This window comes from Cololabis saira, chromosome 15 (assembly GCF_033807715.1).
Source record: "Cololabis saira isolate AMF1-May2022 chromosome 15, fColSai1.1, whole genome shotgun sequence".
NCBI lineage: Eukaryota > Metazoa > Chordata > Actinopteri > Beloniformes > Belonidae > Cololabis > Cololabis saira.
This window is the reverse complement of record NC_084601.1, coordinates 13,527,596-13,629,076: the sequence shown is the minus strand read 5'-3', so window position 1 is coordinate 13,629,076 and position 101,481 is coordinate 13,527,596. Positions and strand designations below refer to the sequence as shown.

Genomic DNA, 101,481 nt, shown 5'->3' with positions numbered 1-101,481 from the left:
ACGCTCTGATCTTTTCACTAACACACCTGTTTGCATAAATTATTAACTCCATGTGTTGCCTTTAGGCTAGCAGCATCTAGCAAAAAAGCAAAAGCAAAAATAACTGATGGCAATGATATATGAACTCTCATTAAAGCCAAAAGAGCACTATGAATGCGTTTGTCTGTATGTGGTGAGCTTGTGTAGAAGTACCCACAGCAGAACAGATGAATCAAACACTTTCTGCATCATCTTTGTGGATTTGTGAGCAGTGGCTCGAGAGTAAATTCACCGTGTTGCATGAAAAAGTCATGCTCTGATTAGGAATTTGGTGAGTAATTTCAATTCAATTCAATTCAATTTTATTTATATAGCGTCTAATACAACAGATGTTGTCTCTAGACGCTTTCCAGAGATCCAGAACATGAACATAAACATAAACATAAACATAAACATAAACATAAACCCCCGAGCAATTATTATATAAACAATGGCAGGTAAAAACTCCCTTAGTGGGAGAAAAGCCTTAAGCCAAACAGTGGCAAGGAAAAACTCCCCTTTAGGAGGGAAGAAACCTTGAGCAGGACCAGGCTCATAAGGGGGGACCCTCCTGCCGAAGGCCAGACTGGGGGAGTCAGGGACGTCGACAGCACACAGCAGGCAGGTGGAAGCAGCAGCGGGATGACCAGAGGGGGGGGGGGCGTCAGCAGCACACAACAGTCATGTGGAAGCAGCAGCGGGATGACCAGAGGGGGGGGGGGGGCGTCAGCAGCACACAACAGTCATGTGGAAGCAGCAGCGGGATGACCAGAGGGGGGGGGGGGGGTGCAGGCAGGCGGAAGCAGCAACAGCAGACATCCACGTAGGCAGGTGGAAGAAGCAATGGGATGACCAGAGGGGGGGGAGGGCCGGGAACACAGGCCAGAACGCAGCTCCTGAGGCTCCGGCCTGCAAACATACACAAAAGAGAAAAAAGGGGGGCCGGCACAAGAAACTACAGGAACAATGGACAAAAATGATAGCTATGAGATATTTATAATAAATAAAAATGGTAATGGAGAAGAGAGGCAGGGAAAAGGAGAGGAGAAGAAGGGTGAGAGGCACCGCCCAGCGGATCATGTCGGTGCCTCCCTGCAGCATAAGCCTATAGCAGCATATCTACCGCGAAGCTATATTTGAGACTAACTATTATAGTTTTGTTCTATAGCTGCGACAATGACTACTGACTCTAACACACTAAAGTTTACACTACCTAGAGATTTACCAACACCAGCTAGAGGTTTACTTAACACTAACTATAAGCTTTACTAAACAGAAAGGTTTTAAGTTTAGTTTTAAAGGTGGAGGTGGTGTCAGCCTCCTTAACCCAGATTGGAAGTTGGTTCCAAAGTAATGGTGCCTGATAGCAGAACGCCCGCCCTCCAAATCTACATTTAGATACTCTAGGAACTACGAGTAAACCTGCACCCTGGGAGCGGAGAGCTCGGCCAGGAACATAAGGCACTATCAAATCTTGTAAATACTGCGGAGCTAAGCCGTTTTGGGCTTTATATGCAAGTAATAAAATTTTAAATTGAATTCTGAATTTTACAGGTAGCCAATGGAGCGACGCTAACACTGGAGAGACGTGGTCTCTCCTGCTAATTCCTGTCAGTACTCGTGCTGCTGCATTTTGGATCAGCTGGAGCCTATTCAGCAAATTACTTGGACATCCTGCTAACAACACATTACAGTAATCCAGTCTAGAAGATACAAACGCATGAACTAGTTTCTCTGCATCCCTCTGCGAGAGGATTTTCCTAATTTTTGCAATATTACGGAGATGGAGAAACGCTATTTTACAAACCTGATTAACATATGGTTTAAACGACAAATCCTGATCGAAAACAACACCAAGGTTTCTCACAGTTGCACTGGAAGCCATCGCAACACCATCTAATCCCTTCCTAAGATGCTCTGGACCAAGAATGATAACCTCTGTTTTATCTGAATTTAGAAGCAAGAAATTTCTGGACATCCAGTCCTTAATGTCCCTAAGACATGCCTGAAGTTTAACTAACGGTTCTGTTTCATCCGGCTTCATAGACAAGTAGAGCTGCGTATCATCAGCATAACAATGAAAGTGTATGCCGTGATTCTGGATTATACTTCCCAACGGCTGCATGTATAAACTGAACAAGACTGGCCCTAGCACTGAACCCTGCGGAACACCATAACAGACCCTCGACTGTTCTGAAGAAACCTCATGTACATGAACAAACTGGAACCTGTCAGATAGATATGATTTAAACCAACGTAGAGCTGTCCCTTTAATCCCAACAACATGCTCTAACCTGTGCAGTAAAATGCCATGATCAACAGTGTCAAAAGCAGCACTGAGGTCCAGTAAAACCAATATGGACACTAATCCCTTATCTGAGGCCATAAGAAGGTCATTCGTAACTCGAACCAGTGCTGTCTCTGTGCTATGATGCATTCTGAACCCTGACTGAAAGACTTCAAACAGATCATTTCTATACAAATAGTCACATAACTGGCTTGAAACTGCCTTTTCCAGAATTTTAGATACAAATGGAAGGTTAGAAATTGGCCTATAATTAGCTAAGGTGTCTGGGTCAAACAAATTTGATTAAAGAAGTCAGATAGAGCTTGAAAGAGAATTAATTTGAATCTAGCAGCTATGCGAGGGTCTGAGCCTCCTGGTGCACATGACATAAAGTCGGGCAGAGTTCAGCCTGCATGCAGCGGGTTCAGTTGTGTAACTCAGACGTCGAGTCTGCTCCTCGATAGGGCTTGTAATCTGGGATAATTGGCTCCTTTCAGGGATGCTGATAATACCAGCGGCATCACTGTCGGGTTGGTGAGCCAGTATGTGCAGGAATGTCCGGCAGCTAAATATGACAAATGCATGCTAAATAAACCTGTCTCTTTGTTTTGATCAATAGGGGACTCTCATTTTATGACATTGTCAAATCTAAGCGTGCTATTGGAAACTCAAAAACACAGTACCGGTAAATGTGTCCACATCTGGCATGTGATTGTCGTCTTTTCCTGTGCCAGGAAAATAAGCACAAATACACTGTGAAACATCCTCATAAACTCCACATGTGATCTCATCATTGCAATGTAACAATCTGAATATAATCCCTCTGTTGTCACTTGATAGCCGTACCCCGTACGCTGTAAATCGTTAAACAAGTCAAGGCATCGTGCCCTGTGTGTATGAAGTGTCTGACCGGAGAAAAAGAAAAGGATCTCTGCATAAATCTGCGTCTCTGAAAGGTGAGGTTTTCAAAAAAACAAAAAAAAATTCTTAAATCATTGACTTGTATCAGTCAGGGTGTTGGGCGAGTAACTGAAACAAAGAGGATGAATGTGTTTTTCTGTGTTTTTCTCAACCTTAAATCAACAGAAGAAACATTCAAGCAAACGTCGACAACTCCCATGTGGAACAATTAACTTTGATCTAATTTTAGAAGGAAATAATATATTCCTGCTGGACCTCCTGGGTCGTTAAGTTTTCAGGGTCGATAACATTTTTACAACGAAGATAAAAATGTTCTGTTGACGCGACTTTTAAATTGATGTATGGCTTTTTTCGGTTTCTTTCATAGGCCCAACGGCTGCCGAGAGAGTATTTCTGTGGGCAGCCTGACGATTGTGGATGGAGATACAATCCAAAAATGCAAAGCAGCCCTGACACGAGTCTGTAAAATGGTTCTTCCCTGGATATTAGAAGGAAAAATGTTTTGAATAAGGAAAAAAAGCCTCGGTTAGGATTATAATGTGACAAAGTGCAAAATTACAGCAAAGCGATCAGTTCTTCTCAGACAAATGCTCAGAGAGATGCCCTTTGACATTCAGTGGGTACTGCAGAAGAGGCTGCAGAGCATTTACTGTTGCATTAAAGGAGGATTTTAGTGCTTTTGTCTCCTCTATGTTTTTAGAGCAGTTATGTCAACACAGAAGGGTTTATTCAGCTGGTTTATTAGTTTGGCATGTGTGGGTCTGGTCCAATCATCCTTTTTGCTCAGCAAGGTTCATGACTGAAAGACCTAGGAGTATTGAAGTAGCAGGCTTGATCACATCTGCTCAAAATATTCAAGAAAGGAGTGCCAACCCTTTTTTCAGAGCAGGAAACACTGGACCATCCTTTATGAAACAAAATGAGGTCATTCTGACCAATAATCTCTTGCAAACATAACATTCAAAGTTGTTTAAAGACATAAAAACAATTATAGGCTTAAAAAAAAAAACAACATGAGGATGTGGGCCCGCCCCACAGGTGATCAACCTGTGACATCTTTTCCATTTTGTGTTTTTACTTTTCTCTTAACAATGTAGCCAATTTTTTTGTAATGACATAATACCTAAGGGCATATGTATCATATCGGTGTTTAATAGCAGGATAGAATATCATAAAAAATTTAATAATTGTATATTAGATGAAATATTAAGAGCTAGGTGTAGATTTTTTTTTTCTTTTTGAGCCTCTGCAGTGTCACTTCTCAGATACGCATCAGTGTTGTGCAATCAAACTCTCATCGTAGTACTTCAGCTCTTCCCAAAGTCCTTACAAGTTTTCTTTTTTTTCTTCTTAGCACATGAGTTTTTTCAATGACGTCCAAAAAAGCACTTAGGAAGACTAAGAGAGGATCTTTTTTTAACCTATCTCACAGTGCCCTGGGTTTCACACTGGCCTTTAATTCTTCCTCCTACCCTCTCACTGCTGCACTAATTAACGTTTCAGACACACTGGCTGCCTACGTAAGTAAGAAATGGAGGCGAGCAGTTTTAATTTGTTGTGCAGCTGCTTTTTCTCGAGAAGAAGATCACGCTTCTGCAACCTTTAGAAAAGTCTAACAAAAAAAAAAAAGTACACTCATGCTAGAGGCTCAGAAGCTATTTTCATTGGACTTCAACAAGTAATGAGTGTGCACCATATTATTTTAATACCTGTGGTGTTCATCTGATACAAGTTGCAAATTTCAATCAGAGGAACCAGCAGCCACCTGAAAGTAAAAAGGAGGAAATAAGTAAAAATGTGGTCTGAGAGCAAACTGCTGAAGAAGCAAAAAGAGGAGAAAGGGACTTTGGCTTTCCTTTTGCGGAGTCTGGGGGATGATGAAATATGCTGCTCTGTGGTCCTCGGGGATCACACTGACACCAGCCCATGATGCATGCACGCACAGGCGCATATGCACCCACAGCACAATCAAATAAGCCTGATAGTGGCCAGGCATTTGAGAATAAAAGAGAAAATAAGCACACATTGTAGTGCATATACAGCAGTGCTATACAGTGTGTGAAGATAACATGATGAAGCAGTGAGAGAAGAATGGATTACGGAGGAGGGCGAGAGGAGTAAGGGAGGAGGGGTAAAAGAAAGCTGGAGGATTGTAACCCATTTACCATATGGAGCCTGCCTTTCATCAAATGTCACCACACAAGAATGCATATTGCTGTCTGTGTTTCTACCCAGCCTGCATACAAATACAGCATCCCCAAACACGCAGTGGTCAAATATCTTTTCATCTCTCAATCACACACAAAAAAATTCAGAGCACTCGTCAAACAAATGCACTCTTGATTAAATATTGAGGAAGTCCTGTGGCGAACTGAGCCAAGATACAGTTCCTCTTGTCACTTAAGGAGCTCTGCATCCAGGGCAGGAGGAGAGGCAGCGCCAAAGGCAGGGAAGAAAGCAGTGATCTGAGAGAAAGGCAGAAAAGGTAACAGAAGGATGAAGGGGACTGGGGAGAGGGAAAGCTGAGTGCACGGATGATAAGAGGGAGCGGAAGCAGCAGAGGACTGACAGAGGAGGGTAGAGGGACCAGACAAAAAGATGGAGCAGAAACAGAAGGGAAAGAAGAGCAAGGAATGGACTGCAAGGGAAAAAAGTATCAGACATCGTCATGTATGCAAATTGGCTGATACTGGCTCAAACGTTCTGCCTTTCCCACACAACTGATGCTGCAGACATTTTTAGCTTTCTTAGGTGACTTGTCCTTCCAAACAAACCCCAAACCTTCTGTCTGAAATGGCTATAAACGTTTGCACAGACATTTGAGGTCCATGGCAGGTGAATCTTATCTCTTGGAGAGGCAGACTACCAATGGGAGCTGACATTGCTGAGACAATAAATGTCCCAGCAGCACTTGGTTCCAGTTGGTCCATTAGCTATCTATGATATCCACTTGGCACATTATGTCCATGATGGTTCAACGCTTTGTCTATTTTCATCATCTTCAGACAACAATACAGTTGTCTGATGAAGATATACTCAAATGTTATCTTTGTAAATACTAGCAGGGTCAATGAAATGTAAACTATTACAATTTCACAGAGGCAAAAACCAAAGCAAATCAAACTCAGATCAAACACCCAGAGAAAAGGTTCCCTTTTGATTGAGTCTTTCAAATCATTTCTGATCATTGTGAAAGCTGTATTCATTAATGCAGCCTACATTGCTTTTACCTGAGTAAGCCCCTCTCTCCGAGGACTGACAGTGCCTCTCAGAGCCACAGCATGGCTGCCTTCCTAGCAGCTGCCCCACTGAACTGCAGACTGAGCACCTCAATGTCAGACACTCATTTCCAGCCTCTTTAACCTTCATGTTTTCATGCACCAGCATCAGATTCTCAAGCACTTTAAAATGCTAGTGACTATATTCACATGCACTGAACAGATGAGGGCTTTCTTGGTACAGTGATTCACACAGGAGCACTTACACCTACACACATTTCAGGTTTATTATATGTTAACAGAGGCAGCTAAGCTGTACATGCACTCAGAGAACACGTCATGTACACATTTTTTGCTTAAAAACACACTCCTAGCCAGCTTGATTAATGTATGTTTTTTAACTGTTAAGGATTTAGTATCAAGGGTGGCTGTTTTGAAAAGATAATTAAATTTTTTATTTTTTTATTTTGTCTTTTGAGTTCTTGCATGTTGTGATTATTTTAAGATTAATCTGTTTTTTACATCATGTTATAGGGTGACACAATTACATATCTCTTGGAATTACATGTGAAAATATCCTTTTGGGTAATTCTGGTGTGTACACAGCAATGTTCTTAATATGCAAAGCTTGTACAGCCACTCTATATAGCAATACCACTTCCAACCGCACGGGGGCATAAAGCTCTGCTCTGGTCCAGAACCTGCAGTCCTGTGTTGTAGCCCTGCTGGAAATGCACATGCGCTTTCTTGTGATATGCTTCCCCCGTGTGGTCAGAGGTGGTATTGCTACATGGTCTGGTTTTTAAGTGAAATAATTCAAATAAATATGTTTAAACAATATTTTTAAATATGTAAAATAAGATGTATTCTTGTAAAAGTGTTAAATAAGATAAGCTAAATAAACCTGATACATAGCTTATGGATTGGTTAATTTGACACAGAGTGTGAGATAAAGAGAAATTCTTCTTTAAAGAACAAAACAAAACAAAAAATAACTAAGGACACCGTTTAAAAATACTAAAGGACCTGATTTGGGTTTTTTTTTTTTCAAAAAAATGTCATCATTCTTTATTCATAATAACTGATTCCAATTCAGGATTACCAGGATCTCCTTAACCCGGGATAGGTCACCAATAACCTTACAGGGATATTTTTCAAAAATAATTTTATTGTAATTATCATTAATATGTATCACTACCCCATTGTTAAATTTCCACAACTCGTCAAAATATTGCCTATCCTCACAGCTCCGTCAGAATCTAGTTTTGAGTGCTTGTTTAGTAATATAAACTATGTTTACATTGTGGTGGATATACACACACAGGATAATTGTTAATTCTCAGAGTTATAATTCACGGCGACCTCGCCCATGTTACAATGTCTTGTTGTTCCTTTTACAAGGGATATTCTTCCCTTTAATTATACGTGCTACTTTAAGAGTACAGACACACCTCGGAGGTGCTGACGTTTTTACCTGCGCGAGAGTTTGCTGTTTGGTGGTTTTTGGTTTCTCACTGTGTTAATTGAATTAAATGGAGTGCTCTCCAAGGAGGAATTAATCTCCGTCGTTTCTCTGCCTACATCAACCGCACTCCTACAACATCAAAATATATTCAGGTTTACAGATCTCCATTTTCTCAATAAGATAAGTCATTCCTAATACAGGAAGGATGTAAAAGCCTCCACAAGACACATTTCTTGTACACTGGTGTGAACAGTGTGACAAATTCCTAACGTTTTTCAGAGCAAAAGTTGACAATATTCGTTCCTCCCTTTCCGCCCCGCCTACTTCTTCTGCCCCAACAGCCAGCCCACAGCCTGGGCCTTCCCAGCCTCTATGCTGCTTTTCTCCCACCACGCAGCAAGAGGTTGAAGACACCATCGGCCGCATGAAGCCCTCCACCTGTTCCCTGGACCCGCTTCCCACATCCCTGGTCAAACTGCACATCAAAGCCATAAGCCCCCTGATCACAGAAGCAATTAACCTCTCCCTTCAGTCCGGCCACGTTCCCCCGGCTCTGAAAACGGCCATCATCACCCCACTTCTCAAAAAACCCACCCTAGACCCAGAACTTCATGCCAACTACAGACCCATCTCCAACCTCCCGTTCCTCTCCAAGGTCCTGGAGAAAGTAGTTGCCACTCAACTACAACATCACCTGAACGGCAATAACCTGGCTGAAAAATTCCAGTCTGGTTTCCGCTCCGCCCACAGTACTGAAACAGCACTGGTCAGGGTCACCAATGACCTTCTAATGGCAGCTGATGGCGGCTCCCCCTCCCTCCTCATCCTCCTGGATCTCACAGCCGCATTTGACACCGTCGACCACTCCATCCTGCTACACCGCCTCCACTCCACCATTGGACTCCGCAATACCGCCCTGGACTGGTTCAGATCATACCTCACAGAAAGAACCGAGTGCATCTCCTTGGGAGGCGTTAAATCCCAAACCCAGCCCATCACCTGCGGTGTCCCTCAAGGATCTGTACTCGGCCCCACCCTCTTCACCCTGTACATGCTCCCCCTCGGCAGTGTCATCAGCAGGCACGGCTTGGCCTTCCACTGCTATGCTGATGACACACAGCTTTACTTAAAACTGGACCCATCTTCTGCACAGTCAACTTCATCCACACTCACCATCTGCCTGGAGGAGATCAAGGCGTGGATGAAACAACACTTTTTACAGATCAACAGCAGCAAAACAGAAGCCATGCTCATCGGCACCCCACACCAGGTCAAGTCATCTCCCATCGCATGCATCACCTTTTCTGGCCAGGATATCCCTCTGTCATCCGTCATCACCAACCTGGGTGTCAGAATGGACCCCCACCTCAACTATGAGGCCCACATCAATCACCTCCGTCAAACTTCCTTCTTCCACCTCAAAAACATCGCCAAACTCCGCCCCATACTGTCCCCGAAAGATGCAGAAAAACTGGTCCACGCCTTCGTCTCCTCCAGGCTAGACTACTGCAATGCACTTCTCATCGGGATCCCAAGCAAGAGCCTTCAAAAGCTCCAATACATACAGAACAGTGCTGCTAGGATCCTGATGAGAGTGCGCAAATATGACCACATCACTCCCATCCTCCACTCACTGCACTGGCTCCCCATCTCCTCCCGGACTGAATTCAAGATCTCCCTACTCACCTACCAATGCATCCACGGCAACGCTCCCCCTTACCTCAAGGAGCTGATTCATCCTCAGCCCCCCACCCGCACCCGCTCAGCAAACAACCACCTCCTCAAACCCACCAAAACCAAGCTAGTCACGATGGGTGACCGGGCCTTCTGCTCCGTTGCCCCTAAACTGTGGAACACCCTCCCCACCCACCTGAGAGAACCACAGACAGTTGACACTTTCAAGAGAGGACTCAAAACTCACCTTTTTAACAAAGCATATGCCAGCTTTGATAAATGATTTTTTTATTTTTTTTATTTTTATTTTTTTTTTTTTTTTTTTTTTTTTTTGTAAGCACTTTGAGATTTCCGAATGGAAAGTGCATTATAAATTTAATTCATTATTATTATTATTATTATTGTGTACAAATGTAGACAATTCAAAAATATATTGTGAGGACACTGAAATAATTGAGACTGTAGAGTGTAATATTGGAATTTCAAGATTTTCAACATCATCATGGTGCAATCACCTTGACTCTGTTTTTGGGTCAGAATCAGACATTAACTAATTTAAGGCATCTTAATTTGACCTTATTTACACAGGTCATACAAGCACTTTGGAAACAGGAAACTGAATTTCCCGAAGTTTCACTTTTAATGAAAGAAATTAAAAAGAGGATCTTTCTAATGTAGACTCTCTGTCTGGTTTTCCAGGGTTGTAATTAAGACGTGTCAGGACTTGTCTGAAGGGGTTGTACAATGTTTTATAAGAGAATGAAACTTTTTCTAAGAAGTGACATTTGTAGTTTCTGGGGGGCAGGGCTGAATAAGTTCCCCATGAACTAGTACTCAATTATTAGAAATATGCTGCATGTCACTATTAACTTCCTATCAGCAGAGTCAGAAATGTATCTTTTAGTGCACAATTTGTCTAATTATCATCTGGAACGTCTGGTATGATGTAACACATCTTTCCTGCAGTAAAGAAAATGTGCTGACAAATCAATAATAGCAATGTGGTAGAAATGTAAACAGATACAGTTCACTGTTTGTTGATATGACATTTTAGAGGATTGTACAAAGTATCTTTTAAAAAGAAAAAAAGCGTTTTAAGTTGAAGTGACAGTACTTCATCAAATTAGCCAAGTGTTGAATGTGAAAACTGTTAACACACAAAAAAAGCATTGTAGTCCTAGCTGTCCTAGTGGAACACCAATCAATAAATAAAGGTTTGTAGCTCCACAAGTCTCTATGGCACCGCTGGATCCTGAATAACTGCGATGGTGGACACACACAGACAATGATGATATTTTGTACAATGTGCAGACACTTGATCTGTGGTTGCTGTCACGTGGGCCTCAGAGTAGGAGATGATGTGCCCGTGCTTGAAAGAAGAAATGAAAAAAGAAAAAAAAGAGTTATTACAAACTACTTGATTAATGTTAGACGTTAAAAAATGATTCTGAATCTTGTTTTTTTTTAATTTAATTTAGATTATTAGCTGACTCAGCTGAATGTAAAGTGTGAAAGAAAGAAAGAAAGAAAGAAAGAAAGAAAGAAAGAAAGAAAGAAAGAAAGAAAGAAAGAAAGAAAGAAAGAAAGAAAGAAAGAAAGAAAGAAAGAAAGAAAGAAAGAAAGAAAGAAAGAAAGAAAGAAAGAAAGAAAGAAAGAAAGAAAGAAAGAAAGAAAGAAAGAAAGAAAGAAAGAAAGAAAGAAAGAAAGACAGACAATGCACGAATAGTAAGTTTAATGGCTATTTCACATTTTCCTGTAAACTGAACATTTGTTCACAACTGTTGTGAATGTGATATCAGTGATGGGGGTCTTTCGTCCCCCATCAGCAGTCCCTTTCCAACTTTTTTTAAATCTTCTCTTGTACGATGTTCATTCTCTTCAATACTTTCTGGACATTTTCTGAATCTGTTTAAATTTTTAATCCGTTTTTTTAAATATTTTTTTCCTCTGTATTATTTCGAACCATGACGTATAACCCCCCCATCATGTCCAACAGGATCGGAACTTGGCTCCTCTAGGAACCTGTACCTTCTTCCAGTTTGTTCAAGTCCACTGAAAAGTGTAACCTAAATTATTATCTTCATGCAACTATACAATTATAGCATATTATGAAAATCGCCAAGATTCAGAACAGAACCAAACCACAGACATTTGAGAAATCCCTGTGGTTAGGTTCTTTTGCTCTGAAGGTTTAGATAAAATCACAGGATTCCACCAGTTGAAGGAAATGAGAGGACTGAAAGAAAATTACATTTTCACCCTAACAAACAAAATAAAAAATGCACGTTAGCAACATGTTGTACACCAGTGTGTTCAGAAGGTTTATTTTAAGGCAGGTGTTTATATTTTCCTAAGCCTAGCCAATTATTTAGGTGCTTAAACCAAATCCCAGAGTCAATGAGAAGGGAAATATTGCAAGTAAAGTGTGAAATAAAAAGAAAGACAATTTTGAAGATACCAATTTGAAGAGGGAGCAAACTCAGGTATCCTTGACGACAGTTTTTGTTTTTTGCATTTTCAGATTGTATTTAACTTAAATCAGAACGACATATTTTGTTTCTTCAAAGTGACCTGAGATGACTTTGTAGTAAGTTGTTCCTGTATAAATAAACTTAACAATAAAATATGTTGGTTTTTTTCTTCTTTTTTTCTTTCTGGATGAAGCACTACTGCTCAGTTTCTGTAGGACTTATGTGTTAGAAAAATGAATTAATTTACCTACAAAGCTTAAACGTACAAATATCAGTCCAGAAAATTAAGCGGGATAATCAAATGGAAAGTAAATTTACCAGTGAATCATGATTCATAAAAACGCCACGTCATTTTACCAAGTGTGTCTGTGAGAGTCCTCCAGGAGGGAGGAGGATGCTGACGACCGGCACTTCCCTGTAACCTCAGATACTCTGCCCTGCAACCACCGAGCTATTCTTGAGTCTCAAACTGCCCACTGGAAGTACCAGGACATCCCTCGATCAAAACACCAACCCGCTATTACAACATACTCATTAGAGGACCTCCAGCCGCAGCTAGTATGTAGATTTCTTTGGGTCCAACCCAGGAGTCCCCAGAGACAGAGTGAAAGTTTCATGCAGACGGTGAAACTGGAACTAGTCACAGATATTTTGACTGTGAAAATGTTATTGAGTGAGTGTAGGAAGACATCTTTTGATGTGCTCGAGTGCTAATGAAAAAGTAAGCTGCTAACTGAGATGAAATGTTTGGCTCCAACAATTTCGGGCATGTAAGACACAAACACATATCCAGCATTGAGATCTTATTTCACAAAATTAGAATATCCTCGAGTTCATCTTGAATTAGTCAAACTCTTGAAGGCTATTCAGCAAAAAGTATCATTTAGAAAAGCGACAACTTAAAGCAGCTATTTTTTGTGTGTAAAACCAAATAAAGAAACCTTTAGAAAGGCTGGAAAGAACAACCTGTGAACTGTGACCTACTGGGTCAGAGATATACCAAAGCAGGCTGAAGAGGAAATAGCTCAGGGTCGAAAGGTGTCATCACTACAACTTGAAATGGGATGATTAGATTTTTTGTTTTTTAAAAAGCAGATTAATGCCGGAAAAAGACAGTCAAGAAACAAAATCTTTTGGTCACATCTTAACGTTCTGTTTTCCTCCTCTTGCTCAATATCCTGAAGAAATGCTGTAATTGCATCCTCCCTTGGCCTCATCACAGTAGGGGGGGTTGTTGCAGCATTATGGATGCTCTTGCTCTGATATGACGTGGAAACGGCAGCGGTCATAGTAAAAAAAATCTGATTAATGCTGGAGTGAAACTAAGTTTTATACCCCAAATCCTTCACATTGAGAGAGTTACATTCTCCAATAAATTAGGTCTAAGACTGCTGATTCATGGCTTACACTTGAATAAGTGTTGTAAGGTTGGGTAGAAAAGAAATAAAACATTTTTTTAACACTGTTTAGGTTCTGATTTTCTAGCTTGAGGCAAAGACGTCATCACACTGTGTTATAATGTAAAGTAAAATAAGAATGAAGAACGCAGGCGTGAAAACAAACCAAGCTGATTTGTTGCTTCACAGATGATTTGAGGAAGATCTCCTCAGGGTCACCTGTTAGATCCCCTTCAGGCTGGTTTATAAAGGTTGTCTCGGATTCAGCTCGGGGTTAAATGAAGTGAAACCTTTAACTCCAGTTTCTGATTAAAAGTAAATGAACAACCCTCGATGCTGAAACTGCAGGTAAAAATCTCAGTGTGACACAATTATAAAATGCTTTGTATTACAGTGATGAGTGTTGTTTAACAACAAGCAGATAAAGAGCTTTAGTTTAATGTAATTCTTCTCAAGGCAGAGAAATAGATTCAGAGCTTTCCTGAGAACTGGTTAGGGGATATCTTAAACTATAGCGATCCAGCATATGGACAAAATTGTCATGTTGGCTTTAGGTTTTCAAACCACACTTTTAAATACACATAATTTTATTTCAATGAAATAAAATTATGTATGTTTTATTTCCATGAAATAAAACATACAGGGACAGGGCCTGTGGCCCTGCGATGGACTGGTGACCTGTCCAGGGTGTAACCCCTGCCTCTCGCCTGAAAATAGCTGGGATAGGCTCCAGCAGACCCCCGTGACCCTGCAGAGGATAAAGCAGGTATAGATAATGGATGGATGGATGGATAATTTTATTTATAATCCAAAAAGTGCAGCATAATGTTTTTACAGTAATGTGAATTCATAGTCCCACCTTTTCATGCTGCTACATGTTTCTCTACATACATCTATATATACATATATTTTAATTTTATCTCTTTTTTACCGTATAAACAGGGGTTTTTTCTAATAACAAAATTTGTGTGAAGCTTCTTTTTTTTGCCTGAGATGAGACTCAGACACCACAAGCTCTTATCAGCATATATCATCCGCTCTGGCGGCCAACGCAGTGGTCTCCGAGTGGGAAGGTCCCCGGTTCGATTCCTAGCCTTGTGATATTCGCTCATCCTCCCCGTGCTTGTGGGATGGCATGGGAGAATAATCCACCGTAAAACCTTGACCTTTACGGTGACCGTAAAGTGACCGTGACCTTATTTGTATTTCTGACATCTGAAAGTAAGAAGGAAGATCTCACGATAAATACTGTCAATAAAATAAGGTTTGGGAGTGATGCATTACCAAGCACGACATTTTCATATTGTTACCGTAATGAGTGGTGAAACTCTTTTACTACAGTATTCAAATGTAAAATGTGAACTTCTTTCACTCTGAAGTTTTTGATTTATTTTTAGATTTTAAAGTGTGTTTGTTGATTATTTGCTCATTTTGGGGGCTTCCTCTCATGTAAATGAAACCACAAGGAAACTTTGAGGGTAGTAAGGTTTTTTTGGTGACAACAACACCCCCTCAATAGGATCTGAAATCTAAAACATGGGGGGGCGGTAGTCTAGTGGCTACAGAGGTGGGCTTGGGTCTGGAGGAACCAGGTTAAAGCTCCGGAATGGCAACCAAGATGAACCACCTTGGCAAGGTGAGCAAGGCCCTTAACCCTAATTCCTTTAACACACACATTGCCCTTATTGTGTGTGTCTCAGATGTAAATCGCTTTGGATAAAAGCGTCTGCTAAATGACAGTTGTAGTTGTAAAATATGACAAGAAGCCACAATCCCACACGACTCCTCTATAAGAGCAAAACATGACGAGGAAACCAGGATTTGAGTTGTACACAAGCGTCAAATGTCCATATGGCAGTCGTGAGCTTAGAAATGCTTCAATTCAGTGAGAAATTGTCAAAAATCAGACTAAGATGAAAAAACTCACCTTGTAGGTTCCCCCAACACAAAGACCACGTCCTCAGCCCATGCCTTTTCTCTTTTCCTTCTGACCCCAGAGTTCAATAAATGAAATATCCAGATGGATCAGAGTGCTACTGGACGTCTTTGCCCAAAACAGCTTAATGATCCAACTTTTCCATGAAAATAAACAACAATCAGACTGGGTGATAAAGCATTCGAAAACATGGGATATATTTGTGAAAATGTATGTGGAAATTTTTGTCAAGACATATTAGTTTGATATAAAAATGTACATACACACATATATATACATATATACATATATATATATATATATATATATATATATATATATATATATATATACACACACACATATATAGGCTATATATACACATATATATATATATATATATATATATATATATATATATATATATATATATACACACACACATATATAGGCTATATATACACATATATATATATATATATATATATATATATATATATATATATATACACACACACATATATATAATTTTATTTAAGGGCATAGGGCACAAAGAAATACAAAAAAGGTATTGATCATGTTATCTAGTGTTATATGTAGAAGTACACAATCATTTATTAAGCTAATATTATTAACACAAGCTGCTGGAATATTGAGATGCATATTTGGGGGTTTGGGTGGATTTTCCATTTAAATTATTGGGCTGAAAATATCTGAGGGATTTCTCCTCAGTTATGTCAAAATTAACTATGTGGGTTTGAAACTGCTGTTTTCCAATTATTGATATAAATTATTATATACAATATTATATCACATTATATATCATATATTTCATATATTACATATATCTATGTAACAGATGAAATAATCAATGTCCTGTAATTAATACAGAAACTGAATGGTAAAAGGAGCTTTCATGTTGAACTTGTCTGAGGGGGGAACACCCTCTTCATCACACTCATGTTAAAGTACTGTACAAAGTACACTGTTAAAGTAAAGTACTACATCAACGTTTTTACAATCTCCTCCTGCGGTGCTGGTTGTGGTGAGGGCGTCCATTTGGGAAATCCCTTTGAAAAATATAAAATGCAGAGGCCATCGCCATGACAAGTCAGCTCCTTCGGACCCCAGCAGCCCCTCACATCAGTCGAAACTCAGCCAGTGCTTCCCAGCAGCGTCATGGCCTCTAAATTCAGTAAGTTATTTGCAGCCTGTGGTGCACATCCGCTTCCTTCAGCCTCTGTCTTCCTCTTTTCATTCATTCATGCTCTTCTGCCGTGTGCAGGTCTACATCTGCTCTCTGCAGCGATGCTGGCGGCAGCTCTGCTGCTGTGTGGCTCCGCTCCGCTGGAAGATGGACCCACCGACGGTTCGTCAGGTGACTTCTCAGGTGAGAGAGAGGAGGAGGTGAGGAACACCTCTTGCCTTCCAAGAACTGGAGATGTTTTGAAAATGTGGGAAAACATCATCGAACTACCAAAACATCACAAGGAGGTGGTGAGTAACGCGTGTATTTGAACGTTTTCTCATCACTAGTTGTTCACCTGCTGTTCCCACTTCTGATATAGTTTTAGTCTTGCTTTTTTTTTTTTTTTTTTTTAATTATAGTTGATCGACTGTCTTGTTTTTCAGGTTGTCTAAAATAAATGTCCTTATTTTCATTTGATCTTTGCTTCCCTACCAGTTTGAGGAGGAATTCGGCGGTATTGTGGACTATAGGTCTCTGGAGAACTATAAACGACCCTCCTTCCCACGTCGATGCCCCAAGTCCAACGTCAGCAGGGTAGACTGATAATTTCCATCTTTTTTTCCATCCTGTTAAACTATCATCATTAACGTCATCTTTATTCACTGAGTTTCCCACGTGTCTCCTTTGGCCAGGAGGCCTGTTTCAAGAAGTTGACCAAGGGTCTGCTCGTCTACACGGTTCTCCTGAAGCACACGGAGAAGGAATACCCCAACAACTTGATCCTGCCTAAGATCAGGGCAGAGATTCCACAGCTGATCCTACTGATCAAAGGAAGGGTGGGTCCTGATTGAGCTAAACATGTTGAAAACCAACTTGACTGTAGCAAATGTATTGCCATTGAGATATATTACTTCCTTAGGAGGATTCAAAGTATCACAGACTTTACTGAAATAGCTCAAACTGTTTCAGTCCTTCAAATTCCACCATGTGTTTTAGAAAGACTAAACTTTTTGTTTGGCCCCAGAATCTTTGAAAGTTTCCCATCTGGACGCAGCTCTGTTTTTGTCTGTTTCGTAACTGTGAGTTCTGACCTCCAGATGAAAAACGGTGAAGCGGTCACGGCGCTGACCAGCAGCCAGGAGGAGACCCTGCTGAAGGAGCTCGACAGCCCCGATACTTTCAGAAGAAGGATGACGGCCCACAGCGTCCTGTACTTCCTCCGCCCCTTCCTCATTGACGGCTTACGGTCCTTTCGTAAATGGCAACCTAGAAACGCGACCCAAACGAATGTGACCGGCGCAAACTGTCTCAAAGGGCCAAATAAAGTAAAAGCAGGTTAAATACGTTTATGAGGGAACACCTCAGCGAAACCGGGTGCTTTAGATGACGTTAAGGCTTCTCAGGATTGTGAAAGTGCCGGGTGTGAGTGCACCATAAACGGCAGTCTGCTGTATTTAATAGTTTAGACCCGAGTGCTTGAATTAATTGCTTTTAAAGAACTTATTTATACTGGTGGAATATGCTATTTATTACACAAAAACCTTTGAATGTGGGATCATTTTTAATTTTATCACTGAAACGTGTGCTTCTTACGGTGACATTTTACTTAAAAGTTTTGCTACCAAACTTTTTACAGTATTTTTGTTTATTTTTATTCCGATTCTGTTGAATAATGTTGCCCTATCAGCGTACAAGGATTAATAACAGCTCTGTATTTCCTTGACTCTACCAGGGAAACAAGGTCCTTCTCAAATCTCTTCTATTTGCAATAATCGATCTGGAAGCATTTTTCTTATGCACTGTACAACAACAACAATAAAAAAAGACTGTTATCCTTTCAGGTTTTTATTGTCAGATGTTTTAAATTACAAATAAAAAGAAAAAAATGAAACGGTCATTGTATCCATATATCACACACACTCAATTGGGGGGGGGGGGTATTTGCAGGACACAGAAGAGCATTGCCACTCTGAAGATGTAAGTTTAAGACATTATTTGTTCATTACGTCTCAGACAATAGACCATAATCTATAGGGAGCAAAGTGAAAGATGATGTCCATTTTCTGGCTTTGAGATGACAAGTCATACGGTTTGATGGATTTGAAGGGATTGGTCGTGTGGAGATGTCCTTCAGCCCCATAGCAAACTGGAACAAGTAAATTATGAAAGGGAAAGAAGTCAAAATCATTTTAATCCCCAGAAAAATTTTTACATTTGAAGCTAAACTGGTTCTCATTATATAGATATGGTATTAACATGTACCTAAACGTATTTATATTCCTAACTGATAAGGTTGTTTGATCGAATGTCACAACACTGAGAAAAATGTCTGCAAAGGTCTTGTTTTGTGCATAAAACATATTTATTAATGCCTCATGTAATTTCAGTTTGAGAAAAATGTAAAGCATTTAGCACTTTGATATTGATAATCTTTCAAAAGTAAGGAAGTTTAAGGTTTTAAACCTTTTAGACCTCAGTCGTTTTCTCAATTAAGAGAAATACCACTGGTACAGGAGACTTAACCTGCTTCAGTATTTCCAATAGAGAAGTAGAATCCAAATGAAATAACTTTTCTTTTAAATGATTGGTTTTCATAACATAAAGAATTGTGTGAGTGTTGGTTTATCCCGCATTTCCCGTAAATATTAATGAGTCCAGCAGATGTCGCCATTTCACAGAATGAAACCATTCCAAATAACAATACTGTAAAGTGGAGTGTTTCTGCTGATAATCCACCTTGTTTTATACTGTAAAGGTGGAAAAGGAAGAGATTCCGTAACCCTCGTAGAACTGTTTGGTCTTGTTGTGTCTTTTATTTACTTCTTTGGTTATACTGTTGCATTTCGGTATTTTTAAAAGTGCTGCAGCAAGAGTACTGTAAGGAGACGAAGTCTTCCATTTAACTTCGTCTCAATGGCTCCTGTGAGGGATTACAAATTCGTCTCAAGTACGACATATGTCAGAGGCACTTGAGTTTATGAGCTCATGGCTACAAACATCTTTGTTGTGGAAGGTTTTTTTTGACCTTTCAAATGTTTTTGATTGTTTTCTCAATTTTTTTTTCTTCTTCGTTTTTCATGGAGTTGGCACGGATCCCACAGAAACCTGTCCTTACCTCAAGACGTTCGGCTCCGGCATTCCTGGATCTGCTCCTCGTTTGAAGCCTGTAAACCAAAGCAAACAAGAAGAGTTAAAGGTTACTTGCATTCATCTTAGACCACTGAAATCTAAATCACAGCAAAATCAGTCACCACATTCAGCGGAAAACGCTCCAACCTGAACACAATGAAACGTGTCACGCCATATTAAATGTCAGTAAACAGAGAGAAGTGATCTGAAAATCATTCAAACCCTATATATAAAGTATTTGTGAACTGAAATGGTCAGTTCTTGTATTTTTTTACAAGTAATTTTGATGTTTAATGTTTGAGTCTGCTGCCTACCAGGCTTTCATGGAGTGGTGAACTCCTCTAAAACCCTTTCAACCAAAGCTGGTTTAATGCCAGTCCCAGACTTAGCACCACTTAGTTTAGTTACAACACCAAAGAGTAGAATCAACAAAGCAGCAATGGAGAAAAGAGAAAATAAATGGTCTCCTTGCTGTCTGGTCATCAGCTGAGGTACAAGAGATACTTAAAGGGGTTACTCGGCTGCTGATGGCAGAATGGTTGCATGAAGTCAATTCTGGGCTCAAAACAAGACTTTTAGGGCCAGGATCTGCCTCTGGACATTACGAAATGTGTTTATTTAATGTTATGTTCATGGTTTTGGTTTTAATTTGTAGTGAAAATGTCTGCAGTCTTCTGATGGCCTTGTCTGAGATTTATTGAACCACATTTCATTCAAACTGAAGATAAATCTTAAAAATATTTATTGACATGCAAATGACTGTATTCTGTTTTTTTTCACAGTCAACACAGAATCCAAACTTTGGTGGAAACAAGATGGTGGATATAAATGAGTAACGCCTTTGCAATTAAATTGACAAACATTGCTTTCAGTGACAGGAGTCTGGTCTGAGTCATTTCAGTGTGTCAACAAGTATTTGTGGCCCTGAAAAACAGCTGATTTCAATTAAACTGCAACACTTCAAAGTTAGCCATGATGCGATAGATCATTGAGATATACAAGATGAGAGATTCCTGGAAAATTTAAAAGTGCCAGATGAGTTGTTTTTATCATGGTAGCAACCATTTTACGCACAAAAAGGATTAAATATTTAGTGGATGGTGGTAAACGAAGAGCAACAGATGTTCAATGGAAAAATACTACTACTCTTAAAACAAATGAGCCAGGCCAGCGTAAAGAAATGCATGTTAAAAAAAAAAGTACGTCAGTAATTGTGTTTCCGATATGCTGACGCCTCAGAAGATTAACTCTCAAACGGCAAGTCCACTTGCACTGTGGTCACAGTGCAAAAGTTTCATCTTCCTCGTCTATGCTGCGCTTACCACAGACGTGCAAAGAACTTCCTCACTCTGCTTCTGCCCACAACAAACCAAATCTGTCATTCAGAGGTCCAGCTAAACCTCTCACTGATCTTCAAGGCTGGTCCTCAGGATCCACTCAGGAGATTGATATCTAAAACACGTGGGACAGCGAGACCCGAGGACCAGGGTTGAAGAAAATTAATTCAAATAAGAGATGACTCAGTTTTAGTCATTTACACTGCTTTTTAAAAGAACAGCCGTAAACCCATTTGATCTTCCAGTCAGTGGTTTTCAACCTTATGGAGTCCAAAGGAAGCATATATAATTATAAATACACGTCCTCGTTGTTTGGGGAATTAGAGTAGAACTAAAACATTTTGGTGATGCTGCTTTTAGCCACTATGCTCCAAAACTGTAGAACAGCCGGAGGATCTGAGAGGAGCTGGAAATGTGGACATTTCTTTATGCCGGACTTCACACAATCAACGCACTTTAAAATACAGAGGACCGTCGCTATGGAACAATTTACCTACATCACTAAAATCAATATCTTTACTGGCTTTGTTCAAAAAACACTTGAAAAAAATCATTTTTTAGTTAAGATCAGAAACACATCTGGAGTTTTTAAATTGTACCTTTTTTCATGCAATTATCCTACATTTTCTTCATTTTTTTTATCTTTCAATAATTCAGTATTGTTTTTCTTTTTCATGTTAAATTGTCTTTTTCTATCTTATATTATCTATTTCTATATTGTGTTTTTGCTTTTGCTGTTATTGTTTGTTTTATAAAGGGGAGTCATTTTCATAAGCCTTTTTGGCTTCCACCTCTCCTGCACAATGCTTCATTTGACCTTTGTTTTTTACTGTTATGTTTTATGTGCAAAATAAACTAAACATTTCTAAACGTAGACTAAAAACTCATCTCTTTGGTCTGGCTTTTATGTGGCATCAAATTTTAGTTTTATTCTGTTTAACATTTTTTTAGAGGTTTTGTTTTATTTATTTATCTATTTCTTATATTTTATTGTTGTGGACTGATTATTTTTTAGCCTTAATTCTTTAACTTTTATCATTATTTCTTTTTAATTAATTACATGTCAGTGTGCATTGGTCTCCCTGTTTTTATTATGCTTATTTTTCAGTCAAAATGTCAAAGCACTTTGAATTTCATGTACCTGGATGAAAGGTGCTATACATAATAAATAACACAATAGAATTTGATTGATTGATTAGATAATAAAACCAACAACAGTTTGTGTTACACAATGACGTAACATAGATGCAGCACATTCTGCGTTACATCTTCTAAATCTTTTTCTCTCTTCAACGTATCAACCTTTTACATGAGAAACGCGAAATCAGGTTCACCGTCTCAGTAAAGGAGGAAAAACGGAGCATTAATAGTTCAGTGAGCGAGGAGCATGCTGAGCTAATCCGCTAATATCAGCTGGTCTCTTGTTTCTCGTGTATCTGCTGGGATACTGACCGAGGTAGAGCACGGTGGGGATAAACCCCCATCGGATGACAAACTGGCCGCACTGAAACAGCTGCTGCAGCCGCTGTTTGGTCTCTTTACTCAGTTTAGCCATGTGTTTATCCTGAGCGGCGCTGCTCCCGAAGCTGGCAAGGACAAGGAAGAGGAAGTGACGTGCCGGAAGTCCGAGAGAACGTCCCGCACCTGTCAGAGCCCGCCCCCTGCTGGCCACACCGGGAACTGCAGATGCGGAGTTAAAGGAGACCTATTATGGTATTTACAGTTTTTCACAATTGTTTAAACACATTTCCTGATAGACTACCTCACTTTCTCAAAACTAAACACAAATCACAAAACTCGCACACAAAATCCTACACTTCTCTTGCAAAAGCACATTCTACCCTCAAAACACTGTTAACTCTAAGTTGACACAAGAAATATATAATTAATTATAGTTGTCAACCTCTTACAAACTACAACTACCGGTAGGTGCTCACAATCTCAGAAATGTTGTGGACATTCTTAAGTATGTAATTCCTATAATAGAGACTAAATTAAAACACAAAAGGGAATTAAATTACATTCATTTATTTTAAATATTTCAGTTTATTTACATATTGATTTCCTTCAAGTGAAACCTTTACATTTTATTTTAATTTGTCATTTCCACTCATGTGTTTCTCTGGCTTTCACTGACGGATCATACAGATGCGTGTTTCATGTCGCAGTTACAAATATTACAGAGCACGTAACTGTGCCCATCATGCTCCTCTTTAGGAAGGTAAATTCCCTATCCCATGTTTCGAGATCTTTACACGAAGTCTTCCCTTTTTTCTTTTTTTTATTTGGGCAGAAATGTTTTCTCTCTCGTTACATCCATCCATCTCTCTGACTTGTTCACAGTTCGTTCTTGTTGTCACCACTAACCCCGTGAGAACTGCCACCCAGGCTACAGCAGGTGGCAGTTCTTGCGAGGCTAGTGCCAGTTCAGTTTGGAGAGAAACAAGAATTCTTTTTTAAAATGATTAGATTATAATAAGAAGGTTCCCGGTTCGACTCCCAGGCCCGGCAGGGTCTTTCTGTGTGGAGTTTGCATGTTCTCCCCGTGCTTGCATGGGTTCCCTCCGGTTACTCCGGCTTCCTCCCACAGTCCAAAAACATGCATAGTAGGTTGATTGATGACTCTAAATTGCTCGTAGGTGTGAGTGTGAATGTGTCTGGTTGTGTGTCTGTTTATGTGGCCCTGCGATAGACTGACCTGTCCAGGGTGTAACCCCGGCCTCTCGCCTGAAAATTAGTTGGGATAGACTCCAGCAGACCCCCGTGACCCTGCAAAGGATAAAGCGGGTATAGATAATGGATGGATGGATGGAGAGATTATAATACAGGAAAAAACTAATACTGGAGGGCGGCATGATAGAGATGTGTGGCACTGGGGCACAAAAGATGCTGCTGTCAGGCTGTTTACCCTTTCAGTTAGTAAGGTATGTTTAAAAAGAAAAAAAAACAAGTAGTATCAGTATTTTTTGGAGGAGTTGGTAATAGATGTAAGAAGTATTTTTTTTAAATTGTCATATATTCATTATATTTTGAATGTTTTATTTTATAAGGAAATGTATAAACCTTTGTTTGCATTAGTTGAAAATTAAATGAAAAGCAATTGTTATGTTTGTGTTTCTTTATCTTACCGTACCGAAAATGAACCGAACTGTGACCTCAAAACCGAAGTACTGTATGTACCGAACTGTGATTTTTGTGTACCGTTACAGCCGTTTTTAAAAACAGGATTTTTTTTAAAAAACTTAAGTCAAATGAAAAGTAAAATGTATAAAATATTTACAGCATTATTTAATAGTAGCCTATTTGAATTAAAATAGTCAGGAAATTATCATAAACTGATTAAATATGTAATGGAAAACATCCATTAAATGTTCTGCAGCTTGTAATTTTCTTGCATTATGTTCAACACAAGTCTTGAATTCAGTTTTTCAGACTTCTTTAGACAAATTTAATGGACACATGCCTGGATACAGGTCAGACCTGAACTACCAGCACCAACTGGTCCCACCTTCACCACAAAGAAACCAGAAAATGTGTCATGGCTCAAAGCAAAGAGTCAATCAAAACCTTTTACAAACTGTTGAGGGAAAAAAGTGTTATTTAGGTAATAACCTCGGTGAATGAAGAATACCAAATCCATCATCGTCTGGGAACCATGACTGTTGGGCAGGTTTACATCAGGGGATGGATCAAAATCTCCACTTGGAAACAGATCTCAGGAAATGGTGAGTCATAAACGTTGAAAAAGAAGGGTCAATACAATTGGGGATAAATAAGAGAAATATAGTGAATGTTACTACAAGACAACTTCTTTTCACTCTTTCATTTGTAGAGGGCACCACAGCGGGTCATTGCCTTCTGTACCTTGTTTGGTGTCGTTTTGTGTCGTTTTGTGTTTGTTTGTTATTTTTGTTTTACACCAAATCATCTCCTGACACTTCTACATATCACTATTTCTCGTGGCTTGCAACACTTTTTTTCCCCCATTCACACCATTACCTACCCTACCTTGAATACCTGTCATTTGCCTATTTGCCCATTTACTGTACAGCGAGCGAAAACAACCGAGTCAAATTCCATGTCTTGTTTGACCTGACTTGACCAAATAAACATGATTCTGATTCTGATTACCTTTCATACCTGTCAAGTTTTGGGTTTAAAAATGAGGGACATTTTCCACCGTCCCACCAGCCCAACCGAGGTCCAGTATTACATTTTAAGACGGGTTTACAAGAAATATATATTTAAGACCTGTCAACCTCTTACAAACTACAACTAGGTGCTCACAATCTCAGAAATGTTGTGGACATTCTTAAGTATGTAATTCCTATAATAGAGACTAAATTAAAACACAAAAGGGAATTAAATTACATTCATTTATTTTACATATTTTCAGTTTGTTTACATATTGATTTCCTTCAAGTGAAACATTTACATTTTATTTTAATTTGTCATTTCCACTCATGTGTTTCTCTGGCTTTCACTGACAGATCATACAGATGCGTGTTTCATGTCGCAGTTACAAATATTACAGAGCACGTAACTGTGCCCATCATGCTCCTCTTTAGGAAGGTAAATTCCCTATCCCATGTTTCGAGATATTTACACAAAGTCTTCCCTTTTTTCTTTTTTTTATTTGGGCAGAAATGTTTTCTCTCTCGTTACATCCATCCATCTCTCTGACTTGTTCACAGTTCGTTCTTGTTGTCACTAACCTCGCAAGAACTGCCACCCAGGCTACAGCAGGTGGCAGTTCTTGCGAGGCTAGTGCCAGTTCAGTTTGGAGAGAAACAATTCTTTTTTTAAATTATTAAATTATAATAAGAAGGTTCCCGGTTCGACTCCCACGCCCGGCAGGGTCTTTCTGTGGAGTTTGCATGTTATCCACCGTGTTTACATGGGTTCCCTCCGGTTACTCCGGCTTCCTCCCACAGTCCAAAAACATGTATAGTAGGTTGATTGATGACTCTAAATTGCTCCCCCGTGACCCTGCAAAGGATAAAGCGGGTATAGATAATGGATGGATGGATGGAGAGATTATAATACAGGAAAAAACTAATACTGGAGGGTGTGCATGATAGAGATGTGTGGCACTGGGGCACAAAAGATGCTGCTGTCAGGCTGTTTACCCTTTTAGTTAGCTTTCTTTGACAAAGTTACATTTCTTTTTAAAAACTTTTTTTTTTACTTACTTCGAATGAAAAGTAATATGTATATAATAATCAAAGCACTATTTAATAGTATTTAAATTAAAGCAGACAGGAAATTATCATAAACTGATGAAATATGTAATTGAAAACATCCATTAAATGTTCTGCAGCTTTTAATTTTCTTGCGTTATGTTCAGCACAAGTCTTGAATGCAGTTTTTCAGACTTTTTGAGACGAATCGTCATGGACACATGCCTGGATAACAGGTCAGACCTGAACCACCAGCTGCAACTGCACCACCACACATCCCACCGTCACAGGGTAGAAACCAGAAATGTGTCATGGCTGTTGCCACCCGTCCCGTAAAATACGGAATTGTCCTTTATTTGAGAAAGAAATGTTGCGTCCCGTATTGAACTAATACGGGACGCGATTTGTCCCGTATTTTCATTAATTTTCACACCATATTCTACTTGAATTATTGAAATAAATTAACTTTTACACCATATTCTAGTTGAATTATTGAAATAAGTTAACTTTTACACCATATTCTAGTTGAATTATTGAAATAAATTAACTTTTACACCATATTCTAGTTGAATTATTGAAATAAATTAACTTTTACACCTTATTCTAGTTGAATTATTGAAATAAATTAACTTTTACACCATATTCTTCACCTGTAGCTATATTCTACATCTGGGCTGATATGGACATACGTAGCATAGGAGGCTATTTCAGTTGCTATATGGTTGTCTGTCTCTACAGTCATGAAAGCTCAATGCTATTAAAGCACTTTAAACTTTAAATCAAAGCATTTTGTTTTTCATATAAAATAAACACATTTTTATTCAGTTTAGAAGTTTTAGGGCTTTTTTTTTGGCTCCTGCGCTGCTGAAATCAGGGCGTCCCTTATTTCTATTTCTGAAAGGTGGCAACCCTAGTCATGGCTGAAAGCAAAGAGTCAATCAAAACCTTTTACAAACTGTTGAGGGGGGAAAAGTATTATTTAGGTAATAACCTCAGTAAATGAAGAATACCAAAATCTCATATGTCTTTAGGAGGTTTATTGTTATTTCTGAACAGGAAACAAGTGTCACTGAGCTGCTGTACAGCTGTACAGCTCCACTTCCTAAGGAGAGAACTTTGTTTTTAACCAAGAGAGTATTGATGGGATTTTCTGATTGGTTTATAAGTTCACTCACTCACTCACTCATCTTCTCCCGCTTTTCCGTTACCGGGTCGCGGGGGCAGCAGCCTCAGCAGGGATGCCCAGACTTCCCTCACCCCAGACACTTCCTCCAGCTCTTCCGGGGGGAGTCCGAGGCGTTCCCAGGCCAGCCGAGAGACATAGTCTCTCCAGCATGTCCTGGGTCTTCCCCGGGGTCTCCTCCCGGTGGGACATGCCTGGAACACCTCCCTAGGGAGGCGTCCAGGAGGCATCCGGTACAGATGCCCAAGCCACCTCAGCTGACTCCTCTCAACGTGAAGGAGCAGCGGCTCGTCTCCGAGCTCCTCCCGGGTGACCGAACTCCTCACCCTATCTCTAAGGGAGCGTCCAGCCACCCTGCGGAGGAAACTCATCTCGGCCGCTTGTATCCGCGATCTTGTCCTTTCGGTCACTACCCAAAGTTCATGACCATAGGTGAGGGTAGGAGCGTAGATTGACCGGTAAATCGAGAGCTTCGCCTTTCGACTCAGCTCCCTCTTCACCACGACGGTCCAGTACATCGACCGCATTACTGCGGACGCTGCACCGATCCGTCTGTCAATCTCACGCTCCATTGTTCCCTCACTCGTGAACAAGATCCCGAGATACTTGAACTCCTCCACCTGAGGCAGGACTTCTCCACCCACCCGGAGAAGGCATGCCACCCTTTTCCGGTCGAGAACCATGCTCTCGGTCTTGGAGGTGCTGATTCTCATCCCTGCCGCGTCGCACTCGGCCGCAAACCGCCCCAGCACATGCTGGAGGTCCCGGTCTGATGAAGCCAACAGGACAACATCATCTGCAAAAAGCAGAGATGAAATCCTGAGGTTCCCAAACCGGATCCCCTCCGGCCCCTGGCTGCGCCTAGAAATCCTGTCCATAAAAATTATGAACAGGACCGGTGACAAAGGGCAGCCTTACTTACTGCCGGCAATGCGAACCAGACTCCTGCTTCGATCATACAGAGACCGGACAGCCCTTAGTAGAGGGCCCCGGACACCATACTCATTCAGCACCCCCCACAGAATGGCACAAGGGACACGGTCAAATGCCTTCTCCAGATCCACAAAACACATGTAGACTGGTTGGGCAAATTCCCATGAACCCTCGAGCACCCTGCGGAGGGTATAGAGCTGGTCCAGTGTTCCACGACCGGGACGAAAACCGCATTGTTCCTCCTGAATCCGAGGTTCGACTATCGGCCGTAATCTCCTCTCCAGTACCCTGGCGTAGACTTTCCCCGGGAGGCTGAGAAGTGTGATCCCCCTGTAGTTGGAACACACTCTCCGATCCCCCTTTTTAAACAGAGGGACCACCACCCCGGTTTGCCACCCCAGCGGTACTGTCCCCTTCCTCCATGCAATGTCGCAGAGGCGTGTCAACCAAGACAGCCCTACGACATCCAGAGACTTGAGGTACTCAGGGCGAATCTCATCCTTCCCCGGTGCCCGGCCACCGAGGAGCTTACGAACTACCTCAGTGACCTCGGCTTGGGTGATGGATGAGCACGCCTCCGAGCCCCAACCCTCTGCTTCCTCAGTGGAAGGCATGTCAGTCAGGTTAAGGAGATCCTCAAAGTATTCCTTCAACCGTCCGACAATGTCCCCAGTCGAGGTCAACAGCTCCCCACCCACACCGTAAACGGTGCCGGCAGAGTACTGCTTCCCCCTTCTGAGGCGCCGAACGGTCCTCCAGAATTTCCTCGAGGCCGACCGAAAGTCCTCCTCCATGGCCTCCCCGAACTCCTCCCAGACCCGAGTTTTTGCCTCCAAGACTGCCCGAGCCGCGGCCCGCTTGGCCTGCCGGTACCTATCTACTGCGTCAGGAGTCCCACCGGCCAACATAGCCCGGTAGGACTCCTTCTTCAGTCTGACGGCATCCTGTACTTCCGATGTCCACCACCGGGTTCTAGGATTGCCGCCACGACAGGCACCGGAGACCTTGCGTCCACAGCTTCGAGCCGCCGCGTTGACAATGGAGGCAGAGAACATGGTCCACTCGGACTCAATGTCCCCCGCCTCCCCCGGGATCCGAGAGAAGCTCTCCCGGAGGTGGGAGTTGAAGATGTCCCTGACAGAGGGCTCGGCCAGACGTTCCCAACAGACCCTCACAATCCGTTTGGGTCTGCCCGGTCTGTCCAACCTCCTCCTCCGCCAGCGCATCCAACTCACCACCAGGTGGTGATCAGTTGACAGCTCAGCCCCTCTCTTCACCCGAGTGTCCAAGACATGCGGCCGAAGGTCAGATGAAACGACAACAAAGTCGATCATTGACCTCCGGCCTAGGGTGTCCTGGTTTATAAGTTATTAAAGTGAATTTAGATTTTCCAATTAACCTAAATAGTTGGTGTTTTTTTGGGGATGTGGGGGGAAACCGGAGCGTCCCGGAGGAAACCCACGCAACATGGGGAGAACACCTGAGTCCACACAGAATCAGAGCCACAGGTGGACGTGCTTCTGTGGGGCTGCAGCGCTGATCTCTGAAACCTCCATGCTGCCCCTGTTTTTGTTATTATTGTTGTTTATGGTGGTGCGGGGTTTAGTTGTAGGTGGGTGGAGGTGGGGGGTGAATAGATGTTAGAAAAAAGAGGAGAACTACTGGTCTGATACTCTTCTCTTGAACATCCTTGAGAAGAATCCCCTCTTTTTCTTCTTTGCAGGAAGCTCTTGGAGTTCTCTTTGTTTGTTCTCCAAGCATTCGTTAATTTCACTGATCAGATTTTTCCCCTTCTTCAAGTCAAGCTTCCTCTCCAGCCATTCATCCATCTCGTTCCGAACTTGCAGCTTCTTCTCTTCCAAAGCTGCTTTTTGATGGTTGAACTGCTGCAGCAGCGTTTCCTTCTTCATCTGGAGAGATTGAAGGGCTTCCATCGTTTCAATCTGTACCTCGTTCATTTGTCTTTCCTCTTGTTCTAACGTCTCCATCTCATTTTCCAATTGTTCCCTGTCATCCCTCAGTTTTTTCATCTCTGGCTTCAGACTTTTCTTTATTAATTTTAATTGTTTCGGGAATTCCTCCAATTTGAGATTTGATTGTTCTCTTAGAGATTTCTGCATCTCCAAGGTTTTCTTCTCTTCTTCCAGGAGATTTTGTTCTTCTTTTAATTGTAAGGATTTCTGTAGCAGCATTTCCTTCTCTGTTTGAAGTGCTTGAAGAGTTTTCTCATTTTTAATTTTTGTCTCACTGATTTCTCTTTTCTCCAGCTGCAGTTTCTCTTTCTCCTCTTCCAGTTGTTTCCTGTCATCATCCAGACTATTCTTTATTAATGTAAAATTTTTCATGTCTTCCTCCAATTGTCCTTGCTGCTGCAGCAGCATTTCCTCCTTCGACTGGAGGTCTTGAAGGGCTTCCTTCATTTCAATCTTCATCTCATTATTTTGTCTTTTCTCCTGTTCCAATACCTCTGTGTCTTTTTCTAGTTGTTTCCTGTCATCCCTCAGTTTTTTCATCTGTGGCGGCAGTCTATTCTTTACTAATGTTAATTGTTTCGTTAATTCCTCTAATTTTAGAATTGATTGTTCTCTTAGAGATTTCTCAATCTCCAAGGTTTTCTTCTCTTCTTCCAGGAGATTTTGTTCTTCTTTTAATTGTAAGGATTTCTGCAGCAGCATTTCCTTCTCTGTTTGAAATGCTCGAAGAGTTTTCTCATTTTTTAGTTTTGTCTCACTGATTTCTCTTTTCTCCAGCTGCAGTTTCTCTTTCTCCTCTTCCAGTTGTTTCCTGTCATCATCCAGACTATTCTTTATTAATGTAAAATTTTTCATGTGTTCCTCCAATTGTCCTTGCTGCTGCAGCAGCATTTCCCCCTTCGACTCGAGGTTTTGAAGGGCTTCCTTCATTTCAATCTTAATCTCATTCATTTGTCTTTTCTCCTGTTCCAATGTCTCCGTGTCTTTTTCTAGTTGTTTCCTCTCATCCCTCAGTTTTTTCATCTGTGGCGGCAGTTTATTCTTTACTAATGTTAATTGTTTCGTTAATTTCTCCAATTTTAGATCTGATTGTTCTCTTAGAGATTTCTCCATCTCCAAGGTTTTGTTTTCTTCTTCAAGTTGTTTAATTTTCTTCTCTAAATTGAAGATCTGCTGCAGCATCTCTGTCTTCTCTCTCTCGAATTCTTGAAGACATTCCTCCATTTTAATCTTCATCTCACTGATTTTCTGTTCTGTTTGCCTTTCTATTTCTCTCTGATGTTTTTTATTTGATTTGACCAGTTCATCTTTCTCGAGGTCCAATCTTGTCTGCTGCTCCATCAAAGCAGTTCTCTCCTTCTCATTCGCCCGTTTAGTTTCTTCCATATCTCTTTCTGATGTTTCTATTATCTTATTTTTTTCTTCCTCCAAGTTGAAGATCTGCTGCAGCAGCTCTTCCTTCTCTGTCTGTAGTTCTTGGAGACCTTTATCTGTTTTAATTTTCATCTCGTTGAGTTCTCTTTTCTCCAATTGCAATTTTTCCTTTTGCTCCTCCAGGTGTTTCTTGTCATTCTCCATTTCTTTTAACTGTTGCTGCAGACTCTTGTTTTTAACTCTTAATTCCTTATTAATTTCCTCTTCCTTTACTTTAGATTGCTGCATGAGAGCTTTCTCCATTTCAATGGTTTTATTCACCTCTTGAAATATTTTCTTTTCCTCGTCTAGTTCTTCACGCTCTTCCTGCAGTTTCTCTTTAACGTCACATAATTGTTTTTGTTCCAGGTCCAGTTTTTTAAAGCCATCTTTCAGTTCTTTCTCTTGTGCTTCTAAACCCATGACCTGCCGCCGCAGCTTCTTTTTCTGTGACTTAGTTTTTTTATAATTTTCTTGAATTTCTCCCTCAATAAAGTCCAACTCACTTTTCTCCAGATCCAATTCTTGGAAACTGAATTCCAGGTCTTCCCTTTGCACGTCCAAGTTGGACTTTGATGATTGCAGCATTTCTATTTCTCTCTGATGTTCTCTTTTTGATTTCACAAGTTCATCTTTCTCAAGGTCCAATCTTTTTTTCTGCTCCATCAAAGCAGTTCTCTCCTTCTCATTCTCCCGTTTAGTTTCTTCCATATCTCTTTCTGATGTTTCTATTATCTTATTTTTTTCTTCCTCCAAGTTGAAGATCTGCTGCAGCAGCTCTTCCTTCTCTGTCTGTAGTTCTTGGAGACCTTTATCTGTTTTAATTTTCATCTCGTTGATTTCTCTTTTCTCCAATTGCAATTTTTCCTTTTGCTCCTCCAGGTGTTTCTTGTCATTCTCCATTTCTTTTAACTGTTGCTGCAGACTCTTGTTTTTAACTGTTAGTTCCTTATTAATTTCCTCTTCTTTTACTTTAGATTGCTGCATGAGAGCTTTCTCCATTTCAATAGTTTTATTCACCTCTTGAAATTGTTTCTTTTCCTCGTCTAGTTCTTCACGCTCTTCCTGCAGTTTCTCTTTAACGTCACATAATTGTTTTTGTTCTAGTTCCAGTTGTTTAAAGCCATCTTTCAGTTCTTTCTCTTGTGCTTCTAAACCCATGACCTGCCGCTGCAGCTTCTTTTTCTGTGACTTAGTTTTTTTATAATTTTCTTGAATTTCTCCCTCAATAAAGTCCAACTCACTTTTCTCCAGATCCAATTCTTGGAAACTGGATTCCAGGTATTCCCTTTGCACGTCCAAGTTGGACTTTGTTGATTGCAGCATTTTTATTTCTCTCTGATGTTCTCTTTTTGATTTCACAAGTTCATCTTTCTCAAGGTCCAATATTTTTTTCTGCTCCATCAAATCGATTTTCTCTTGGTCATTCTCTCGTTTCCTTTGTTCAATATCTCTTTTTGTTTCTTCAAGTAATTTATGTTTTTCCTCCAAGTCAGTGAATTCCGGCTGCAGCTTCTTTATCTTTCCCTCTAGTTCTTCAGAGTCTTCCTCCAGTTCTGTTTTCATATCTAAGACTTGTTTTACTTCTATTTCCAATTCTTTCCAGCCCTCTTTTATTGATTTCTTCTCTCCCTCTATAGTTTTTCCTTCTTGCTGAAGCCTCTTTTTCTTTAACTTCAGTTTTCTCTTCTTTATCTCCATTTCCATTTGAATTAGTTCCCTTTCTTGAATTTCTAGGTCCAGATTTAAATCTAGATCCAAGTCCAGTTGTTTCTTGTCATTCTCCATTTCTTTTACCTTTTGTCGCAGACTCTTGTTTTTAACTCTTAATTCCTTATTAATTTCCTCTTCTTTTACTTTAGATTGCTGCATGAGAGCTTTATCCATTTCAATTGTTTTATTCACCTTTTGAAATTGTTTCTTTTCCTCGTCTAGTTCTTCACGCTCTTCCTGCAGTTTCTCTTTAATGTCACATAATTGTTTTTGTTCTAGTTTCAGTTGTTTCAAGCCATCTTTCAGTTCTTTCTCTTCTGCCCTAAAACCCATGACCTGCTGCCACAGCTTCTTTTTCTGTGACCTGATCTGCTGCAACAGCTTTTCCTTTTCTGTCTGTAGTTCTTGGAGACCTTTATCCGTTTCAATTTTCGTCTCGTTGATTTCTCTTTTCTCCAATTGCAATTTCTTCTTTTGCTTCTCCAGTTGTTTCTTGTCCTTCTCAATTTCTTTTACCTGTTTTTGCAGACTCTTTTTTTTAATTCTTAGTTCCTTACTAATTTCCTGCATGAAAGCTTTCTCAATTTCAATAGTTTTATTCACCTCTTGAGATTGTTTCTTTTCCTCTTCTAGTTCTTCACGCTCTTCCTGCAGTTTCTCTTTAATGTCACATAATTGTTTTTGTTCTAGTTCCAGTTGTTTAAAGCCATCTTTCAGTTCTTTCTTTTGTGCTTCTAAACCCATGACCTGCCGCTGCAGCTTCTTTTTCTGTGACTTAGTTTTTTTATAATTGTCTTGAATTTCTCCCTCAATAAATTCCAACTCACTTTTCTCCAGATCCAATTCTTGGAAACTGGATTCCAGGTCTTCCCTTTGCACGTCCAAGTTGGACTTTACTGATTGCAGCATTTTTATTTCTCTCTGATGTTCTCTTTTTGATTTCACAAGTTCATATTTCTCGAGGTCCAACTTTTTTTTCTGCTCCATCAAAGCAGTTCTCTCCTTCTCATTCTCCCGTTTAGTTTCTTCCATATCTCTTTCTGATGTTTCTATTATCTTATTTTTTTCTTCCTCCAAGTTGAAGATCTGCTGCAGCAGCTTTTCCTTCTCTGTCTGTAGTTCTTGGAGACCTTTATCCGTTTTAATTTTCGTCTCGTTGAGGTCCAATCTTTTTTTCTGCTCCATCAACTCGATTTTCTCTTGGTCATTCTCTCGTTTCATTTGTTCAATATCTCTTTTTGTCTCTTCAAGTAATTTATGTTTTTCCTCCAAGTCAGTGGATTGCTGCTGCAGCTTCTTTATCTCTATCTCTAGTTCTTCACGGTCTTCCTCCAGTTCTGTTTTCATATCTAAGACTTTTGTTGTTTCTATTTCCAATTCTTTCCAGCCCTCTTTTATTGATTTCTTATCTCCCTCTATAGTTTTTCCTTCTTGCTGAAGCCTCCTTTTCTTTGACTTCATTTTTTTCTTGTTTTTTTGCTCCATTTCCATTTGAATTAGTTCCCTTTCATGAATTTCTAGGTCCAGATTTAAATCTACATTCAAGTCCAGTTTTTCTTCTTTCTGCAAATAATTTTGTTCTCTTTCATTTGGTGGATTGCACCTCCGATTCTCTCTTTGAACTTCAACGGGATCATCAGAGGTGAAGTATATAATCTCTTCAAGTGGGGTCTTAAATGACACCTGTTTTTTCAGATTTAGTCTGGAAGGCATTTCTGTAGGCAAGTTAATACGTTACTTCGTCTCGCAGTGGTGTGTCACTAGCTGTTTCTTCAAAGGAATGATTCTGAACGCGGAGATCCGCCGTATTTATGCGATGGTGCGATGACGTCATCACGCGTCATTATTCTCTGAAGTTTAACATTCTACAATGATCCGCATCGAACGCTGAGCACACATCCATGACGCTGAGCCGTACGTCAACGACGCCGCCATATTGGATGTGGCAAGACTGCGCTGTAAATTAATACAAGTTTGGTGTTTGTTTCCTGATACGGTGCGCGTCGCCGCGTAACATACGGCGTAGGCTCTGCGTCGATTTAACGCAGAACCATAATTCAGGCTTTACACCAACGCAGAGCCTACGGCGTAAGGGTACGGCGTAGACTCTGCGTTGGTGTAACGCGGAACCATAAATCAGCCTTTATACGCACTTACTGTATTCCAGAAAGTGAAATAGTTGGAATACAAGTTGCGGAATATTCGAAAATTCGCAAGTTTTCATAATGTAATCTTAACAGTTGTGATGATACAGGCATAATTTCTAGAAATGATACACCTGCCGCACTTTATTTGTTCACACAGTGGGGGGAAAAAAGCCAATTATGAACGTGCAGTTCACACAGAGGTGTCTGATAATGTCCAGAAGACAGTGGATACATCAATATCATGAATCACAAGAATCTTGAAGAATAATAAGTATTAAAAAGATATATACACATATGTAATTTACATCAATGCATATACTAATACTAGTGTGCTAACCATGCATTGTGATACAGTACATAATACACACTATATAATATCTAAGTAGATTATAAATGTACAGTAGGACAATTATTAACTCTCAAATAGATGTTTACACATTGGTCTTTGAGAATTACACTTATTTTTTTTTTCTGTCTCCCACAATTAGATGGTGATGTACCCTGGGAAAGAGAGGGGGGATAAAAAACAAGAACAAGTCAAATATAGAAACACTTTATTCCCAGATGTAGCAGTGAGAGTTATTTTCAGACATAAAAAGGCCAATATAATCAACTTTAGTATAACAGTATGATGTACAACAATAGCTTACCCAGTCACTGTAAACCCACATACGAAGAAACGCGAGTGGTAAATCATCCCACCAAGCTACAAACACTCAGCTACAGTACACAGACAAGAGAATACAAGTTTTCCACAAGGTGGAGCAGCATGAACCGGTGAATTTAGGACATCAATTGTAGCAGATGGTTTTAAGTTTTACTTCTTTATTTGCAATTGCCAAGTCTTGGGTGACGATGTAATCGATAAAGAGTAAGTGGGAAGCACATCACTTAAATACTACAGACATATGGAAAGGTGGGTGGATTAGAAGACAAGAAAAATGCCTTGTTGCTCTAAAGATACTCTCACTGTTGAAAGAGAAAAAGATTCAGTTACAGTTTCGGTCATTGAGTTAATACTCAGTGGTATCAAATTACTTATTTTGTGCACGTAAGCAAGCTTGAATAAGAGTGTGTGGATTCAGATAGTTCCACATTTTAATAGCATCGTACAAAAGGCGAGAGGGAATCTTTGTGGAGCAACAAAACATACTTCTCTCAGAAAAATACAACAATTTCAGCATCAAGCACTTTGAGTTCATAAGAAAATACCAGGTGAAAACAGAATTCATTTCTTCGTCCACGTGCAAAATTCAATACTTTAGTCAAACATATCCATCATCCTCAGAAAAAGGTAAACCAACAATCAATTGCAAGAAGCTTGATTTAAAATGTTTGCCAGCAAATCCACTGCAATTAAAAAGGAAGGTGCTTGAGGAACAAGGGGAAGGAAAATATTGCTTCTCCGTCATGACTAAAATACTGTGTGATTGTAAACATAGACCTTGTTCTTTTCATACTCATTGATTATTCTGTGACTGATTTTCGGGAAGAATTTAGACTGCAAGGAGCACATTTATAGATCTGGTGGTGAGGACAGAGGGAAGATTGGCAAAAATCAGTCTGAACAATCGAAAATACCAACAATGATAGAATTTATTGCTGTGGGAAGGAATACATGAATAAAAAAAAAGTAGTAGAAACCCTTATTTCAACTAGGAGAGATCACTCCTTGTTCATTGCATCAATCAGCAGCTTTTTTCTAAAAAAAAAAAAAATATCTGTACTTCTCACACACAGTGCACCTGCCCTCAGACACACCTGGGCAAGGTAAGGATGGATAAATGGAAAAGCCATGCAGGGCAACAAATGCCAGTTAAATTTCCAAATGCTTTTCCCAGTTTAGTGATATTTTTATAAGTGCATTCATTCAGGCTGCTCTGCGATAGAGCACAGTTCTGTCTTCACCTTCTCCGAAAAAAAAAATCAGTAAAGCTGGACGAGCAATCCCTGATGCCACTCCTCCACCAGGCTGAGAGGAAGCTGCAGCAGGGGGCGCCGAGCTGCTCAGACACTTGAATGAATGGGTTTACAGCACAGAGAATCAAAGATGTCTGAAATGGAGTGGGGGTAAAAACAGCGCTTCATCACGTGTTTGTGGTCCACTGTCGTTGGCATGGCTTGGAGTTCCAGGTCACAGGTACAGGGTCACAAAATCACAGACGAGGGTCCATACCGTCAGGAGTTAAAGGGTTCAGTGGTCAGAGCCAAAATGCACACTAATGCTGGGGGAGCGCTGGGTATGGTTTGGTGCTGGACTCAAGTACCCCATCCCGTCCTCCTGCAGGCTGCAGGAATAACGACCCGCCTCAGCGGCTGTGTGGTTGCTAGGAGGTGGAGCGTTGCCGCTCGGCACCTGCTCAAAGGAGCGAGAGAAGACGGCGCTGGCAGTGCGTGTGAGGTTGGTGAGAGCTCCAGCTTTGGGCACCGACTGGCTGGAAGTGAGCGTTAGTCGCTTCAAGGACAGTTCTGTGCTCTCGCTTGCGGCCCGGCCGGTTGTAAGGGGCCCCGCCTCCTTGTCCTTGCTGCTGCGCCCGCCGAGCCGACACTTCTTCATAGCCTTCGCTCCAAGGTTCAACGTCGTAATGCTGTTGCTGATGGTGATAGTGGGTGGAGTCGTTTCAGGCCCCACCCCACCTGGGAAAACCCCTTCATCCACTTCTGAAATATCCATCAGCTCATCCGGGGAACCCAGATCCACTGCATCTGTGAGGCAGACAGAGAAAGACACACTCATGAGAATCGGGAACAGAGTTAGAATGCCTCGTCTGGCATCTAGCCCTTTTGATCCATTTAAAATTTTATTAGAATTCATTATAGATATTTCTTTTAAAGAAATAAAGACTCTGTGTTTGAAGCTTATTACAGGATAACACTGTGGCTAGATAACAGAGGAGGTCTGTTGCCATCCAGCAGGTGGCGCTTTCACACAACAGTCTTCTCTCACCACCTGACCAGACACTGTAAGTTGCAGTCCAGCCGGTTAAGAGCAAAGCAGAGCTGGGAGATAAAAGCGAGAACTTTAGTGGCAGAGGAGTGCAAATTTCTCCAAAAAGAGAAGGGGACTCAGCACAAAAGGGTAAAACTCAGAAAAGGTGCCAAAGGGAAAGTAGAGGAAAGCAATCAAAGTCAAATCTGTACACTGCAATTGGTTGTTTCTCTTCATTAAACACACTTTTAGGCATGTATCCTCACCTATGTGAGGACTAATTCCCCTGTATATTCAAAGTAATCTGATGCCACTTTAATTTATACAAAAAAAAGGTAATCAGAATGATGCTGTGTGTGTCTGGAAGTCTTTGAATCACTTTAACAAAAACATATTTTAAAAATCCATGTGTAGCATTTATTGAGAATATTTATCCTTTTGCCAGATCCCTTTACTAAAAGCATTGGCGATCTAATTTTCGACGTAGGATTCCGCCATGTCTTGTAAATACATTTTTTATGAGTTTTTGAGACGTTATTAAGCGAGACCTTAAATAATTAAACAAGTGACCTTATGAAATGTCAGTAGCTGATCTTAATGAGGAAGCTTTAGCCACAAAGAAAAGAGTAAATGAATGATCGACTATCGATAGAAAGATGACAGGGTAAGTGCAATTAGGCAAAGAGTGGGTAGTGGAACCCGGTGAGAAAGGTAAATAGGTTTCAAGCAGCTTTTTCAGACCACACCCTCACACATGGTTACCTAGGATACCCTGGGAGTGGGGAAGGAGGAGCAGACCTCAGTACTGACTCCTCCCTGTGGAGGCCAACCCAGAACTCTCATTCTCCACCATTCTCCTCACAGACTTCTGCCTCCTGACCTCCTGACTGCGAGTGTTGGACTCATGACTGCGGGCTTCCAGGCTGACCTCTGAGGAGGCACCCAACGCGTCGCCATCAATCTGGGTGCGGCCATCAGGGCGCGGCCGCAGGGACTCTCCGTTGACCATTCGCTCGCTGCTTGCGCCCGTCACACTGATCTCGGGGATGGCCACGCCCCCCATGGCAGCGTCACTGTCTACACTCACCTCCTGGGATTCTGGTGACGGTGTGCGTGAAGGGGTCGTGAGAGAATATACACACAATCATGCGACACACACACACAAAAACAGACATTTCATGCACACAAGTGACAAAAAGATGATCACATGTACAGACACACAGAAACACAAGACAAAAAAAAAGTAAATGTAATGACAGAAAAATAAAACAATAACACGGTGATAAGAATAAAAACACAAAGTACATGCTATATGGAGATGAATGTCATTAAATGGAAACAGCTCATCCTAGACAACCATTCACCTCAAACATGAACTCATGTTTAATGTTCATCGATATTTCCCTCTTGGAAAATAAAATGAATAAAGAAATAACCTGGCATGAAGCTGAAACTACAGTACACACAGACAGACTATTTTTCTACCACCTCATAGAAATTCGCTAAAATATATTTAAACGAGCAGATTCAAGGAGACAAAAAAAAAAAAAGATGAGCGGTGTACAAGGTTAGGGACTGAATGAAAACATTGAATTCATGAACAAATGGGTGAATGAAAGAAGAAATCTAAACCTCTTCCTCTGCTTTGGAGAAACACTGTCCAATGAAGGCTTTATATTTTCAGAGCCGTTTAGAAAATAAAAATAAAAACAATAACCTACACTCTGCCGCTTCAGTTGAGCCCTGCTGCCCCAGTTTTGTGTCCATCTCAATCTGAGCCCCCGCCCCCCGATGTGATGTAGCTCACCGTGTCTCTTCCAGCGGTGTCCCCGTATAGACAGGGAGGTGACAGCATTGCGGGAGATCCTGGAAGAGGTGGGCGTGATTTCCACCTGGATACTTCGTGCACCCTCCTTGTTGTTGCTCTTCAGTGCTGCACCATGCAGCGATGACTTGATGGCGTTACCCACCTGAATGAAAGAGGAGGCATAGACAAACATTACTACGTCAGAAGTTTGACTGCCCAGTCTTCAGGAATGTGGCCAAGTTACTGGAAAGTTTGCGACAAGCGCATACTTCCTGTTAGTCTTTCTTCTATTGGAGATAATCATAATCTTCTGTTTTAACCTGTGAAACAACTACCCTTCTGGTCAACAAAACACACAATACAGACCATTACCAAATCAAACATTTGGACAACATGATTTTGTAGTCATTTACTTTTTCCTATACAGTTTATCTGGCCGAATAATCATATTATAGTGAGTTTAAAAAAGAAAACAAAAAAGGACCAGACAATCGCTGCACACACAAACTGTTGCATATCAACTTTCAATTGACACTGATGGGTATTATAGCCACACTATACAGTATGTAAACAACTTTAAACCAAATTTATAGTCCAGTAAATATTCCTATTAATATCCAGGAAGACTTTCTTAAGCTTCTTTTGCACAGACAAATACCATATAAAATGTAAATGTATGTCAACTGGTTGAGTGCAAATTATTAATTACACTCAAGAATAGGACAGACACAAAGATTACACCAAGACCACTAGCGTGACAGACGGTGGGCATCATACACATGGGCTCCTGTTTTGGTTTCTGAACCAGTAACATCTGTCTTGTCACAATGATTAATAACTATACTCAAGTTATAGTTTGTATATATATATATATATATATATATATAAACACACAGGTCTTACTGGAAATTCTCAAGTGGCCCTCCTACAAATGATCATAGAGCCACTGAGTGCGTGTGGTGAGGTAGCACGAGCAAAGATCATAAGACAACAACATGTCTTTTGTCTACTTTGTTGCGACACACTGGTTCCACGAAGAAAACGTCATCAAGTTATGCTAATTTAAGAGCCACTTTCCATTTGCAACAATGAGTGCACTGCATAATATCTGATGTGATTTTTTTTGTCTTGCACAATATTTCCTATACATTGTAACACGTCCAAAAACAAACACAAAACACACACAAAAATTCCCACAAATATGAATTGTATATGAATATATTATTTGAATATGGATCCAAATGTTGAGTTTTGATTGTATAGGAGGAGCACACCTTGGCTTCGGTAGTAATACCGAGCTTATGAGGCTCAATCCTCTACTCCCTGGGCCTCAAGGATTACAGCTTAACTGAGCAGAGGGGAAAGCATGTAAATAATCTAGAAGGATTACACTCTGCCCACAGTCGGTGACACACAGAGACCAATACAATACAACATACTGTGCTGTGTATGACTCAAGAGCAAAGGTCAGCATGTGCACCTCAATCACATGCATCCACTCACACACAAACACGGTGAGGTTGTGTGAGACAGCAACAGAAAAAGATATTGCACCCACCAACAGAGCTTCAGGGAACAGCTCTAACTGGGCTCGATACAGGACATCATCCAGTGCTTTAGATCCCAGCTCCACTTCACCATTACATCTACACAGGTGGAAATGTACAGACACACATTAACAGCAGGTTGTGTAGTGCAAGGATTAGGAGCTTGATCAGAAAAAGACTTGAGACAGTTGCATCCTGACAATTTGGCATCATGAACACTATGGAGATCTGGTGTCTAATGCATGAATGCAGATGGAAACAATTCATTTTAGCAGCCATTCACTGGCCTTTTTTTTTCCAGGAATATGCACTTAGAAGACCAGTAATGCATGGTGGAAAACAAGTGAAGAGGGGGCCCTGTTTATGTGTGGCCTGCTTGATGAATATATTACACAGCTGACAACATACTGGGTGAATATTAATAGTTTCATAAGAAATGGTCCCTTTAGATGTAATAATCTAACTGGTTCCATAGTCAACTGTGATTTCTGTCTAGAGTCCACCATGTTTGATGCCAATTCTGAAGGGAAAAAAGAAAGTATTTCATACTTTATAATGCATCAGAATCTCAAATCAATGATTGAATAAAGTAGGTTGATATCTACACAAAGCTATGTCAAAACATATGCTTACTCTCCAGATGTTTTATTTACTCATTTACTGTTTCATTTCTATGACTCTCTCGTTTCTTTAGGCCCCATGCTGTTATACTGTGGATAAACATTTAAATTGTGTCTTAAATGTGACAATGTAAAATGATACTTAAAAAGAAAATTAAGTCACAATTATTTTAACAGTGCAACTATGTATAAGGCAAATTTAAGGATGTTATAATTAATGAGTGTCTCTGGTTGGGTGTGTGGTCATATGTAACTCACAAGGCGTAGTGAATCCCTGTGATGAGCTGAACCAGGAACTCTGACGTGACAGTCAGTCGTGTACTAATGCCTTTGTAGCGCCGCATCTGTTGCCGTGGGTAACCACATATACACACCCTACAGGGGAAAACCACATAAAAGCCAACAAAAGCTAAATAGAGGAGCTTTTCATAGGAAGTACAGATTCAAGTCCACGTGGTTTCAGTTTCATAACAACATTTTTTTCACTGCAGTGAGCTGAACTGAAATTAAATAGTTGCTGAAAGTAAAAGACTCCAGAATAAATAGTTTACATAACATCTAATTATGAAGACACTAATCATTTTCAGTAAAATACCACGCAAGTTAGATATCAATTAGACAAATGTCATGTAAGAAATGGGCATTTGAATATTAGCTATTAGTGTAAACAAGCATCATAAACTGTCAAGAGGAAATCCAAGCCGATGTCTCCTTAGCTCTATGTTCAGAGACATGCTCAGCTGCAGTTGGCAGGTTATCAGGATAACCGAGCCCGGGGGAGTGTACATTGCAGCTCTATGCCAAATAGCAATATCTTGACTCTCACTGGCAGCAAAGTAGATAAGAGGATCAGGTGAGCAAGTGTTCACTTGTAAACCAGGCAGGGTATACATGGAAGGAGTCTTAATGAATATTAATTATGACATCAAAGTAAGAGCACACATTGTGTGTTTGTATTAAGTCCCCAAGTGAAACAATTCACACCCACACACAGAAAAAGAACATTTCATAAAGAAATAGTTTAAGTGTGTTTTTACCTGGAGCTGAGCTGACACAGGGACTGCAGAGAGGTGGACGTCATGTAGCTGAGAGCAGCGTTGTAACACAGCAGCAGGAAAGTCAGCACCTCAAATCTTAAAATAAACCATAAAAACAGAATGTTATGCTATAACATTTTCAATTTTACTTCATTGCATTCTGCAATTACAAATAGAAAAGAAAAAAGGAACAAATATTTCATGTATTAAGGCAATAAATAACCATGCTAAGAAGTTTGTATTATTATGAAAGGATCTTAGAATGTCTTGTTTTGCTGCATTAATATTAAAAGATTAAAAATATCCACTCTTTTCATCCAGCCTGAAACCATGTTCTCACAAGAGCAGAGAACATTCCACCCAGGCCATGATGACCTCCACAGTTTCCATTGAGTTGCATTCACAGCTAATCAGCAACTTGAGATGCAGCAAAGCAAAAACAAACTGCTACAAGCGGTCTCTGAGCCTGGAGCACTACACATATAAACGCAACTTTTTTTTTAACATTTTTTTGCCTCCACCAGTGGCAGACAAACAACACAGCTGTGTGGTGAAAGTCGGGCAATTTATTTTCTCCAAAGCATGCACTGATTAAAAAAAACAACAAGCACTTCTGTCACACTTTTCATCCTCCATAATACATTTCCATTTTGATTTCTGGCTGTTTTTTGCTTCCACTTGTATACAGAAACTGTCATAATGCTACCAGGAAATATCAGTTTAAAACCTGCACAATCCATCCCAACTGGCCGCCCAGACGATGTCAAGCCTCTTACCTATTCTGGGCTGTAAAGGTTTCTCTCTGGAGGTGTGGCCCGCTGTACACCACCCTGCTCAGCCCATGATTGGCTAAAGCTCCTTCCGTGAGAGCAATGGAGCCAATGGCCGACGGCTAGGAGTGGAAAGTTGATGTTTAATGGCTAAATGCCAGCACATTCAAATTAGGGACAAGATTGCATGTGGACGTACTCACCTCATGGTAGACTGAGGGTTTGGAGAGGGAAGGGACGGTGAAAGACAATATCTTACTTTGTCCATCTTTATCAACTATTTCCTGTTGAAAGGAAAAGTACTTGTTTCGTAAACAAGAAAAATAAGCATTGTTTTTTCTTCATTTGCCCTCAAAAAAGCATGCACTGATGTGTTCAAGCACACTTATCTGTCATGTGTGGGTGTTTGTGTATAGTCCTCGGGCTCTTATTTCCTTGCTTATTTGTGTGTGTGTATTGTGTAACCACACTAGCACAAAAACAAAAAACCGCAGGGTTTTTCTGTCCCCTGTGTGCATGTTAATGTCAAACACATTAATAGGAAGGAACCAGTGTGCTGAGGGACAGCTGACCTATTCTTATATTCAGAGAGGAAGCTTGGAGATACTGCACTTTGCTGATAGAGTATTAAGAGCCAAAGTGGATGAAAATGGATCTCAGCAAATTTCAATAATCATTAGTGCTGTCTCTCTGAGAAGATTATGGGCATTATGAAGTGCTAAGTCATTGTGTTTCAGTTCCCCATTTCTAAACCTTACTTCCTTTCATTGAAAAAGACAGCTTTCTAATGAGGAAGAAAATAAACTCAAACGTCATGATGCAGATCCCAGAAATAGTTGAGAAGTTAAGCCCTTTAGGAATGCTATCATTATACCAAACAGCTAAAGGTTTCATAGATATGCATTCATCATAGATATGCATTCATCATACTGCAACTGTGGTTTTTATTAACGGCAGTTCCATCTTACAGATAACACATAAATTATTGTGAGCTACAACTTTGGCACAAAATCTTCCACCACCGCCTTCATTTTCTGTCCTACCAGGTTGTAAATGCCAAGCAGCAGCGCTTCGATGCAGCCGGAGGTGTGGGGATCTCTGGCAGCGCTGACGGACAGGAGGCTCCACAGGAGCTCTGGCAGGAACTGTAGCGTGAAACGCTGCAGCTGCGGCACACCGCTTCGGTAAAACTCAAATAACTGGTGACACACCGGCTCCAGTAGCTGGTGAGGACACACACACAAAAAAAGCCTTATAAAAATGGTTGGGATACAAAAATTGGCAGCAGTTAAACTCATAAATTGTTGGTTCTCTGATTCAGTAGTAATATGACAATAAAATTATAACACTATTTGGGCAGATGAAAAGAGGCGTTATACAATAGTCATAATTAAACTTATCTAAGTTAAACTAATATCATTAATGAGACATAATTCACTGATTAAATCTTATCTCACCAAAAGAGGTCTTAATATAGTTGCAGAAGTCCAAACAATCAAGGCCATTAAGATGTTCAGTCTTTGTTATGTGAAATAATTGTATGAATATTTCCACTTGAGATGCAGAGATGAGAAAATCTGTTAATTTTCTTTTCATTCACATCTCTCTTTTCTATGCTACAAGTGGACTGGAGCCCTAACAAGTTGCTTGTTTAAACCAGTTGTTCACATTGTGTGGGAAACCCTTTACACAATATTTTATAACTCACAAATCATCTACGGTAATACATATACATCTACAAGGGTACACAGTTTGATTGTTTCAAAATTGTATTGTTTTAAAATGAGCCCCCAGACTTAAGTCAGAAGCCATCGTACTTGCAGAAGCCTGATAGAAGAAATCATCCACATCAAAGAAAAAAGAAAGAAAAAACAACAAAGAAAAACAGAAAAAATATATACACAGTATAAAAAAAAAAAAAAAAAAAAAAAAAAAAAAAAAAAAAAAAAATCACACAGAGCTGTGCTTATTCTGAAAGATGTGCAGCACTTCACCCCAGCTGAGTCTAGCTGGTGAAAATGTTAATGCAGGCCAAGGTGTTAACCCACAAACTATCTCATCATCAATAACTAATCGATCAACTGTGTCGGTTAAAATGAACGTTCAGTCAGGAGACAATGCGTCTAATGTACTATAGCCAGATCTGTTAGTCCGTGTATTTTAGTAATGTTGTGCAAGTGTATATTTTTGGGGCAGTAAGCTGCTGCAGGAGATGACAAGCTGAAGATTGCAAAATTTTCAAACAGCGGCAGAAAGCTGTTCACATAATGGTTATCAGGTCATTCATCAGCGATCACGAGTGCAGAGTACCGTGAACAACAGAGACTGCAAATCTGAGTTTAGTGCATATAAAAAAAAAATAAAAAAAATAAATAAAATCACAGCAAACCAGAACAATAAGCATGTATGAGGTTATTCAAATACGTTTTTAAAGTGTGTGGAAAGTATGACATGTGTTTAGAAGAACTGCTCAAAAGGTTTTTGTCCAAATGTAACAATTGTGTTCACATTTCAGCTACGTCCCTCCCAGGACAGAGGCACCACCACAGCAGAGCTTTGTAGCCCACACTAAGCTTCAGCAAGGTGATGCAAGCCCGCAGGATAACCTCACACACGAAGAAGGGACCTTCCCACTGCAAGGCAAACCACCAGACCGCTGGAGCGGCAGCAGCTTTTTAGCCAAATGTAATAATACTAATTACAGAGCAAATGACTCTCAATCAAGAAGATGTAAATCTGGTTTCAATGTTTCCAAACTGTTTAACCCTTTCAGTTATACAAATCACGTTAAGCTTCAAATTATGCTGGGAAGTATCTATAACAATATCAAGCATCAATACCAACGAGCAGTATTCAATCGATGACATGATATTTTGTGTTTATTCAGCTAAAAGTGAATCTGAATGGCTGGGAGAAAGAAAACTAATAGCCATTACCTTTCACAACAAAGTAGACCAGCTTTAATCAGCTTCTTAGGAACACAAACACATTTTCACCAGACTGCCAAAAGGGTTGAATAAATATAAAAAAAAAAGCTTCTCTGTGTACATACGTCGCTGTAGTTCTCTCGGATGACTTTGTAGAGTGCAGGAACCAGGACACCTTTGTCTCTTAGCGAGGCAGCATAGGTAGAGATGGCACTATCAGGGAGGGTCTGAAATACACAACATAATCATTATTACACAATACATGCATGAAGCCACAGATCTGCTTATTCTAATTAACTGTAAAAAGTCTGAACACGTCTATTCATTTGGGTGAAACGTCCAATAAAAAAAAAAAAAAATGCACCAACCATTGTTTCTGCCCCTAAAGTTAAAATATCCCACCAAGATAGTATTTTGATTAGCATCTACAGTTCGCTGAGGCAGGTTGTGTTTAATGAGGCTGCAATTAACAACAAACGGGTTGCATCTGGAGATCAACTTCAGGAAGAGGGGACAACAGATTGGTACTAATTTAACAGAAGAATGTCATCTGCTCCCTTACTCCTCACTGAGTCGCAGCTTTGGTACCAGTCACGAATCGGTGAGTACCCATGTGGAATGGGAGCAGGAAATGTTCTAAAAATGAAGCACTTGAGAAAGTGTGTTTGTTTATAAGAGTGAAATAAATTCAGTCAGTAAGAAGCAGCAGTAGAGCATGCTGCGCACAGGTCATGGGTGAATGCTTCCTCATACGTCTTCATAATGATATTGGAAGACGCACGAATGCACACTGAATAAAAGTAGTACCTTAAATTCTGATAGCCATTCCTCCACCACTCCTTGGTCCATAGCCAACATGTTCCCTCATCTGCAGGGGAGTCACCTCTACCTAAAAAAGAAAGAAATACTGCATTAGCACACACGCAGTCCTAAAAAGGAAGTTTCTTCCATGCTCACGCGGGTTCTCATTTTTGGGATCTTCCTGATAAAAATATTCTATTAAAAAAAAACAAAAAAAAAACACCACAGCGGACGGCACCAAGGTCATGGTTAAAAGTAAATGTACACCCTCTGGGCTTCAGCACTTCAAAGAAGTCCAAGTCTATCTATCCCCCTCATTTTCCTCCAGCTCTCCAGACGCACCTCTGCAGTAAGCACCTTCTCAACCCAGGCTTTCAAATCTAATATCACCCACACACACAGAACCCTGGATGACTTCACGGTTGAAGCACTGAGAAAAAAAAAAAATGAAAAGAATAATACACACCAAAGAGGCTTTGCAGTTAGGATTTCTATTGAAACAGAAAGAATATTCTCCCTATAATTTTGGTTTATTCATCTATTTCTCTATTCCTGTTACTCGTTACTCTTGCTTTTCATCACAGTATCAATCAACATTGCTTGTGTGCCAACATGTGCCTTTCCTCTTTAGGGCACTGGACTTATTTTATACACGAAAGATGTTAAACGCTTCCTCTCACACACACACACACTCAGAGAAAACATGTTTCTAAGCTGTGTTTCCGCTCCCACTGATGTAATAATTCATTTTCCAAATGCTAGGCCAGTGCCAAGATTTTCTAAAAATACACAAAACAAAAAAAATAAATAAAACAGCTGAGGGTAATAAAGTGTCTTTAGTTGAGCAGTCTCGCTGTCTTAAAAAAAAAAACATCAACAAACAACAGTACTAAACAAATGAATATTCTGACCTGACAGTGGCACAAAAGGACATGTCAGAATCAGCTGACTTGTTTTAAGTGTTTCCGAGTGGAAACCATTTATTCCATAGTTCAACTGCATGATCCCAATTATAAAAGTCAGGGAATGAGCAAAATTATCATCATTTGTCCCCGGGGACCACAAATATCACAGCTATTCAGCTAGTAGTTAACATATTTTAGGTTTGATCAAAACGCAGCCTACCGACCGACAATGCTGCCGTCATTAGAGCCACTCACAAAACTAGAATAGTCAGATTTCAGATTCTCAAATCCATAGCATTGCAAACAGCATCTTTTCTAAACGACAGATGTCCATGCATGTGACACTCATCCACCTTCCACCGTAAGACAATGGCTGGCGTGAGACCTGCATTTTTCTGCTGAGCATAAGGACATAATTTTTGTTTCTATCTGATGGATAATCGGTTTTCACTGGAGGGTGCGTTGTGTCCATGTCACATCTGCGCTATGCAACAGCAAGCACAAGGATGTAGTCCATGTTTGGTATGCGCTGATGCAAGCTGAGGAAAAAAAGAAGAGTGAAAAGAAAATGTTCCCCCTGTTCCACTTCACTAAGTGTGCGCCACACAATCTCCTCTATCATTAGTTTTTTTTTCTTGAGCTAGACTTGCTGTGAATAAAAATGCATTTCATACCCTTCAGGTTTATTTAGAAAAATACACATTATATATATATTTTCAGTAGATTATAGAATAAGTGATAAAAATTACAAAAAATTAAATAAATCCCATACAACATTAAGAGTATATCCATAAAAAAATCTTTATGGTGGATTTTTTCTTTTCCTAACCTCTGCTTATCCCACAACATATCATTTTACTTTGTATATCTTCATGCATCAAAATACTTAATTTTATATCATTCAGCTGCATGGTCTCTCAGAGGCAGCTAGGTGTCTATTTACGGATTTTACCACCAACAAGAATGACAGGGGAGGAGGGGAGCCAGTGACTCATGAAATGGGGAAGGATTATAAAAGGCAGAAAAGTCTCCATTTAGAGAAATTAGTATTTTGTGAGAGTCTCCTTTTCTGTTCTTTTGCACTATTTAAGACAGATGACAGTGACACCAAAAAGCAGCACATCTTTTATTGAAGGCTAAATTACCTGAAAAACTAAAGGCTGTGATTAAATGGAGGAGTCAGTTTTGTTCTTTTGCAAGGACGACTTCCCCTCCCACACAAAAAAAAAACCAGTTACCTCTAACCCATCAACTTTGTCCACGCTGGCATGTGGGGAATGTAATCAGAAACAACTCTTACGGGATAAGGCACCTGTAATCAGTAGCTGCCAGCCAGCTATGCCACCCACACATGTGATATATTTGTTTTCTTACTGAAGCAATAAGAATGTCATCTGAAGCAAAGTTAAAATAAATAAAGTGTATTAATAAAAAAGGACTCATTCTGTTCATCGATCTTCTAGTGAATTTAAAACAAAAGTGTGCAACATAAGATAGCAAACAAGACACACAAAAAATGATCTGTTTCCTTAAAATGAATCAATAAACTGTTAAATCTGTAAAACAACCATAATGTTATACATATCATCACAGGTGTATTAATAATGATGGTGAAATCTCTCTTTGAATCGCCACCTATTGTGATGGAGGGTTACATGTTCCCAAATGATCACAGGGGCTGTATTGTGAGAGCAATTTTCCTCTCCCTAGGCACCTGGAGGACAAGCCAGACTAAGAGTGATTATGGACAAAGACAAATAAATAAAATGCCGGTACACTTTTTTTTTTTTATAGAAGCAATGGATTCCTCGGCCGGGCTCATTAGAAAGCACTAAGTGGAATGGCCTTTACCCATGGGGTCTGGCCGAGCTTAGCCAGGGTTCCACCTGACTTTGGTTCATGCTCCTGTGAGCTCAACAGTTGCAGGAGGCGCTGTGTGGATCCGGGACATTGTGTTACAAGCAGGAGGGGGAGGCCCTGGCCAGGGCATGCTATTACTCAGCTCAAACTGGTGTGTGAGGTTGAGTGGTACCTGATCAGTATATTTGGGCTCGCCTCATACCACACTATGGGTTCTGAAACTAAAGTCCACTCTGGACCTGGCCCTGGTGAGAGGCGCTGGGCTGGAGTGGGCTTACTTATAGCTCTCTGGCTCTGAGTTTGTATGCCGGGGTTTTTCCCCTGCAGATGAGAGGATAGCTTCCCTAGGCCTCCAGGTTGGGAGCAGGCTCTCACTTGTTTGTCTTTGTGCACCAAACAGCAGATTAAAATGCCCAGCCTCCACAGATTCCCGGGCAGGTGTGCAGGAAATTGCTCCTGAAAGACAATCCCTTGTTTTTTTGTTTCCATTGTTGTTTAATTTTCTATTGTTGGGCCATGTTTGCCCATAATAGTGGCATGTGGCTTCAAGATACTCCAGGACATAGATCAATGTTGGAAATCATGATTATATCATCGGATTTGCAGCCAAATGTTCTGGACGCTCGGGTGACGAGGAGCTGAGCCGTCAACTGATCACCATCTGGTGGTGAGTTGGATCAGATGGAAGATGCCAGACAGACCCATCAGGCCCAAATGTATAGTGAGAGATTGCTAGGAACGTTACAGGCCTTCACTGCGCAGGTGGCCTAATGGAGCTGTGGCCAAACGACCTGGGACTGCCTTGGCAGTGATCCCTGAACCCAGTGGTGGGCATCCCAGGTGAGGTAGGACATTAGGCTAATCAAGCTCTGTCGAACTTGTTTTTCAGCTTGTAGGACATCAGGTGGACTCTGATTAGCTTGCTCATTACTGGACGTGAGGTTGCCAAGGTAGTTAAAAATCTCATTAGCGGCAGGGCTCCAGGGTTTCCCTCACATGGAGGAGCTTGACGAGGTGACCGGGGAGAGGGAGGTCTGTGCCTTCCTGATGCATGCATTCAAGTGGCGGGGAGGTCCTGCTTTTAACCATTTTGTTCCATTAGAAAAGGTTTACTGGGGGCACTAAAAAGAAACCTTACCATCACATCATATTTAATTATTACAATTTTATGTTTTGACAAATCAAAAACATCCATTTCAAAAAAGGCCAGTGGTCAGTAATCTCCCACTTGCAACATCCCAAGGATTTGTCCTCCTCTAATACCAAACTATTATGCAAAATTAACATAAATTGGGTTATTCTTGGCAATAGTGATAATTAAATTAGAGAATCTTAAATCACATGCAATAGCAGTACATATAGGACATAATACTTTGCAGTCCAGCATCTGGTGAAGGAAAATAGAAAAATGACTCTGGGAGTACACCAAGACTGCAATTATGAGACACTCATTTGTCTTTCATCTTAATCTGACTTTTCCATCTTTATATCATGAATTTACAGAGCACTTATAGAAATAAACACACACGCACGCATGCACGCTGAACAGGCTTGAAAAGCAGTAGCAACAACTCATTGATAATGAATAAGTATATGCCTTGCAGATGTTTTGAGGGATGACGACTAAAATATGTATCAATTACCTTCATAGATCGATGGTCATTTTATTATTTATGCCTGCAAAATAAATTGCAAACCAATAAAACAGAGATGAGGGTTTCACATAAAATGACTTGTGTTCAGTCTTGGCTTGCTGTCAACTAGCCTCTGAGGAACATTACATACAGAAAGATCAGGTCTAGACATGCTCGAGGAGAAACCAGCTTGTTTGCCAGCCCAAATGTAACTGAATTTTTGCCAACAATGCAAAGCTCTGCTGAAAGCAGCTACTTGCCACAGAGTGATGGAGAATGTGTCAAAGTGCATGTGTGTTTCAGTGTCTAGTCTAACAAAACCTGTTCCTGTGAACAATCTGAAATTAGCAGCACATTCCTTCTGAACTCTCATGACACCACTGCCTTAAACTGCAACACACAAGGATACACACTGGGTTGCCGGTCTAAATGAGCTTACTTTTGACTCCTCCTTCTAAAGACTTCCGCCAACACATACAAGTCTTCTTGGAGTTTGCAATCTTAATCCTTGTGTACTTGGATTTCCTGGCTGAAAGACACCTGAGGCTGGCACACAATAGTGCATCAATGTCCTCAGATGCATAATTACAAAAGCTACATCAATATACAAAGTGTCCTCCTGTGCTCAGTAGTTAAATGAGAACATACCCGTTTCTGAAAGCTGGTAATGAGAGAACTAAAGGAAGCCCAAGTGCAAATGAATTTGGATGGACCCTTTCACACACATTCACATCCCTCCCACACTGATTGCATCATTTCCTATTGTACACATACATAGGAACCTTCTTTTTCTGAGGAAGTGAGTGGAGCAATAAGAGTAGAAGCCTGAATAGAGGGAAGAAAGAAAAAAAACAGAGAAACTGATGAAGTGGGTGGTTTTGTGAGTGTGAATGCTGCCCCAGCTGCTTTTTCCTGTGGTACAGGCTGCAGCTGCAAGCAAGCTACTGAGAGATCGTGACCACAATTGCAGTGCTGAGACTTTAGAATGAATAATCTAATTAGATTTGACTTAATACACAAACTAAAATGGTTTGTAATTATTTTTTTTTGTTTCAATGACTAACTTAAGCTCCTTTGCAAATAAAACCAAACTATCCTTTTGTAGCCATGTTATTTTACATCAGGACCTCTGACAAAATTTTTTTGTCCCCAAACCAGATTAGCTAAACAACTAAACTGAGGATGTGTAAGAGGTGCAAGTAAAGAAATAGGCAGGGCTCGTAACTGTGGTCAGAAAAGGGCAGGCTCTAAAATGTTGTCACCTCATGTGCATTCTCACTTTGCCAAGAGCCATTTGAACCCACGTAAAAGGACTGACATTTCTATTTTTTTCTTTCAACAGTTTATATCACCTCTCGTTCATGTCGTCTACTGCCATATCCTTTATTTCAACTATTTTGACAAACCCTGTTTCATCATTACCTCCCACCTTGCTCTTCCCCCTAAGGTCTTTTACAATAACAGGTTGCCAATAGCTCAAAGGCATGAGGGGGTGGTATGCTTCTGGGTTTCTTCTTCTCTCCCTTTTCTATATACATTATATAAAACACAGCTGTCTGTAGTTATGAGGACAGAGTCTGTGGCTTTGGTGCTGAAGGAGACGTAAAAGGAGGAATCCTCTTATAGCAGCCTACACTCTCCACTGTTGCTTCCCGTGATGCATCTTTATCCTTTCAATTCTGTGTTCCTGCAACAACTGTGCCTCAGGGAACCATGAGTAACCCCTTTTTTTTTTTAAATACCCCCCGCCCAAAAAAAACCAAAACACTTACTTCAAATAATGTTGAATTTCAATATTTTAATTGGAGCTATGAGTATATTGAATTTAGGCATTACTATGAAATGATACCAGCAACTCGTTGCTGTATTTGTGCATGCAGAATTGGGAAGGAAGAGACACAGCAGAGATACAGCTAAATTTGGTGAGATATTGTATGAGCCCACTGGCGTGAATGCTGCGATGCTGGATGACAGCACAGCCTGCAAGATCTTCCAGCTCTGTGACCTGCTGTGCTTCGTTGTCAAAAACTATTAAAAAAAAGGTTTGAAACGCTCCCAGCCATTAAACGTAACATATTAACAACACTGGACTCGTGTTAAAAATAAAAGTACACCTTTCAATTTACTAATCTCTCTGGACATATGAAAAGATGACCTCATCCTTATCAGGATCCATACTTGGCTAAATCCAACTCTCAAATCAATTTTAAAAAAACAAAAAAAACACGCACACACACCAAATTCCCACACTGTTGTAGTAGTTGGCCTACTTTTCCTTACAACATTGATTCACTTCATTGAAGCAATTAAAAACATTGAGGTTTATGGACATCTGTTTATCCACAGCTCTCCTCACGCCTCACTGCACAAATGTCAGTACGTTTGAAGTCTGGACTTGGAATTGGTCTAATGTTCCTGTGATTTTCTTGTTGAACATTTCTGTTGTACTTTCAGTAATTTCTTGGGACACTATGCGTTTCCATTACCCCTAGATTGGCGCAGAACCCAACTATCGAAAAAGAAAACCTGCAATGGAAACACATCTAATTGGAAAAATCCTATATCGCCAAAACCTTTACACGCTTTTGTAAGGTGTTTTTTTTAAGCAAATTTCTAATCCAGTTTATTGCAAAAGTGTAATACAAAACACATTGTTTGGAACATTTTCCAGCTGTTTTTGGCGTCATTGATACGATCTAGTTCTGCAATACTACTACTACTACTACTACTACTACTTAATTATTATGCATTACTGCTTAAGGGCTTTGCTTCTGAATGATCATCCTCTGCCTTCATCATCAGACTATTTTCCCAACAGCAGTAACGGCAATCACAATCATTTGTCAAAGACTAAAAGATGTTTTTCTCCATATTCTGCATTGCTGAGATTTTTTTCTTTTGTTGTTTTGAAGAGAAGTCTCACAGGACGACATACGGAGAATTACGAGAACTGCACTTATTCCAAAAAACACTGTTCAATGGAAACAGTAGCCCCCCCTGCAGCGCTACCTTTATTGCATATTCAGAATTTCCATTTTTCTTTTGCAAAAAAGTGTAATGGAAACAACTACTGTCCTGCTGCATGACCCAACGCCAGCCAAGTTTTAGCTCTTGGACAAATAGCCTCACATTCAATACTAGAATCCTTGGCATACAGAGGAGTTCATGTCAGCAGTGGCTGCAAAACAAACCCCAATCTCTGACAGTCTATCATCAAGCAGGCCAGTGCTGTAAGGCGTTTTAGCTGATATGCTTAGATCAGTTTTCATCAGACATGGTTTTGAAAATATAAGCCATACTGTCATGTTCTTTTTAAAGATTATTTTCCTGTCACAATTTCTGTCTATGACTTGAATGTTTACCACTTATGAATAATCACTGTAGAATGATGATTACAAGCACCTTGCTGCCAGTAATTCTTGTGGAAGATGTAAGGGTATATTTTGTTTTTGTACATGCAGCTTTCTATTTCTTGGTTAGTTTGCCATTTAATAAAATTTCATATAATCATTTGTTATACGAGTAGATCTGATAAGGACAATAAAGCAGTCCTGGCAAGACAGTAAATGGCAAAACAGTCTCTCCTAAACTGTCAAAGAGATCGAAAGAAACAGCTGCATCACATGAGAGCTGTTAGGGGAAGAAAATAAAAAGCAACACACATTTGACAACTCAATGTTAACCTACAGTTGTTTAAATCAAATCAAGCCAGAAATCTCAGTGTAATTATTGACTCAGACCTGAACTTCAACAGCCATCTAAAGTTTATCACTATATCTGCCTATTACCACCTAAAAAACATTGCTAGAATTAAGGGGATTCTGTCTAAACAAGACATGGAAAAACATATTCATGCATTAATTTTCAGTAGGTTGGATTATTGCAATGGTATCTCTTTAAAGGCCTTAATAAGAAATCAATCAGGCAGCTGATCCAGAACTCTGCCACCAGAGTCCTTACAAACACCAGGAAACTGGACCACATTACACCGGTCATGAAATCACTACACTGGCTTACAGTGAGTCAAAGGATAGAGTTTAAAATATTACTGTTGGTCTACAAAGCACTGAATGGTCTTGGACCAAAATACATGCTGGATCTGTTAGTTCCCTATGAAGCTCCCAGACCCCTGAGGTTCATCTTTTCTGCTCTTCACCGGGGGAACAAACTTCCTGTAGACCTGAGGTCTGCTCCAACTGTCAGCTCCTTTAAATCAGGCCTAAAAAACATTACTGTTTACTCAAGCGTACTCCTAAATTAAATACTTATCTGCTGTACTCTACTGCCCTTACTTTTAACAGCTTGTGGTTTTTTATTATTTTACTTCCTTTCTTATCATCTTATTCTTAATTCTTTCAATCTTATTTGTTATTTACTGTCTAATTATGTATTGCCGCTTTTAATGTCAATGTAAAGCACTTTGAATTACCTTGTGATGAATTGTGCTATATAAATAAATGTGCCTTGCCTTTAACTTGTGTTCACAGACCGCCCTAACAAGTACACACCCAAATACTTACACACGCAGCCACAACTGTGCACTCAGCAACAAAGTTTGTCTCATTCATAAGATTATGATTTTCTATTACACATTTCAAAAGGGGAGACAAAGAAAAGCATGAACCTGTAACACCATGAAATGGAAAGAAAAAAAAATCCTTGCCAATTTCTGTGTCGCTTCAGTTCATTTCATACACCTGATCTCCCCTGAAACTATAGCCGTTTCTAAGCCCAGTCTTCCTGTTAAAACTACGCTTAAACAAACTCTTTCTCCGCACACCTGTGGCTCAGTGGACCGTGTCAGCTCTCAGCTCACCCCGGCCAGAGAGCGTAAATCAATCCCGGGTTTGCTGAGACTTGAGCCGTCACCACGGTTACAGCCAGATTAGCTCGTTAGCTAGCTCGGCTGAAGGCGCGCCACCGACACCAACTCAGGGTTTACTTACTGGCATGTTACCTGTCAGTTTCCTGGTATCACTGTCCTCTAGCCTTCCGACGAATCGAGTAAATGGTTCTCACCGGGCTACTCCATAAATCACCCCCCAACAATCCAACACCATCCGCGCCATCCACCTTCAATACTTTCTCCACACAGACTGCCACTAGACGCGGTGTCTCGATTGCTACTGAGTGACACATTTCTAAGCCAATCAGAGGGGGGTATATCCCTTGCGGACACGCCCCCTACGTGAACGACCCAATGACGTTATGATCTTAGAAGCGAGCTAATAATTTCCACGATCAGTTAGGTTGTCGCTGTCAGCCAGTTGCCCTTTGACAGTCAACAGTCAAGTGATGTGCCACACACACACACACACACACACACACACACACACACACACACACACACACACACACACACACACACACACACACACACACAATAAAATATGAGGAAATATTCAAAATCATTTTGAGTAAACAGTCACCTAAACTATTTGTTTTGTAGTTTTCCTAATTAAAACTAAACTGCATACTTATAGTTATGGGTAAATTAAGAAAATAAGGTTTTATTGTTTTAACTACTTTGTTTCAACACATACAATAGTCACTACGGATTTAGCCAATATAAACTTAGATTAAACACATTCAACACACGTTTTAGAAAACAAACAGACACACCAAAAAACTTTTAGTTTAAGTATAAAACTGTATTTTAATTGAAAATAATGCACAATGATATGGCAATCACCTCCATTAAGATGGCATATCCACACGTGTTTAGGTTTTACATTAATTACTGTGGGAGTTTTGCTCTTTTTAATCAGTTAGTAAGTGCAACAGGGATTTTGTGGATAAGCTGCAAATCTGCTCCACCTCAGCATTACAAAAGAAAAACAATGCAAGCACAATTACAGCACACCTCCAGGCCGTTAGGCTTTATCAAGGTCTGCTTTGGGCATTACAGATTAATTAAACATACGACTGTCATTAACAGTAATAGCATGAATATTCCCATCTCACAAATACGTGTCTACAACAATATATATATATATATATATATATATATATATATATATATATATATATATATAATAATAATAATAAAAATAATAATAATAAATATATATATATATATATATATATATATATATATATACATATATTAATAGTTGGGTTATGGGTTTAATAATATCTGTGTCAAGTTTGTCTCTTAAGGTCCACTTGAAATTGCACAAAGTAATATGACACGAATAACCACTAGAGAAAGAAAGTGGGACTGCAGCGCCACCTTCTGTTATCTGGTTAAGTTACATGTATCCCAGTAAATTATATTATTTTACAAACCTACCAGGTAAAGGCCCAGTGTGCAAAATGTCTGTGTATATACACAGTCATCCAGATCGTGGATGTACCCCAAAAATAAAGTCTGGACCTTTTTGCCAGTTCAGTTTGAATAGTTGTCTTGGATCAGAGATGAAATGTTCTCACTTTTTTCTAAATCAAACACCCAATACATTTATCTCTTAAGTATTGACTAAAAGCCTTCATAAAATTGTAACAAACATAAGGTCTCAAAAAGTGACACATCTAACAGTCATGGTGTTGGTTCTTACACATATTAATTCAGATTACACAATATGATATTTAGAAAACCTGTGCTAAAAAGAAAAAAAAACGTTAGTGGGTTTGTGACTGGCTTGTTTAGCAGGAACAAAAACATTTTTTTATGTCCCACATCAGTTGTGACAGACAGGCTGGCTACAAGGCAAACATCTTCTTAACCCAAACTTACTAAAATGTGTGTACAACCTGCATGAATATTCAATCATATTCCTTTTAAATGTGCGTGAACTACAGATGAGCCCCTGCTATCTGTGCAGCCTCAATGAGAACTTCCCCTGCCTGTTTCCTGTATCCTTGCGATAACTCTTTTGCCCTCCTGACTTCCTTCATGTTCTCCTCCAGGTTCTGATTCAGTCTTCCCTGCTCTTGGTAAGTTTCTGCTTTCCTCTTCACTTGCTCAGACATTTGATCCTGGCTACGGAGCAGCCACCCAATTAGCTCTTGAAGTGTGGTCCCCTTTGAGATGGTGGCTTTAGCGCTCTCAGAAGTGCCTTTGACTTCATTCTGAGCCAACAGCAGAGCTGGTGGAAGTGGTTTCTTATTGTTTTTACTCTCTGAACGCACACAAACCAGATCCATGGAGAAATCATAGCCTTTCATCTTGATGGAAACCCTGTATGTTGTCTCTGAAGGAAGAAAGAAATGGAGATTTTGGCAAAAGACACACGTTGAGACAAAAAAAAAAAATCGTTAACTGCTGCAACACTAATTGTATCGGCTTTATTTTTCACTCACCATGTTCCTCTCTGATCTTCCTCACAGATTCAGCCAAAGCAGAGCTACCAATATTTGCACAGCCACAGCTCTTTTGCAGGTTTGTGATGTGACGGACCATGGCCTCATATCTTTCTTGCTGCTCGTTGAAGGTCTCCGCCACATCTTCAAATCTACAATCCAGCTCTGGCACATTCACTCGCCGCATCAGCAATTTCCCCATCCGCCTCACGGTCTGCAGATCTGGATACCACACAACATAGACATGCAGACAGATGAATAAAAGCACAGAAGGTCGAACTCAAACATTTTAGTTTTAGATGTGGAAGACAGCAATGATGTACCACTGTGTGCTGGCCGGGCCTGCCTGGCTGATTCAGGTCCATTCACTTCAGATGTGGGTTTGGAGTACAGCAGGGGCTGCCTCTGAAACAGTACAATTTCTGTATTAATCTTTATCTTAAATAGCACAGTGGAGTTATAAAGCACTGAACAGACATACTTGAAGTAATGAAGTGAATTTTTCATAAAATTTCTCATCTCCATCGAAGCTATGAATACCTAGAGAAACTGGAAAATGTTGCTACATTATATAGTCTGACTCTGTCAGACACAAGATAATAGATAAGGTTCTCTCCAGAGCAGCTACTTTACAGAAAAATCGGTCCAGGGTGAATACATACTTCGTTGTTGGAGTTATCACTGGAGAAGCAGCAACAGCAGAGGAGACGGAGCATTTTCAGCAGCTCTGGAAGTTTGTTTTCAGGTCAATTAATCCGGACAATAAATCTGTAGTCAGCAATCCGCGTGACGTCACCGTCATGAGACTCCTGAAAAAAACCCTTCCTGGTTGTGTGTTTACATTACAGGTGAGATTACAGGTGAAGTGCGGCAGTGAGGCACGCATTTCAACTGTTTTTCTCCTTTAAATATATTACAGCTTAAATGTAATTAGTCAACCCACCTAATGTTGCAAGTTGGGGGGGCTGGGGGTCATTATGCTGAGAAAGGGCGAAAAGTCTACAGAGCCCTAGCGAAGTTACGAGGAAAGTGTTGAAACTCTTACCTATCGTGATCCTTGCAAAAAAAAGAAAAGAAGCTTGATTTCTTCACCTACCAGAACTGACCTGCAGGGGGCAGCACCCGCCCAGCACCGCGCCTTGTTCTGCCACTATTTGGTAAAAGAAGAAGAACGCGTGCATCTCCAACAACAGAGGAAGAAGAAGAAGACACTAAGCTCGGCATGAGCTCGAGATTTGAAACACTTTATTCCGCTACAACAATGTACATATATTTCAGCATCCGGCAGCAACTTTAATTTTCCCTTCAAGCCTCGCGGAGAAGATGCCGACAAGCTCGCAGCTTTTGAATACAGTAGTTCTCCATAAGCTGCTGACTATAACCAAGTGAACTTACAGTGCTCGGGTAACAACAAAGAGACAATAGCTACACACTGCAGGTCGTTGTGCTTAAAGTGTTGTTCTCTCTATATTAGTGGACCAACAATAAAATATTGACATGACGGGGACAGCTTCTAAAGAGAAAGCTGCAAGCTTCAAGAAGAGAAGTGAGGAGTACGAACAGTTGACCAGCATGATGGTAGTCATGAACAACCTGAGGAAACAGGTGGGGGTTGTAAAAAATAATAAAATACGTAACAAGGCAAGATTGTATGCGCATCTTTTTGCTGACATTTTATAACATTATCTGCTTTGCGTGTTTTTCTTCAGGGGACACTGTGTGACGTGACCCTCGTGGTTCAGGGGAAACACTTCCCTGCCCACAGAGTGGTGCTTGCAGCTGCCAGTCACTTCTTCTGCCTCATGTTCACCAGTAGGTACCATGACCAAGACTGGCATGTCAGGATGCTGTTGCAGGAAGGATTGGGTCATTTCTAGTGCCACATTATGCCAAATATTTAACATGAATAACATAAATCTTCAGATTGCAAAACAGTTTCTGCTGTTAAACCTTCAGTGCAGCTTTTCATGATGTTTTTAGACACAGTACACTAAACCAAACTAACTAGTTAATAAAGTAACAGGCAGAGGAAACAGGATGTAAAGCATATTTAACCACGAGACTTGGAATCAGATGGGTGGTTTTAAAGTTTTGACTGTTAGATGTACGTTTTGAGAGGTTTTTGATGTAGAAAAAAACTACCGTATTTTCCGCACTATAAGGCGCACATAAAAGCCTTCAATTTTTTCAAAAGCTGACCATGCGCCTTGTAATCCGGTGCGCCTTATATATGGATCAATATTGAGCCGCAACAGGTCTCGCAACTACTATGTCTATGTCTATAACTATGTCAAGATCACAATAATCTTCCAATTTAATAATAATAATAATAAAGAACTAACACAAATAAAATACACTTCAATTAAATACTTAGTTTTTTTTTTTTTTTGTAATTTATTTTCCCAAGCGGCTCCGGAGCCGCGGGTTGCCGACCCTTAGTCTAATGGATGCATAACGTAACCCCAGCCTCTACTGTAGCGCCTTATAATGCAGTGCGTCTTATATATGGAGAAAGTTTTACAATACGTCATTCATGAAGGTGCGCCTTATAGTGCGGAGAATACGGTAGTTTATCTGTAATCAATTTAAAAATCTGTAATCTGTTACTGTGTGTGTGTGTGTGTGTGTGTGTGTGTGTGTGTGTGTGTGTATGTGTGTGTGTATGTATGTATGTATGTATATATATATATATATATATATATATATATATATATATATATATATACTTACATACACACACACACACTGTGGATGTGGAAAGTATTCAGATCCCTTTACATTTTTTTAATTTCTCATTAATGTACACTCAACACCCAATCTTGACTGAAAAAAAAACAGAAATGGAGAAATGTTTGCAGATTTATTTAAAAAAAAGAAAAACTGAAATATCACATGATCATAAGTATTCAGACCCTTAGCTGTGACACTCATATTTAACTCACATGCTGTCCATTTCTTCTGATCCTCCTTGAGATGGTTCTGCTCCTTCATTGGAGTCCAGATGCGTTTCAATTAAACTGATCGGACTTGATTAGGAAAGACCTTAAAGCTCATGGTGCATGTCAGAGCAAATGAGAATTATGAGGTCGAAGGAACTGCCCAGGGAGCTCTCTGAGACAGAATTGTGGCAAGCCACTGATCTGGACAATATTACAAAAGAATGTCTGCAGCATTCAAGGTTCCTAAGAGCGCAGTGGCCTCCATAATTGTTAAATGGAAGAAGTTTGGGACGACCAGAACTCTTCCAAGACCTGGCCGTCCAGAAAAACTGAGCAGTCGTGGGAGAAGAGACTTGGTGAGAGAGGTAAAGAAGAAACCAAAGATCACTGAGTGAGCTCCAGAGATGCAGTAGGGAGATGGAAGAAAGTTCCACAAAGTGAACTATCACTGCATGCCCTCCACCAGTCTGGGCTTTATGCCAGAGTGGCCTGATGGAAGCCTTTCCTCAGTGCAAGACATATGAAAGCCCGCATAGAGTTTGCCAAAAAACACATGAATGACTTCCAGACTATGAAAAATAAGATTTTCTTGTCTGGCCCAGCCAGAGCCCTGACCTAAACCCACTTGAGAATCTCTGGAGAGATTTGAAAAAGACTGTCCACCAACATTCACCATCCAACCTGACAGAACTCGAGAGGATCCCCAAATCCAGGTGTGAAAAACGGGTCTGAATACTTATGACCATGTGATATGTCAGTTTTTCTTTTTTAATAAATTTGCAAAAAATTCTACATTTCTGTTTTTTTCTGTCAAGATGGGGTGCTGAGTGTACATTAATGAGAAATAAAATAAAGTTTTTTTGATTTTAGCAAATGGCTGCTATGAAACCATGAGGGAAACATTTAAAGCAGCAATACTTTCTGTACCCAAAATGTATATATATATATATATATATATATATATATATATATATATATATATATATATATATATATATATATATATATATATATATATATATATATACACTTTGTCAATCATCAATCAATCACACACACAATACTACAAAACTTTACACAGTATAGTATAGTATATAAGACTAAGATTACCCTATGATTGTTCCAGATCTAACAGCAAAATAAGGGAAGCGTTTATATAATATTATTATATCTGGCCATATTGTCTATTGTCCAAATAGCTGTATCTTGTGTGTGAGTCTTAATACATCACACATCAGCTGTTTTGTTTAAGCCAGCCATCTGTTTTACTCTACTCTCTAATCTTACTATTGGATCTGTATTGGTATCGGCTATTATAAAGCCTGCATATCTGTATCAGAACAGACACTGAAAAGTAGGATCGAATTATCCCTAAACAAAATGTTTCATCATATTCAAATATGTAGGTGGTTATATTTTGTTCAATGAAAACATTAATTATTGCTATGTATCTATGTTGCTATGTGTTTTATCATTTCAGTTTTCCATATATTCTACCTCTTTTTTTCTCACTTCCAGCAAGAATGATGGAGTCGCAGTCCCACGAGGTGGAGCTTAGGACTGCTGAGCCTGAGATTATTGAGCTGCTTATTGAATTTATATACACTGCCAGGTACAAATGTTGGCAAACACCATATGCATGAGGTGTGATATTGAGTGTGGTTGGGTGGCACATTTTTAAAGTTTTATATACATGGTTGGTCTGATTTTGATACAGGTTTATATTTTGGGGCAAATTTCTGTTTTATAATGCCAAATGCACATTGTGTCTGTGTGTTTGTGGCCAGAATCTCCGTGAACAGCAGTAACGCCCAGTCGTTGCTCAATGCAGCCAACCAGTATCAGATTGAGCCAGTGAAGATAATGTGTGTGGAGTTCCTGACAGGACAGATTGATCCCACAAACTGCCTGGGTAACAACAGGAATACAAGTGCAGGTCTAACTGTTGTATTAGCTGTTGCATTCACTTCTTTTTTTAAATGTTTTTTTTTGTGCAGGCATCTCAGTCCTTGCAGACTGTATGGACTGTCCAGAGTTGAAGTTAGCATCAGAGGACTTCTTCCAGCTTCATTTTACTGAAGTCTACAAACTGGATGAATTCTTGCAACTTGATGTTGCGCAGCTCACATATCTGCTGCATCAAGACAAACTCACTGTCCGTTCTGAGGCCCAGGTACATATTCTTCAGTGTCATAAGAAGTCCCTTTTAGAGAGAAGTTTTAGATAGTTTTGGCTGAACGTCATAAACGCTGTAACTAATATTATCTCGCATGCTTTTGTTGTTGCATTTGTGTTCAGATTTATGATGCAGCAGTGCGCTGGCTGAAGTATGACGTGTGCAACAGAAAGCAGTACATGGTGGAGGTATTGGAGTGCGTTCGCTTCCCACTGGTTTCCAAGACATTCCTCTCAAAAACTGTCCAGGCTGAGCCACTTATCCAGGACAACCCGTTGTGCCTCAAGATGGTCATCAGTGAGTAGGAAGAGAGATAATACACAACACTCGTCATGTCTGGCAATATTAGGATTTTATCAGTGATGTTGAATGTTTCTTTTTCTGGATAAGAAAGGATATTTTCCACACAGACATCGAAAATATACATATTTCTATTTGTTAAAAAAAGGAAATGGTACACACGTTTGAACTTTGTGAAACCAACAAATAAGCACAATTAGGCATACAGGCTCAAAAATATATGATTCGCTTATATTTGGTTGAACGTTAGGTAGTTCTCATTTAACCACACAGTTCTGGTAGGCATCAACATGTCTCTGGCATAATTACAGTCAAATATGGAATTAAACTCGGTTGAGTTTATTAAATCTTGGTTTTTTATGTGAAACCTACCTTTTGAACATAGTTCATGTGTCTTCTTGAACTGAGGAATTTGGGAAGACCAGTCCAAAAAAGTTATAGTCTTTTTTATTCATTCCAGTTCCAGCCATCACGAGTGCTGTTTTCCTCTTTCTTTATTATAAGATCGATGTTTTCTGCAGTAAAGCAGGCCCGGAGCAAGAAACAGCCATCACAACACTTAACAGCTGTTTCAAGGTTCCTGGGGTTCTTACTCATCCAAACACACTTCTGGTCCTCGTTTAATTTTTTGTCTCATAACTTTTCATTTTTCCTTTTAAGTTTGAAGGTGACAGTTTTGGTGCAGGTGCTTTTTTAAAATATTTTTCATATTTTTTTTTTTTGGTCTTTTTTTTGTAAAACGGTCACTATTATAGATGGCAATGCCAGTATTTTTCATGTTTTAATTCATGTTTGCTCTGTTTGTTTTTTGCTTTTCTCATTTCCGTGCTTCTTTTAATAAACCAACCAATTTGCATCGTTCAACCAATTTGCAACAGTTTGCATCTTTCTCAAGATTTTGGCAATGTGGCTTCTCTTCACAATAGAGATCAAAATCAGCTTGATCTAACATCTGACAGTTTTTCATGTAGAAATCGTGCGTTGTTTTGACAGTAAAATCTTATCTTGAGTTCAAGTTTATATTTAGTTGTAGAGCACATTAGTCATGTTTGTATTTTGTACAACTCAGAAGAATACATTGATGTTAAAACTTCAAACAGTAAGGCCAGCTCTGCTGACACAAACAGCTGATGCTTTTGTCCAAAGGTGGGATGCGCTACCACTTGCTGTCCCTGGAGGACCAGGAAGACCTCGGAGAGAGCAGCCGGCCACGACGCAAGAAGCACGACTATCGCATTGCCTTGTTTGGAGGCTCTCAGCCACAGTCCTGCCGCTACTTCAACCCAAAGGTACCAGGCTGCTTTTTTTTCCCTGCATCCCTGCAAGTTACGTTTTTTCAACATTGTTGGACTCAACGGTGAAACATAGTTAATCACGTTGTAATTATATTGGTTAAGTGTCAGTGTTTACCATTTAGACCTCCAGCTGGACAGACATCCGTTGCCCCTTTGAGAAGCGCCGGGATGCCACCGTTGTCTTCTGGGACAATGTGGTCTACATCCTGGGGGGCTCGCAGCTCTTTCCCATCAAACGCATGGACTGCTACAACGTCCTGAAGGACAGTTGGTACTCCAGGCTGGGTCCGTCCACGCCTCGCGACAGCCTGGCCGCCTGCGCTTTCCAAGGCAAAATCTACACATCCGGGGGATCAGAAGTGGGTAAGCATGGGGGAGGCAGGAGGAGAAAACTTGACACTGATAACTTGGTTATCAACTGAAGGACTACAGCGAGTGAAATGCAAGAATTTGATGGCTTTTTAAAAATCCAGACTATTATTAGTACGGGTTATCATCACGTGCTCTGTTATTAATATGCATTTCTCTGTGTGTAGGTAGCTCGGCCCTGGACCTTTTTGAATGTTATGACACCAGAACAGAGTCATGGCAGTTGAAACCCAGCATGCTGTTGGCTCGCTGCAGTCACGGTTCAGTGGAAGCAAATGGACTCATTTATGTTTGTGGAGGAACAGTGGGCAACAATATCTCTGGGAGGGTCCTCAACAACTGTGAGGTGTTTGACCCCAGCACACAACAGTAAGTCGCATAAGCATACCGCTCCGTGCACGTCTATATGTCTTAGTGAGAGGCATTTAAACTCTTTTCTTTTCCCTTGTCATGACATTTAGTCTTAGTTACATGATCAGTTTTTTTGTTGGATTATTTAAATCACTGTTTAATTTTAATAGTTGTTAATGTCACAGTGATGAGTGATTGGTTTATTTACCTAGTTTTAGGTTGTTTCTTGATACCTTCACGAGACACCTGGTGACCTTAGTGTTTTCTTTTTTTTTATACGGATGAACGTCAGTTATTTTGAAACTGATACTGTGTATAAAACATACTTTTTTTCAGCTTATTTCTTGTGATTTCTAATTTAGTGTTTAAATGTATGAACAGGTACACCAGATGTCGGTTTACCTATAAAAAATTTACATTTCGTAATTGTATTAGCAGTTTAAAAGCAGTGAACTTTGCGTGTAAACTTCAGGTTCATTAAACTGAGTGCAAGTAATTTCCTGCCACTGAGATGCATTGCAAGAATCAAGCCGCTATTGTCAGTCAACCTTGTGAGAACCTGGTACATACCTTGATGTTTTCCTCTTTAGATTTACTTTTTGCACTTGTATCAATCATTTCTTTCTTTCCGGTCTTCAACTGGTCCAGAATACAGAGGCTAGGCCAACAAAAACCAGCCAGTAGTCCCATGCCACCTTAATTATTGCCTCACGTTCCCATCAAGACCAGAAATTATGTAAAAACATCACTAACACATCAAGCTCTGTACAGACTAGTACCAGTTACCAGATTACAGTTATCTGCCTTTTAGCCGTCCCTTGTTCTAGTTTTAAATGTAGAGATGACCGAACTTTTGGACTTTCAAATCAACTTTTGTGTGTATTTAAATGTGTTTTTTTTATTTTATTTTTCTGGTCATGAGCTCTTAACTCTGATATCAATGGTGTACCTGTTCTCAAGTGACCATTAACATGCGCATGTGATTAATATCTGAAGATGGGTTTATAGTATGTTGATTTTTATTTTTTATCAAATGTTTTTTGCCACATATGAAGTAAGACTTTCATCCAACCCAAATGGTCTGAGATTTCTCAACAAAGGAGCACATAATTAGCTGCACTGTAACTATAATCTGTTTTCAGCAACACTGTGAATGCGTATTTCAGATGGAGAGAGCTGAGTGGGATGAGAGAGGCCAGGAAGAACCATGGACTGGTAGTCGTCAATAACAAGATTTATGCTATTGGAGGACAGGGGGTAGGAGGTATTGAAACCGTTTTTGTTGCAGCCATACTGTGATCAACAATAAGGGATACTAGTGATCAGAGTAGCTGTATTCTAAAAAAGTACTGTGATGCTGTGTTTGTGGGGTTTTCCAACAGGGCTGGATTCAGTGGAATACTACAACATAGCGAGTAACGAGTGGCGTACTGCTTCGCCAATGCCGTGGAAGGGTGTGACAGTGAAGTGTGCAGCCGTTGGCGACATCATCTACGTGCTGGCAGGGTTTCAAGGTGTGGGGCGACTCGGGCATGTTCTGGAGTACCACACTGAAACTGACAGGTTTGTATATTAACTCAATATTATTCAAATGAAATGACTCTTGATGTCTGACATAATTATATATTGAAAAAAACATCTTCTGGCCCCTACCATAACTTTGATGACAAGTAAATACAACTACACGAGACATGACATATTTCTTTCTGTCATTTATTTCACAAAAATGTTAATAAAAAAAAAAACGTTTAAAAACTACATATGAAACACTAGATTCAGTATATTAGTAATGAAGTGAATAGAGCTGGTGATAGATTCAGATTTCCAAAATCAATTTGATTTGATTCCCAATGGCCCGATTCGATTCGCGATTATATTGGATTCGAAGGATATTTCAGAGACGGTACCAATTTTACTTGAATATAGAAGAGATTCTCAGAGAACTAATGCTGTAAATTGTAGAAACTAACTCCAACTTGGTACTTTATCCAAAATATTTTTTTAATTAAGAATTGAGCCCAAAGCAGTTAGGGTTAAGGTTGTCCAGTTCATTGCTGGCTTTGTGTTTTTTGAATCCAAAATGCATCTAACCTCTGCTTTCAAGTTTGTTGGTGGTGCCTTCAGTGCTCCCGCCATGATGTCGAACAACACTCTTTACCTAGTCACGCGAGATTACCTGGCTTTACACTGCAGGCTGCATTACACACTGTCGAAAAGACATTAAATTATCCATTTGGGGATTTTATTAATCGATATTGGATCATTCAAAGGAAAATTGATTCAAATGGATTAGTTTGATTTTTTTTAACCCAGCCCTAGAGTTGAAGTAAGTCAAGAGTTTGGTCTGAGTTGAGACCAAACATCTCCACTTTTGACTTGTTTTTACAAATGACAGAAGTCTTGTCTGCTCAGATCAGATGCAGTTTTGCAAACCCAAGTTGAGCTTCTGTTATTTTTAGGGAGAAGGGGGGCTTTCTCCTAGCAATGTTTTCAAAATATCCTAGTTGCTTATTCTTTTTCTAAGTGTACAGTCAGGAACGTAAACATTCAACATGGTTATTAAGGCTTGCAGACTGTTGCATAGGTCTTGGGTTTATTTTTCAGTTTCTCTGAGCCCTGCAGTCTGACTTTGGGCTGAACTTGCTGGTGTGTCAAATTCTTTGAAGATTTGTTTTGAATCTTCTTGCAAATCCTTTTTTCACTGTAGGATGATGGATCACAAACCATTTGGAAAGTCTTTGTTGTTTTTGTATTTAACCTTTTGATGGACAGCAAATGTTCTTTTTCTAAGATCACTGCTGATGTAATTTCTCCTCGGTGTTCAGGAGGATCAGTTAAATTAATCTGACTTAATCTAAAAAAACAAACTAATATGGTGTTGTCTTAATTTAAAACATGTAAGAACCAGATAATTATTCCAATTTTGCAGGTCTGTCTAATTTACATTTGCAAATGTCTTCTTTGTGCTGGTTGCTTAGTTTAGTCAGGTGTAATGCAGTACAACATATAATTCAACATTACACCACTGCAAGGCATAAGGAGATTTTATACAGATAAGTAATTAATATTTATCCCTCTCTTCTCAGGTGGATGACGTGCAAAGAAGTGCGAGCGTTTCCTGTCACCAGTTGCCTGATCTGCGTGGTCGACATTTGTGGGGTCAATGAAGACGAGGACATGGACCTCATAGACCCTCAGCTGCACAGTGAACCTGCAGCTTCCTCATCGGCTCCGGCTTCATCATAGCCTCATTGTAAAGGAGGCAGACTGACCTTTATTAAGCTGGGATTCACCATGTTTTTAAGCTGATGTATTTTTAATTTTTTTTTTGGCAGTTTCAATAGCTACCAAGCTGCTTTCCATGAGGCTGAATTTTTATTTTCAACTCGTGCCTATATAGCTCATTCTTCATTGGGAGTTTTAGTTTGAATCCTACACAAACTGTTTACGCCAGTTACGTTTATATATTTTGTTTTGGCTTGTTACAAACTCGTATTGTTTTCTTTTTAAATGCCAGTGAACGTTTCTACAAATTTGTGTTTTAAAAGATTAATCACCATCATCAATGCACTATTTGATAATGTGTAAATAATGTGTGGTGCCTTTTTAAAAAAAAAAAAAATACATGTAAATATTTCAACATGTAAAAGTTTGATTTTGATTTTATTTTTTGTTTTTCTTATAGAAAGATTAAACATTTGAAGACCACCATAATCTCTGAAACTAAGCAGTGAATAGGATTTCATACATTTCTTATTGACATTAGCTGCCACATAACTATATTTGGCAGTTGAAAACTAAATGTGGATGCATGACTGAATACAACTGATGAGGGAGAATACATTGAGGTGAGAAACCTGTTAAAATTGATTAAAATTGTGCTTTAGAAAAGCTGATCACAATCTGATTTAAGCTGACATGAAATGCATTAAGATGAGTTTTAAAGTAACATGTAAACACGTAAGACATTAAATTAGCATATTACACAATTGTAAACATTAAAAAGTGTCATAATCCACTTAAAAAATAATGCTGCAGCGTTCCCTGAGAATCACAGATTTGGTCTTGCTGATGTTTTGTGAATTACTTTTCTTGCACAAAAATCAATTCCACCACATCCACTTCATTTTTCCCCTCCACGTTGTCAATCATACTCTTCCTCCTCACTCATAAGGAGAGCAAACCTATTGTTAATCTCCTCTGTGTCTCTTCCCCCACCCTGAGCTCCTCTTCTGCTTCCTGCTCGTCCTCTCCTCCCTCGTCCTCTGCCTCTCTTTTTCTTCCCTGATCCTGCAGCAGACTGATTTGCCTTGATGCTGCAGTCCCTCGCAGCGTCCAGCAGGATGGAGTACAGTTGTCCAGACAAGGATCCTTCAGGTACGAGGGCCTCAGCTACCCTGCCCCCTTTCAGATACTTGTAGAAGCCATGTACCAAGGTACCACTGAACAACCTGAAACATGAGGAAGGAAATGACCATTGATGGTTTTGAATTTTAACCTTTACATACACAAAAATCAGTTTCTTTCCACCAAAACATAGAAATGAAATGCTTAATTTACATTGAAGGAACATTTTAAGAATATCTTGCTTGTGTAAACTAATGTCTACAGGCTGGAGATGATCGTATATCTAATCATTTACAAGTTACAACAGCATTGAAAAAATGTTCTTAATACAAAACTAATACAACAAATATGTAGTTGAGATCATTTAAGTATTCTTGAGCCAAACTGACAGCATTTGATACTCTCACAACACCAGCAGGCCAACATATCCTCTGAAAACCCAATCCACAACCCAAACTGGCTTAGGTCCCAGTACAAAACACTCCACCCTCAGATGTTCCTGGTCAATTCTCTGATAAGAGCTTTGCCTTCCCACTTCAGAGGAACTGCAACAGTGTGTGACGTTACAGGTAGAGATAGCGACGGTGAGGCTGGATGAATCAACTTTGAGGAGGGTCTGTGACTTATCAGAATCCTGAAAATCTCAACTGGCCCCCAAACAAATTGATCACGTTGTGTCGGGAGAGAATTTTGGCCACGGTAAACATGTTAAGTATCTAATATGCACAGGAAAAGTGATTTTTCTTTTCCTTTGTAAAAGCGAATCTTGTGCTACACTGTGAGGAAAAGTTGTGGCTCAGTCCTCCTCTCCACACATCTGTCACCCACATCTGTCCTGGTGGAAAACAGTTTACATCTATACAGCACCATGTCTAGGTTTTACGAAGCATTTTATAATGCGTTTTCTCATTCACTCATGCACTGTGCTGTTGATCATTATGCTTTTTATTGATCTTCTATTATCTTCCATTAATATGTAGCTGAATCTAAGAAAGGTAGTGTGGAGATTTGCACCCACAAACATCAGACCAGCTTGCATTTTTGAGCAATAACATCACTTCTCTATCCTCTGACTTTAATGCATAAATAGACAGATGTTAGGATAGAACCTTTACATTTATTGTTTTTGCGTTAATGTCTAAATAATGCCACTGACAAACACAATGTAATTTAGAGACAGAATAGGGTCAAACACGCTACTTACATTAACGTACAGATGGTTACATCAGCCTGGATAAATCAACTTGCAGCGGTACCCACTAGTTTGCACGAAGGACCAGAATACAGACCTTAATAACACATTTCAACTAACGGCAAGGTTAGGAAATAGTACAATCCAGTTGTTTGTTTGAGACTGTATTCCTCTAGGTGTGAAAAGGAAAAAAATATATTGTCATTTACCATATAAGGTAACAGCTAAGGGAGAATATTCAGGTTTTACATGGTCCTAATGGGGGTGGGAGGTCTTACCATGACAGATGAGGTTGAGGCAGTGGCATCAGCAATATCTGATTGAGACACAGTGCACTCCAGAGGCAAGCCTGCCACTGGCTGAAATTGTGAGCCGCCCCGATGTCCACTCCTCGTCTCTCCCCTGGTCTCACTCGTTGTCGATCCAGTGCTGCACACACATTACGTTCTGCGGCCCAGTTTAGCTGATGCCCTGGAATGTTTGGTTCCGAAAGTTGGATAACTGTTTGACTTGTTATTACTGTAAATTCATGTTTTTTTTTTTAAACAAAAGGAACAAAATGAGAGCGTCAGCTCAACTAACCAGCGTGTTGGCGGTGTGCTGCTCCAGGCTGATTGTTTATGCACAGCTCTCCATAAATCATGCCGAGCACCAAAGCCTGCAGCAGAGGCTGCGAGGGTGTTGGTATGGCCTCTCGCAACCAAAACCCTGTCACTGCTACAGCCAGCTGCAGGTGGAGGGGAACAGGAGCCAGAGCAGGCTCCTTCACCCCCAGAATTTCTAAAAGAACACCAAGCCGCACAGCAACAGGAGCCTGGATAAAATTAAAGAAATCAACACTTTGGACAGTTTCCTAAAAAATAAATATACTCAAACCGTTGATAAGAATGAATGATTACCTGACAGAGTCCCTCCAGATTTATATGGTTCCCGGGGGCATGTGCTTCCACTTGATTCTTCTTTAAGTTCAGGTCCAAACGATCATATTCTTCAACCAAAACTGGGATGCTTAAGCCCTTTGCCTGCACTGAAGCTACACCAGCTGCTTGGTCAATATTTAATACTACATTCCCGCCCTGCTGTCCAGTGTGACACTGACCCCTGCCTCCCCTTCCCCGTCTTCCTTGCCCTCTTTCGCATCCACTTCCTTGTATTCCTTGTAACTGTGGGCCTCCGCTTCGTCCGTGAGGTGCATTGCCGTGCACGTTTTGCAGTATAATCCCATATATACCCTGACGTATGGCTCTAGAAGTACAGTGTGTGCTGGCTAGCTTACTATTTTCCACCTGTGGGATGAGAAGAACCCTCTGCATCACCAAAGCATCAAGAGCCATGGGACCCAACTGCCCTTGTGCTGCAGCCAAGGACAGGTACTCCGGCAGCTGTGCCAAACCAGATGTTTTACCTCCCAGAGGTGCATTCCCTCCAGCGAACCAGTGAGCAAGAGAACTCGGAGATTTGATGTGGTACTCCTGTATAGCTGTCCAAAGCTGGGAACTGAGACCCCCCCTCTGTCCTCTCTTACCTCTCTCACTATCCTCACCCATTAGGCTGCTTACTTCCTCCAGGGCCTCTGCCACGCTTGAAAAAGACGACAGCCAAGTGAGGAGGCCTTCAATACGAGAAGCAGGTGCTTTACTTCTACCTCTGCCCCGACCTCCTCCTAATCCCCTAACGTCTATCAAATCAAGGAGTGTATCAACCTCTCTTGGAGCACCATAGTCATTACCAGTCAAAACTGCACATAAAGGTAGCAACTCGCGGTTCATGCCCCCGAACCAGCGGCAGAGATTGTTAGTGGTGTAGTGTCGAGCTGAGATGTAGCGGTGAGATGCTTTTCCATTAAGATTGGTCCACTGGAAAAAACGCATTGGCAGGTAACCACCTACAACAGGCATAAACAATATGTTTAACAATCCCACAGCGCTAGATTAATCAGTATTTCCAGAAACCATACCTGGAAGGTCAAAAATATAAAAGTCACTGTCGTTTGTCAAGACTGGGCAGTTCCAGTGGTGCGCCAGACATGCAATGTCCCAGTCGGCTTCAGCTGGGCATTGGAACACTGGGATACCCATTTGAATGAGGACCTGAATGAAGACGTCTCTTGTGAGGAGCGGAAGGACAGAGCCGCCGCGGCCATGTGAGATGCTGTCTGCCTCCTTTATCTTGGCCTGCAGGCGCTGACGAAGTGTAGGAAACTTCTTATCACTGGGGTCCATCCCTTATTATTATTAGAAAAAAAAAGTATGATTAAATGCTTGTAGGTGTTAAAAATCAAGAAAAAAAAACTGCTCAATATTTGCTCATACACTTACTGTTGTCTAAGAAAAGAACTGAGAAAAAAGACTTTAGTGTTTAAACCACTCAAAACTAAAATTAATTCAGAGGGGAAAATCTGCAAGTTAAGACATAGAATAACAACATAATCAGAGTTGGAAGTGTCATCTTTTTTAAAGCAACATGTCAGGAGAAAACTGGCCAAGTTGAGAAATTGAAGAAAGATTTAGCTTCATTGAAGTGTATTGCTCATATTACAGTTTTTTCTGAATGCTTAGGCGCTAATCATGTTCTTGTAGCACAATTTCTAAAACTATTAATACATATAGCAAAACCACTCACTGAGTTAGCCAAACTAAAAGCACAAATACTGCTTTGCACTCAGTTTGTAATTTTGTAACACACACTTTGCAAAACTTTAGGCACAATTCACTGCACAGCACTCTTTTTGCAGAACTTTAAACACAACTCGCTGCTTACACTCAATTGCCAAATTTCCAAAACACTCCTAGCAAAATTATACATATGTATAGCTATTATTTACACTATTTTGCCAACTGTCTGGCACACTTTCACATGTGAAAACAATTTTAGAGAATTAGTTCACTTTGCAATCAGCCTAAGCACTATAAATAAGCCACAGGTAAGCTGTCTGTGTGGAGTACAATGGAAGGAGCAAGAAACTAAGAATCAGAGGAGGCCGAGGAGATATTGAGCAGGCATCATGTCATACGGCATGCAAGGAGGTGTTTTCCCCGGTGCCTTGGACTGGAGGACATCGCATGCGATGTGGATGAGATTTAGTGGCCGGACCCAGAGAGACGGCATGATGTAGGCTGATTGTCTTTTTTTGGTGAATTTATTATTTTGTGTTCTGTGCTGTGTCTTTGTTTTGACGAGTGTGAATAAACACCAATACTTGAAGTTTGGATCCCTGTGTGTTTACAGAACTATGACAAAATATCACCTCAAACAGACCTAGCCTACCTTGTGCACAGAGAAAGCAAAAGCCAGATGTGTTTTGTATTCATACCATCAGTGTGTTATTGGCACATTATGTGCTTAGTAAATGATGGCATGTGTTTACTGTCTGATATGAAAACACCATTTTTACTAAGGTGTGAAGAGTTAATCAAACTGTGTTTGCTTTTGCAAGAGAACTATAACGTTTTGATAATTTGGTGAAAGGTTTTCTCATTTGTGTGTAGAGTTTAGCAAAAATAGCCAATGTTGCAAAAAATGTGCTTAAGCATTCAGAAAAAACTGTAAAATACAAACGTGGAAGCAGACAACATAAACAGTCAGAATGGATTGCAATTTAAAAGTAACCGTACCTCCATCCAGCACCACGTATGCCTGAATATTACAAGCTGCCAGAGCAGAGAGGAACTGGGTGAGGAGGTGAGTGAAGGCGTCATAGTCGCCTCCGTGCTGCTGGTCCAAGCCGTGGTTGAAATACAGGCGGAAATACAGGCTGCAGCCGTCAATGACCAGCCGGCTGTCCCTGAACTTCACATCTTGAAGGAAGTTTCTGTTCCCTTCCACGTACGTGGTCAAACCATGCACACCCATGATATTTCAAAACCTGTAAGGCATTGAGCAAAAAAAGACAGATTTGTGAGAGTATAAATGCAAAATTAAATGGAAAATTAACTTCCCCATAGTGGACAGAAGAGAAGAGGCGTCAGCTGCAGGGGAAATTACGGCAACAAGCACCTCATATAAAACGAAAAGTGGTTATAGAGCCGCGTAAATAATACATAATGTTTAAAAGATGTATACATTATAAAAATACACAGAATCTGTACAAACCAATTCCGCTTCACTTGAGTCTTCATGTGGTGCGCAATAGTTTCCTTGTCACAATGTTACCTTTCAAAATAAGCGTTTTGTCTTTGACCAAATAAGCCTATTAATTTGTAAATGTGAGATAATTTTTGTCTAAATTTTAAGCACAAGTTTATAAATAGAAAACACACAAATTGACCAGAACAAACACGCGACAATGAAAGAGAAGTGAGAACGTAAAAAGAAAAAAAACAAAACAAACTCTTACTTTGAAACTCAGGTAGAGTCTCGCGAGAGAAGGCGAGAACCCAAACGCTAGCGACGCTGCTAGCCAGTTTGCACCAAGGATTGATAACAAACTCGTGTTTTTGTTATGGCTACAATGTCTGGAACAATATCCACGAACCTCGCCTTTCCTGGGACCAGCCAGGCGACCCCGGGGACATTTGCACAGCAGAGAAGAGAGAGCAGCCCCGCGGCGTGGTTCTGGGAGAGCGCGGACACCCTAGCTCAGCTGGAGGTGGCGCGGCAGTGGCTCGGGGGGAAACACTACAAAAAGGTAGTTTGGCGGCGGAGATCTCCCCCAAAACTGGAACACGTTAAGTAAATGTATTAATGGATAGCCCCTTGAGATGAATCAACAAAAAACATACAACACAATACAAAACAGTTACATACAACATACAGGACTGTCTCAGAAAATTAGAATATTGTGATTTTCTGTAATGCAATTACAAAAACAAAAATGTCATACATTCTGGATTCATTACAAATCAACTGAAATATTGCAAGCCTTTTATTATTTTAATAGTGCTGATTATGGTTTAAGATTAAGATTAAGATTCCCAGAATATTCTAATTTTTTGAGATAGGATATTTGAGTTTTCTTCAGTTGTAAACCATGATCAGCTATATTAAAATAATAAAAGGCTTGCAATATTTCAGTTGATTTGTAATGAATCCAGAATGTATGACATTTTTGTTTTTGTAATTGCATTACAGAAAATCACAATATTCTAATTTTCTGAGACAGTCCTGTACATAATACATAAGGCTCTCACACACCAGTCCCCAAGACCTACTACACCCGAAGAACACAAGTAAACACTGCATATAATGCAGTAATAGCAACAAAAACAAAAACAAAAACCTTGGCCTCTGGTTGGACTCGTCCCTTTCTTTCTCCACCCACATCAAACACCTACAGTCAAAAGTCAAAGCTCGTCTGAGCTTTCTCTACCGGAACAAGGCCTCCTTCACCCGTGCAGCCAAACACACACTCGTCAAAATGACCATTCTGCCCATTTTTGACTACGGTGACACCATTTATAGAATCGCACCTCACTCTACTCTCAGTAAACTGGACCCACTCCATCATTCCGCCATCCGTTTTGCAACTGGGGCTCCTTTCACCACTCACCACTGCGACCTCTATAACCTGGTAGACTGGACCTCCCTTCACACCAGACGGCTCCATCACTGGTTTCTGCTCATCTACAAATCTATCCTCGGCATTACTCCTCCCTACCTCTCCTCTCTTCTGCACCTCTCACAACCTGCCCGCACTCTAAGGTCCAGCGCCTTCATCAATCTCTCCATCCCCAAAGTCCGCACCACCTTTGGGCGCAATGCCTTCCGGTTCGCTGCAGCCTCTGATTGGAACACCTTACAAAATACCCTTAAACTTTCTGTTCTCACTTCCATCTCCACCTTCAAACTACATCTTTTATTAAGTACAACCGACTCCTGCACTTGCCTTTAGTCCTCCTTCATGCATACTGACTGTTTTACTTGATTAATTGTTTTATCTTTTGTATTGTGTTTTAATGTATTTTTGTGTATTTATATAACTTTGTTTTTTTTTCATCTTAGCTCCCTCCCCTTACCCCCCTAGGCTGCACTTGTAAATAAGAAATGTGTTCTTAAATTGCTTGCCTGGTTAAATAAAGGTTAAATAAAAACAACAATATTAATATTAATAATAGTCATTGTCATCATCATTATGATACAATATATGAAGAAATAGATACATTATATTTATAAAATAAATACATAAAAATAAAATGAGAAGGCAATACCACAAGAGGCAACTACATGGTTTATTGAGGTTGGAATATAGTGAGTTTTTAAAGAGGTGTAATGAATTAAGTTTTCTTATATTAATGGGTAAGTTGTTCCAATCTGATGGGGCCTTGAACTTAAAAGCACGTCTGACAATTTCTTTAAAGGTTAAAGGAACGAAAAAGAAGGGTTGCTGAGTGTTTCTGAGAGAATATAAGGATGTATATGGAATCAGATATTGTTTTAAGTAAGAAGGACAACTAAAGTGGATACATTTGAATATGAGTTGGTGCCAGTGGTATTGTCTTCTTGAGCTGAAGGGTAACCAGTTTAGTGATTGATACATGGAGCAGTGGTGAGTTCGATATGGGCACCTTAACACAAATCTACAGAGACTGTTGTAAATGACATTGAGAGGTTGAAGATGTGATTCATAGGTGTTCTGGTAAACAACATCAGCATAATCTAAAATGGGTAATAATAGTTGCGTGACAATTCTTGTCCTTGTTGGTAGAGACGTTACACTAAATACAAAGATTTGTCTTTAAATATCCTCATTTTGCTTTGAATGTGTGTGCTTGTCTGTCAGTTCGTGCAGGCGGAGGCTCCGTCCTGCCAGGTCCTGGCTGCAGTCGCGCTGCAGCTGCTGCAGTTTCATGAAGATGCGTTTGGCAGACAAGCCGTCAGTCCCGCTCTCACTAAACTTCCCGTGAGTCTGTCTTTTACTTTGCATCATTCTTAGGGGCACTTTTTAAATCTTTAGCTTTCAGAATGGTTATTATAGTCTCCAAAAGATTATCTAATCAACTATCAGTATATAAAGCAGAAATGGTGGTGTCGTGCCAAAAAGGGATTGCCTGCCAGAATCTGATATCTCCCCTGAAAATTGATTGAAGGCCAAATAAAGTTAATGAAAGGTTGTTTCTACCTAAATATGATTTGATCTCATTCTTGGGCTTCATAATATAAACACTAGAGCTTACAGGATTGCTTTTAATAGAATAGAATAGAATAGAAAGCCTTTATTATCATTATACTGGTACAATGAGATTAGGCAGCAGCTCCGTAAAAGTGCACACATGCAAAAACTATGTAAACAAGTCAAGACTGTAAACAACAAAATGGGAAACAGGAAACATAAATATATATATACACTATAAAAAAAATGAGAGAATAATAATGTACATGAATAAGTGGAAGAATATTGCACTTGACTGGATAGAAGAATTTTGCACATAGATGATTAAGGAATATTGCACATTATGCATAGAGAATATTAACTCTTTTAAAGGACCATTACAACACAAAGTAGGCATTTTCACCTGCCAAAAATTGATTGAAGGCCAAATACAGTTAATGAAAAGTTGTTTCTGCCTAAATATGACTTGATCTCATTCTTGAGCTTCATAATCTGAAAATCTGACGTTTTAGCGCTATCGCTCAACGGGCTGCTGTTCGCGCTCCCGCGGCCAGAAATCACATTCTGGCAAGCAATCACTTTTTGGCACGACAGGCAGTCTTTATTGGGTTACAGTGGGTGGAAGAGGTCAAACCTGATAAGGTGGTGGTATGCACAGATCCAATAGCTGTATTGGAAAGTATACAATCAACAACAACTTGCAGAAAAGACTTACTCATAGATATTTATCATAGTTTATTAAGATTACACAGATGTGGCATAGATGTTCAGTTCTTTTGGGTACCAGCACATGAGGGAGTAACAGGGAATGAGGGTGCTGATAAATTAGCAAAAATGGCATTGCAAAAGGAAATAACAATACCAGTTCCACTAGGAAAGGAGAAGGTAAAGCAGTAATAAAGAAGAAAGGAATGGAAATATGGCAGAAAAGGTGGGAGGAAGATCAGAAAGGACAGGGATGTCACAAAATACAAAAGTCTATCATAACAAATAATTATACAGAAAGGAACAGAAGGGAGGAAATAGTCATAACAAGACTCACACTGGACCACACAGGATTAAATGGCACTTTGTATGTTATGGAAAAAAGGGACAATGATAATTGTGAGAACTGTGGAATAAAAGAAAACAGTGAACATATTCTAATGTATTGCAACAGATATGAAATAGAAAGAGAAAGGCTACAGGACAAAGTCAGAGAGGCAGGACGTGAGTGGAATTTGAGGGGGATACTGGGAACAGAGGGAGAAGGGGTTAAAATCACCAGAAAGGCACTAATTAATTTCTTAAAAGACACTAGGTTGATAAATAGAATTTAAAAACAGGCTAAATGAAATTATTTTACACACTCTTGTACAGAAGGTGACGGTATGCACCTTAAAGTTGTTTGGAACCTGCCAATAAAACAGAAAAGGAGAAGAAGAAGAAGAAGAAGAAGACGATGGTTATTATAGCTTTATTGTGATATCATATAATAAGATTGTGCTAGAGAAACATCAGTGTTGACGGGATCACCTCTATGCAGGCTCATTGCTTCACGGACTTTCGAGCAGGAGGTGGACTCTGCCACATTCTCGGCACTGCTTACAAGTTCAAGGTTGAACAGGGCTGGTGGGTAGCGAAGCACCATCCACTCCTGCTCCTTTACACTGGCTTCTGTCACAAACCTTTGCTGAAATGGCTTGACACTTTGTTTCCTTTCTTACAGGCGAAGGTTTGACTTACAAAATCCATCCAGAACTGAGAGGAACATAGAAATGTTTGGGGCTATTGAAAAAACTCTAATCCAGGTATGAAAGACTCTTGTAAATGCATACATAGTCATTCAAACAGTGTAGTGATTTGAATCTGAATTGTTGTGTCACTAGAACAACTGTATGACTCTGCCTGTGGTATATCTGGACGCTAATGTGGATCAAGAGCTGGCCAGCCGACTGACTGGTATCATCACCAAACACCAGGTAAAGTGCTGCTGATGGTAATGAGTGGAGAGATACTTAATGATAGTGAAGAATCAGAAGATGCTCCTTGTTTTAAGTAACTCAGCTGAGTGTATATTTGATAATGAAGCTCCATATCAGTGCTACCCTCTAAATTTTTGTCGCTCCATAGGGTTCCATCACAGATGACAGAACAATTGCCAGCCATCATGTTTCAACATCACCTGGTTCCACAGAGGAGGGTACGTTGAAGTTGGTTCAAGTGTACAAGTTGTTTTTGCTTTTATTATATTACAAAATGCAAACGTATGCAGATTACATTGTTCCTGCACATCTATTTTCAGATGAGTGGATGCGTCCTGTTATGAGAAAAGACACGCATGTCCTGGTACACTGGGGGATGCATCCTGACAGGTAATGCACAGGCACATTGATTTTCAACCAGGTATGAACTGTGATGGTTTGCATTTCTGAACAATATTCAGCATCAGCATAAGAAGAAGTGAACCTGTGAAAACAAATTACATCTCTGAATAAATTGTAGAAGTGGTGCTGCACTCAAAATATGCTAATTTTCTGCAAGAGGACTGGTTCCACAGATTTCAAGTGCTTTTTTTTTTTACCAACTTGAGCCAGGTGCTGGTGCTGGATATATGCTGGAGTCAGATCAGAGCGGCTTCAATTTTGGCACATTTTCAGAACTGGTTTAGTTTTCCAAATACACAGAGTCAGTACATAGTCATGTTAATACTTTTTTCCCCAAAGTGGTCTGGTCCTCCCTTTAGGTTTTTTTGTGCACTGTTGTGCACAAACGACACAGATATCACATTGTTTACCTTGTTTTCCTTCAAAGCGAATGCAGTCTGCCAGTCAGATAATCAAGCACTCAACAATGTGTGCAAAATAATCAACCATTGTTTTTGGAATTTAATTCAGAATAGTTGCTGTGAATGGCACTTTATGAAGCACATCAACAAGATTCAAAAATTAGAAATATTCACAAATACAATTACATAATATTCCCCCAAGATGCACCAAAGAGTGCCACAGGAAGTCATTCCTGCCTGTGGCCTGACTTTAAAACCCCCCCACAAGCTACCGTCTCATCCTCACCATCACTTATTGCTCATTCATTTTAGGCAATAATGCATTGAGTAATACTGCATAAATGCACTTTATGTAGCACTCATCTGTATATACGGTACCGCAACATAATAATTTGCACAACTATCCTGTACTATGTGTTAGAGCTGGGTATCATCACTGACCTCCCGATACGATACAATTCCGATACACTAGGTCCCAAGACGATACGATTTCCGATACGATACGATTCGATATTCTGGTTACAATAAGGGAATAACATGATCCTTCCACGCGCCACGTCCGGCCAGAGAAACCCCACCCTGCCTGGTGAAAAGAAGCTGCTCACTCCTCAAGTAAGGAGGAGACTTGAGCTCAGTGCAGGGCCTGGGTGATAAAATGGGGGAAAAAATCGGGATAAAAAAAAAAACAAATATTTAAATCGATACTTGGATTTATGTATCGATAATCGTTCCTACACATGCATATCGATAAAATATCGATATTTTTAACCCACCCCTACTATGTGTGTAACATAAGTATATAAATACATATGTTACAGAAGAAATATTAATTTATTCTGTACTAGCTTCACATGTAAAAGTGGTTGTGATCAGCTCAGCAGAGTTTTTGGGGACAAAGTTGCCCCACATTTTCTGGCTCTGAACAAATTCTTTCACAGTTGGCTGTCAAAAAAAAAAAAGAAAGAAGAACTTAGGCGCTGGCTCTAAACCAGTTCTGAAACTTTTTTCTGGAAAAAATCCAAGACAGGAATAACTGTTGAAACTCAGCAAAAAGCACACTGAGAAAACCATAAATACATGCCCTGAAGTCCTGACCTTTCTTTTGAGCAGTTATGACAGTTGGCTGTCTTCAAGTGATGTTGAAGGAGAGGTGGAAGAGCTGCTACACACAGAGAGACCATGGAGGGTGAGTATGGCACTACACATTACAGTCACGCTGCTGTTCTGCTTCATAATGCTGAACAATTTGAGGATTGTGATATTTACAGATGGCTGAAATATTACTAGACCAGCTGTACTTCTGTGTGCATTTGATTTATTAAACTTTTCATAAACATTTTATAGTTCGGAAAGTGAACATTTCATGGAAAGCTCTTCTTTTTAAAAAAAAAACACATTCTAACCTCCGCCAGATTGAAAGTTTGATTAGGTGTGTGTGTTTTCACTAGGTTCATGCTGGTTGGGTTCTGGATGCAGATATCTTCAATGAGTGGATGAATGAGGAGGACTATCATGTAAATGAGAGGAATGTACCAGTGGTCCTTCGTCGGCAGATTCACCTGCAGGAAGACCAGGTATGTGAGGCTGTTGCTTTTTTTGGTCTTTAGGGCTTATAAAAGCCATTTATATTTATACACAATGCAAGTGTAATATTTAAATCAACAACAGAAGGTTAATCAGGAAGTGGACCCTCTCTTATTTTTGCAGGACTCAAAGTCCAAAAAGAGAAGACGTTCACCCTCTCCCATTTCCTCTGAAGGCAGGAAGAAAGGAAAGAAAGGGTACGACTAAAATGTTTACTTCAGGGTTGTGCTTTTGATTTAACATCCCAGTGCAAGACTTGGGAAGGAAAACGTTTACGTGTGTCTTGGTTTATGCAGGAGAAGGCGTGGGCAACAGGAAGAAGAACTAGAGGGAGACCTGACTAAAGATATGGAGGACCCCACTCCTGTGCCCAACATGGAGGAGGTTGTACTACCCAAGAATGGTAAAACACAACACCCATATACGATTAAAGATGCATGAAACATAATTACATTTTTTTAATGAATTTCTTACAATGTCTGTGTAGTGAACCTGAAAAAAGACAGCGAGAATACTCCGGTGAAAGGAGGGATCATGGCTGACCTTGGTAAGCTTGTCTTATGAAGAAAGAAGAGAAAAGAGTTTTCACTTGTGAATTTATCGATCTGTACAGTAGGTACATTGATTTTTCCCTCTTTATTTTTCTTTAGATGATCAGGAAGATGATTTTCCAGGAAGGGTAAATATGCCAATCTTCTCAGTTCTAACATTTCTAACTGCAGAGAAACAAATAATTCTGATAACAATAACTAACATGTGTTTTTCGTATTGTAACTGTGTAAATAAAGTTAGCGTGTGTGTGTGTGGTTTTAGGACGATGAGGAAGGAAGAGGTGACATCCCACGCCTATCAGAGGGCGAGGAAAACATCACTGAACAAACCCATCACATTATTATACCAAGCTACACGTCTTGGTTCAATTACAACAGGTAACTGAACGTCTTTATTCACACTGACTGGTGTATTGAATACATTTATCCCTCTGAGCTGAATCATAATTTTGGCTCATTGTGTGTTTTTTGTTGGGTTTTTTTCCCCTCAGTATTCATGCAATAGAGAAACGTGCACTGCCAGAATTTTTCAATGGAAAGAACAAATCAAAATCTCCTGAAATGTAAGTCCTGATGTTCAGATACAGTCATGTGTGGAGATGATGGAGAGTGCATCAGTGTGAGCTTCACTTTGCCTTCCAGCTATATTGCATATCGTAACTTCATGATGGACACGTACCGACTGAACCCCCAGGAATACCTGAGCTCAACGTCCTGCAGACGTAACCTCACGGGAGACGTTTGCTCACTCATAAGGTAAGATTTGGCCGTACCAGTGTCTGCCTCGGAGAGCGGAATGAGTATCATAAAAAAAAGAATCCTTTGTGTCCAGGGTTCATGCTTTTTTGGAGCAGTGGGGTTTGATCAACTACCAAGTGGACGCAGAGAGCAGACCCCTCCCCATGGGACCTCCTCCCACACCTCATTTCAACGTCCTGGCTGACACACCCGCCGGACTGGCTCCGCTACAACACAAACCCCTACAGGTTTGTGTGGTTGTTTTCACACAGAGTTCACAACACCAGCTGCACTCAGACAAATTGGAAACGCAGCCTGTGTCGTTTGATTAACTCTTCTGCTCACACTTGGCAGGTGTCGGCCTCCCAGCACATGTTGTATTTCCCAGAGAAGAGCCGAGAGAAACCTGCAGAGTGCCAGAACTTTGGGCTGCGCTCTGACATCTACGCCAGGAAACATCCGAAGGTCTCACGCAGCGACAATTGTGCACACAGAAAATGACATCCGTTTATGACGGCGCCCCCTTGCTCCATTCATCAAATTACAGCAATCTAAACATTTACTGTTATATGGAATAAATGAACTGCCTTTCTTTTTTCGGAACCAAAGAGGTTCTTTTCTAGTTCACTGCTTTTTTTTTTACGTCTAAATATAAGAAACTGTTGATTTGCCTACTCCTAACGTTCCTGCACCTTTCTGATGGATTTATATTAGGGCTGTTCTCTATGACTAGTCCATTTTATTTACTCTGGAGCTCTTTTGATCACATGTGGCTTTGCAGAAACAGCTTCTAAACTTGATACACTACAGGATTTGATAAATAGTGCACGAGGAGTCCACATCTCTTTGAAATAGTTTTTTAATCAATGGTCTAAATTTAACAACTTCGTAGAGATGGTGTTCTACGTTAAAGAGCTGCAAACATTTGTGTCATCATTTTTAATAAAAAGACTGAGGCATATTACTAGTCTAACTGTTTTGATGATACTTTTCTCAGACTAAAGGAGCAAATGCAGGAAGGGAATGGACAGAGCAGGAGACACTCTTGTTATTGGAGGTAAAACAATCATTTATACTTTCTTTTCTAACAGATACCATTCCTTTTAGGTTTATTTTTAGACAATAATTTGCATAATCTAAGTTTTTCTGGTTATCTTTGGTCTTTCTCAGGCCCTGGAGGTCTACAGAGATGACTGGAACAAAGTGTCGGAGCACGTGGGCTCCAGAACACAGGACGAATGTATTCTCCACTTCCTCCGTCTGCCAATAGAGGATCCCTACCTGGAGGACTCATCAGCCTCTCTGGGTCCGCTGGCGTTTCAGCCCGTGCCTTTCAGCCAATCGGAGAACCCCGTTATGAGCACTGTGGCCTTCCTGGCGTCTGTGGTGGATCCACGCGTGGCATCGGCTGCAGCTAAAGCTGCACTGGGTGAGACTTCAGGGTGGGAGTGGGGGGTGTAGTATAGAGGGTCTGCATTGACGTCACTTTCCCACTCCCACCCCTCACTCGCACTGAGTGGCAAAAATGGCTGCAACTAGTAGGGGAAACTGTGGAGAAGACGGGATAACAGCCGATTATCGGCTTAAATTAAAGGCAGTTGGACTTGACAGTGACCCGTACAGTTTCCCCAAGAACCAGTGGTCCATGGACATTAATATTTGGCCACGGATCGAGTTTCCTGATATTTATATGTACTTAATTTCTACGCCGGGGAAATACACGAAGCAAAGCTTGAAGGAATACAAAAGTCTTGACGCTTGGTCCGACTTCAAGGCTGGATTTGTTGTAGAAATTAAAGTGATGAGGACACCGAACTTTATGATTTGACCATTTAACGTTAGCTACCCAAAAATCCAACATTACCTGATACAAAATGGGAACCACAAATCCACGTTTCGGTGCCTGGAATCCAGTTGTTTCTGTGAATTGCAGCGATCCATTTGTCTTAAGCTTATTTTTCGGCACTATGTAAAACGATAACTCCGATTTCTTGCTAAATCTATGAGTACAGTCGATCGCACAACAGCTCTTTCCCATTTTAGATGTTTTCGTGTGCTCAAACTGAAAGTTTACGCTGCCACTCAGTCTTTCTGCCACTCAGTGGGCGTACCCCGCTGTGAAGTTGCATCTGCGACATCATGCGCATTCCCTCTATAGGTGATGATGATGATGGTGCTGTGATTGTTCAGTAAGGTGACTGTTCTCTTTTGTCTTCAGAGGAGTTTTCCAAAGTGCAGGAGGAGGCAGGAGATAAAGCATCTGAAGTATCCAGCCAGTCAGAAAAAACAGGCAAGATTGAAATACATAAATACACGATGCAAACTCAATCCTGCTTCTGTTATTCAATTTGACTATTTTCTTATAGATCTAATGGATGCTGAAAAACTGGACTCCGAGCCCTATCAGGTTGCACATCAGTACATCTTAAATACTCTTAATCATTGAATATGTTAGAGAATTAAACCTGCTCGAGTGTCTGTTCATGTGTACATTCAAATACGTTTCAGCTCCCATTAAGGGTGGATGGGGTCAAAATGGAACCTGGCGTTTCAAAAATGGAGGCAGATGGAGTCAAAAGAGGACTCTCTGAAAATATGCTTGGAGAGGAGAGAGACGGTACGTGTGTCGGTATGTGTGCACACACACAGCAAACTGTGCGTGTGCATATGCATGACTGGCTACATGAATTCTGTGTTCCAGGAAGGGTAGATGATGACGACAGCATCGGCCGCCGGGAGGGAGATGGCGACGATGGGAGGAGAATGATGGAGCTGGACTTGGTGGAAAGCAGCGTTACCACAGCAGCAGCTGCTGCTCTGGCCTCAGCTGCGACAAAAGCCAAGGTAAATCTGGTTTCGCACTCAAGGACCGACCAGTAATGTGAGACAGGAAACAGGAAAGAAGAGACTTTGAAAGGTTGAAGGCCTCTTAGAAACCACTGCTTTGCATATACAGTAAATTGAATTTAGAAGATAAACAAGTGTTCTCATAGATTATGATGAATATATGTTATTTCCATTTAAAAAAAAAGTTCTACTAAATTATTAACGCAATCATCTTCTTCACTGTTGTCGGTTTTTATTTTTTTCCCTCCTTTTTGCAGCACTTGGCAGCAGTAGAAGAAAGAAAGATCAAGTCCCTCGTGGCTCTCCTGGTTGAGACCCAGATGAAGAAGTTGGAAATCAAGCTCAGACACTTTGAAGAACTGGAAACCATTATGGACCGAGAGAAAGAGGCTGTGAGTGAACAACATGTCTGCTGTGGCCCAAATCAACGACGATTAAATCACTTAGCACTTGTCTTTGCGTTCATATCAATCTTTCTGTAAAGTGAGCTCCTTTTGTATGTAGGATTTTTTTTTTTTTCTTGCTTTCAGGGTTTCTCCAGAAGAAACAATGTAAAATCTTTCATCTTAAATCATACTTTGTTTGCAGTTGGAGCAGCAACGGCAGCAGCTCCTGCAGGAGAGGCAGACTTTCCACACTGAGCAACTGAAGCAGGCAGAGATAAAGGTTCGCCAGCAGAGGGAGCAGCAGAGCCAGCCGGGTTACACAATGCAGCATTCAGGTGTGGAAATTACAAGCACACAAATATCCCCTGGCGATCGTGCCAACGCTTCTACATCCCACACACGTTATCTGTGGTTATGACATTTTAAGTCTACTTCTTTAGGCCAGTCCTTACCCAACCGGATGATGCCTGGTGGAGGAAATGCCCCGACCATAACCCCTCGAAACCCTGGCGCTCCCAACGGCATGTGTGAGTATTTATTCACCAGCACTGATGCTGGTTAAGGGGTGTTTTCACACTTAACCGGCTTAGGGTTATTAATATGAACTGTGTTGTGACTGCTGTTTTAAAAAGTGCGACCCCTTTCACTCAAACCGTAACCAGCAAAAATGCACGTCATTAAGCTGTCTGCTCAGGGTATTGTTGTTTTGTTTGTCATTAAACGAGAATATTGATTTGACACAGAAAATTCCAGCAAAGCAAGACAATTCTATTAGTTACTTCCATTCAGACAAGAAAACCGAACATATATCTGCTTTTCCTGTGTCAGATCCCTCCTCACAGCCTGATGGGATAGCACCGTCTCAAACTGGTCCTCCATCTTCTACTCACAACTGAACAGACCTGAACACAAGACGCACCCCAAAAAAAAAAAGTGTCTTAAACCAGGACAAATACCCCACACAAGTGTTCAGAAGCCACTGCATATTATAATTGAAGACTATGTGCATCCAGTCAACAATTTAAGTTGTTTTCCTTATACAATTGCCTGTGAATTATTTGTGTTTTAATGTCAAGAGTTGATAAATCTGAACTCAACTCATTAAAGTTGCTTTTATATGAAACTGAATGCTGTTTTCTCTCTCGTGGTGGTGGTTCGAGTGTATGAATGTGACTACTGTTTTTCTTTGGTCCAATCACTGACCGTGTGGCCAGTTGTTGGAGGCTAAAGCCTGATCATGGTCAGGGTTACAGGCGGGGATAAGATGTGAATTGAGGTTACAGTTTGGTATATTGGGTTAGACTGTATGGAGTCAGTGGAGTGTCCTAATAAGGATGGCTGCTCGAAAGCGAAGTCCCGACCAACACGGTCAAGAAACTATAACCAACACATGGCAAGTAAAATCCAATTTCACAAGAAGTTGTATGCATTAATCATTTATAGAAAAGTGCAAATAAAAACAGGAAAAACATTTAAAAATGTTTCTTTTTTTTAATTTGAATAAATCTGGTGATTCAAAATGACAAACTGAGTTAAAATTGATCTAACGGTGAAGATGATAATTTTCAAAAAAGGAAGAAGATAACTTTGTGTCAATAGCAAAACGCCAGGCTCTTCCATCCGTTACATGTGACTCAGAAGTCGTCCTAACGGCTGCTATCTTTCTGTGAATAATCAGAAAACTGTCTGATTGGTGTATTTTGTAAACTTACAAACCACGATCATGTAATCAGGAGCAGCTGATTCATGTCAAATTAACTGCAGTGAAAAAAAATTCTACGGTGTTAGAAAGGTCCTTAGAGTCTTAATTCAATCTAATATAGCATCTAGCAGCAGGCTTGTTCATTTCTATAAAACAACAAAAATACATTTTATCTATGTTTAAAGTCAGTCATCTAAAATTTAGGTGACAAATGAATATTGATACTTAAAAAAAAATAACTTCCATATTTGTTCTTTTATAGGACATTAATGTGTCAAGTTTTTACAAATTACCTGGATTTTCCCCACTGGAGAAACCTTTGAAAGTGCACTTATCTGCCAATATAGAACCACACAGATTCTGAGTTACTGACTTAATAACATTTTTATATTGTTATGAGGTTATACTACAATTTTGGCTTATTAAGTTATGAAAGTTAGAAAAAGTTTTTTTTTTTTTTTTTTTTATCACCCACCAAGAAAAATGTAGCATATTTATGATTACCATCCGTTAATTAAACTTTAAAAAACAAAAAAAAAATATGAAAAAGTGCAACTACAATGTTAATGATCAGATACAGCAAACACTTTTTTTTTTCATTATTATCATGTGAATACTTTTTCCAACCAATTACCAACAAGGGGAGGGTTCGTGTGTGTGGTGGGAGAAGGATTGGGGCTTGGGTGTGACAATAATAGATGACAAAAGAGCCATGAGACAGTATTTGATGGTGTATTTTCTTGGGGAGCACCAAGGGAAGAGGGAGCTCTCCTTGTTTTGCTGATGTTTCAAATATTAACAGACACGTTGTCCCCCAGAAATGTCTTACCCTGCCTTTAAAGAACAGTAGTTAGTGTGGACTGTTGTTTAATTTTAGTATAATAGCATCCCCATCAGCTATGGGCACATAACTGCTCTTTAAATAATGTTAATGTATAGATTAATGTTATTCTATAACTCTTCTACTATACTGAATGGAAGGATATGTTGTATTGTAGATTTTTTCCCCCTTCAGTTACTGTAACAATAAAATAAAAAGAACATGGTTGCAATAATGTCTTTATTTACTTAAATCACATGTATTCAGGCAAAATGGAAATATGATTATACATGTAAATCATATATTATGACACAAGCTGCTGATGATCCACTCATCATGAGGTGTGCAGATGCAGTGAAACATCCAAATGATTCAGTACAGCGAGATTTAAGGACCAGGATTACCTACACCACCACTACTGGAAGTTGAAGTAGAAGTGAACTATTTGATAACCGGTTGAATTTTCCATGATGAGGAATTGCAGCTCTGGTGATGTTTCTGGAAGAAAACCACAAGATCAACTAACATATGTTGAAGTACATGCTGAATTGTTAAAATGCTAAATTAAAGGTGAACTACTGTTTTCTGCATTTGTCAGAGATTGTCAACAGAGCACAAGAATATTCAGGATTCATTTATGAGTCCAGGTTACCTGCCGATACCTGATATTAGAAAAAGTCTTTAGTTTGGAGGGTTAGCATGAACATCCGAAGTAATTCACATTTAAATTAACATTGCATCCCAAAACATTTCTATTTTTGAATCTAAGCTATGTTTATCTACCTTCTCTAATACCTATATTGTCAGTAATGTTTCTACAGAATCTTCCACAGTACTCTCACTACTTTCTCTAGTGAGCATTTCCATCATTTCTAGAATTAATATTGCCCAAATTGTGAGATCAAAGTGTCTTTAATCCGACCACTTCCTGGTTAGTGATTACTCAGATGAAAGTACATGTAAAGTAGAAAGTGATAAGAACTTTCAGCTTTAGTGAACTTTGTTCATCTAAGACAGACAGCATGTTTTGTGGACACAGAGATCTTTTTAGGAACATTTTCTCCATCAAAGGCAAATGTGACACAACTGACTCAAATAAAGTTGTATGATATTACAGAGCAGAAGAGAAACATGTTAATTTCCTTTTCTCTTTGACCAGATCCTCTTTGGAGATGGAACATTTTAAATAGGTGTGAATGTGGTCTGTAGCTCCGCCCATATGACACCTGTCAAACATCTGTAATTTGACATCAGCACAGCACAGTCTTTTATGATGGACTTTTCGATAAGAAGATAGTAAGTAGATAAGTGAACACATCTACATGGGAGTTTTTCTGGCGTTTTACTTGTAAAGCCACTGTTCTTACTTTAGTGTAATGTTTTATTTTGATAGTGTAATTGGTTGTGGTTTGCATTTATGTCTATTATCTGCACCTGTCCTCTGCAAGTCCACCTATATTTCCCTGTTTCTACTTACCAGTAGTGTTTTCCTTCTTAGTCCAACCTAATCACTTCTGAACTCTTGGAATTGTGTTTATTTGCATAATCTTGTAGTGGCGGTGCTTTTGATTTAGTAAAATGTTTCTGTTCCTTCTTCTTTGGTCTCCTGCATTTGAGTCTTCATCAATGTGTCCACATTGACTACAAACGAAAATCAGTTTCTTTGCAAATTCTGTTTGTTTGTTTTCATTTTAATTTCCTTCAGCAATTTCCTTCAGTCTTATTTTCTTCCTCACTTTAAATTCAGATTTTTGGTTTCATTGACGGGACATTATGGTGAATAAGAAGCCAAACTGACTTTTCTCAAGTCAGAGGAGGTAGTAAAACAAGGTTGGCCAGCAGAGGGAGTAGCTGGGATACAACAGGCTGTAATCACACAGACGCACACAAAAAAGTTCAGGCAACATCATTTTGACTCGCAACCATTTTCCTGTGAAGTACTTATCCATACTTATACTTATCCAATATTTACATGAAATGTCTTCACCACAAAGTAAATCTTTGACTTGAAAATAGTGGATTTTATAATTTTTATGAAGACCTGAAAGGCTGGTCAGTGCAACATGACAATCATATTCCCACACACAAGATGATAATAACCACACATGCACACTTAAAGAAACCATCCAGAATAAAGAATTAACACTTACTTTATCAAATCAAATCAAATCAAATCAAACTTTATTTATATAGCACTTCTCATACATATAATGCAACACAAAGTGCTTAACATAAAACAAATAAACATACACCGCAGACACAAGCACACTACAATTGACCTAGGTTATACACACAGACACACGGTGCAGACATGGCTAGGCACAGAGGATCCAGGTGAGGAAACGGTAACAGGGAGCCGTCCACGCCAGGAGGTCTCATAGCCCGCAGCTACAAGGGGGGGGGCCCACAGAGACCATCCCGGCCCGGACGGATAGAGGAGTCCACACCACAGCGGTGAAGCCGTGGTGCAGAGCTCCACAACCATCCAGGCCAGAACCACCCCCAGGACGACCCCCTGCAGGCCAGAGTCACTCCCAGCATGGAGGCTCCCCATGAGGAAAAACTGGAGATAAAAGCTACAAGAAAGCAGGATAAAATACACTTATAGAGTTTAAAAAGTATAACATAACGTAAAATCCTAAAAGTATGTCTAGAAAGCAAGACATTAAAAACTAAAAGAATAAGACAGTAAAATGTATAAAATAGACCATAAATAACGACTAAAATATTTAGATAAAACATGAGATTAAACAAAAATAAAATATGATAAAAAAAGGATAAACTAAATATAAAACAGAGCAGTAAGATCCAATAAAAATAAGGGTGAGCATAAGACATTTAAAAGAGCTAAATGAGTCAGTTAAAAGCCTGATTAAAGAGATGGGTCTTGAGCCTCTTTTTAAAAACATCAACAGTCTCTGCGGCCCTGAGGTTCCTGAGGTTCTCCTGAGGTTCTCCTGAGGTTCTCCTGAGGTTCTCCTGAGGTTCTCCTGAGGTTCCTGAGGTTCTCCTGAGGTTCTCCTGAGGTTCTCCTGAGGTTCTCCTGAGGTTCTCCTGAGGTTCTCCTGAGGTTCCTGAGGTTCTCCTGAGGTTCTCCTGAGGTTCTCCGGGAGGCTGTTCCACAATCGGGGACCATAAAAACTGAATGCCGCCTCCCCGTGTGTCCTGGTTCTAACTTTTGGTATTGTTAAAAGGCCAGCACCGGAGGACCTCGTGAGGGTCGATAGGGTAAAAGTAGTGCAGACAAATAAGAAGGCCCAAGACCATTAAGACACTTAAAAACTAGTAAAAGAACCTTAAAATCGATCCTGAAGTGCACGGGGAGCCAATGCAGCGAATTTAAAACAGGTGTAATGTGCTCCCGCCCTCTGGTCCTCGTCAGCACACGTGCGGCTGAATTCTGTAATAATTGTAGGCTATACATGTTCTTTTTGGGAAGACCAGAGAGCAGGGTGTTACAATAATCTAAACGACATGAGATAAAAGCATTAGCACCTCCGTACTAGCCTGAGAGAGAAACGGGCGGACTCTGGCTATGTTCTTAAGATGGTAAAAACCTACTTTGTTATGTTTTTAATATGTGGAATAAAAGTGAGCTCATAGTCAAAAATCACGCCCAGATTTTTAACTGATTTTGAGGGTTTAAAATCCTGTAACTTTGGTAAAAGTTTCTCTCTCTGGCCTTCGGGACCGATGAGTAAAACCTCTGTTTTGCCCTGGTTGAGCTGTAGGAAGTTTGCTGCCATTCATGACTTCATGTCTAAAATACAGTTAAAAAGGGCATCAATTGGCCCAGTGTCATCAGGAGACACGGCGATGTACAGTTGCGTATCGTCAGCGTAACTATGGAAGCTGATGCCGTGTCTCCTGATGACATCCCCAAGGGGCAGCATGTACAGATTAAAAAGAGTTGGACCTAAAATTGACCCTTGGGGAACCCCACACCTTATCTTATAGATTCCTGAGGAACACTTTAATGTCAAAGCAACATAAATGAGTGGATATCAGACTTCTGAACTCAGAACATAAAGTTTGTCCATCAAATGGTCATCATGTGTTTTTTGTTTGTGCAGCTTTATTATATTTATAACAACAGATTTATTCAGTTTGATCAGTTTTTCACTTCGGAATAGCCTTCATCATGGTGGAGAGAGAGCGTGTCTCGTTTTATGATCAATACAGTGTTTGAATGTTGATCCATCAAAAGTTAATTAACCAACAATAGATCATATGGTGACACAAGAAAATACAGAAGTATGGATCAATATCAGAAAGAAAAAAATCGACATGGTTACACATGATTAAGCTGAGTGACACATGATACACTTTACTGGGTATATGTTTGTCTAAGTTTAAAGTACGTGTGGCTGTTTCACTTCCTGGAGGATGTCCAATATTTGTCTGGTGTGTTTCAATCTTTTATCTGTTTTGTAATTGCCCCTTTAAGGGCGTGCCAAGTGGAGTTTAGAGCCTGAGATCAAACATTCGGAATGCAGTTAATTCTTTTATGATTAAATTACAAGTAAACCCTTCACATGTTTTCGAAGAGGAGGGCAGATTAGTAGCTGTAACCGTGTTATCATCCCAAAAGCGTCAAATCCCCATGACATTGGTGGTGATCGGATACTCATGGTCGTCTTGGTGATCCTCGGGAAGAAAGTAAAATGTTGCTGGAGATTAATGATTTGACTTCATTTCAAAGCAGATGTTTCCTGGAGTTATTCTGTGTTACTTCATGATTTCTGTTTCAGAAACAAAAAAAAACAACATGAAATTTGACTAAAACAGATACAAAGAACTATCTTTGTCAGAAATTGCTGAGACTCTTACTGTCATCCTGTGAATCGTGAAGATTGATATAGCAACCCCTGCTAGTATCACGACGGATGTGGTTGTAATGTAGAGTTTCCCTATTACCAAAGTGACATTTGCAAAAGCAAAAATCACTTTCAATTCCCCTCTAAAATCAGGAAGACAGTAAAGAAATTAAAATCTCCACTTGCTACAATCTGGATTATTTTATGTCAGTGGTTGTTCTTCGCACATAAAACATACCATAACTCCTTAAAGTAGTTAAAGGGAATATAAAGATAAATGAACTTTACATTACATCATATTATATAATTAGACAAGAAATGTTGCAATCTAATGTACAGCTGCACAAGAGATTTGAGTGATGTTGTCCCATGAGATGTTTTTTAGGGTGCATTTTAGAAGTTTAAAATGCGTATTTAATGCCTCATTTTTTCAAAAGGCTTACAGTAACATAAATGGGAAGATTTGGTGTCTTTAAACAAGCAAATTGTTGCTATGTTGGGACCTGAGGTTGTGCTGAAAATGGAGAAAAAGCATTAAGCTCTTAAGTGGTTTATCAATTAACTTTGATCACAGTGCATTAGCTTTCACAGTAAAGTAACAGTTAGAAATTAACAGCCTTTTAAATTTTCCACATGGCCTAGTTGTTGAAATTGTTTTCCTTTTTAGATTTATGGACTAGCCATTGTCCAAGTCCACTTTCTTCTAATATTCTATTTATCATCTGATAATATTAGTGTATAAAAATAAAATACAAAAATATATATTACTTACGCCTCAATCATCCTGATATCTTGTTTTCCAGCGCTATCTCAATATTGGACTGACCTGTTGACCAGGGGCGGGGCTTGCGGACAGGCAAGCCAGGGAGTTGCTTGGGGCCCCAGCGTCTAGGGGGGCCCCCAAGGGCTGCCAAAATGTGCTAGAGCAACGACAACAATGCAGACAATGCAAAGACCTCATGTCCAATACATAAAATCTAAAGTTTCATCAATTCCCAAGAAATTATCTCATTTAAGGGACAACCCTAAAAATATGTTTTGGGTGGCTGTGATCTTTAAGCTCTCATAAGGCACAGCATTAAACATGAGCATGATTTTTAAATGAAAATGGCTGCATGAACTCAGGAACACTTCCTAAAATAACAGCCACATATGTATGTTAAAGCGCTGTCACTGAAAAAGAAAAACACATGTATGGCCATGATCCAGGAGTACAACGGTCCTCTTAAAATTGATTGAGACCATTTGGTGAACTGTTCTTTGGTCTGATGATTGGACACCTAAAAAAAAGTGTGTAGAATAGAGAGCAGAAAGATCATCCGGCTAGCTTGTTATTAGCTCTCAGTTCAGAGAGCTGATATCAAGTAATGGTGGAAAAGGAAACCTGCACATCCTGAAAAAGAAAAAACAAACATGATGCTGAAATGTGCAGTTAAAGCTTTTTAGAGCTATATATGCTCCTATCCAGAAAGCATCTGTTTTTCAGCAAGACCATCCTAAATCATGACTGAGGCCACACTTACACACAATGAAACCGTCTGAACTAAAGTGAAACATACTCAACTCAACAACTCAACAAATTACACAACTGTAAATAATATAGCCTAATGACAATGATATCATCCAGCTGGGAAGAAGAATGAAGGACTAAATATTAGCTACAGAATCACACAGATGCAAATTAATATCTTTAATTTCCTTAAAGTCCTCCTTGGATACTTTTAAATATTAGTATTATTATTATTGTAGAAATGGTTTTATTGTACGTGTCCTCAGCCAAAGAAGTTTGTGTGTATGCATGTGTAAGTGCACTGTGAAGAAGACATTCATACAGTTACCCAACAAAATTTCAGTGAAATGACGAAACTTTTTGTTTGTCTAGAAAACATGTACCTTGGACACTAAACTTGAATACTTTCACTTTCATAGTGACAGTCTATTTACATAAATGCCATGCCCGCTCCTCCCACGCTACCATGGTCAGCGTCGCCATTCTCCACATAATGTGCCCCCGTTCATCCCTTTTTACCTGGTCTCATGCCTATTTGTACCCTGCACTTTCCCCAGCTCATCGTGTAGTATTGTTTGGTTCACATGTCTTGTGATCATCAGTCTACACAATAACTTGTCGGTGTCTTTGTGCAGTGTAATTTTTAGATTAAATCATAAACGTTGGTTACTCTGCACTTGGGTCCATATTACTTCAAGATCCTGGCATTAAAAGCGTATTTCTACAAATTATTGGAAGACGTATTTACTGGACCACATGCCTTCCTTTGCACAATGGGATCCAGAACAAGAAATTCAGTATTTCATGTTTATAATAATAATAATAATAATAATAATAAGAATAAGAATAATAAGAATAAGAATAATAATAATAATAATAATAATAATAATAATAATAATAATAATAATAATTATTATTATTATTATTATTGGAGTAGTAGTAGTAGCAGTAGTAGTAGTAGTAGTAGTAGTAGTAGTACCAACTCCAGGAGAAATGCCGTGAACATAAGCAGCCTTTGTACATGGCTTTCATAGACCTGTCAAAGGCCTTTGACACGGTAGATCGTCAGGCCCTGTGGAGCATCCTTCTGCGTTACGGCTGTCCGGACAAATATGTCAGAATTCTGAGGTTACTGCTTGATGGAATGACAGCCACCGTTCTCAACAGGAGCGGCTCCTTGTCTGAGCCCTTCACTGTGGAGACAGGGGTCAAACAGGGATGCATCATTGCAGCCACCTTGTTTTCGGTCTTCATTTCTGCCATACTACACCTCATTGGCAAAGAGCTGCCACAAGGAATTCCGATCTGGTAAAGGACTGATGGCAGGCTCTTTAAACTTAACAGGTTCAATACACCACCATCATGGAGCTCCAGTATGCGGACGACAATGCCATCGTAGAACGCACTCTGCAGAAGACCTCCAGAGCATCCGGAACGCCTTTGCTAAGGCATACAGAGCCCTGGGTCTGGCCTTGAACATCAAGAAGACCCGGGTGCTACATCAACCTCCTCCCAACCAGCTACCTACTCCACCAACCATAAAAGTGGACAACACCACCCTTAAAAAAAGTTGACCACTTCCCCTACCTCGGCAGCTTTCTCTCCTCCAAAGCGGACATTGACTCTGAGGTCAATCATCGCCTGAGCTGTGCCAGCGGAGCTTATGTCAGACTTGAAGACCGAGATCTCCAGGTCGACACAAAGCTCTTGGTTTACAAGGCTATGGTTCTCCCCACCTTGCTGTACGGGGCAGAATCATGAACGACCTACAGCAGACACGTCAGAGCTCTAGAACCACCAGAGAACCTGGAGAAACATACTCAGGATCAAATGGGAGGACAGACGCACTAACATCAGCGTTCTGGAGGAAGCCAAAATGCCCACCATCACCACCTTAATAATGCAGCACCAACTCCAATGGACTGGCCATCTCATCCACATTTCCGACACCCGTCTCCCTAAACAGATTCCATACTCCCAGTTGGACAGAGGTCCGCGAGCTCCTGGTGGGCAGAAGAAACGTTTCAAGGACAACATCAAGAACAATCTGAAGAAATTCCTGTTAACGTCTCAGGACTGGGAGCACATGGCACTGCCGGAGGGCAGCGGTGCAAGAAGGTGCTGCACATTATGAGAAGGAACTCTACCGTGTCGCACTGACACGGGCTGATTAGCTTTAACAGAAATAACAATAGAGATAGAGACATTCATGCCTCTTGTGAGAGGAACTGATGACACTGAGCAAATGGTTCTTCTTGAATTTACCCTGAAGCTTTATTGCAGTCAAAGCTTTTGATTTGTCTTTTCTTGTTTCAGGAATTCCAGGTTATACTGCATGCATACATTTTACTACACATTTTGGGGCTTTGAGGATATTTCCTGGTCAAATGTCAGTTTTCGAAAGTACATTCAGCAATCTAGGCGGCAAGTTTAACAAATGAATCTTTGTCATCACCTAGTGGCAGCAATGTTCCCTTTTATCACTTTGTTTGAACATAGACAGTGTGATTCCTGGTGCAAGGTGTCATCCTCTTAGGGATAGGGAAAGGGTAGGGAAAGATTTGCCCAGATAACAATAAAAGTGTTTACATAAAGCACAAGGTCATTACGTGATGAGTCCTACAAGGATAAGAACATTCTGGCTCCTCAACTCAGAATCAACAAGAAAACGAGAAAGTCAAAGAGTGTGACTGGATGAGGCATCTCCAGCTTTCAGCATCCATTCAGTGGTACTTTTAAGGCTGTCACCCTCACCTCAGGTGTCTGCATCTTACACACTGACAGATCACTCAAGTCAGAGAGCCAAGCATCGGGGTCCCAGACAACCCTGCAGGTCAGCGGTCACCGCTGTTTTGGATGTTTCCTGGCCAACGATTAAAGAAATCTTCAGAGAAAAAAAGTATTTGCAGGATATTTGGTGGGAAAATTGTTGAGCCTCTCTCTGATTCCGCTCTCACATCCAGCCCAGGACTGATGTCTCCCCATAAAAAACTGAAATGTGTTTTTTTTTAAAGAAAAGAAAGGAAAGGAAAGAAAAAGAAAGATGCTTGCAGCTTCTTACAAGGTTTATCAAATGAGAAGGAAAGATTACCAACAACTTCAACAGTCATTCAGTTTAAAGCAGGAGTTAAATTTCAATTCAGTTTGTATTGTTAAAATACCTTCAAAGAAAATCCAAACTGTACCTGTGTTGGCAGTCAGCTTAGAACGGTAGTTTCTTAGTGTGTTTCATTGTTTACTGGACTGGTAAATACCATTCCTGTATGTTTCATATTTCTATGGATTACCATCCTTGCAGCTGACAGAGGGGGGAATGATAATTTACAATATGAAAAGCTCCAATTTAACACAACATTACAAGAGGAATATAACTCTATTAGTTACATAGTTTTATAGTTTCAGTTTAGGTTTAAGGTTGCAAAACCATGCAGCACATAAGTGTTTGTTGTTTGTTTGTGCTGTGTTCCTAGTGGCCTGCACAACAATAAAGATGTTGAATTATGTCATGTGGGAATAACTTGTTAAAGTTTTCGGTCTACTGAAGAGACAAGCTCACATGTCAGCTATACATGACTTAAAAACATGATTTTGCGTTGGAAAGACCTCTCGCTGTTGCTTGCCATCCATACTGTTGATTTGTAACTGCGGTACAGACTCATCCTCTCTATATATGGAGTCAGCGTTGCAGCACTGACAGTCACATACAGAGTCTTCACTGTAGGAACCTTGGACATCCTGTCCACCCCTCGCCGGTCAACATGGGAGCAGAATGGAAAAACTGAAGTGATCCGAACACAGACACATACACACTCGGAGCTTGGCATCGACTAAGGTGTGTTGTTTTTTTTTTTTTTTTTTTTTCTTTCCTTCTGCGTCTCAGTGAGATCCATCTGTTCATCCTGCACAAAAAAAAACTCTTTTGGTGTATAGCCTGCCTGACAAAAGCCGAATGCTGCTCTGTCTGTGTCTATGTGAGTGTGTGCAGGGATTGTAGACGAGTGCGGAAGCAATTTTGTTCTGCTCTGTTTGGCAGTACATCA

The 101,481-nt window shown here is 40.1% G+C and overlaps 8 protein-coding genes across 11 annotated transcripts; 3 read left to right on the top strand and 5 right to left on the bottom strand.

The window, feature by feature from the left end:
- Positions 1-16,545: 16,545 nt before the first annotated feature.
- Positions 16,546-17,895, top strand: LOC133461434 (interleukin-6-like). Its single transcript, XM_061742344.1, has 5 exons — positions 16,546-16,561; positions 16,652-16,773; positions 17,051-17,149; positions 17,248-17,391; positions 17,653-17,895. The coding sequence occupies exons 1-5, from the start codon at positions 16,546-16,548 to the stop codon at positions 17,893-17,895; spliced, it is 624 nt and encodes a 207-aa protein (XP_061598328.1).
- A 489-nt stretch (positions 17,896-18,384) lies between these two features.
- On the bottom strand, positions 18,385-22,628 carry tomm7 (translocase of outer mitochondrial membrane 7 homolog (yeast)). Its single transcript, XM_061741886.1, has 3 exons — positions 22,474-22,628; positions 19,671-19,719; positions 18,385-18,701 (listed from the first exon to the last, which is right to left on the bottom strand). Exons 1-3 carry the CDS (start codon positions 22,574-22,576, stop codon positions 18,686-18,688), a joined length of 168 nt encoding a protein of 55 aa, XP_061597870.1. The 5' UTR covers positions 22,577-22,628; the 3' UTR covers positions 18,385-18,685.
- Positions 22,629-29,975: 7,347 nt separating this feature from the next.
- LOC133461433 (golgin subfamily A member 6-like protein 22) lies at positions 29,976-34,763 on the bottom strand. The gene is made up of 3 exons (XM_061742343.1): positions 33,746-34,763; positions 31,212-32,779; positions 29,976-30,227 (listed from the first exon to the last, which is right to left on the bottom strand). The coding sequence occupies exons 1-3, from the start codon at positions 34,761-34,763 to the stop codon at positions 29,976-29,978; spliced, it is 2,838 nt and encodes a 945-aa protein (XP_061598327.1).
- Positions 34,764-36,100: 1,337 nt separating this feature from the next.
- On the bottom strand, positions 36,101-57,516 carry hycc1 (hyccin PI4KA lipid kinase complex subunit 1). 3 transcript variants are annotated; one of them, XM_061742651.1, is made up of 12 exons: positions 57,347-57,516; positions 48,008-48,089; positions 47,326-47,427; positions 45,317-45,496; positions 44,477-44,557; positions 44,280-44,395; positions 43,504-43,599; positions 42,725-42,841; positions 41,858-41,945; positions 40,300-40,462; positions 39,255-39,590; positions 38,132-38,269 (listed from the first exon to the last, which is right to left on the bottom strand). In XM_061742651.1, exons 2-11 carry the CDS (start codon positions 48,056-48,058, stop codon positions 39,292-39,294), a joined length of 1,293 nt encoding a protein of 430 aa, XP_061598635.1. In that variant the 5' UTR covers positions 48,059-48,089; positions 57,347-57,516; the 3' UTR covers positions 38,132-38,269; positions 39,255-39,291. The 3 variants fall into 3 exon arrangements, with proteins under 3 accessions (XP_061598633.1, XP_061598634.1, XP_061598635.1); XM_061742649.1 differs by lacking the exon at positions 39,255-39,590 and having other exon boundaries at positions 36,101-38,269; XM_061742650.1 differs by lacking the exon at positions 39,255-39,590 and having other exon boundaries at positions 36,101-38,269; positions 57,420-57,494.
- Positions 57,517-58,510: 994 nt separating this feature from the next.
- si:ch73-345f18.3 (uncharacterized) lies at positions 58,511-60,750 on the bottom strand. The gene is made up of 4 exons (XM_061742647.1): positions 60,365-60,750; positions 60,026-60,107; positions 59,703-59,924; positions 58,511-59,593 (listed from the first exon to the last, which is right to left on the bottom strand). The coding sequence occupies exons 1-4, from the start codon at positions 60,416-60,418 to the stop codon at positions 59,196-59,198; spliced, it is 756 nt and encodes a 251-aa protein (XP_061598631.1). The 5' UTR covers positions 60,419-60,750; the 3' UTR covers positions 58,511-59,195.
- Positions 60,751-60,822: 72 nt separating this feature from the next.
- klhl7 (kelch-like family member 7) lies at positions 60,823-70,781 on the top strand. The gene is made up of 12 exons (XM_061742646.1): positions 60,823-61,307; positions 61,412-61,514; positions 64,160-64,253; positions 64,429-64,553; positions 64,639-64,814; positions 64,940-65,114; positions 66,264-66,406; positions 66,535-66,775; positions 66,949-67,150; positions 68,299-68,396; positions 68,515-68,695; positions 70,219-70,781. The coding sequence occupies exons 1-12, from the start codon at positions 61,200-61,202 to the stop codon at positions 70,376-70,378; spliced, it is 1,806 nt and encodes a 601-aa protein (XP_061598630.1). The 5' UTR covers positions 60,823-61,199; the 3' UTR covers positions 70,379-70,781.
- aste1b (asteroid homolog 1b) lies at positions 70,778-76,772 on the bottom strand. Its single transcript, XM_061742648.1, has 6 exons — positions 76,286-76,772; positions 74,629-74,895; positions 73,571-74,556; positions 73,254-73,485; positions 72,950-73,142; positions 70,778-71,583 (listed from the first exon to the last, which is right to left on the bottom strand). The coding sequence occupies exons 1-6, from the start codon at positions 76,521-76,523 to the stop codon at positions 71,277-71,279; spliced, it is 2,223 nt and encodes a 740-aa protein (XP_061598632.1). The 5' UTR covers positions 76,524-76,772; the 3' UTR covers positions 70,778-71,276.
- Positions 76,773-77,031: 259 nt separating this feature from the next.
- On the top strand, positions 77,032-89,881 carry smarcc1b (SWI/SNF related, matrix associated, actin dependent regulator of chromatin, subfamily c, member 1b). 2 transcript variants are annotated; one of them, XM_061742645.1, is made up of 28 exons: positions 77,032-77,298; positions 79,390-79,509; positions 81,245-81,330; positions 81,428-81,509; positions 81,588-81,680; positions 81,832-81,901; positions 82,004-82,073; positions 83,597-83,672; positions 83,935-84,060; positions 84,194-84,267; positions 84,367-84,473; positions 84,558-84,617; positions 84,721-84,749; positions 84,884-84,999; positions 85,113-85,184; positions 85,264-85,377; positions 85,454-85,607; positions 85,714-85,824; positions 86,357-86,416; positions 86,530-86,788; positions 87,578-87,649; positions 87,726-87,766; positions 87,868-87,976; positions 88,061-88,203; positions 88,464-88,598; positions 88,795-88,927; positions 89,033-89,119; positions 89,421-89,881. In XM_061742645.1, the coding sequence occupies exons 1-28, from the start codon at positions 77,113-77,115 to the stop codon at positions 89,486-89,488; spliced, it is 2,853 nt and encodes a 950-aa protein (XP_061598629.1). In that variant the 5' UTR covers positions 77,032-77,112; the 3' UTR covers positions 89,489-89,881. The 2 variants fall into 2 exon arrangements, with proteins under 2 accessions (XP_061598629.1, XP_061598628.1); XM_061742644.1 differs by having other exon boundaries at positions 87,868-87,988.
- Positions 89,882-101,481: the final 11,600 nt, after the last annotated feature.

Coding starts and splice junctions, on each gene's coding strand:
- LOC133461434 (XM_061742344.1), top strand. Junction 17,150..17,247: donor CCAAGTCCAACGTCAGCAGG/GTAGACTGATAA, acceptor TCCTTTGGCCAG/GAGGCCTGTTTCAAGAAGTT. Junction 17,392..17,652: donor TCCTACTGATCAAAGGAAGG/GTGGGTCCTGAT, acceptor TCTGACCTCCAG/ATGAAAAACGGTGAAGCGGT.
- tomm7 (XM_061741886.1), bottom strand. CDS start 22,576: ATGGCTAAACTGAGTAAAGAGACCAAACAGCGGCTGCAGCAGCTGTTT. Junction 19,720..22,473: donor CCCCACCGTGCTCTACCTCG/GTCAGTATCCCA, acceptor TTTGGTTTACAG/GCTTCAAACGAGGAGCAGAT.
- LOC133461433 (XM_061742343.1), bottom strand. CDS start 34,763: ATGAAAACAGAACTGGAGGAAGACCGTGAAGAACTAGAGATAGAGATA. Junction 32,780..33,745: donor GCTGTGGCAGCAGGTCATGG/GTTTTAGGGCAG, acceptor GTGACGTTAAAG/AGAAACTGCAGGAAGAGCGT. Junction 30,228..31,211: donor TTAAGATTGAAATGAAGGAA/GCCCTTCAAAAC, acceptor CAATCTCTCCAG/ATGAAGAAGGAAACGCTGCT.
- hycc1 (XM_061742649.1), bottom strand. CDS start 48,058: ATGTTGGCTATGGACCAAGGAGTGGTGGAGGAATGGCTATCAGAATTT. Junction 43,600..44,279: donor ACCTTTACAGCCCAGAATAG/GTAAGAGGCTTG, acceptor GTTTATTTTAAG/ATTTGAGGTGCTGACTTTCC. Junction 42,842..43,503: donor CTGTGTCAGCTCAGCTCCAG/GTAAAAACACAC, acceptor TTTCCCCTGTAG/GGTGTGTATATGTGGTTACC.
- si:ch73-345f18.3 (XM_061742647.1), bottom strand. CDS start 60,418: ATGCTCCGTCTCCTCTGCTGTTGCTGCTTCTCCAGTGATAACTCCAAC. Junction 60,108..60,364: donor GTGATAACTCCAACAACGAA/GTATGTATTCAC, acceptor GTACTGTTTCAG/AGGCAGCCCCTGCTGTACTC. Junction 59,594..59,702: donor GAAGATCAGAGAGGAACATG/GTGAGTGAAAAA, acceptor TTCTTCCTTCAG/AGACAACATACAGGGTTTCC.
- klhl7 (XM_061742646.1), top strand. CDS start 61,200: ATGACGGGGACAGCTTCTAAAGAGAAAGCTGCAAGCTTCAAGAAGAGA. Junction 61,308..61,411: donor TGAACAACCTGAGGAAACAG/GTGGGGGTTGTA, acceptor GTTTTTCTTCAG/GGGACACTGTGTGACGTGAC. Junction 64,554..64,638: donor TGATCCCACAAACTGCCTGG/GTAACAACAGGA, acceptor TTTTTTGTGCAG/GCATCTCAGTCCTTGCAGAC.
- aste1b (XM_061742648.1), bottom strand. CDS start 76,523: ATGGGTGTGCATGGTTTGACCACGTACGTGGAAGGGAACAGAAACTTC. Junction 73,143..73,253: donor AGCACACCGCCAACACGCTG/GTTAGTTGAGCT, acceptor CAAACATTCCAG/GGCATCAGCTAAACTGGGCC. Junction 71,584..72,949: donor CCTCAACCTCATCTGTCATG/GTAAGACCTCCC, acceptor CTCATGTTTCAG/GTTGTTCAGTGGTACCTTGG.
- smarcc1b (XM_061742644.1), top strand. CDS start 77,113: ATGGCTACAATGTCTGGAACAATATCCACGAACCTCGCCTTTCCTGGG. Junction 82,074..83,596: donor TGGGGGATGCATCCTGACAG/GTAATGCACAGG, acceptor TCTTTTGAGCAG/TTATGACAGTTGGCTGTCTT. Junction 85,608..85,713: donor TACAACACAAACCCCTACAG/GTTTGTGTGGTT, acceptor CACACTTGGCAG/GTGTCGGCCTCCCAGCACAT.